General features: G+C 35.9%; 1 protein-coding gene across 4 annotated transcripts; it reads left to right on the forward strand.

The window, feature by feature from the left end:
• Nucleotides 1-34580: 34580 nt before the first annotated feature.
• LOC141431977 (pyrokinin-1 receptor-like) lies at nt 34581-106482 on the forward strand. Of its 4 annotated transcripts, none has more exons than XM_074093308.1 (6): nt 34581-34804; nt 52760-53580; nt 58903-59009; nt 69573-69680; nt 85149-85328; nt 101943-106482. In XM_074093308.1, the coding sequence occupies exons 2-6, from the start codon at nt 52794-52796 to the stop codon at nt 102162-102164; spliced, it is 1404 nt and encodes a 467-aa protein (XP_073949409.1). In that variant the 5' UTR covers nt 34581-34804; nt 52760-52793; the 3' UTR covers nt 102165-106482. The 4 variants fall into 4 exon arrangements, with proteins under 4 accessions (XP_073949409.1, XP_073949408.1, XP_073949412.1 ...); XM_074093307.1 differs by having other exon boundaries at nt 34581-34800; XM_074093311.1 differs by having other exon boundaries at nt 34581-34800; nt 85149-85333; nt 101943-102058.
• Nucleotides 106483-144179: the final 37697 nt, after the last annotated feature.

Consider the following 144179-nt stretch of genomic DNA (forward strand, 5'->3'; position numbering starts at 1 on the left):
CGAAAAACAGTAAAATCACTCAATAAAGTTATTAACAGATCATGAAATTTAAATTACCAATCACTTAATCACTTTTTCTCACATTTTTTAGCAAATTTGAGTTCAAATATTCGAACAATCAGCAGTTTTAATGCGATTTCATTTTTTCAAGCATTATTATATAGGTAGAGTCATTCACGATGACGCGTGCCGTGGTTCGTATTACAGTCAAATGGATGGTGGATGGATTTAGATGAAATTTGGCATGAAGTTAGTTTATAACTTGGATTACATAGACTACTTTTTATCCCGACATTCCCACGGGATAGGGATAAAATTTTGAAATAACAACCACTGGGCTTAGAGTCATGAAATATGGTATGTAGATAGCTGGACATCCGAAATAACACATAAGCTACTTTTTATCCCGATATTCTCACGGGATAGGGATAAAATTTTGAAATAACAACCGCTGGGCTTAGCGTCCTGAAATTTGTTTTGTAGATAGCTGGACCGCCTGGACCTCTGAAATAGCACAGGCTACTTTTTATCCCAATATTCCCGCGGGACAGGGATGCAATTTTGAAATAACAGCCGCTGGGCTTAGAGTCATGAAATTTGGTACGTATATAGCTGGGCATCTGGAATAACACATAGGCTACTTTTTATCCCGATAGGTATTCCCACGGGATAGGGATAAAATCTCAAAATAACAACCGCTGGGTTTAGTCATGAAATTTGGCAAGGTTGTTATACTTAATATAAAGTCAATGAAAACTAATTTTTAATTTTAGGGAATTCCCACGAGAATTTAATAAAATCCCGGAATTTTAATTCAACTGCTATATCTAATGATTTACGCGTGCGAAGCCGCGGGTAAACGCTAGTAAAGTATAAGTATAATTTCCTCAGAATACCGGCATTACCATCAAAACTAATAAAAGAGAAAATTGCTGTAACAGGCATGTAGAGCGAGATAAAGTTAAAATTACGGGACATTACGAATAATGAAGCAGAATATTAACTGCCTGCAACAGATGTGCAAGATGAATTTTACTTCAAAATGATATTAGGAAATGTGCCGTGTTTTACAAATGAACTGACATGAAATACCTACTCCCTCTGTGGGCATTCAAACTTTGAAGGTTCCTTCGCGAACGCCAGTTTCAACGTCCATTGCGTAGAGCAGAATGACTCCTCGATTGTGCTTTGGATTAAACGTGCGTGATGTATTCGTTGATTTTGAAAACATAACCCTCCTTCGAGCAGTCGGGTAAAAACACGTTCAGCTAACTAGCTTTTGAAGTAGGTACTTACTTAGTCCTTGAAAAGGACCCTTAGGGGGAAAACAAAGTTACAATGGGTGGTATAGACTGGTAAGTAGCAGTCGCATGTTGGGAAGTGAAGGGGTCCACACGAATGTTATGGTAAGACCACATTATAGGTATATGCCTCGTTAACGCCATAATATTACGCGTGTTTATGTTTTCTTTCAACTATTTTTGCTTTTTTTATATGATGTGTTGAAAACGAGCAGGCGGGTTATCGGATGGAAAGCATCACCGCCGCTCATGGACACCCATAACATAAGTTGTATTATCCTTTAAGAGAAGAGTAGGCTCGATTTTAGGGCTTCGTAAGGGTAAAAAAACCGGCCAAGAGCGTGTCAGACACGCCCGAAATAGGGTTCCGTAGCCATTACGAAAAAAATAAGTAATATTTTTCTAAGGATTTCGTATTTAAATAATAATAATAATTTTCTTTATTAAGGCATTTTTTTTAAATCCATACAATTTATATTTTTAGGGTTCCGGAGCCAAAATGGCAAAAACGGAACCCTTATATGTCTGTCTGTCTGTCTGTCCGTCCGCGGCTTTGCTCAGGGACTATCAGTGCTAGAAAGCTGTAATTTTGCATGAATATATATGTAAACTATGCTGACAAAATGGTTCAATAAAAAATTCAAAAAACATTTTTTTAGTGTGCCTCCCATAGACGTAAAGTGGGGGTGTTTTTTTTTTGGCTACGGATCCCTAAAAAGAAATGAAACCAATATTTTCATCGATAAGGCGTGCGGTGCGTGCGCGGCGTCGGTGACCCTTAGAAAACATGACCCTTAATAACATGACAAGATGGATCACGAAGGCTTCGAAGGTCTCAAATGTTCGCAGATTACCCCAAAATACTCGTATCTGCGTAGACGAGTTATCCTACTATAATAATAATAATAATCTTACTAATATTATAAATGTGAAAGTTTGTGAGTTTGTGAGTGAGTGAGTGAGTGAGTATGTTTGTGACTTCTTCACGCTGAAACGGCTGGACGGATTTGTATGAAATTTGGCGAAAAGTTAGTTTATAACCTGGATTGGAATATGATACTTTTTATCCAGATATTCCCACGGGATAGGGATAAAATCTCGAAATAACAACCGCTGGGCTTAGAGTCATGAAATTTGGTATGTAGGTATCTGGACGTCTGGAATAACACATAGGCTACTTTTTATCCTGATGTTCCCACGGGATAGGGATAAAATGTTGAACTAATAACCGCGGGGCTTAGAGTCATGAAATTTGGTATGTAGAGACACCTGGAATAACACAAAGGCTACTTTTTATCCCGATATTCCCACGGCATAGGGATAAAATCTCGAAATAACAACCGCTGAGCTTAGAGTCATGATCATGAAATTTGACATGGGTGTTTTAATTTAACGTCAATGAAAACCACGATGTAATTTTAGGCAATTCCCACGAGAATTTAATGAAATCCCGGAATTTCAATTCAACTGCTGTATCTAATGATTTACGCGTGCGAAGCCGCGGGTAAACGCTAGTTGTTAATAATTCTGAGAATGATCGATCGAAATCGGGGGTGTGGGCATCTAATATATACATTTGAGTGGATCATACGTAATCTTTCTTTCTTTCTTCTCGCCGACAGGTCGAGCCCGCTAGTTGTTTAATTTAATTTACGCACGTAGGTATTCATCTAATGGTTGTTCTGTTACTAAATTTAGGTTTGAATTGTGATAAAGATAAAATTGGATGTTTCCTTTATATTATAAATTGTTTACTAAGTAAATCTTTTAGTTTAATTCGCTCTCATCCGACATTCTAGATTATGTAACAGACAGTTAAATAGACTTGTTAGAGATAAAAATAACTTTGTTAAAAAGTAATAGGTGGCATCTGGCGCCAACGCGCGTTAAGCGGACCGAATTATAACAATCACCCTTGGAAAGCTTTCAGGTACCTATTATGTTTCGAAGGAAATTTAATTACTTACCAGAGGGCATCTCTGCCGGGTCGGGTATCAAATCAACTTAGTAAAAATAAGCTTAACACTTTAAAACAGACGAGAGATTCTTTGGAGTATATCTTTTGACACTTAATCGGAAGTTTCTTTGTTGGTTATTATTTTTAAAGCTTTTAGCGGAATTGGTTTTATCTTAAAATTCTGTTGGGCAGGCCCATCGATCTAAAACTAACGGTGCGGTTTTTTCTCATCGACCGTAATAAAAAATAAATTAATTATTTTATCACATTAAAACCGGCCAAGAGCGTTTCGTACACGCCCAATATAGGGTTCCGTAGCCATTAGGAAAAATTAAGTAATATTTTTCTAAGGATTTCGTATTTTATACGGAATCTTCCAAGTTTAGGTACATTTTATACCTTAGGCTGCTATTTAAGAGTTCAACTACTAATAATTCTCAAGCAAACTTAGCCGTTGTAGTTTTCCTTGAAAGTTTGATATACTTACTATAATCCTGAATTTTTTCAAATTTTTCCACCCACCGGCTTAGATTTTAGAGGGGGGGGGACTTTAAAGTTGAAAATTTTGCAAACAAATCATTGAATCGTTTTAGCAACCCCCTAATGGTTTTAAAAGACCTATCCAACGACGATACCCCACACTACAAGGATGGATGAGAAAAAAAATCGCCCCCACTTTACGTCTATGGGAGGTAGGTACTCTAAAAATTTGAATTTTTTATTGTACCATTTTGTCGGCATAGTTCACATATATATTCGTGCAAAATTACAGCTTTCTAGCATTGATAGTCCCTGAGCAAAGCCGCGGACGGACAGACAGACAGACAGACAGACATGGCGAAACTATAAGGGTTCCGTTTTTTCCATTTTGGCTACGGAACCCTAAAAAATGTCAGAGGTGCGACGGAGTCAGTATAGTCCAACATTGGGCCCTTTTTCGGTGTCTCATACTCGTACGTCAAAATTAATGAACATTTATCGTATCCATGCGGAGCGACCCGGTTTTTCGTTCCGGTGAGGCTGGCGAAGATTTCGATTAGCCCAATTGGCGTATACAGAAGATTATTATGGCGCCGCGGGGGATTGAGAAATAGTCCACCAATTGTTCACAAATTGCCTTATCTGGTGACCCTGGATATATTTTAGCCTCTTTACTACGGGTTATTAAGAGTGAAGTATGCCTATATATAATTTTAAGTACGGAACGTTTTGAGACTTGGCAAGATAGTACGCTTTTTAACCGAAAAAGGAGGTTATCAATTCGGTTGTATTTTTTATGTTTGTTACCTCAGAACTCCGTCATTTATGAACCGATTTGAAATATTTTTTTTCGTTCGTCTAGGAATGCTTTCAATTAGGTCCCATAAGCACCAAATCAGGATCTGATGATTGGATCCTAAGGAAATTGAGGAAACTCTTCAAATATTGTAGGAACGCCTATGGTAATTTCGATACATTTAGGAGTAACTCGTGCATTTGCTCTTGAAAATCATCAATTGGTGAAGTGGAACTGATGATGAAGACCAAATTTGACCAATGGAGCGACTACTCAATAACAAGTACTTCACAGGTTGAATTTAAATTACTTTTACGCAGTTGCTAAGCAATTTAAGCTCATAACTGATAAATAAATAAATTAACAGCAAAGGTTCCTTTATCAACTGAAACAGAATTTTCGGTAGGTACATGAAAGTTATTAAGTAAACGAAATTACAAAGAAACTTACAACGATACCTACTAATTTCCTCTACAAAAGACTGCAATCTGCACTGATTGCTCCGAAGCATTCATTAGGCTTTTCCACTTGCAATAACAGCAAAGCCTTTCTCAGTGAGTTCCTGGCACAAAGTACAATAATTTAGAAATAACATAAAACAGGAACTGCGGAACAGAGAGATTCTATAGTATTTTTTGTTTACTCTATGTGGTTTTTTTTAAAACATCATGACATCTGTCATATTATGGTGTACTAGCTGTTGCTTGCGAGTTTGCCTGTGAATAATTCTTTTAACGCTGTCCCGGATAAAAGTAGATATCTTATGTGCAGGTTGTATATCAATATGTGCCACATTCAAATCCGTTGATTCGTTCGAATGCAGGTCATGTGGGGTAAACGTACGCAGTGGGTAAGTCTACGCATTCCCATTCATTTCAGTCCGAAATGTATGTGATTGCGTACACTTACCCACTGCGTACGTTTGCCCCACATGACTCTATTAGTAGGGTATAATATAAATAGGTCTACTAGTCTAGGATTCTTATCCTCTAGCGTAAAAGTAAAGTGCACTGACTAGGGAATAGTGTTTTTTCGGTGTAAAAAACTTAAACATTCATAATTTACTTAATTGCTAAGCAGCCGGGCAAACGCAAGAAACGAACCGATTGAAAGAGACACAAACGGGATCCCTTTGTTTCCCATACATTTTTTGTTCCAAATTTCGATGGTCAGAAATTGATATCCATATAATTTATAAACATGAACATCACTAGTCATAATTTTTGTTCAGTAAAATGCTTATTAGCTCTAATATTAATGGCATATAATATTAAATTCTATAATCACAAAAGTCATACATTTTTAACTATAATGTTCAAAGATCTAACGATAATTATTCAGAAATAGTTTAAGCCATATATTTCACCGTAGGTACTAATGGTTGTTACTCATATCGTTTTAATGCCTAAAGTGTCTAGGTCTAAGAAACCAAATCCATAATATTGATAGGCATATTGATTACTCAGAAACATCTCCAGGCATACATTTGAAAGTGCTAATTCATTTAACTACGACTTTAGATAATATGACTAATAGATATTATGTTGAAAACAATTAGATTTGTGCGAGCGAGCAAGACGATTCGGAGCAGAAGCGACTCGGATAGGTTAGGTTTAGAAGGCTAAGGCGGGAGCGAAGCGGAGCGTAGCTTCCGCCTTAGCCTTCGATGTTAGTTATTTTTTTATATAGCAGCCCGGATAATATTGCTTCACAAATGATTTTGGATCCTCGATGTTCCTATAAAAAAAGTTTAGAACTTTGATTATTATGCATACCTACATCTACAGTTAGGTATACATTCGGTAGTTAAAATATTATGTATTTCATTTTTCTGATAAATAATTGAATTCATTCTTATAATTATTATGAGTGTTTTTATTGAATTTAACATTATGACGTTAAATGTTATGACTAACTTATCAGGTGAAAAAAGACCTTACAACAATTATTATAAACTAGTTTATTGCCTTTAATATTATGGAATGGTATACTATATGGACATCGAATGTTTAAACTAACCAATTTTATGACTTACAATAATTATGACCTGCGAAAATCGGAACTTCACTTTATACTGTTTAATGTTATGACTTAAGATAATAATGACTTCCAAAAATTATGATGAAAAACGTTATGGATTGTTAAAATCGGATTTAAAATTTTATGGGAAACAATAGAGACCCGACACAAACGTTTCTATTCATTAATACTGGATTATATAAGATGGACGTACCTGTTATATTCCACTGGATGATATTAAGCTTCGTATTAATAGTCGGCTCGGTCTCTGCTTCCAGTAAGCATTTAAACGTATACCTTAAGATCTTACAATTATTGTAAGAAAAGTTGCAATTGAGTACATATTTAATGAAATTTATTAAAATTTGAGGACAAATTTATACATAGAAGTAGGTAGTTAGTTACATACCAATATTGGAAGTTAAACATTTATTAAATGACGACCAAGTCATGAACGTTGTAAGTTGCTTATTAATTTACTTATCTTAATTTCCCTAAATTGCTATAATAACCACTGAGGCGTTAATTTAAATTTTCAACTAAGAATCCTTGAACAACCCCATTTTGAAATACTCCGTTCCGTTCAAGTTATGATGATTATCCCGATGAATTGTCTTTATTCTCCGAGCCCGGTCCGATAGAAGGTATCAACGAAGTTATATTCCAACGGCACCATTTTCACTTCGTTATGCGGTTGTATTTTACACGAATGGCATTTCCGAAGCCGTAAAAAAGAAAAATCACGCGCGAACATCCAATAAACAAAGCGAAATACCGGGAATAATAAATCGAAGTGTTTGGTACGTTACTGGGTACAAATATCGAAATATCTCTTGATTGTTTCAACACCCCGTGCCTGCGGAGCAATGGGCGTGAGCAATCGAACGCGATAAAAGCTTTTGAATATTATCAAAGTTGTCATGAATTCATTGAGCTAGATTTTTATAGCGTGTCGTGCTTTTGTGTTTACTGACTCCTCATAACTACTCATAAGGTAATATCTCACCATCTAATATATGTAGATTCATTGACTGTTTTGAAAGGTTGCTAGTGTAGAGTGATCTATCTGAAACTACTATCGACCGGTATTATCTCACCATCTTGATGATTGCTAAATATTATGTAGAAGAGCGCTCCCTTTTTGGTTAGACTGGGTTTGAAAGGGAGGACACTACAGTGTTGCCACTTTTTAATTTCTTCTCTTTTTTGACAGACTATAACTACTTAGCTCATCTACGGTGAGAATTTCAGATTGGCATGTCGGCGAACCGGTACAATTTGGGTATCTTTAATAAATTACCCTTACACAGTTTTGAGAATTTAGCCTGCACCAACAAATTTGTTAGAGCTACTTAGACGATCTCGAACGACTGTTGTTTTTAATGGAGGTTAATAATCGTTATTTTATTATTAAGTGCACGAAATATTACGACAACAGTGGAAAGGTTAAGTGATGTGTGGTATTAATAAATGGTGTACTAGATATGCAAAGATCGATGAGTAAAAGTCGTGTGTCTAAATTCTATGAATTTAGAGTAGGTATCTACTTAGGTATTCGCTGCCATTTCACACGCCTTGACACTGAGATTCATCTTAAGAACGACGATTCCCATTTTACTGAACTATTATGGGTATGGGCTATCCTTTTACTTTAGGGCAAGGAATCAGCCAGATGGATTTCCATTACAGTGGTGGCAGAAATTTTCTTTTTACGTAGGAACTGATTTGGACTTTGCTACGAACACATAGCAGTAAAAGTGCTCAAAAATCGGAATTAATATTAAAAAACCGGGCAAGTGCGAGTCGGACTCGCGCACCGAGGGTTCCGTACACATTTATAGGTATGTAAGTAAACGGGAATCGTGTCTTGAAGATATTTCTCGCTTTATCCGAGTGATTTAATTATCCAGTGTATGCAGAGCCCTACTCTTAAGCAAAATGTACGCAGTGTGGGGTCAGGTTATATCGGTCATTGATATTTACAAACAGACATAAAAATCAATATTTTCAGACTTTTCTAGTTGGTTGTGTTAGCTACCTTCATACCAAATTTCAAGATTCTTAGTTCACGGGAAGAATATACCCTGTAGGTTTTGATTCCCTTGCAAGTTTCGAAAATTTGCGGAAATTTGCAGCATAAACGGCTGCATCTTTTGATTGCGTTGGCTTAGAAGTTTGATTTTTTCACAGCTCCAAGGGACAGTAGACTTCAGTATTTGATATAAATTTCAGCTTGATACTTCCACGCGTTCCCGAGTAGGGTCTTGACAGACAGACAGACAGACAGACGGGCAAAAAGTGATCCTATAAGTGTTCCGTTTTTTCCTTTTGAGGTACGGAACCCTAAAAACTATACCTAGGTACATTAGTTCGTTAAACTATAAAACATAATTATATATTAGTAAGTAAACCAACGTTCAAAACAAAATTAGAACGATACTGCAGTGCCTGCAGTGCGTAAATTTATCTAACCTCTTTCGAATGCTTTTTCTCGCTCTTAGTAACGTTTTCCATTACAGCCAAGAACTTATTTTTTTTTACAGATTAATCAAGTTTATGATATTACATCCCGGTATGAATATATGAAGGGTCCACGGAAAGAACATATCTATTAGTCACCTTCACCTTAACAACTTTTCGAGTTAAATACTTAGCGGTTTGAAAGTTAGTCATCACATCACGATCAATTAAGTATATGATGGTTACCATTTCTTTAAAAGTGAAATAAATATATATTGTTTTCAGATATCCATATTTTATTCAATGGTACTCGTACCTAGTACTTTGCAAGCTCTAAATATATTTCGAGATAATAATCTCAATAAAAAAAGGTGACTAGACATGTTCTTTCAATGGACCCTTTATATCTGGTCTAGGTACTATTATAATGTAATAGTATTTTTTTATCGAGGGACTAAAATAAGCCAATATATATCCGAGGTGGTTAGCCACCCGAGCTGTAGCGAGGGTGTCCATTTATCCGAGGGTTTATATTAACTTTTAGTCTCGAGGTGAAAACCATATCACTTCGATTGCGAGGAAAAAATAGTAATTTCTGTGAAAGAATTAATGCGTATCTTACTTATTCCTCCACTCCATAAAACTTTCATAGGTTTTTAAATAAATCTTTCTAGATTTCGGCGGCAAAAGATTATCAATTATGTATTTTGCTCTTTGCTCAACATCATAATTTTCACTATCACTTGACGACATTGTGATAATATTCAATTTATTTTAATCGTTTATGATTTACGCTCTACAACAATTTCAAAGTTTTCGAGCTAAGTATTTTTTCCAACCAGATACAGATATAACAAAATCGCATCAGCGAAATGGTCTATACACAAACTGGAATAAATAGAATGGCGCCACCTTCTAAGCGGAAAAAGCATAGAAGCTATGACCACGAAGACAAAGAACTGAAATCATGAAAATGGTCCACACACAATCTTATTTATGCCAAGAACTAAGCAAGTACTGGCTGTTTGAGTTTATCTAAGTCACTCGATCTAAATAAAAAAAAATACTTTTACTCCCTAGGGTCTAAAGTACTCACTTTACTCTCGCCTCGTAAGGCTATATTGACCTACTTTTAGGGCATGAGAAGTGAAAAATGGTGTTAATTCCCAAAAATGACTTCTACTAAATCACTTACTCTTCAAAACCAATGGGACAGAGCAAGAGGAGAGATCGCTCTAGCTAGGCGCCCGATGGCAAGGGGCGCCACTTTCAAGTTTCCAGTGCAAAATAAAATGTTGGTGGAGAGTTTTAAGAGGCCTTTTAAAGCGCGGAGGCGGTGTAGATAATCTCGCTCTACCTTAATTAAGGGCTAGAGCCGGCGCTGCCAATGGGCTACTTCCCGATAACTGCTCTGTGCCTGCCTTGTTCTTTAAAAGAGTACAGAGAAATCACAGATGAAGAAAAAAAGTCTTGACAAGGTAGCAGTATTCTTACCCGTTAATTGTACTACAGAATAGATAATTCTATTCTGTGCCGATAATGCCATTGAACTAAAAGAATTTCTTTGCTCGCTATGACAGCTATGTTTATGCAAGATATGCGTGTTCATGCAGTTCCTCCACCTCCACACTTTAAGAACACCCACAAATCACACAAACCCATCTATCACCAGTCACCACCACCACAATACACTGACGCGTTTCGAACTCAACCAGAGCTCAACTTCAGAGCAACACAACCGTACACCATGCTACCAGATGTTAGACTAACAAACCACAACCAACGTTTTAATAATGCCAATGTAAAACGGAAAAGTAAATAAAATACAATACTAAAACGACGCGGCGGCAAATAATAGGTATGATTTTAATTTCTTTACCTTTTTATTGCCTTATTGCTTTTCTTTCTTTCTTTCTGATACTACATATTTTCCCAATTATTGAGTAAACATCAGTAGCAAGTCACTAAAGGGCATAAAAATACAACCAGGGTTACATGTGACTGAGTACCTACCTCCAATTTTTATTTTTATATCTTTTATGGTAGTGGACAGGTAAAGTCCTCAGAGCCCGGTGTGAGGATAAACTTACTTGTTATTCAAAACCTGTTTAAATCCGCAATTGTATTCAGTTGTCCAATAGGGTACAATTAATGGGTTGAACGCAACCCAGTACACTTCCGTTGGAACAAAACTAAACCACCGTAATAGTGGGCACGCCAAGGATCTCACACGAGTGCCGAGGGCGCTATGAAACGCCTGGCCCAATACTACGAAGTGCAAAATTACAACTTCGTATCTTGCCGTCCCGCTGATGCTAATATTATTTAATACGAGAGTGAGAGCGACGGTACGATACGAACTTCGATTTTCAAATTTCGTAGTAGCCCGCCCTGAATTCGAAACAATTAGGGCCCGTCCTCTGTCTGCGGCCTTTCTATTTCTGTCCAGTCATACGAGCTGTGCAAGTAACGACGCCTTGTCCGAATTATTAACATTAGGCGGCAGCCCGCAAGGCTTAATGGCTCAGTAGATGGTGTTGGAAAACAATTACACAACTAAGGCATAGAATTAAAGTTAAATTATTGTCAAATTAATTTCAAGTTTGCAATGTAAACAGCAGCTGGCACCGTTCCCGCCGTGCCTGTGACAGTGATGGTTACGCCCTTGTTTATGAACCGTTTATGAACCTAACTAGTTTAATTGCAGCAATTTTATTGTCGTGCGATTATCACACTTTTAATAGCGATATAAATATATACTTTGGGTCCGTGGAGTTCGGACGCTCACAAACTTTTTGGTCAAATAAAAAAAAAACGAAATTACCAATGATCATAGGGCTGGGCCCTGTACCACGAAAGTTACAAGTGCCTCGACATAATTGTCAAGTTTCTCATAGTCAAATGTTACAATTTTGTCGAATTGTAGCACTTGTAACTTTTGTGGTACCTACAGGGGGCTGGTGCATTTCTCGCCCAACGTATTGGGGTCACAATACAGCGCGGAAATGCAGTCAGCCTTATGGGAACTCTTCCGCAGGGACAAGACTTGGGGGATTGTATAATATAGTTAAGTTTTTTTTAGGATAGTTTAGTATAAGTATTTCAATTGTACCTTTTCAATAATGCGTTTGTTTAAATAAAATATATCTCTTTATAGCGATTAGGATTAATTGTGATTATTCATCAAATTGAATGAAATTTTAATAGTTGATAGTATAAAAAATCGCTCTAAAAATTGAGCTATCACTCGTGGTTTTAGTGACTAGCAAGCTAGTGCCCCTGGAAACCCCGCACTGTCTGTTTTGTTTTTAGTGACTAGCTAGCTATTGCCCCTGGAAACCCCGCACTGTCTGTTTTGTTTTTAGTGACTAAAATACAATACGACAATACAATACAATACAAAAAAAGTACCTCAATATAATCGAAAGAACAATTAATTGAATTTGGGGTTGCTGTAGAGCATCTCTCCGGCAACCCCAAAATTAAATTTAAGAAATTTCACTTGGATACTTAGCTTACTTTTTCAGTAAACAAGAGAATTGTACCGCAGTTATTACTGTTAAATAAGTTGGTTATGGCTAGTTAAATTAGGTACTTAATTATTGCCAGCAACTTCATGCAGCCGACTGCTGGCATGTATAAATTGAAACTACCTAAACGCAAAATTTCAGTTTTATAGGTCTAAAAGTTTGGGCTTGTTGTAGATGAGATCAGTCAGGCAGGCATCGAGGTAGCCTTTTGGCCTATGGCCTCTCAATCAGTGTCGTGGGTTCGAGTCCGAGTTCGCACCTCTGATTTTTTCGGACTTTGTTTGCAAAATTACATTTGATAATTTCGATGAAAGAAAACATCATGAGGACACACCCGCGAAGAAATTTAATGGTGTGTGAAGTTCCCAATCCCCACTTGGCTCGCGTGGTAAATAGTGGCTGTAGTGGGACGTCTATATGCAGGGATGATTTATACAGAACTCTACACTGCGCATGGTCCGACGCGCACTTACCCGGTTTTATTTTTATTTTAGCTAATATGTGGGCTATCACTCAACGATTTGGCCTACCCGTCTTCCTTCCGTGCCGGTCAATCAGACACTAGAATTAACGATAATTTCCTTCCTATCGACTGAGAGGGCTTTTGAAGTGATTACTGAGTGTTATGGATACCTTTTTATTAATACTTGTTATAATACAGGGTGACTACAATAAGTGGTGAACAGAATTTTTTTTTCTTACTCTGTACTTACCTGTAGAATAAACACTTGTACATAAGAATGTGCACAAATCTGTAAATGTTTTTATTCTGATTAATAATAAATTTATTTTAAATTTATTTTATCTACACCTATATAGTAAATACTCCATTATGCGTTCAAAAACCATAGATAATGACCAGCATTACAACATTGGATTCTATTATGAACACGGCTGTATCGTAATGAGATTTCATACATCATTACAGCACCGCGCCGCCGGGGCGCGCCGCGCCGCGCGCACAAGCACAAGCTACGCCTCGTTTCATAAAACCACACTCGTGTTTTAAGAACCCCTATTACAATACAGTTGCATAAATAACTATGATCTCGTGGTTACCCTATTTTTCTCTCACGTTGAATGGTCATAGACACAGGAAGTTTTTAAAAAACCTCCGTATGGAACCTTAAAAAAGAAAACCTACTTACATTGACAATGTCAAATCTGAGTACTTTAATCTACAGAAGAAGACCGCCTTGTCGTGTCGAATAGGGTGACCATACGGTTGCTCATTTTTACTAATAACTAAAATTAATTAAAATAAAGTTTAAACGTTTCCTTTAAGAGCTAATACACTGAATTTGTCTAGAAATGTTGTTTCAGAAACTAGTTTTTGATCACCAATTAGGAGTCATGCTGTTTTTAAAATGCTCTCAAAGTTACAATATAATGACTCTTTATGAATACCTCGGGTGACACTATTTACCGGCACGGACAATACCGACATGGAAATACCGACCCGATGTTTCGTGTACACGCCTATACAAACTGGTGTCAAACTGACAAAAGTTTCTATGGGCGTGTCGCAAAATATCATGTCGGTATTTCCATCTCGGTATTGTACGTCCGGGAAATAGTGCCACCCAATACCACAATAGTAGGTAAGCGATACAAAAAACAGGTTCATAGAGAAAAATTGCAAAGCAAGGAATAGCTCTTAACTACAGAGTAAGTCTAACCATCGAGGGGGTAGGTCCTAAAAAAGAATGATATTCTTAAGAATGCTGTTACTTTGTTACATTACATGCGAAGTTCTAGCACAAATAAAAACAGAACGGACGAGTATACTATTTATATTCGAACCCTTATTTTTATGATTATGTGTTCATTTAGTAAAGGCTGGCGGGAAATTTAATCGCTCTTTAATTTTTAGGGGAGTATTTTTGCAAAAACCCCGTTTTTAGGGTTCCGGAGCCAAAATGGCAAAAACGGAACCCTTATAGTTTCGCCATGTCTGTCTTTCTGTCTGTCTGTCTGTGCGTCCGCGGCTTTGCTCAGAGACTATCAATGCTAGAAAGCTGTAATTTTGCACGGATATATGTGTAAACTATGCCGACAAAATGGTACAATAAAAATCCACAAAAAAAAATTTTTTGGGGTACCTCCCATAGACGTAAAGTGGGGGTGATTTTTTTTACTCATCCAGTCCAACCCTATAGTGTGGGGTATCGTTGGATAGGTCTTTTAAAACCATTAGGGACGATTTTTCGATTCAGTGATTTGTTTGCGAAATATTCAACTTTGAAGAGCAAATTTTCATTAAAATCGAGCGTCCCCCCCTCTAAAATCTAAACCGGTGGGTGGAAAAATTTAAAAGAATTCAGGATGATAGTAAGTATATCAAACTTACAAGGAAAACTATAACGGCTAAGTTTGCTTGAGAATTATTAGTAGTTGAAGAGTAAATAGCAGCTTAAGGTATAAAATATACCTAATATTTCGGAAACAGATCACTAAATCGAAAAATCGTCTTAGAAAACCCCCAATGGTTTTAAAAGACCCCAACTATAGCCCACCACTATAGGATTGGTCGAGAAAAATAAAATCACCCCCACTTTACATCTATGGGAGGTACCCTGGAATTTTTTTATTTTTATTTTTTATTTTACTTCTTTGTCGGCGTGACTGATATGTATATTCATGCCCAATTACAGCTTTCTAGTACTAACGGTCTCTGAGTTTAGCCGCGGTCAGAAAGAGAGACAGACAGACAAACGCCACTGACTGAGACATTGCGAAACTATAAGGGTTCCTAGTTGACTACGGAACCAATTACTTACTATTATTATGGAATTACTAATAAAGACTCCATCGACATTGACTGTTTTATATAAGTATAGTAACAACCTATAAAGTCATCCTTCAGGATTTACTTGACTGGAATGCTCTTAATCTTGAACTTCAGGGAACTTAACATTATTATTAAAAATAAGCTTAATATCTGAACACTAAAAAGAACCTATCAAGCCACTGCATTTGACAACGATTCGCGATTTCAAAATTTGCTTAAATATGCTTCGCATAATAGTACATTACTGCAGAGGCCATGAAGTAAGGGATTGATGGACGAGTTCGGGGTAGACGGCCGAGTCGTAGACGAGGCCGGATAGAACGAGTCCAGCAATCCCTGTTCTGGCCGAGGCTTGTATAGTGCTTTTCTCAAACAATGTGAGGAAATATTTCATCCATCCATCCATCCATCCATCGCATCGCATCGCATCGCTTCGCATCGCATCGCATCGCATCGCTTCGTACGTAGTGGTGGTTGGCTGTTCGTAATTTTTCCTTTGTCAGTTTAATGTTAGTAAGCAAATTTAAAAAGTTAGAGCAGCGGACAATAATGGATTTTCATACATACTTCATGGCCTAGGCCAAGAAGTTATGTAGGGAGGTGGTAGGCAGCCATAAATGAGAAACTTCATGTCTCCATTTCGTAACATTAACGCATACATTTCCGAGCATGTTTGAGAAAATATATTATCATACGTAACGCCTAACTCACCACACAATATAAGATCCTATTTACATTAATAGAATTCTTCTTAAGGTCAATCTGCACATTCCTTGGAAAATTCTTAAGTATCCGGAGGCCTTTAAAGGGCAGGGAAGACGTTAATTGAAATCCCGTCGGAATAAATGCAATTACTGTAGATTGCGGATTTAAATTAGAATGAATTACTTCACTATCAATCTCTAAGTGCTCTAAGCAAATTTTCTTTTATATAAATGAATTTACCTTTAGGCATGTTATTATAGTTATTAATAGTTTTACAATGAGACGGAAAAATAGCTTTTCACTAAGCGAGAATAATATCTTTGGCAGTCGTGTAAAAATGGCACTCATGGTGCATGCCCGTCTAGAATATTAATAACCTGTCAAGAGTTTATTTATGACATAGTCAATACTACTAAATTTTTGCACGCGCTATCCAGCAGTGCACCTTTATTTCTAAACACAGTTACTTTATATATATTTTTTAATGCTGAGCACAGTGCTGAGCCTACTGACTGAATCGCTAATATTTGAACTTCACTTTAACCTGTCACTTTCACTTCAACACGAAAAAAGCGAGAGATAGGATCAAATGTGTTTATTACAATCTTAAATGTAATATTTAATGTGTCTTTAATGTGTATCTGTTTTCTGTATCGCTTACTATGTCTGGTGTAAAATAAAGAGTCTTTGTATTGTATTGTAAATTAAATTTATAGCATCAAAAATATATCGATAATAAAAGTACATGATAACGCAATATTTCTAAAATGACAAAATTTTCCCGCTATTTCAATAAAGCCCGACCTCGTTGCACGAAAGCCGCTGCTTTGTTTTTTTTTTTCTAATTGCCCACCTCTTAAGAGTTACAATAAATATTTGTTAAATTTAATGACTTTGCAACTAATTTATTTATGTTTATATTAGAAATCCCAATTAAATCATATTTAAAAGTTTTGATAACATTTATAATAAATTCCACTTTTAATGACCCAAAGATGAGGCTTTATGCATATTACTATGCATGTTATTAGTATGAGATTTGTATCGTACTACTGGACACTTTTTCGTTCCAAATTCAAAACCTCTCTACTTTTACCGGAGACTTATTATTGTGTGACATTCGTAACTTTCTAGTGATTTTTAAAGATGTACTTAATGGCGACTGTTTGTATCATTTTTGAGTAAAGGTTTTAAATGTGACTATTATATTTGTTTCTTAATAATCGGATTATTTATATATACTATATAGTATATTGTTTATTTGTTGTGTATGTTGTTTTAACATAACCGTCAAATTATGTTCTTGCTGCTGAGGTGAAAAGTTGTATGTGTCACGTCATACGAGACCAAAGTGTTTTTGCATCTAGTGTGTTTGAATCCCTCGCTGCTCTCAGGATTCTAACCTAGAATCAATTATAGAATCCTTCGCTAACTCGGGATTCAAAATCAACTCTCGCAGCAAAAAATAACTTTGCTCTCTTGTTGCACAAATAACTATTATTATCCTACCGCATTGCATGTAAAAGAAGATACACCAATTTATCTATGTGAAGATTTGATTAAACTTTAATTTACTCAGTTCATTTTCAGCGAAATATGGCAAATGACGTGGATTTAAAGCTCAATTTCGGAAATTACCAGCACATTTGACGGCACTCTATTCACACTAGCTTGATGGAAAATTCATGTGGCAATTTCCGACAGTAGACAGTTACTCTGTATTGTACGACGCTAGAGTTTCAGACTGTGGTGTAATGTGCAAGTTAGCGTGTCATGTAACTCGTTAACAAGTGAAATTAGTGACAGAAATAACATTCACTTACTGCAACTTTTTATGTCTCATTGGGCGTTTAATTTTCCGCTGTTCCCAACAAAATCGTATGTGACACAGTAATATCGCGATTTAATGAGAATTGATGGTTGACCCGTGTCCCATCTTAGTACAACAAGCAAAATATAAGAGTCAATCCAATCGAATGAATTGAAGAGCTATCTATTATTTCTATCTGCTTCCAGGAGTCTTATATACGGACGGACGATTAAAGGACGATTGATTACCTCTCCTAATCCAGGATCATGGTAGAGTTATTTTGACCTTGTGATGATCTCTGTGACACTTGCAATGATAGATCTTACAGAGTGCCATCAAAAAGTTGATAATGTTTTTTGACGAAGGTTTACAAAATGTTGCAGGGATCAACGTAAAATTAATACTCTAGTATATAACACTTTTGAAATTTCTGTCGGACCTGTAATTCATGTAAACTGTAGAAACTCATATTTTTTTACTAGAGGGAATTTCACTGTACCCTAATTCCACGGGGTATAATTCTCTGTAAAATCTTACATTTGCCAGGAGATTTTTAGGCGATGAAAATGTGAATAATACATCCAACACCCGCTAAATTCTGACAAAACACGTGGACTGAGTAATGCGAAAAGTGTGTAGTGTCTGTATTGCATGCGAAATGTGAAAACGCTTACAGTAAAACAGAAATAGGTACTTGTAGGTAAGACGCATTCGAAAAAGCTAAGTGCTACGCGCAAGATGACAAATGAGTACTCATATTTTTTATACATTCCCTTAGATACTGCCTTTAAGTACACAACGTAACTTGTCTTTATTATCCCAACAAAGCACAACAGATACCTAAATTGGCGATTTATGTTTATGGGCGTGATTAAGGAACCTTTCGGTACCCACGAACCGATCCGCAGTATATAAGTTATTTGCAGCGACAAAGGCTAAAGGTTGCGCTATCACCGACGATAAGGCTAAGGGCGTTTATCGACTTCCGATCGAATTACGCTACGGCCTTCGCTACACTTCAAAAATCAGTCTTTACGTGGGTCACTATGATGATGTTTTGAATAAGATATTGCAAATGTTACGATTTTTTCGGATGGCAACTCCAGAATTGACTGGATTTCAATTATTCGAGGATTTGGATGGAATCTTCCAGTTAAAAACTGTTGTTTCGTTTACTACAAACGATTATAATTTCAATAGAAGTAGACTAGACTATGTACATTAAATCGATGTAGTCATGCAGATACGCACTGAAAACAACCAGTTTCTTTTCACAAAAAAAATATATAGATGTCTATTTACTAATTAAAAAATTGGGATAGTTTTAGTTTTGTTTTTGTAATAAGTCTTCATTGTTGTACTTTGTGTTGTGGCATTCATTTATCTTTTATCTTTTTTTATATTTTTTACTAGAGGTACTATTAGTAGTACCTATGTTTACTGTGATTCGAAATGAGGAAATGACAGTCACTTCTTTTAACTCAATGTTAATTACTGTAAAGTTAATTTTATGCTATTGTTTAAAAACTCAAAAAGTCATTATAAAAACACAAGAATTGGTGACTGATTTCAATTTAAGCCACGTTAGAAATTTCTAATTCAGCTGTTTAATACATGTTGCATGTCAATTTGAATACCTTATTGTAACATTTGAATATTTTGTATTTAAATAATTTAACTGCAAATTTACGGAGCCTGAAACGGCATTAATATTTATTATTTCAAGCCCTTGAGTGCCAAAATATAGAGTCAGATTAAGGTACAAATTGTGCTCATCGTAAATACTTTAGAGTACGTCTTTTATACTTTTTTTAAAGTGTAAAAAGTTTAATCCAGTAGTAGTTTAGTACGTATGTTGTTCTATCCAGATGGAAATTACGGTTTTGCTGCCTGCTTTTGAAACTTTCTAAACACATTATCATGAACTATTAGTCGTTTCTGTACCAGTTTGTGATTTATTCGGTGACTTATATTTTTGCTCCATACAAATAGGTTAAAATAAATCCATATCAAAACTAAATGAAGTAAAAAGGTTCATTAGCACATAAGTCTTGTCATATGTAACTTCCACTTAACGAACCCCACTAAAAGTTTGCGGTGTCTGTTACCGATCCTCTATTTTTCCAGTGGGTTTGCGAAAAGCGTAGCCCAAAACAACTTTGTGAAATTTGTCACGTATCGCACGGTTCCATATCGATTCAAATAAAGTATTTGGGGAAAACGTTTGCTGTGACCGTGACATTAGAAGCTGTATACGTATGCCGTAGGCTTCCGAAACTTCATTCGCTTTGCCAACTGTCTGCTAGAACGTAGTGATGTTCTTTGGATGGCAATAAATTGTAAGTCGTAGAATTGAATCGAATTCTGATCCATCTAGCAAAGAGCGTATGTATTTGCGAGCGTATCTTTAAAAGGTAAATTATAAAAACGATTATTTTCCTTTAACCATTAATTTTAAGATTTTTTGATTTAATGTTGAAACCGTCATATTTATTAACATTTCACTCCGTATATTTGATCAGGAGTTACGACTACATTTGTCAGCTTACATTTAAGTTTTTTGTTTCATTTTACTAGCAATAACGTGCATTCGATCATTTTGATACTGGTTACTCGCAAGCGATTCTATCTGCATGAAAGTCGCATCATGTTAATGAATCGATTAAAAAAAATCAAAGATCGCTTGGAAAAAGTGCTAAGTGTGTCAGCTCCGACACACAAATGGAGGTTAATCATTCACATATTTGTGTTCATTCATTATTTTATTAGATCGATTTCTTAAGACAGTCTGTTTTCCTGGTACTTTTGCTGCGTGAATCGTTCCAAATCAGTGTTTCTTTTTAAAAGTGTGGGTTCGTTCGGATTTTGAGCTTCACTCTTTCATTAATAGTGTTCTTATAAACCTCAAAAAGCTCGCCTCGAATTGGCTTCCCTAGTGGAACATATTATGACTAATGCTAGTTTGTCATACGGGCGAAGGTGAATGTTTCACATTACACCGAATGGTTGCGTTTCATTAACCATTAATTCGGCCGTAACGTTCTGAATGTTTGAATCGGACTTTGTCCGTAATGTTGAATACGGTTTCGTGATCTAATCATGTTAATGTTGATTGCAATATGCTATTTAGTACACCGAAATCCTAATAACGTTATGAGAATTTAGTAAAATCGCGGAATTTCAACTCAACTGCTAGATTAGCTAGATCTAATGGTTCACGCGATTGAAGCCGCGAGAGGAGGCTTCCTATACATACTGAAGTCCTATGGAATTCCAAAAAATTACAATATGTTCATTATATGTCTGTCTATAGACTTAGCTAATAAGATTCTTGTATTTTACATGCGTAGGTACAGTCACGAGCGTTAATTTGGGACCCATTTCGTCAAAAAATCCTTTGAATTGTCATACAAAATGACAGATACCTATTCGATCTTAAGTGGGTCCCAAATTAACGCTGTACATTCCAATCCCGAGAGAATATCGGAATTAAAAAAAACCTATATGTTATACTTCAGATCTAGTTATGTATAAACTTAAATTTCTTCAAATGCGTCCAGCCGTCTTAGCGTGAAAGAGACACAATCACACATATTTTTTTGCGTTTATTAGTAGTACATTTAGTAAAATTTTAAGTGCAAAACAATAAAGCCACATTACCTACTTGACGTTATCCGGCCATGCCAACCAATACATAATTATAATAAACAATTTGTGACTCCGCTTTTCAAGTAAAATTAATTACTTCTTTAAACGGGTTATTCGTCGAACGCTTTATTCATAAAACAAAGAAGATTTAAATAGATTCACGTTTCAAATAAGAGCTGAAAACTCTTCACACAGAATAAATAAAACTTTTTGAGTAGGAAATCACCTCGCCTTAGTTTTAGCGGATGTTTGATAAGTAGGAATATAGGTAAGTACCTAATTTCACCCATTCCGATACTTTCAATAAGAAAAACATCTTAAGTAGGCAATTTTTTTAAGTAGAAAACTATTCAAAATAATGAACAAACCTCTATATGTAAAATTGGCGTAGACATTTCTGCTCAAAGGTTTTAGAGGGCGTCCTTGAGTGTACTTAAGATGCTGGCTCAGATTTACGCTTGCTCTCAGTAATGGTCGGCGTTCAAACAAAACAAAGCAATTTAATTTTATTAAAATGGACCAGTCGCCTTGGAAGATTAACAATACAATCGCACGACTTAACATCAAGTTAATTACTGGATAAATATTGCTGGGTGTGTATTATTTTTTTGCTCACGATAGGGGTAATAGTGTAGGAAATAAAGGTAGTGGACCGCAATAGTAATTCCTCTGCCAGAAAAAACTTTACAGTGTGATAAAGTATCAATAAATAAAAAGTATTGTATAAATTTCCAAACAATAATAATAATAATAGGATTTAAGTAAATACGGAAAAATGCTCCGTTTTGACTTTCTTCACCGGACATATTCATGTAACGTATTGCAAAAATATATGAAATATCAAAAAAAAATCCCAGCAGAAATACCAATATTAATAAAATATAATTTTTTGGCGTTTCTTGGACCGGAAAATTGCTCAGTCTGATTTTTTCATTGGAATGCCATTTTATTGCCGTTTTATACCTAGAAAATGAAAATCTAAAAAAATTACCATGTAACGATACCATTTTAAGAAATTGCCTTTTTACTCGCTGTGGAAAATTTCTCTATCCATTTTATTTATTGAATTAAGTTCACAGTTTTCTTTCCGTTCAACTATAAAAACATCCTAAAAATAACGAGCGTTTTAAAAACTAAACATATCGGGAGCAGTGTGTAGGGAGTGGGGTGTACAAGCGGGTTTTTTTTGGATATTTTGGATTTATGTGTATACGTGACTACTTAGTCCACATTTAAAAATAAATCAGGCTGTGAAATTTTCCACTCTCAGTTTTTAACACTTCTAAAATACATAAATTTGGGTATGCATTTTTTTTTGGATTTTCTTACCCACTACGACAAATTACATTCTAAGATCATATAAGAAGAAAAAAATGACAGAGCAATTTTCCGATGAAAATGAGCGTCAAAAAAAGGAATTATCATAAAAAAAATATTCTCATGTTTGACAAAAGTTTTAGATTTTTTTCTAGTATAACATACTGATACAAATTATTTATTTGGTAAAATAATTTTGGACAGAGGAATTACTCGGTTCAATATATAAACAGATTTGTATTTTTACGTATAAATACCTAACTTAGGAGTGTTTTTTTTTGGATATTTATATGTTAGTTTCGGCTCATACTATACAATAACGAAGCAAAATTTCATCGACTGAGAAATTAATGCATGGGTCTCCATACAACAACTTGCTTCATTTCCTACACTATAAAAGATTGAGAGATTCGGAAACACATATCGATTTTAGTGTTATTCAACGTAACTAATTTATGCGTAAGTAATTTTCTTCCTAAACAATATTCGGAATTCACAAAATATGCGTAAAGCCCATTCGGTTTACACTGGTTATGCGTAAGAAAATTCTGCGTAAACTGTTATGCGAAAACAGTTTCGGCATAAATATTACTATGCGTAAACAGATTATGCAAAATAGAATTATGACATAAAAATATGCGTAAACCAGGAGAACCGGGTCAAAATTCAAGTAGTTTGTCGGCACGTGACTGGAAACTCATAAATAAGTGACCGATACAACTCTCAGTTTCTGAGTGAGGTTATATTAATTGTCGCAAAGTTTGAAGTGGTTATCATGATGTAAGTTCCTGTTTGGTTGGACAAGTTTGACTACAATCTTGGGCCGAATATTAACTCCATAACTAGCTTCTTGTTTAACCGACATGGCCGGCTTACCATGCAATTTTTGGCACTAGGTAGGTATTGTTATAACAAGGAAATAATTTGCTAGAACACTTGTCTTATGATAATGATAAATGCTAAAACTATCGCGTTTCTAGAATATTTAAAGAGTAGAGATAGAGTTGCGATCGAGAAGGTTTCGCCAACTTGTTTGATATTTTTCAATACTGATATAGTGCCGAAAATTAAGAACGCCGTTAAAAGTAAAATCGCCACAACTTGAATGACGTTGAGATTCCCCATCACAATATTCGTGCCGGGGCACTCCTTCTGACGATTCAGCCTATATAGCCACTCCAGATATCACTCAAAATTAGGTTGGGGAGAAGTAGATCGCAATTACTACGGTCTCCCCCCATTCGGCTGCTACGTAACCCGCTGCCTTCATGTAGTATAGGTAGTGCCATGAAAGTTGAAGTGAATGAACACACAGCTACATGAAGTACTGATTGCATACAAGGAGAACGAATGAAATGAATGAGTGAATGTCGAAATCACGCTGTCATAAAGCCAAGTTTAGACTTGCAAGAAAAATCGTGCACGTTGCGATACATTGCGAGGACGTAAAGCCAACCAGTTTGTAGTGGTCAATCGAGCGCCGCAATGTAATGCAACTTGCACGATTTTTCTTGCAAGTCTAAACTCGGCTTTACATGACATGTTCTTGTGTGCGTGACCTTATCCCTAGTGGCACTACCCCTTGTTCCCCGTACATAACCAAGTTCCATTACCAGCACTGGGAGAGGACAAATAATTCCTACTCCAAAACCGGTTTTGTAAAAGGATTTTTTTTTCTTTGTACAAAACCAACGTCATGGGCCGGTAATGTACGAGGAAAAATAATTCATAGTACAATACCCGGTTTTGGAGTAGAATTCTTTAAAGCCTTGCACAGAACTATGCTTTTTTACTGAAGCTTATTTTCACAATCGCGTTTTATCCCAAGTTTAATCGACACAGAAACATAGGTAGGTTTAGGTTATGTTAAGTTTGCATCGGCCCGAAGGGCCAAAACTACACAAAAGTAGGAGCTCCGCGGCATTGTTTCTGTGTGTGTATTGTGAAAATAAGCTTCAGTACCTAATATGATTTTTTTCTGAAGCTTGTTCTTTATAAGGCAATAAAGAATCCTACTCCAAAACCGGGTATTGTACTAAGTATGAATTATTTTTCCTCGTCCATTACCGGCCATGACGTTGTTTTTTGGTACAAGGAAAAAAAAACCTACTCCAAAACCGGGTTTTGGAGTAGGAATTATTTGTCCTTTCCCGGTGCTAGTAATGGAAGTTGGTTATGTAAGGGGAACAAGGGGGCACTACCTATACCTACAAGCTTTGGCGTTGAATTTAAAAGCTTCAAAATATTAGATACTAGCGACCCGCCCCGGCTTCGCACGGGCAAAGTAAAAAAAAAGGCCAACTGCGAGTCGGACTCTCGTACGAAGGGTTCCGTATTTATACAACATTAGACATTAGCATAAAATGGCAAAAAAAACACGTTAGTTGTATAGGAGCCCACCCTAAATATTTATTTTATTTTAAATTAATTATTTATTTTTAAAGTACATTTATACAAATAAATATTCTGTGAATATTTCAAGCAACTACCTGTTGCCGTTATTAATATCGAACTTAAACATTTATTTTGTTCTGTTTTTAGTATTTGTTGTTATAGTGGCAATAGAAATACATCATCTGTGAAAGTTTCAACTGTCTAGCTACTCGTATCACGATTCATGAGATACTGCCTAGTGACAGACAGACAGACGGACAGTGGAGTCTTAGTAATAGGGTCCCATTTTTATTACCCTTTGAGCACAGAACTCTAAAAAGGTCTCTAATTCAATTCTTCTATTTCAATTTCCCAAAAACTACACCCCGACACGCATGAAGCCGGGGCGCGTCAACGTAGAGTAAATGCATTTTTTGGTTAGATTGATATTTTTAATTTCGTAATATCTTTTGAATAGAATGTACGATTTGAATAATTCAAAAAGTAATCTACAGGTATTGAAACCGTTTTGAATATAAAATTATTTATTTGGATAAGGACTAATACAAAGTTACGGATAACTTGGTCTGATTTTAGTCGTCATTTCTGATCACTTTTAAGATGTAAAAAAATAGTTATAGTGACATAACTACAATAGTTGGACATGGTATCGCGAAGTTTTTTTGTAGATGTTGATGTATTATTTAATATCGTAAAACATTTTTAGTTCTATAATCAATAGTTTCTACAGCGCATGCGATGAAGGATGTTTTATGGCAACTTTTTTTACACTTTGAGTTACATTATTGTTGTTTTAGTACGGAAACCCTATTTTTTTCTGTTAATAAATATAGCCTAAGGTATAAAATATAGCTTTGAAATAATTTAGCATTCTAATAGTGAAAGAATTTTTAAAATCGGTCCAGTAGTTTTTGAGTTAACTCGTAACAAACATCCGAAAATCCAGCTTTCCTCTTTTTAATATTTAGTAGTACTCGTATAGATATAGATTGCTGGCCAAACAAATGCGCACGACTTTTAGGACCCTTAAATTAAAATTCATCCGCAGGAAAACATGCGCGACGAAGGGAGAGACCTAAATAAAATTTTCCTTTTCTATAGTGACTCGACTCAAGGTCAGTTATTTAGCCGAAGCCGAATGGGTCGTCTTCTCTAATCTCCGCAGCTTTGGCTGAAGTCAAAGCTGACTGTGAGTTTACTTTTTTGACGTACATCTTTAAATTATCTTTGATGTATGATGTGTTATTTTTGTCAATTAGCAGGACTGTATCTACAGAGGAATTCTTAAACTTTTGACCAATTTCCTTCCAGCATTATTTTGTGACATTTTTGAAATAATTTATTTCAACCGGAAACACAGAATAAGTAATAGTATTTCCGAATAAGTATTAGTGCCGGCAATTTAGAATTTAAGTAGTTGATCCGTTATTAATTTAAATAGTACATTTCTGATAAAACGTTCTGATAAAAAATCGCTGAATCGCGATTAGTTCAAGGAAAGGCCACAGAAGGTAAGAATGGTATTCATAATAACAGCTCAAGATGTTATAATGCAATGACTTTCAAAACCGCAAGCATTTACCTACCCAACTCAATTAACGGGTGCGTATGAAATAAAAGTTCGTCGGTGCGGCTAGCGAGCAAAACCTTTGGCTGATAGGTATTCGATCAAAGCCGAACCTAAGAGCCGAAGCGTTTGAAGCCGAACCTGCGCCCACCACTAGCTCCCCTTCCATTGTAAAGGGTCCGTTACGACACATTTGACATTCCGGGCACCTAATCATCCTTCGCGGACAAGCTACAGGCGTTCAGACGTGATTTAGAGTGGAAATACAATGTAACACTTGTTTGGGGTAACGAGAATGTGCGATACAGGTCCAAATGCTTCCGTTCTGGTAATGAGCATTGTATTTTTCATATACGGGACGGGGGTAATTTGGTGACCACAGCCATATAATCGTGTGTTGTGGATTGGGCTGATTAAACCTACAAATATGTGTGAAAATCGCTAGGATTTTTGGCTTTTGGTAACATCATTATATCATCATATTAGCTGCGGAAGGTACGGTCAGCATCAAAATTAGCTGGTTACTATTTTACTCTGTCACATTAACACATTTGTCAATCTTGTATGGCGCTAAGTACCTACGTGGCTGTAAAACGACAAAGTACAAAATTATAGGTAGAGTCATTCACGATGACGCGTGCCGTGATTCTTATTACAGTGACATTAATGTCTAATTTTGACAACTTCACGCGTCTTCCGTGGATGGCACTAGGTAGAACCAGCTACTTTTGATGCAGACTGTAGGTACACTACATTTTTCATTTCATTTCATTTCAGTTCAGGACGTACACCGTTGGACAAAGGCCTTCCCTAAGCGACGACGGCGACGTTAACCAGGGTTGCTACTAACAAATTCGAAAATCGAAGTTCGTATCGTACCGTCCCTCTCACTCTCGTATTAAATATTATTAGCGTCAGCGGGACGGCAAGATACGGAAGTTTGAATTTTGCACTTCGTATGTAGTATAGGCACAGAATAAGTAATAGTACAAGTAGTATAGGTTACTTTGGTATAGGACTAGTAGGGCTACTACGAAATTGGAAAATCGAAGTTCGTATCGTACCATCCCGCCGACGCTTATATTATTTAACACGAGTGAGAGGGACGGTAAGATACGAACTTCAATTTTCAAATTTCGTAGTAGCCCTGCTGGTCACCCGTCCATCTCGTTGGTGGACATCCTACGCTGCGCTTGCCGATCCACGGTCTCCATTCGAGAACTTTCTTTTAGGGTTCCGTAGCCAAAATGGCAAAAACAGAACACTTATAGTTTCGCCATGTCTGTCTGTCGGTCTATCCGTCCGCGACTTTGCTCAGGGACAATCAATGCTAGAAAACTGTAATTTTGCACGAATATACATGTATATTATGCCGACAAAATGGTACAATAAAAATTAAAAAAAATATATTTTAGAGTACCTCCCAGAGACGTAAAGTGGGGGTGATTTTTTTTTCTCATCCAATCTTGTAGTGCGGGGTATCGTTAAACAGGTCTTATAAAACCATTAGGGGGTTGTTAAAACGATTTTTCGATTCAGTGATTTGTTTGCAAAATACTTTAAAGTTCAAATTTTCATTAAAATCGAGCGCCCTCTAAAATCTAAGCCGGTGAGTGGAAAAATTTGAAAAAATTCAGGATGGTAGTAAATATATCAAAATTACAAGGAAAACTATAACGGTTAAGTTTTCTTGAGAATTATTAGTAGTTTAAGAGTAAATAGCAACCTAAGGTATAAAATATACCTAAACATGGAATATTTCGTGCAAAATACGAAATCCTTACAAAAATATTACTTACTTAATTTTTTGGTCTACTTAGGCCCTCTGGTGTCCGACACTTGGCCCGGCCCGTTTTTTGTTGTGAGCTTTGGTACCTATTATTTAATGCACTATTGCGGGTTTTTTATCTGGTTAAGAGTAAGTTATAAATTTTAGGTAGGTACTTAGTATTTTTAGTTATATAATATCTCAGTTTCATATTTTGTTTCTTGAAATACATATTTATATTTCGAATTTTTGTTTTATCACATAACAGGAAATTAACAGCTAGACTCGTTATGGAGAATTTGCATAAAGCGGAAAAATGTGAACTGGAATCTTATGCTGTGAAACGAATAATTGACTAAATAGAACTAATAAGAGGAATAGAAGTGACACGTGAGCTAAGTGCAGCGGCACCTATATGGCTAAAAAGCAGAAATATACCGGGGCATTTCTATTTTAAATTCATTTTGTTACGAATTTTTCTTAATATTTTTCGTAACAAAACGGACACATCCATACAATATTTTGGGGTCACATCTGGAGACCCTGTTTTTCTAGCTCGGAATCATGGACTGAGTCTACCTCCCACCTCCCATATTTTGTTAAAATCGGAGAGATAAACTCTGGGTACAACGGTAGATAGAAATGCCCACCGACTAGCATCCCTATAGCAAAATGAACTATTTTATTTAACTTCATTCATTTCATTTCTGTTGGGAAAGCTGATTTTTCAGTTACAATTATAGTCGGCGACTAGTCGGCAAAAGATACTCCGAATGTTCGGCACTTTATGACTTACTAGAAACTATAGGTAGGTAGGTACTAATGAAGAGCACTTACCGACCTAAACCAACTAAAATGACCCCACACTTCATACATTTTGTTAACATGCAGGACTCTGCTAACATCATACTGTATATTTACTACAGATACGGCCGTTTAAATTATAATAAATGTACATATCTACAAATGTGTACAGATTCCGTACTACGGAACCCCAGGCGCGCGAGTAGACTAGCACTTAGCCAATTTTTTTAATCATCTCCCATTAATTTCTCCTATTTATGTTTTTACTGTGTTTTTGTTGTGATGTAGTGTGTTTTTTCTTGTCAATAAATGTTGTTTGAGTAATATTATAAATGCGAAAGTTTGAAAGTTAGTCTGTTTGTTTGTTTGTTAGCTCATCACGTCTAAACCGCTGAACCGATTTAGATGAAATACGGTATGCAGATAGTGTGAGGCCCGGGGATGGACAATAGGGTAGTTTTTATTACGGAAAATTGCATAGTTCCTGCGGGATAGCGAAAAACGAATTTTACGTAGACGGAGTCGCCGGTAACAGGCTAGTCTACAATAAACTAATATTTATAAAAACTAGCCTCGTTATAGACTGAGTTGAGAAAATGAAAATAATTGCCACAGCATTGCCGCCATACGTGCTTCTAGCTCGTGTAACATTTTTATTATTCTTATTAGGTCTGTCGTTTTGTCACTGGTGTCTAGTGCGAGTATAAGTAGAGTAGATAATTGTTTTCAGACCTGTCCGAGACCTCTTGCACGCTAACTATCAATTGTTCTTCGATAATTATTATAATTGTTGTTTTAACTTTACCTCATATATAATTTGTTTGCTTCAAATCTTGCAGGTTAATTTTGGTCCACTTCCAGTGGTCGGATTGACTTGGGTATACAAAGCCAAACGGCTAATTGTACTTTAAAACTTATACATTACACTGCATTACACAACGATTTCAAAAACGAGGTCGTTTTTTTTATAAACAACAAACACCCAAGCAAGAAATCCTGTAAGTTTCGTTTTATCAGAAAGGCTGAAATACAAGGGCTCCATTGTGTTCAGGTGAATTTAAGTCGCTCGGGGGAAACAATATAATGCACGTTCATGACTATACCCAACATACGGTCGGGAAAATAGTTTTACAATTTATATCAAGCAATGCTTGTATACAGTATGTAATCGTTAAGTGTAGCCAAGCGATTATTCTGTAAATATAACAGATATCAGAAAACTTTAAACTGATATCGAAAGTACGTTACCTAATGAGTAAAAGCACATAAAACATTTTTTAAATTATCCTCCGGAGTCCTGACATTTTTTAACAAACTTAGTGCTTAAGACCTAGACGTGGTTGACCAAATTGAAAAATTCAAAATTTAAATGATTTATTCAGTAAATAGCCCGCAATGGGCACTTTTACTCCTCATTTTTTTTAAACTACCAGCGCTTTCGGAAAGACCATCATTGCCAAGAAGAATGCGCCGCAAGAAACTTGGCAGAAAGTCATTTTTTCATCCAGCAGGACTACTACGAAACTCGAAGTTCGTGTCGTGCGGTCCCTCTGACACTTATACTATTTAGTACGAGAGCGAGAGGGACGGTACGATACGAACTTCGTTTTTTGAGTTTCGTAGTAGCCCTACTGCTTTGTTATTTTGGATATTATTTCAAAATTCTTAGAATACTTTATTCAATGAACAATTTGTACTTTATAAAGTACATTATTGATGTGATTTTACTCATTGGGTAACGTAATTTCGATATCAGTTAAACTTTCCTGATGTCTGTTATGTTTACGGAATAATCGTCTGGCTACACTTAACGATTACATAGGTATACGATACGGTAATAAATATATTTATAACGGAAGGAAATCCAAGATTATTGAGAAATGAAAGAGATATTCAGATTGCCGGACGGAATTTGAACCCACACCTCCTAAAGCTTCACACGTCAAAGGCGACATACCAGCTAGACTACCGGGAATCCGACCAACCAGCCGAAAATTGTAATCGATTACACACGCTCGAGCGTAGTAGCGTGTAATACCATCTATCGCAAGTATTAGTGGTCACGACTCCTAAAGTAGTTGGAAAATCACCCCCACTATGGGAGGTACCCTATAACTGATTACCCTAAGACAGACAGACAGACATGGCGAAACTATAAGGGTTCCATTTTTGCCATTTTGTCTATCGAACCCTAAAAACCGGAATGTCGGATCTTAGATTTAGTTGTGAACGCGTATTGCTAATAAAGACAAATAATATTACAATGAAACCCATCATCATCATCATCATCAGCCGGAAGACGTCCACTGCTGGATAAAGGCCTCCCCCTTAGAACGCCACAAAACCGAACAAATCGTTACGTGAATATTCAAATTTCGAAAAACAATAAAATTCATGTTCGACTGTAAGTTCGCGTAATTCTAGCTCGACGAACTTTTTGTTGTGAGTGGTACTTCGGTGAAGCACAAAATCGAACCTGCTCGTCCGTCAATCCGGCCCTTATAATATAAGGCGTAAGTCGAGCGAATCAATAGGGTACTATGATTTAATTTTAAGCACTCTTAGACTAGCTGTTCAAAATGTGAAACATTTTAGATTAATGTCCAAAGCATCAATTAAGTACCTAAGATACTGAGCTTATATTGGATTCTATCAAGGGCAGAACATTGACCTTAAAGTTGTAGTGGAATATTTTGAATCCATATAAAAACTTATTTATTTCGTTGAGTATTAATAATAACGTCTCGTCCGACACTATTGATCGACAACTAATGGTGTTATCTATGTACATGCTTGTAAAAAACGGATGTTTTTAAGAAATAAACAAGTGTAGCCATTATCCTTTGACAGTGATGCCTAATAAAGGCTAGTAACAACTTTGTTGACAGCAACATTCTAGTCTGGGTAATATGGTGATAGCTGAAGCACCTAGACTGTCGAAGATTATAAGAACGGTCTAGGTTTAAAAAAAGTCATTGCTAACCCTGGGTTAGTGGTGACAGTTTTGTACCTACATTTTGGCACTACTTAACCCTAGGGTGTCCTAGGTTAGTATTTAATGTAGAGTTAAGTAGTTAACCCTGGTCCACGCACGCCCGCCTAAGTGAAATATAAATTATAAAAATTACACACGCATATTTTGCATAAGCTTAGCTATCGTAAGGTCGCGGGTGAGCAAGGAAATTATTTTAGTTCATTGATATGGACCTCCGCAAAGTAACGCCTGATTCAATAAATTATATAAAAATTACTCCGAGAGTATTTAGATAAATCTGAATCGTTGAAGATATTGGAGAAATAACAATCGCCGTCATAAACATCAGAGTTGTCTCGGTACTCAAAAACATCTTAACCATATGCTACGTGTCCAGATATTTACGAGCACCTGACAGCTCTGATATTTATAATGGCTAACTGTACATAAACTAGCTTGGAGACTGTAAGTGCTAGAAAGCTATAATTTTGTATACCTAGGTAGCTAAATAAATTATTAATCACGCGGATAAAGTAGTACTTCATTTTAGGTAAAAAGTGGGGATAATATTTTTTTCACCTAAAACCGTAGTGTTACAATGGAATATGAAGAAATTTTGGAGATTTGGTAAGACGATTTTTCGATTTAAGGATCTGTTTTCCAAATATTTTACAATTGACAACATTTCATATTTTTGAGCCCCTAAATTTTATTGTTTCTGTGTATTTTAAAAAGACAAATACGCTGATAGTTTATTTATTTCTCTAGGGTTCGTATTTAATTTGTTATTAATTTTTCAATATTTACTTATTCTAAAAGGGCGTAACTCCGTATATATAATGTAGTTATATATTAGTAGGGAACTCTTTACAGCGCGTGGCCCGATGCATACCTACGTCAGTTTTATTACACTCTTTACCCCGATCGGGTAGCTAAGTGTCGCAATAGACTTTCGCTAGCTGGCGCTGTCTATTTGAGTGTGTGCGTGAGCTCCTAGTGTCCGTATACGGCCGTAATTGACGTTCAAAGTAAAGCACCTCGTTTGCGGCTTTGGTGGAATATTTCATTTCGAGTGTGGGGTCAAAAAATCGGTTACGCTTAGATACTCCAGCCATTAGTTTTTGGTGAAATAATTCTTCATAATTTACGAAAAAAACCTGAAAAAAGGAAATATTGATAACAGCGCCATCTAACGGGACATTGCTCATGAGCTAACCAGGAGCATACCCCTTAAGCAATCACATAAAAGTATATTAAAAATATGATTGATTTCATAAATTGATTTAGGTACCTATAATTTAATAATATCAGTTTCCTTTTATCTGTAGTGAAGTGCAGCCGTTTACTTTGCGACAGGAGAGCGAAGTCAATATTTTTACTAAGAAGGACTCTTACTTTTCAACCAGCGACCTCTTTCTACGCAACGCAACGCCGTCATCGGTAATCGGTAAACCTACTTATCAAAGCAAAATATGAAATGATGCTGGTTAAAAAAAAAAGAGGCGTTTTTGTAAGCTTCCTCTAGAATGTAATTCAAACGAAAGCAAAAAGGTCCTATCGTACTAATATTATAAAAGTGTGTGTGTGTGTGTGTGTGTGTGTGTGTGTGTGTGTGTGTGTGTGTGTGTGTGTGCGTGCGTGTGTGCGTGCGTGCGTGTGTGCGTGTGTGTGCGCGCGCGTGTGTGTGTGTGTGTGTAATCTGGAATAACACATAAGCTACTTTTATCCCGATATTCCCCAAGGGATCGGGATAAAATGTTGAAATATCATCCGCTGGCATATAGTCATGAAATTCGGAAATGCCAAATTAGCACAGTTATCTATTTATAATGCAACATCAATAAAGATCACGGTCACGATTTAATTTTTGGGCGGGAGTTTATTAAAATCCCGGAATTTCAATTTAACTGCGTGCGAAGCGGCGGGCAAACATTAGTACCAAATAAAAGGAGAGTAAACGAAATAAACCAGACAACAAGAATAAGTTCCTAAACCAGTTAATTAACTAAGTACCTATTTATAGGCTATTTGATCCATAATTTCTAAAAGGCATTTATTAAAAAAACCGCGGAAGTTAGCCGGATATGAGCTTGCGTCCACAGATCACTCAGAAATCTACACTGTTTATTTTGCCAACCGCGGTAAGCCGGTTTTTATTTCAGGCTATTTGTTTTGATTGAAGAATATAAAGATTAAAGAGATGATGAGTGTGGTGGCTAATTTATTGGCAGTGACCTTACACTTGCGTGGTAGCGCCGGTGAACGCTCGTAGCGCGCGCCAGTGTACCAGTAGCATCGAGGCGCTTGCTCGTGCCGCTTCCCCCGCAAACATTCAGCGGTACAAGCGACCCTACGCGAACTTTGTACTCATGAATCAAAAGTGTTTTTTCCTGTGTTAAAAAATAGTTTGGGAGTCATAAAGTTATGGTTGGTTGACTGTTGAGAGGAATTCTGCGACGCTGCGAGCTGACTTCTTGATGTACGTAAGTTTTTTTTCAAGTTTTCCGGGATTTATTGAAAGGAAAGGATGGGACGAACTTGTTGGGTAAAATTTGCATGATTTAGTTTCACTATAAAACTTTTACTGTTTGAATTAAAATTATGTTATTGGTACGATTATTTAAAATATAAGTCATTCATACGAGTACCTAATTTAAAATAGAAGTTTGTTTCTTTAATTCTCTTATTGATTGGTTTGATATTTACATGCAAGGAGCGTGTAGTGGGTATACCTTCAAGCGCAAGCTGAAGGATTACTTATTGACGCTCCAAAAATCCTTTCCCTATCCAGCACTTTGACATGCCAACCACATTGATATGCCGGCCTGATGTTTTAAAACAATCAATTTTTCTTCTTTCTTTTAATTATTGTTCGTTGTAATTTATTTATTTCTTGGTTTGTTATAGTTATTATTATTATTTTTTCTCTTAAGTTTATTTGTGTATGTATAGATAAGTGGTTTATTTATTTATTATATTTGTGTATCGTTCCGTGAGTCACAGACGGTTCTGGCAGAAAATAATAATAATAATAATAATAATTACTTTATTTGCTGAATATGGGTTTACAATGGTATGCGTTTGTAACAATATATAGTTAGGATCCTTCATATTCTGCTTTTAAATCACTGCTGCAGGCGTTTAACGCTTCAGCATAATGCTGAGTCAGCGACCGTTTCACTTTCGCGGGGACACACAACATTGTGTATATTGTATTTAATATTTTCATGTGTTTTTCTGTATTTTTTTTTTATTTGTGTTCATTTTGGCTGTATATGTGTGTCTTCTGTGTAAGTGAATAAATGTCTTCTTTCTTTCTTTCTTACATATCATTTTCAGATGACTAAACTGACAGTAATAATATAATTAAACTAAGTAACCATTAAGTGTGACTACGGAAATAAATGGATCGTTATCGTACGCAAACTAGAATTATTTTAATATTTTTATTTTTACGCCTCATAAATAATAAATGTGCCGTAGTTATACATATGTTTACAAATAAATCACTTTGACTTTTGACTTTTACCTACCTACCTAATAGTATCATCTGGGCAGAAGAAATAAAAATATAAAATGTGAGCTCTTACTTGGACTTCCTATCAAAGGTAGGTATTTCCCGCAACTTATCGATTTTTAAAGGACTTTAATTCTGAGTGATTGATCTGTTTGGTTTTCAATATAACGTACTTACTATCGTCGACAAAACAGCCTGTTGTAGCCAAACGAACGATTTCTGTGAATACATTTGGAAAAATCTTATAAGACCATGCACATAACGCTGCTGCAAACGCCCGGTCAATTTGGACCACTTCCGTCAATCTGACTGTCACAAATTTCAAGTCAATCCGATTACTAGTAGTTAGTGAAATTCGACTTCCGAGATTCTACCTCAACAAATAAACATTGCATGTTAAATAAAAGCTTTGCATGCTGTCTTTACTAAGTCATAGACATAAAATCTTTTCGTTAAAAGCATTAAAAAAAATCTTAATAAAAAAAACAAACTACAAATTACATTAAGTATACAGAATGTTTGGTCGTAATATTTCAGTCTTACAGATATATTACAATGCAATACAATACGATGACTCTTTATTGAACACCAAAACATAGTAAACAGTACAGAAATCACAGCTATAAGTATAGAGATTTTCCAAGGTAAGCAATAGGCGACCTTATCGCTTTTGAGCGATCTCTTCCAGGCAACGAGGCGCATGTACTATATCAGATAGCTTACGGTTATTCCACTAAGTTATGTATGTTTCAAAAAACTTATTTTTCTAGATACAAATACAAAAATTCTGGGACAAGATAGCTTTGTCGCCATGTCATGTCACCAATAATAGGTATAACGATTAAATTAAAATCGTTCGAAAGAATGCAAGTATTTTAATTTCAAAACAAGTTGCTAAACTGTCTGCCACTGTTAGCATATTATGCAAAATTTTAAATACTGACATATTAAAGACTTTATTTATAACTAGCTTTTTCCCGCGACTTCGTCCGCGTGGAATAATAACTTTGGGAAGTATTTAATTTATTTAGGATAAATTGAAAATACAAACTGAAATATAGTTCAGTTTCAGTTTGTATTTTCAATTTAGGTTTTACGGGATGACCGTAAAAGTAAAAATTTGGAATTGAAATAAAAAATGCAAAAAGATTCCAAAAAAACAATCTTATTTAGGATACCTATTCTGCCAATAATAGCATATAGAAACTTCCACGGTTTACTGAAAATAACCATATTTTAATACATTGCTATAAATATAAACTAAGTATTTTTTTTGTTTTGCCATCCATCCATCCATCCATTTTCTTTGGTAAAACATAAATATTTTGCGGGTAGCCACATTTTAGCAATACGACGTGTATTCTACCCTGCCAACACAAAAGGACTAATTATTATTCTTCATAGTGAACTCTTGACACCTTACGTCCTTTATTGTAAGTTAGGAGGGTAGGATTATAATTACACATGTATACCTATTTCCGATAAATGTACTTATAGTAAATTTCTTTGGAATTCCTTAAGAACTTTCATCCCCATATTTTCAAGTAAATAGGTCGAAATTTGAAAAGCACCGGAACGAATGTTTTTTGGGTTCCGTAGCTCAAAAAGAAAAAATGGAACCCTTATAGGATCACTTTGCTGTCCGTCAGTCCGTCTGTCTGTCAAGATCCTTTATCTCGTGAACGCGCGGAGTATCGGTATCGAATTGATATTAAAACCCTAAACTCATGTCCCGAAAACTGTGAAAAAATCGAACTTCTAAGTCAAGGCAACCAAAAGCTACAGTCATTCAAAAGGTGTGTCCATACAAATCGCCTTAAAACAAAAAGTTATAGGGAACTTCCGACTGTCCTAGAAACTTGTTTTTTTTTGCATAAAGGTAGCTCTTATATAGCAAAAAAGAAATAAGAAATCATAATTTTTTATATCTGACTGTCTATGTCAATAAGCCATCTATAATGACCCCACATTGCCTACATTTTGCTATGAGTTTAGAGGGCACTGCTAACACTGCATCATCTCCTCTGCTAACATCCCCTCGCCGGTAAAATTTTCAAAAACGCTTCAACAAATATATATTTATTTCTTATAAGTGCCCAAATGCCAAGTTTCACAAAGAACCATCGATTTATCTTCAACAATGACGATCTTCCATATAAAGTTTCATCCCCTATTACACCCCCTCACAGAAAGAATTTTAAAAAACGCGCGAACAAATATCTATTTATCTCTTATCACGCGCCCAAATGCCAAGTTTCGTAAAGAACCATCGATTTATCTTCGACAATGATGATCTTCCGTATAAACTTTCATCCCCTATTTCACCCCCTCACAGGAAGAATTTTAAAAACGTGCGAACAAATATCTATTTATCTCTTATCACGCGCCCAAATGCCAAGCTTCGTAAAGAACCATCGATTAATCTTCGACAGTGACGATCTTCCGTATAAACTTTCATCCCCTATTTCACCCCCTCACAGGAAGAATTTTAAAAACGTGCGAACAAATATCTATTTATCTCTTATCACGCGCCCAAATGCCAAGCTCCGTAAAGAACCATCGATTTATCTTCGACAATGACGATCTTCCATATAAACTTTCATCCCCTATTTCACCCCCTCACAGGAAGAATTTTAAAAACGCGCGAACAAACATCTATTTATCTCTTATCACGTGCCCAAATGTCTAGTTTAATAAAGATTCATAGATTTATCTTGGATAATGACGACCTTCCATATGAACTTTTATCCCCTATTTCATCCCCTCACAGGTCGAATTTTCGAAAAAGCTCAAACAAAAATCGATTTATTTCTTATTAAGTGCCTAAATGCCAAGTTTCATGGTTTTATCTTAGACGGCGACGAACTTCCACCATATTAACTTTCATCCCCTATTTCAACCCCTTAAAGCCTCTTTTTCGCGATAAAAGTTAGCCTATATTCTTTGCCAAGGTCTATTCTATCTCTGCACCGAATTTCATCAAAATCGGTTAAGCGGTTTAGGCGTGAAAGCGTAACAGACAGACAGACAGACAGAGAGTTACTTGCGCATTTATAATATTATAATATATATAATAATATAATAAGTATGGATATGGAAGTATGGATAGTATGGATTATAACAACTATCTTTCTGGGCTACTCAAGATGATGTTGATTGGATGAAAGTTCTACCTCACTGAAGTCAGTCCGACCCAATAAATAAAAGAACCGGCTCAAGCGGGTCTTGGGCTCGCATACGAAGTGTTCCGTACTGTAACTCTAAAAGAGGGATATTATTATTATATTTTGTATGTAAATAGTTCTGTTTCCTGCAGCAACGCAAATTTCTTACTAGGTTAGGACAAAATGAGGTGTTAGATATTGAATCTGTCTTCGCATAGTGAGTGAGATTTTTAAACTTACTGGTCTGTTCCACGGACCAGTACTTAATACAGTATTCGTTCTGTGTAAATTTCAGGTGCCGTTAATGGCCGGTTATTTTTAAATAAGAATGTGCCTACTTCAATAATGTACACCTTGATAACTCATACCCTTCAGAAATTATGCAGAGTGCACAATTATCGGGTTATCCTTGGCTGTCGTATGTATATTCCGAGTCAAAAATTATATACATATGTATTTACCGCACCCAAAATTTAAAGCGTCTACCCAAGATGGACTCACGTATAGACAGACATATAACGAAACCTAAGGGTCTTGTTGGAGCCCTTTCCACACGGAACCCTAAAAAGTGGTACAGTCGTTATTTGATCGGTCTCAATCTCGTTTTCCGTCTCAGGCCGTAATGGGGATATAAATCGTCACTACTTTGAAAAAAGCTCGTATCTCAAAATAGATAATTTTACTGAGTGAACTTTATGAACATCATTTCAAGAGTCAATTTTGTTGACGCATTGAGTGACGAAATACATATATCTAAGTATGTGTTAACATTTAACGTTGAGAAAATTAAAACGCAATTCGAACAATTCATTCTTATACCCTTCCAAAAGGGTATTTTGAGATAACGTCTAAAATGAGTAATGGAAGCCGAAAAGAGTTTAATTATTATTATTTCTTAATTATTTTACGAAATAAGAAATTTCAGACACAAGTTAGTATCTAGCTACTTTTGAATTAGCGGCCGTTGCTGGGGAAAACGGAGTGTTATAGATACACCCTCATAATTTTAGACAAACTTCGATTTTCTGCGAAGAGATAAAACTTGTGTATTTTTCAGCATAATGTTCTATCCGGACTGTATAATGGAATATTACTGTTGAACTTTATTCGATATTTACGATAAGAAATATTTGACTTCTTCTTTCCAGTTTTACTTCCGAGTACACTTATGTTCAAGGGAAAAATTACAATATTTCCTCAAAAAAGATTGTTATAAAGATTTGCAACCCAACTTCAGCTGACGCAACGACCATGTCCACTTTGTCGAGTTTAATGACTTAGAACAGACCTATTTATAACACTGATGCAATTCATTGAAAATCACTAATACAATTTTCAAATCACTTTTTCATTTAGAGATCATAAATTTATATTTTTGTAGTGTCTCTTTATGTATAGAAATTGGGCCAAGGAGCTCAGTCTTCAAGATGATACAATGTGTAATGTTATGCACAGTTCAAAATAAACGTGCAAGATTACGTAAATACAAAACCCATTTGCACGCTCTTCTTACTGCTATTGGTAACTAAACTATCTTATGTTACTCTCCTCACGAGTACCTACTCTACTTACTACGACGTGACGCAGAGCCAATCCATCAGTCATCTCGCCGCTATCCGTTTATTTTCTACTTCCATTGCATTAATCTCAAAGTGCTTGTACTATTATCTATTCTGTGCTCAAAGTTGAAGCCTCTTTTTTAGGGCTCCATAGCCAAAATGCCAAAAACGGAACTCTTAAAGTTTTTATATGCTTTACAAAACCAGGAATTCTTATTTCCCGTGTATTTTTTTGTGACATAGAAAAACAAATACAAAAGTATCCTACTCAACTTTCAACGGAAACCATGTAAATTGAGGAGCTTAAAATTACTTTAACCCAGATAAGATACTATGGAACTTGAAAGGAAAATATTTTCTTTTTGTAAGTGTACAAATTTGAATCAGCGTAAACAGCGTCTCTTGACAGATACAGATAAATGACCGGAGTTCATTGGAGTACCTACAATTCGTTCGCAAAATCAATTTGTTTAGATATTCAGACGGTAAATTCGAGCAAAAGTAATTTAAGTAAGTAATTTTTTGTAGAACTAGTCAATTTCATGCGAGGTTTAACGCTTCGAATAACTACTGGACGAACTGACCGGGATTATTATTTTGGGAACATCTACGAAGAATTTATTTGTAGGGGAACATAATCGGAAATTGCGTCCGAATGTTTTCAGCCGTCCGCTGTCAAGAAAATGAGGTTGTGTCAAAACTACGAACTAGCGAAGGAAACTGAAGCTTTACAACATAAACAATGTCGGACGCGTTCTCGGGCGTATTGATTGCGGTACTCATTTTTTACGGCCGTAAAAACTACTAGGCAAATAAAAACGTGTAAACTGGATAATTAACTACGCATAAACGTGGATAACAGTCATGTTTTGTTACATTACTACCATGATTTATTTTGTTTTTATTATCAAGAACCATGATAGTAGGTATTTGTTCATTTTTTAAAGTGCATTAACGTACGAATCACCCATACCCATCAATTATATACTTACTCTTTGTAGGGTTCCGTACCTAGTCCTTACAGTTTTGTCACGTCCGTTCGTCTGCGGTTTAGCTGCTAATGCTAGAAAGCTGTTATTTTGCATGAGTATAGGTATATGTTAACTATGCCGACAAATGCTGTCTGTCTGTCTGTCTGTCTGTCTGTCTGTCCGTCCGTCCGTCCGTCCGTCCGTCCGTCCAAGTCTAGGTATATTTATACCTAAACTTGGAAGATTCCGTATAAAATACGAAATCCTTAGAAAAATATTACTTAATGTTTTCGTAATGGCTACGGAACCCTATTTTGGGCGTGTTCGACACGCTCTTGGCCGTTTTTTTATAGGTTAACGAATACCTAATAACCGACCAAATCTTAATATTGAATATTTGCCGTAAATCAGTACGGCACCATTACTATGCGTGAGCCGACACAGACTTGGCCGGTTTGCTATAGCAACTGTGGTGATGAAAATTTAATTATCATAATTTTTGAAGCAAGAAATTTGAAGAGTAATTTTTCATCAAGTACTACGTGTGATGTTTGGGTCTATGATAACAGCTAATTAATTAAGGTCTTGCTGACAAATTGGGTACCTCCTTCGTCCCAACACTTTCGCCGTAATTACTTTTCCTGGAGTAGGGCAGATCTGTTGAAATTTCCTTTCGTAGAATAAATTTACAAATTGACAACATACCTGAATCCACGTGTTTTACTCATACATACAGCTCTGAGGGCACACCGAATCTGTTAAAAGAATATACTTACTGGGTAATCATTTATTTACACACAAAATAAGCTTGTGCTTATTTATCCTTAAAATTAACAGTTAATTTGAATACTGTTTGTAACAGATATTAGTTGAACAATACAAAAAAAACAAATTAAGTACAGGCGTCGCATTAAAAATTGACTAAAAATCTTGGCACGATGTTATAAATCTAGGCTTTTATTTAACTGAGTCTAACATGAATCCACAAAGGAATCAACGATTCATTTTCCATAGGTTCGACAAAATCTCGTAATAATGTAACATTCCCGACCCGTGCAATCTTAACAGCGGTAAAGCCGTAAATGTGTCATTCGTTTACAGTTTAATAGCATGCGACGATGTTATAAACACTGAAATATTTTTACACCCTGGTGTATTAATAATATTTGTGTAGGTATGCAACGTAGATATTATCAACGAACTGCGAACAATATTTGAATTGTCAGTGTTTAAATTGTTTAATTTGCTCTAGTAGGTAAAACTGCTTTTTTCGGAGCGAGGTGGATGGTTTTAAACTTTTTTTTCTACTCCTATACTGTAATCTGTGATATAACAGCATACATAACTAGATTCTGGAAAAATCTATATTGTCTATTCCCCATAACAGAAGGGCTACTACGAAACTCGGAACTCGAAGTTCGTGTCGTGCGGTCCCTCTGACACTTATACTATTTAATACGAGAGCGAGAGGGACGGTACGATACGAACTTCGAGTTTCGAGTTTCGTAGTAGCATTGCAGCACTGTATCGTAATGTTGCTAAAATGATACTGCAACCACCTACTTTTCGTACGTTCGGACAGGCTAAGGTGCAGCCAGTTACACATATTATATGGTTTAATACAGAATAAAAACTTACCGAACATAATCCATAGCCTGCCAACATAAGTAACGCATATTTATACATCGTCACAGGCAAGTAGGTACCTAAACGTTAGTAAAAAACAAAATTTAACTTAGACAAATTTTGTAATTTTTATATTTCTCACTTGTTTATTGTTGGTTACCTTCTCTTTGCGTTTGCCATACTTCATGCTACAGTATGAAAACATTAAGTTTACTTTTTCTTTAATTTTCTATTCTAATTAATAAGTAGGTACCCAGTCGAAGAAAAAGTACTGTTTGCAACTACTAAAATACTATTAATAAACGGTAACGAATTTTATTTACACCAATACAACGTGCTATTTTTGATTTCCGTTTAGTTGAAACCGAAACTTGAAAGGGAACATTCAATAGGTCAAATAATAGTAGATTGTTCACAAGGGACTAAAAAGAGTCATTATGGTTATTTAGTCTCGCGTTAAACACTCTACTCTTTATTGTGAATAAGAGGAAAAAAATGTCAATATTACCTACCTTTTAAAAACGTACGCTCGACTAATGGACGGCCATCATCTGTTCAAAATTCAAATAGCAAAAAAAATATTGCGCGGTTTTTCTTTTATTTTATTGTTTACGAGTGACGCTTTAAAAGCTTGGATATTTAGCCAATAGTTTCAAAATTGAAAATTATTTCATAACTAATTGGACTACTTATGCATAATAAAAGGAATGCATCCTTAATATAATTGAATAGATTCATATTCGTAATTATTAATTGTGAATTAAATTAAACCGTGTTTTTTTAATATTTTTGCACAGTTGTCATTTTGCGGTTATTTCCACGCCTAAAAACCCTCCATTCACAAACACCGTGTTGGCTGTTTAGGGGTTTCCAACGTAAATTAAAAAAAAATACTTTACTCCCTAGAGAATAAAAGAGCTTTAGTCCCAATATGCAGACTAAAGTAACATTTTAAGAGCATGAGAAGTGAAAGTTAATTACAAGACATTAGGGGCGTAACTCTTACTATTTAAATCCAAATCATTTATTCATGTCTAGAAAACAAAAAGTACAGATAAAAAAACATTCTTAACTTAAGAATAGAATAGCTATGATACAACAGCAGGGCTACTACGAAACTCGATACTCGAAGTTCGTGTCGTGCGGTCCCTCTGACACTTATACTAAGTATTTAATACGAGAGCGAGAGGGACGGTACGATACGAACTTCGAGTTTCGAGTTTCGTAGTAGCTAGCCAGATACTTATTCTATACAAGCAAATCAAATTTATACATCAATGTTTTAGCGTCATAAAAACAGCATTTTAATTTTAATATTTCATTATTGCTTTTACTGCGGAATGAGTTATGTGAAAAATCCATTTGCTAAATGTTTAATGTTTGATAAGAATACAGTAGACACTTAAATTAAATGTATAAAGATAACGCCAAAAATAAAGGCGAGATACTTAAGTAGGTAACTGAAAGCCATATTTTATTTATTAACATATTAAATACTAACATAGAAAATTAAATTAAAGGTATATTATGTACAATAAAATTAAATAAACTAAAACTGAACTGGTACCTTATTCTATGTATATACAGTTGAATGGTGAATGTTATTGTTTACACTTCTGCATTCACCTTCCGTGTTTAAAAAAATAAATAAATGGATATTAAAACTTGATAATCTCTGTTGACCGAATTGACATGAAACTTGGTGTGTGCGTTGCTCTGGCGAGATCATTTTCGTTAAAAGTAAATGCTCTATTTTTAGGGTTGACAAACAGAGGGAAGGGTGACAAACAGAAGTACAGAACCCTATTACCGCAATATAACAAGTTTTCCCTACAGTAGGCCGACGCCTTTGAAGTTGGGCGACAAGGCAGCCAGTATAGTATAGGTATTTGGGCCAATCAACTATTTTACCGACACTTTGGGCGTCTCCTGCGTTACCAAAATTGTCTCTGGCCTTACCAAAAAATCTTACTTCCAACAAGATATTTCACGGTTTAATAGGTTGAACATACATAGTAAGTAGGTATGACATGTATTCATGTACACTATCAATTAAATTACAGAAAAAACATGTTAACTTACAATTTGCAATTGTTTCAAAAATGTCGCGGACAGATTAGTGTCGGTAAAATAGTTGATTGGCCCATTTACGCAAGTAAGGAAGGGTTGTCACAAATTTAAAATTTGGAAGGTCTTTTACGAATCGGTACATATTGGTATTGCGAAATTATATTAAACAAAATGAATTAGGGGTGGCATACTTACTAGGGGTGAGAAAATTTTTTTTTTCTCCAAAATATACTTTCATATCATAGATTAGTAACCGACAAATACTTTCGGTTTCTAGACTTAACGGACTTAAAGTTAGTAAATAGCAGCCTAAGGTATAAAATATACCAAACCTTGGAAGATTCCGTATAAAATACGAAATAATTAGAAAAATATACCCAATTTTTTTTTCGTAATGGCTACGGAACCCTATTTTGGGCGTGTCCGACACGCTCTTGGCCGGTTTTGTTGCTAAACTACGTCCGATTGTACCAGATCGAATAGTCTAGGTACGCGTGCGAAGCCGCGGGTAAACTATAGTTAAATAATATACTTTTAATGAGTATTTTGCTGTACATACATACTGATAACACCTATAATATGAAATAGCCATGAGGCCGTTAGGGATTTATCACCTTTCGACCTGTGCCTTTATTACCTGTCTCGCAATATTATGGCAACCCTACGATATAGCTGTCTTAATATAAAATACTGATAGCGATAAAATTATTGGATAATAACATGGCACATAAATAACTATTTTTTCTGACTTTATTTCAATTTCTTATCGGTTATTTACCTACATAAAATTAGACATATAAATAATAATTAATAAATAATAAATTCATTTATTTCAGGCAACTAGGCCCATACATTAAATACCTTACAGACTAACATACAATTTATAATGAAAAATATTTAAAACTAATTTGGTGACAAAACGTCGTGACCACGTTGAGTCACCGTCCCCGACGTCGCATTCAACTGCGGCATGGTGCCCCGGAACCGCCGGAACACGACGTCTTTCGGCCAGAAGGCAGCACTCGCGATGTTCCCCATCAGCAGCCGCGGCACGCGCACCACAAACTAGCTGAAGCGAACGTAGTGACGCGACTGCAGCTGGAACACCCTCAGCGTGTATCCGCTCTTCCGACGGACGTATTCCACTATATCACCGAATGCGACGGTGTGATGCAGACGCGACACATACAGTGCCGTATTCGGCGTGGCTGCCCTCAGCCCGGAGCCTGGATTCGGTTCTGCAGAGCCACACTGACTCTTGCAAAGTTTCTTGCGAGCCTTGCTTTTATTCTGCACCAATGTGAACCCTCCTCATCCACTTTAGTGCTCTAGGGCTCGTTCGGCGTCGAAGTAGCCCTCGGTTCAGTAGCCTTAGGTGGCGCAGGGGGCCGGCACCAGCCCCCTACCCACCAGCTACCGAACTACATTAAATATTTTCAGATCATTATCTCCTTTGAAATTACCTAAGTGCTTATTATGGTTATTGATAATAGGCACAAAATTGCAAGTAACGCGTTTAACCTGTCCTCTCTCAGAGGCACAAATTTGTACCCAAATTCCTTTGATCCTGTTATTTTGGGAGATGACAGATTAATAATGATAGAAATAAAGTCATAATTGTAGTTTATGTGTTTAATCGATGTCACCAATGTCTCAACTAAAAAAATAGAACGATGTGAAGAAGAAATACGTAAATCTATATCTGTTTATGGTTCAAATAATATTTAAATCAGTATCTGAGAAGTCGATTTACCTCAATGTTCCTTTAAATAAGCTTAGTAAAGCCAACATGTCAAGAAAGGTCTCCTAATTGTAAAGTATACGTAAGCAGCTTCACCGGATTCTGTTTAGTTACTTAGGTAGCTGAACGAATGTGAGATATTAAATTTACAGGATTCATTATGTGAATCTGATATAATTGAAGAAAGGGTACTTTAAAACTTGAAGCTCAATTAAACAACTTCAATGTCATTCAAAAGTTTAAAGCGTGCTTCGGCAACCCTCACCTCGGCAACCGGCAACGCATTAAAGAAAGTTAGGATAATTTAATAAACGTCCGCTAGTTTATTGTTTAAACTTAAATATTAAATGCCAAGTCACACAAATATCTAATATGGAATTTCGTGCAAGTTGTTTTACATTACGGGGCTAGGAGCAAACGAGTTATAAGTGATTGGTCGAGCGCCGCAAAGTAGGTAATGCAACTTGAACGATTCTCGCGGCATGTGCAAACTAGGTGCAAACCGAAATGAAAACATGTTACATTACTTACTTGTTTTTACTCTAGGATACAAGTCATATGAATTTACGAGTATTGATAATCATGTATTATAATGACCGATGATTTTAACGACCGGATGACCAAGTGGTTAGAAAACCTGACTATGAAGCTTGAGGTTCCGGGTTCGATTCCCGGCCGGGGCAGCTATTTGTATGAATAATACGAATGTTTGTTCTCGGGTCTTGGATGTTTAATATGTATTTAACAATTTGTTTAATATGTATTGTTTAATATGTATTTATCTATATTAGTATGCTTATTCGTTGCCTAGTATCCATAGTACAAGCTTTGCTTAGTTTGGGACTAGGTCAATTGGTGTCAAGTGTCCCATGATATAAGTTTTTTTTTTTATAATTGCAGTGAAACACAGACATAATAAGTATTAAAATACACGGGTCAATTCACCAGAGTTGAGGTCACGCACACAAGAACACGGCATGTAATGACAGCGGGTTTTTGACATTCACTCATTCATTTCATTCATTCTCCTTGTATGCAATCAGTTCTTCATGTATACGTTATGCCAATCCAATTTATGAAAAGTGTGAAATTCTTGTATAAACACCCACTGGATTGCATCAATAACACATTTATCTATAATTCGTGTCTTTTAACTAGACGTCTAATTTCACCAAAATTCACTTGATTTCAATATTTAATTTTCATTTGAAAAATCTTCGTCAAAATCTGACGTTATTTCTTGAATGAAACCTTTGAATTAAACTCGTGTATAATCTGTAGTAGCATAGACTAGCGTAGAGATGGTGGAAAATTTGACATTTTAAAAATCGTTTAATACTCGATTGAATAAGCGATTATTGATTATTTACCTTCCATCCCAGCCTATATCCGTCCCACTGCTGGGCACAGGCCGCCTTTGAGAACAAGAGGGCCATAGTTCCCACGCGGGCCCAGTGCGGATTGGGAACTTCACACGCACCATTGAATTGCTTCGCAGGTTAGTGCAAGTTTCCTCACGATGTTTTCCTTCACCGCAAAGCTCGTGGTAAATTTCAAATGTAATTCCGCACATGAATTAAAAAATAGTTACTGCTTCTATAATTGAATAAACATTCTTTAAAATGAAATCAAGTATTGTAGTTAAATAATAAAATAGACAAAAATACTTTGGTCTATTCAATTAATAAAATTATTTTGCAATAGATAGATTTCACATCATAAAAAATCTGTGGTCGGGTTAATGGTGTCTTTGTTTACCCTTTCTATAAATTGGGTTGACATAAAACATAGCTGAGTGTGTAATAATTCACTTCAACTCTCATGGCACTACCTTACCCAATAGTCGAGGCATGCCCAACATGATGAAACGTACCCATGTATTTTTATTTTACTAATTAAATAAATATTAATATATGTTTTTAAACCCTTTTTTGTACAAAATTTAACAAAGAAACATAATTAACAAATGTTACGTTATCCATTTAAGGGATAAGTGTATGTGGTATGAATTTAAATGAAATGCAAATACGCAACTACAGCTGACACTTCGCATAATATAATATAAAAGGGCTAATGTTCATTACATTCATACAAAGGAGCAGGAGGACATACAAACTTATTTACACAAATTATATTAAACAAAGAGAGTCCCTGATATTCATATCTCATATCAAATATTTACGACACGGTCATATTTTGAAGTATCTATAACTACAAATTCAAATTCCGAATGAAAAACCTAATACATCAAAAGTAACTAGTATAATTTTATTATATGTACTTAACAATAAATAGTTATTTTAATCTACTCTTTGTTATTAGGTAGGTACGTTCTTTATTACTCAGACTGGTGACGCGGTTTTACCGCTAAAATCCTTTAAAGTGGATAAATAACAATAACATTGTACTGATTTGTGGTGTGAACAAGTAAAGTAATGTAATTGAATGGTAAACTAAATCTTGATTTATTTCAATAAATAGGTAATTACTTCGCAATAAACAATTAACATAAGGATGGGATTTGCTATCTACTTCATACTCTGTCAGAGTAGGTACATATATGTTGCTAATAAAATAACATTCTTGAAACTTTTGATTTTCTTTATACATTAGGCATTTTAAGATTTTATCGAAACAAAATAGGTTTACGGATCACTGGACTTGTTTTCAACCCGAATCTCTTGTGGCTTTACGTGCTAGAGATGTTCAAGCAACTGGCTCACACGCCGCTATTATTTGGCGTATGACAATATTAGTATTTTTTTGGCATTCATAAAACTAAAATGTTGACTTTGACTGTCACGTAGGGTTGCCATATTAAAAAATGAAAAATCCTGATAAAAATCCCATCAAAGATCCCATCACCCTAAAAGTCCTGACATTCCATGTAACAGAGATTTGACGGTATGTTGATGGACGTGCCGGCACGGCGCTGCACCACGACATTTCCATTGTGACACGAAAATAATACATACAAATATATGATTAATTTTCGTTTTACAATGGAAAAAGTAGTAGTTAATTAATTCTCAACTACTTGCGTTAAGGTGTGCAACTTGTTGGTCTTCATCCTTTGATTAATAACTGAAACCAAATAACAAAATTAGATTGTAACTAGTTTTAAGCAAATAATGATTGAGATATCTTTGGCTGTAATTTATCCTATGTTAAATTGCTTTGAAATACATATAGGTAGGTACATAAGACATTAAGAACGACTTTTTTATATTGGAAACAAATTATGACCGTGGTTATTCTTTCTGTGAAGCTACAAAACTACAATGTCAATTAAAACATCATATACTCGTACGTATTATTAAATGGCGTAGGCGTATAATTGGTTATACATATATAATTTTTAAAATTAACCCGAAACTGTGGAACGACCGAAGCCACAAATCACCCCCGTAAGCGCCATGTTTTGTTAACAGAACGCAAATGCCGAACTAATACTTAAAGAATAACTCTCGTCCAGGGTGTTGGCCAAAAAACTTTTTCAATCGCGCCTATACCGTGCAGTGAGCAGTGCCAGCATAATTCATTTTCCGGCATTTATTCGAAACAACTCTGTGGACATTTGTGCACTCGTTTTTAGCGATTAAACTGTTAATACAAGCTTCTTGCGGATTGCTTTTTGCCTTTAAACTACATTCGTACCAATTTCAAGTCAATTCGATCACTAAAAGTATGTAAAATACGGCATGCCTGATTTTAATAAAGGTCATTTTAAATAAGTAGGTATATAGCAAGCATAAGAATAAGAACAGAAGAAACAAAAGATGTCATTCCTGTAGACATATAGTTAGTAACATGGAATCATAAAATTTTGAAGTTTTTATGGACTAGAAGTTACCAGGCTCGGTACATGGATATATACAATTTAGAAAATAATATTGACTGTGAAATATTAACTATTTACCTTCGTCATGTTTATTTATTTATTATTTATTTATTTATTTGGTCCTTCAACAATAAGTACACAGTTTCATTATTACTAACATAGCGTAACAACTTATAAGCTATGCGCCTTATTAATTACAGAAGATCACAGCATGCATTAAATAATTATACAGGTTGCACGAAAATAAAGTAAAAAAAAAACTCAACTTAGTTTGCTAACGGTTAAAGTTAATTTGTTGTTGTTTGTTTTTGTTCCCGGAAATAGGAAATTACCCAAGCATATTAAGCGGATATGAATTCAATAAACCTCTTCTTTGTCGTACCTATCTTAAGCGTGCATTCCCAAAAAGATTTTGACACATGAAACAGAAAATTATAGGTACTTAAAATTTTCATAATTCAAAACAAAATAATGATGAAATCTTTTTGAAGATTAGTTTGCTGCCCCCTCAATATAATCAGCAGACGTCATTGGAGGTGGTGTTTTAATACCCCATTATTTACGCCATAGGCATTTATTAGCGAGTACTGCCTTTTCGCAACGTAACGTTGGCAACCTGTTTCATTTCGCAACTTTTCATTTCGCAAACTCTAAAACTGTAAATATTTCAGGATTTATTTCAGGGCCATCGTGTGGAACCCTTTAGGTTAGATTAGGTTTTTTAAAAATTTTGAAATATTTACAGTTTCAGAAATATTAAACAGTTTCGAAAAAAAGTGTAAATATTTATTTATTCGTCGTTATTTATTAGTATTTATTTTATTTATTAGATATAGAAATATTACACAGTTAAATGAAAAAAAAAAACTTAGTATGCCATTTATTAGATATAGCTAAGACATACAAGTAAAAAAAATTGATAGTGGCCCCAAAATAAATAAAAAAAAATCATTCTCTCAGGTAGGTATGTAATTTTAAATTACACAAATTATATTTCTGGTTCCATATGTAAATTATGAGTCGTAAAAATCGAGTTTTTCTGGTTTTGGAGAATACCCCATTCCAATGTAAACGAGGTATTTGAAACGATATTGGAGATGTTTTAATCTGTTATTAAAACGTGAGTCTATACGTACTTCGTAGTTAGTAGTAGACGAATATTTTTTGGTCGTAATTGTATCTGCTATGACTACCTTGTCTACGTGCTTTTCGGTTATTCACAACTTAGCAGCACAACATTACAGCAGTCTTATTTTTTTCCCTTTGCGGACACATTCTTTGTACTTAGCAAATCACAGCGGTAGTAAACCAGTATCTCTTTTACAACCTTGATATATAAAATATTCACCTTACTTTCTCGCAAATACTGTCAAAAACTGTCGGTCCTCACCATAATCATAAATTATATAGGTGATAAAAATATCGTTTCTCGTTTAGGGGGAAAATGGAGGGGCTCCTGTGTGTCCTTCGGAAACTACTCATCATCATCCACTGTTTACTAAAATTGTTTTGCATTTCGTATAAGTAGAAATCACCACATTCGCATGGGTTGCTTTAACTAAACTGTGATTATTTGTTTGTAGGTACCTTATCTAAGAACTATGCTGACCAAATTTTACATAATTATGTAAATGATGGAGTATTTGGCCATGTACATACATGTATAACCGGTTACTACTTATAATGCTGTTCCGGTATAACAGTTATTTATTATAACATTTACAAAATTTAGTTCAAGTTGCGATGACGATTCAATTTATATAAAAACGTGATATAAAATTACGCGTGAATAAAAACAGACGTTTATTTAATTTATTGAATCTGGCGTTACTTTGCGGAGGTCCATATCAATGAACTACAGAAATTTCTTTGTTCACCCAAGGCCCAAGGTCGCGGGTGAACAAAGAAAAATAAATTCTTGTAGTTCATTTAGACGTTTTTTTTTTCAGGTAATGAAGTAATGTCACTCACCAAGCGCTAGTGATGGAGGAATACTTCGAAGAGTTCGTGATAAACGCGACGAACAGCACAGTGCGGCCGCCGGTGTACGCCGAGCCCGACACCCTGGACCTGCTGGTGCCGCTCAGCATCACGTACGCCATCATCTTCGTGGCCGGCATCCTCGGCAACATCAGCACCTGCGTGGTCATAGCGCGAAATCGCTCCATGCACACCGCGACCAACTTCTACCTCTTCAGTCTCGCAATCTCTGATCTCATGCTCCTAGTCTGCGGCCTGCCTTTTGAATTTCATCGGCTCTGGAATCCGAATATGTACCCCCTCGGAGAAGCGCCGTGTATCATCCTTGGTCTCGCGTCTGAAACAGCTGCCAACGCCACAGTGCTAACGATAACGGCGTTCACTGTGGAAAGGTACATCGCCATCTGCCGGCCGTTCATGTCACATACGATGTCTAAACTGTCAAGAGCGGTTCGATTTATCATTGCAATATGGTTTCTAGCACTGTGCACGGCCGTACCGCAGGCGATGCAATTCGGGATCGTTTCATATGTGGACAACGGGCAAAACGTGAGTGTGTGTACAGTGAAAGGCCACGGTGTCCATCAAGTGTTTGTTATATCTAGCTTTGTGTTCTTTGTGGTGCCCATGTCAGTGATAACTGTGCTGTATGCACTTATAAGTGTTAAGTTACGTACCTCACGAATTTTGCATCCGGCAAAGAAGCTGTCGGTGGAGAGCAACGGCCGGCCGGCCGGGCCGGTGAGATACAGGAACAGTGCTTCACAAAGGAGGGTCATTCGAATGTTAGGTAAGTTTGCGTCATCAGTTTATAACAATTACAATTCGAGATAACACTGTGTGATTAAATTATATTTTCCAGTGCGATAAACAATCTATTACTTAAGTAGAAGTTGATATAATAAATTGAACAGATCAATCTCAGTTTGCGTGCAGCGCATCATTTAAATTTTATTGATAAGTGTTATCTGATCTGAAAATAAAATGGTTCTGTAAAAATGCTCTCCAGCCGTGGCAACACGTTTTTCGAATTTAAGGGCACAGTAATGATTAACTTTAAAGGCGGAACAGACACCGGTCCACCTCGAAGTTATAGCCGCGTTTTGTGCGAACGAGCGACCAAGATGGTACTTAGCTATATGTGGATTTCATGGCGTATCTTTCCCGCGAGTCGCGTAACGAACATAAATCTTGCCACAAATCCTCGCAATTGATTCTCTTCAAGGCAATTGAACATCGCGTGGCGCGGTTTTCATGCTGTCGCTCCGTGTATTGTGCGGAAGCCCGGCAATAAATTTAAGCTACTTGTACAAAAGTAGGAATCATCCTCTTGTGGTTTCTCTCGTCTCGTACTCGTCCATTTCTATGTAAATGTTTGACTTGAACGTACTATAATTGTGTTCAACCTGCGATCAATTCTTCTTAATTAGTAATATTATGAAAATGTGTAGGTAGGTAGAGCCGAATTTATTTGTAAGATAGATTGTCTTGATTGTCGAGGTAATAGCTTTTGTTTGCGTAATAGGATCGTATTTTTACTTTTTGTGATACGGGTTCTTTGACAGAAGTCAGAAAAGGAAATGATTCCTGCGAAGGCGGCGCTTCGCGAGTGAGCATTTTCATTTCAATCAATTGGCGTAAACTGCGGCAATATTTCGCTTCCTTTTACAGGTTTAATTCGAAGCGATGTAATAAAAAGTTTTTTCTCAAAAATGTCCGTAAAAGTCTATATTATTCCTTACATTTTTATTTTTTTATTCAACTGGATGGCAAACGAGCAAGTGGGCTATCAGAAGGCTAAGTGCATAGTTTTTGGTCAGCGAGAAATTAAAAAGTTAATAAAAAGATTGCAGGCGCGCTAGCTCGACAATAATTGAATATTGTCGTTATTATTGTCGAGTTTCAAACTTTTTAAAAAGTGAAAACGGCCATGGTAATGTTGGCACAAGTCGTAGGTATACTTACAGCCAACTCAAATGGCTGCTATCAGTTATTTCGTTGGAACTCCAGACTTATTGGATCTGAAACAGCTTGTGGTATTTTTGGTGGAAAAATACACCTGCTGTTTTTTTAATGAAATAAAGGCGGGAAAGCATGAAACATTATTTATTCCCCTTAATGGCGGGCCTTAAGGCCATGAAACATTTTATTGGAATAAAATTAGATGTCATAATATATTTTGTTGAGAAAAGGTTTATTCTAATTTAGTTTTTTCCTTCACCATTTTTGAGAAAAGCTTTATATTAGTCTCGGCTGGAATAGCAATTACTGGCTTCGTTTAATTCTCATACTCAGCCAGCAATTGTCTACTTCCAGGTCACGACAATAATCTACTATTATGTATTTTAAATGGACCTGACCGCGAATATGTTGAGTTAATATTGCATCAATATTTTGTATACATCAGTATCAGTTTCATAGAAACTAGATACTACAATATTTTAATAAATGAAATCCTAATAATAAGCCAGGAAGCGTAACTCAGAACAAATTCCATACAAAAAGTGGCCATACCTAGAACCAAAACGACTTATGATTCAAATATGAATCAATTTCGAGGTTGCAAATAGACGTGCTTGTTGATTGGTTAAGTAAAATTCAGAAAGAATGCAGGGATTGGTTGGCTCGCGTGATGCAATATCAGATGCACAAATTACGATCACTTCTTACATCTAACGTTTCTATGACGTGTCATATATTGATAATGACAGATTGATTTTTTAAACGATAAAGGAAAAGGAGGAGGTTATCAATTCGGTTGTATTTTTTTGGTTGTTACCTCAGAACTCATCATTTATGAAACGATTTGAACAAAAATCGTTTGTATAGGAATACCTCTAATTAGGTCCCATAGGCACGAAATCAGGATCTGATGATTGGATCCTAAGGAAATTGAGGAAACTTTTCAAATATTGTAGGGACACCTATGGCAATTTGGATATATTTAGTAGTAATTCGTGCATTTGCTCTTGAACATCATCATATTTGGTGAAGTGGAACTAATGACATAGACAAGTGAAGACCACAGTTGACCACCGGAGTTAGGTACTACTCAATAATCAGTATTTCATGGGTTTAATTACAATTATTTTAACAAAGTTGCTAAGCAATTTATGCTCCTCGTAATGCATATGGTGAAATGGAACGGATGGTGAAGCACTAGGACGTTTGAATAATGATTGTCTCTGCATCGGAAACAGCAATCTTTCGTAAAAGGTGATGAGCAGTTGACATTAAACTATTTTATCTTATATTATTCACCGAGTACTGCCTTTTCGCAACGTAACGTTTGGCAACCTGTTTCATTTCGCAACTTTTCATTTCACAAACTCTAAAACTAAACATTTCAGGATTTATTTCAGGGCCATCGTGTAGAACCCTTTGGGTTAGGTTAGGTTAGTTTTATAAAAATCCTGAAATATTTACAGTTTCAGAAATAGTTGGGAAACATTTGGGAAATGAAAAGTTGCGAAATGAAACAGGTTGCCAAACGTTATTCGCCGAAACATTAGTAAACCATTATTCACACTATAAATCGTGAAAAAAATATATAACAAAAAACAAAGAAAAACTTTCACTAATGGTGATTTATTTGAGTTTAGCTGTCAGAAAAATGTAAAGACTGTTTGGGCGATACAGGAAAGAAGAAAGTATGAAGAGGGGTGAGGAATCTGTCATTTACATTATGTGAGCCATAGAACACAGACTTGATTTTGCATAAATACTGATCATCTCCAACTGACAATGTATTTGAACATTTTTAAATTTAAATCTATTTTTACGACTACTTATTAGTGGAAAGTGATCCTTGGACATTTTAGTTTGGCATTGTTCCTGCACCACTTCATGACACACGTTGGCTTGATAATTTAGAGCTGTTCACAATCAAAAATGCGAAAATTTGACGTGAGCTCACTAAACTTGCAAAATAAATGTCAGTCAAAATTAAATGACGCGCATACCTTAGCGCAGGACACAGTTAGGACACTGTCTACATGGTTATAACGCAGTTACAATTCCTGACTTATTATTTGTTCGTAGATAAAATCTAAGAAGTGTGAACGACTAGACGACAATTAGGCTTTGCCATTATTAAGCAAAGTACAAAAATTAAGTTGCTAATGAGATCTTTGTTTTCTTAAAAATCTTTTGATGTTTTATTCGCAAACTTATTTTGATTCTTTCACTTATTTCATGCGAAAAGTTCCGCTCCTGTTACGCTCGTCTTCGAGCGTTGCATAATTTCAAGTTTATTTGAAAAGTTCTGGCATATTTGCATGATGTGATTATTCTTTATTAAAAAAGCCATGAGTTACGCGACTTTAAAACAGTTATACGGATGTGGCCTGTAACACGAGCAAATAATTAAAACATAGATCGTACTCGTCCAACTGAACAACATTAGTTCAGTGACTTTTAAAAATAATAAGTTTTTTTTTTATTCCACCTTAAAGTTTATTCGAAGCAGCAATGTAAAGCAAAATTTTCGATGTTTGTAGCATGACAGGCGACGTCAGTTGTGTTCTAGGATGGTGCACATGATTAATTTGTATGAAAAAGGGGAAACCTAGACTTCATTATTTTTCAAAGTCGCTGAACTAATGTTGTTCAGTTTGACGAGTACAATCTATATTTTAATTATTTGCTCATATTACAGGCCACACCCGTTATAACTCTGTTATTATTTCATTTTGGAGATACTTAAGTACAAAATTAATGTGATTAAAAATACACTTCGTAATTTATTTTTAAAGTAAATCTTTTCACTTATTTATCAGAAATACCTAAAACTAGATTTTATATAATTACACCACGGGGAAATAAATACAAAGATTTATAAAGAGTGAGAAATATTACAGACCAAATTTAATCGTTTGTGAGGTTTGATTTATAGCGGTACCTACGTAAAAATACGGTTAAAATGGTCCAAGTTATTTTTAAATTTCCTGTAAGTGGGAGTGACAATGGCGCGCTTAACGCGAATGCAAAACCCATTTTTCAATCCAATTACACCCGTCTCCGTGGTACTCGGGTGGCTAAACAACTTAGCTATGTATGTTAAATGTAATTTGTGAAAAATCAGACTTAAAAAAATCTAGATTACCCCCTGTCGGCATCACATTTATCCGTCAGATAAAATTAATCAATGGGTGGTGAAACAGCCCCTTAATGTCATATTAGCACTGTGGACACAGTTTCGTACGCAGGTAGTGGCGGGCAGTGAGGGTAGGCAGCGCCCGCACGCATCCGCCAGTACCAGAGGGGCTACTACGAAACTCGCAAATCGAAGGTCGTATCGCACTGTCCCATTCACTCGCGTATTAAATGACATAAGCATCAGCGGGACTTTCGTAGTAGCCCCACAGCAACTGTGTAAGGAACCACTAGCGCTGACACACAAGCACAGAATAAGCATAGATGAGAGTGTAATGTTTGGCAACCTGTTTAATTTCGCAACTTTTCATTTCCCAACTGTTTAATATTTCTGTGAGAATAAGTATAACATGCAGTCTATGTGTATAGTCGAGTTCATAAACTTGTGAGCAAAAATTTGATCAAAAATATCTGATCACGCTTCTACGCCGTTAACAACAGAGTCGTGTTCAGATATTTTTTATCAAATTTTTGCTCACAAGTTTATGAAATCGACTGTACGTACAGGTTTACAAACTTAAATAGGTGTCGTTCCAATTTATTATATGTATTGTAGGTAATTCGTTACAAAAAGTGTATGAAAAAACTAGTCCTTTGAACCTATCCTTTATTCGGATTTTCGCTACAATACACATTTTTATAATGATTTCGGAGCTCTTTACGATCTTTATCGATCTAATCACTGGAAGATCAAAATTTATCAAAGATCAAAGATTTGAAATAAACAACTTATTTAGGTATTTTTACTAAATCACATACGAACATTGCAAGTAAATAAAAAGCTTACTGAAAATGGTTGCAGTTAGTTGCAGAAACAGATTTTAACGACAAAATGATGACTATAGATAATGAATTCATTCTATTTATACAATACCATCAGCCAAAATTGATGTGTGTGACGTTTCCCATAAAGACAAATGGCGCCTGGAGGGTTAATTTGAAATATTTTGTTATTCAGTCGCCGTGGCGCTGTCGTTTTTCGTGTGCTGGGCGCCCTTCCACGTGCAGAGGCTTCTGGCGATCTATGGCAAGAGCCTAGAACACCCCACGGATACTTTTTACCTGGTAAAGTTTAACGTTAACCGCACTATATTGTTTTAAACTTTCGTGATTTTCACTCCTAACTATTACTACAACTGGGATCGGATAGTTCGAGATAAGAGTGCCGATACTAGTTTTAATCAAGTGCGGGTTGATCGAAGGATTCGCGCTGCTAAGTGAACATGATACGCTACACTTCAGTCTACTCGTGACGTGACCACGGCCACTGCAGTGAGTAATTACTACTCGTTGTTAGTGTGATAAATCCCGGTTGTGGTAATAGTTAATTACACTGTCATAAAATCAATTAGATAATTTCATTAAATTAAAAAAGTAATTCATTTGCTGAATCTCCAGATTAATTTTAAAACACCTAGTACACTCGCTATAAAAAAAAAAACAAAAGTTTTAAGACCTAGTATAACTGGGTCCATATTGACTCTCATAAAATTCTTCTTCCTATTTTTTTACTACCGATTTGTGTTCATTATTATCCACTCTTCATAACATACAGTGTTCATATTTTTTTTACTCATAATGTCATTAGGTACTAAGAACAATCTCAACTCATACCTAATGTTGTTTTTCATCCTTCATATCATAACAGATAATTATCATAATTTTCATGGGCACACCGAAGTGATCGGGAATACAAATAAACTATAATAAGTAAGGCACACGTAAACTATATTTTATTGTTTTTCGAAATATTCTCCGTTGCATTGAATGTACTTTTGCATTCTTTTGAACCAGTCATTCCAGTCTGAAGTTGTAATGTAGTAAAAATGGCTGCTTCGACTTCGGCTGATTCGCTTTGCACGCAATAAATCTTTAATTCTGGGGAATGTCAAAAAATCGTTTGGGCTCAGGTCAGGGCTGTACGGAGGATGGTCATCAACTCGATGTTTACGTGTTTCAAAAAAGCTTTTGTTCGACGAACGGTATGAGCGCTCGCGTTATCATGATGTAAGTGACGCGACGTGTCGGGTTACCATGACGGAGTTCAGCTATCATTTGTGGCAGACAAACCGAAGTGTACCAAACAGCAGTAACTGTTCTACGTTCCTGTAGTGGAACTGTGGTAACATGTCCGGTTTTTGAAACAAACGAAGCGACCATTTTTTTGGAAACGCTGCGGGAACGCACAACTTTCGTTGGCTTAACTTCGTCTTCAAAGAGCTAAACTGCTGATTGATGTTTTCTTTCTGGCTCATAAGAATAAATCTACGATTCGTCACCTGAGACGATGTTATACACGGCTTTTGACTTCCCTCCGTTGAAGCGTTTCAGAGTAGACCGGCATCAATCAACACGTGCCGCCTTTTGCTCTTCTGACAAATTATGGGGTACCCATCGGGAAACAAGTTTTCTCACACTCAAGTCACAGTGTAAAATGGTTTGGATTGCAGTTATTCCAATGCCTACGATTGCCCGGAACTGCAGGGCTACTACGAAACTCGAAACTCGAAGTTCGTATCGTGCCGTCCCTCTCGCTCTGCTATTAAATAGTATAAGTGTCAGAAGGACCGCACGACACGAACTTCGAGTTTCAAGTTTCGTAGTAGCCCTGGTGTTCGTAGGTTATATGTCGGTCATCGTGTATAATTTTTTGCACAGCGGCGATGTTTTCAGATGTTACCGCTGTTTTTGTTCGACCTGTAGAAGGTACGGTTGTGGTTGTGACAGACACACGACCTCGTCGAAACTCCGAATACCAACAATATATTGTTGTTTGACTAGGTGGTTCAATATTATAAAGAGAAACAAGCTCCCTCAGACATTCATCTTAAGATAACCCTTGGCGAAAATTGTGATAAATAATGAATGACACGGAAATTTTCACGCGTGAGCTCCATTTTGCTTATCGACTTGACAGTTTTAAACTGCATTTAAAAAAAAACCTATTATTTTTATTCTGAAAACCTCATTACGTTTGTAAGTGGACAGTACATGCGCAATTAAAAAGGTTTTATTCTAACTTACTCTAAAGTATCCGATTGGCGATTCCCGATCATTTCGGTGTGCCCTAGTAATGGCATTAATATTATTATATGAAAATATTTAAACTTATAATATTGTTTTCCATAAAGTAACTATATAGGTAATATAAAAAATAAGATTTAATTAATATCGTAAATTATTTATCACCGGGAATGTGCGCGAAACGGAGCGATGTGTGAGGAAAAATATTTTCGCTATTTTCCGTTTTGCTTTCTTGCACTTCTTTGGCGACAGCACATCCTTAAATGCAGCTCATATATTTTCGGAAAAAATATTATGTTGTTCAATCCGCAAATTTAGAATGATGATTGGTTTTTTGGAGTCTTTTTGTATTTTTTATTTCAACTCCAAATTTGTTACTTTTACGGGTAGTGCTGCTGCTTAAGTAGCATAGTAGAAATAAGCAACCTGAGATATGTATGCATAGGAAAAAATCGTGTCTAGATTCCTGTCCAGCAGTGGTGTAGGGGCACGCAGCACGGATTGCTGAGAACCTGGGTTCGATTCCCAGTGCTGGTCTCTTTTTCTGGTTTTTCTGTGCATCCATGTCTCAGTTTGTATTTTCGATTTAATTTAGAACGAATTTTAAGGACCTCCCAGCCCTCGCACTCTTTCCAGCCTGACGCTATGTTCCGGCGCAAAAATATTCAAATTACAATATTCTTATTCGGTATTTTCGAGCATCCCATCGGCTAATATAGTCACTTATTTGTTGTTTTTCCAAGGATATTTTTTATATCGTTAAAAGACCCTACCAATAAACTTCAAGTTTTGGTCATCTTATCTCAAAGTGATTGTTTTATGAGACTAAACTATTATAATATCGACGAACAATTGAAGTACAAAGCACTGTATGTACAGTCGAACAATTGATTCCTGACCCAACGTAGAACGTTCTTATAGTAAGTGATATAATAAATTCAATAAGTGTCATGCAATTCCACAGTGGGTGAAGTGGGTCACGATTAATTTGGTTCGAGTTTACAGTTAGCAGTTTTTTGTTGTTGATTACATTAAGTCTTGTTGGATAGAATAATCCAGCAGGGCTACTACGAAACTCGAAACTCGAAGTTCGTGTCGTGCGTTCCCTCTGACACTTAAACTATTTAGTACGAGAGCGAGAGGGACCGCACGACACGAACTTCGAGTTTCGAGTTTCGTAGTAGCCCTGCAGAAGGGGTGACCTTAGTACTAAATACCCTGTGTACATTTAATACTCCAAGCATGATGTTAGTAGAAGTAAAATTACTACATCGGACAAAAAGGCCCAGAGAGCATATCCTCCGCAATTAAAAACGCCATTAAGATAAATTGTCACTACCGTAAAATGACCAGAGGACAAAACTTCCCTAATGCATTTTTAGAGTTTTTACCCGACTATGTCAGACGGAGGGTTAAAATTAAACTTATTATGTGTGTAACTTTCTTCCTTCTTAGGATATATCTTGAATCAAGTAGAACTCTACATATAGTTTTGGTTTAGTTTTTTCGACACAATCTAAACAAACATCGGATTGTTTATTAAAATGTACGGCAGTCATTTATAAATTTAGGTTTATTTCTCGCATCCTTTGTGCTTCCGGAATGCGATAGATGTTCTCGAATTCATTGAAGCCCACGCCATGAGACTCACCGACTTACGTTAGTCATTGTTTGCCACTTTCCGCGGCTGTATTTACACGCGTCTATATGTTGTAGGTATATTATTACAATGTTGGGCATAAAATCGTAAAATGAAAAGCTGTTAAGTAATGACAGGTGATTGGCGGTGTTAATATATTTTGTCTTGCTGGATTGTTAGGGTTTCGTACCTCATTGAAAAACCCTTAAAGAATCACTCAGGGCTCGTCTGCGTCTCTTCGTGTACTACGCGTGTGTGCGTCAATCAGTTACCATTATTTTTACGGATGAGGTATTATAATGTAACTAATATGAAATACCTCGGGTTATAGTCTTCTGTAACTGAAGAAGAATCAAGTAAGTTCATGTGATCAAAAGATACAACTTCTTACGTGTAAAAAATGGGTACTTCTCGTTGACATAAACTGTTAAGCTTTGAAGAACTAAGACAAAAAAGAACAAGCAACGGAAAAAATATTGGAAAGTCAATGATTCATAAAAAATACTACAAGTAAGTGAGGATGCTTGCTAAGCGTTATATGATTATGACAGCCCCCTCGTATGGCATAATAATATGGTGAGGAAGGCTACTTACTTATAGGTGCCACTAATTGATACTCGTAGTTATAGTTATCTTTTTCTTTACTATCATAATTTTAGGATTGTAAGCATTAAATGTACCTACCCACTAACCAAAGTATACATAGATTAATGTTAAAAAAATTATCCGAAATAAAATGTATTTATTACTTATTATTATTTTACTAGGTTTATTTTTTTCACAGAAAAAGTATGTGATAATAAATATTTCTGTATGCTTTTAAATTTATGAAGAATGAGGGAGGCTTATGACCAACCGTGGAAGTCTTACCGCTGACATAATGATGATGATCGTTGAGATGTCAATTAATGATAACCATTAAAAGATTATAATAGGTATACTCGTAGGTAGTTAACTGTAATCTTCTATTTTTTATTTAATTAATATATAAAAAATGAATCCCTATTTCCCTTGGTCACGGCATCACGCGAGACACGATTTCGCTAATTCTTTTTTTGTTGTGTTTGCTATTGTCAGGAGAAGGTTCTTATAAAATTTTGACGACCGGATGGCTTAGTGGTTAGAGAACCTGACTACGAAGCTTGAGGTCCCGGGTTCGATTCCCGGCCGGGACAGATATTCGTATGAATAATACGAATGTTTGTTCTCGGGTCTTGGATGTTTAATATGTTTTTAAGTATGTATTTATCTATATAAGTATTTTTATCCGTTGCCTAGTATCCATTATTAGCTTTGCTTAGTTTGGGACTAGGTTAATTGGTGTCAAGTGTCCCATGATATTTATATTTATTTATATTATTTATTTAAAAGAAGATTTAGAAAATAATAAAAAAAATACTACACCGGGCGCGGGCACCAGCTAGTGTAAAATAATTGCCGCTGTACTCAAAAAACAATGAAATAACAATATAGGTATACATAGGAACCTAAAAGTCCGATGGGAAAAACGCATGAATATTTTTATTGAGGCACGTTCTGTATGAAATATTATTAAGCTCTTTCAGTGTTAGCTTTTTATTGTTTTCATCACAATAATTGCATATGGCTAGGGGTTTTAGTATATTATGAGGGTGAGGGTCGGTCTGTTTCGGTGTATTTTCATTATTAAATATTCAGTCTTTGTGTGTGAAACGGAAGTAGATGTTTGTGATGATTGCAATTTCGTAGAAAGTAGAAGTTTCAATATGGCCTTAGCGCAGATATGTAACTTTAATATTTTAATATACTCTATCCACTTACTTCTGTCTTACCTTCTCGTAGCGCAAAAAAATATAGAGAAGTCAAAATGGGATTTGTGTGAAACAAATTCTTTTGTTTTGTGATAATATATTATGTATACCGGCTGCCTACAAATGGGCTGTTGTGCCTGAGAAAATACTGAAATACTTAATAAATGAATACGCGTGCATGAAAACATAATAAGTAGGTAATAGATAATTACTCTTCTTACTTCCTCAGCAACATGAGCTCTTTTATATTGCCACGCATTTGGATTGAACACCACGGTTACACATAGTACATTTTCTGGTATTGCAGATTTAAAATATCTGGTTTACATAAGCTGTACTTGAAGCATTAACTATTGGTATTCAAATAGGTTAACTGAGTATAATTATGCTGAAAGTAATTATTAATTGTTGGTGTAACTCTAAGCACAAAATTCATGGAATACAAAACAATAACTAAAGTTATCATGTTTCATTTTATAGTGTCTGGCTGCTTGTTTACCCTGCTATGAACTAATCTTAGACTAATTTGTTAATCAATTAGCTCAAGTTTCGATAGAAAATAAATGCAGGGTTAGGTATAGAATATAATTCATTCACGCATATACTACATACATTTCTATTCAATTTTAGTAACAACAAAAGCTACGGCACAAGTGACATACCAATGCACTTTAACCATTAAACGTGATAACAAATTATGATTTTTTATAATTATTTTTGCAGACATTAACTATGTAACATTTGTGTTTTTGATTATTTAGAAAACGCGAGGTGTGCGTGCATACATGCTTGTTTGATATAAGAAGATATCTCACACCGAAGTTTTATACAATGTTTGTAAGTTAACTGGTTTTTAACGTATTAATTACGCTCACTTAGTTAAGTAGCCCTTAAATTCCAGCTTTCATAAATTAAATTAAACATACGAAGCTATATGCGTCAACTTAGCATGACAGTAGGTAAGGTGGCGCCAAAACTTTATCTTTTTAGGGCGCTGTGGCGTGTAAATTGTTATTTCTCAAATATGACATGAAATATTGACGTTGTGTTGCAAACAAAAGGCCGAGAAGTATCGCGCTGCAGCGCTGCGGCTCGCCTGCCTGCGCGCGATCACTAGCGGCCTGCAAAGAGATTTCATACAACCTTGCAGGCCGCTGGCCGGCAATGCGACCGTCTTTTGTTTCAACGCGCGCTCTGCGACACGGCCTACGCCAGCAGCACCCGCCCAGCAGCCGCCGCGCCAGCAGCCAGCGCGACGCGCGCGCACACAACACGGCGACGAGACTAGCGTCCCACCAGCTTCATATCTCGTGGTTTTCTTTTATTTCATGACATTTTTGAGAAAAGCACTGTACAAGCCTCGGCTGGTACGCGGGGTTGCCGGCCTCGCATCCCTATCTATATCAGCTTGGCCGGCAACCCCCTACTTCCCGGCCTCTACAGTAATGTACTATTACGTCAAAACGCTTGTCCAGAATTATTTGTAATGCATAATGTCCTTTAAAACACCCTTCACTACGACTACTACATCTTCGGTAGTGTTACTTTTTAATATAATCTGAATTGGGTAACGTTAACAAGCCCTACTATTAGCTACTATGTAAAGAAAATTTACCGTTATTAAGTAACGTTAACTGGGTAACGTTACCATAATGTTATTTTATCTAGTAACGATATAATTGTATACCGGTACTTACAAGCTATTTTTACGATTTCACCTTTACGTAACGTTACTTATAATGTGAATTTGTTAATGTTAACAAGCGCTGCTTAATACATAAGTCAGACATGAAATAAACTCTCTTTTTTAACCTCTTAATGCCAAAAATATATGAATCAAAAACTATTTAATAATTAGTTATTTTTTAACACTGTTTAATGGTGTATAATAAATTATTTCTATTTCCTGACAGTAAGAGTTAGGCCACGAGAAGTGACATGTTGAATGTGGCTTTAAAGTTAACGAACATCAAAAATTTAACGCTTCATACAGACATTAGAAATGCAAAAATACCTCGTTAACTTGTTCTGAAATAGGTAGGTACTGTGGGGACTGTAACTTGGTAAGAGCTTACGTAATGGGGATCTACGCGCGTGACTTTAAATTCTTTCAACTCACTTCAAATAAAATGCATATTTCGTCAGTACTCAGATTTATTGTAGGATTTATAATAAGATTACATAGATAGTTCCAGCCGCTCAGGCTGTCGGGAGCAATCTGTGCTCGGTATACCGCTGTCAATCGTCTTTTAAAGTCAAATTCTAGAATCATACAATATAAAAATACTATCATTATACATAATAAAGTCAATCTAGCCTGCGAGGTGGTCAGTTTTACCACCTGCCAGCGGTATACAGCCTAGTCCCTACAGTACATAGTCGTTAAGATACCATAACTTGACCTTTGTTGACTCAATAGGCTAGTTTTAGTAAGGAAAGGGACAACCTTTACTTTAAATTAAAGTCAATTTAGTATCGATAACTTTTTAACTTTACGTCTTGGCAGAAACCTAGAGTTTAGTGAATTGTGTAATTTTTCATATATTGTACTTCTATAAATGTTATATTACATCTAAAAATTGTGTTAATTCTATGCAAACGATTTTTGAAATCACATCACCCGAAGGTAGAAAAATAAAGTGGGGAAAAATTGTGTTGAATTTGAAACGAGTCGAGGAGTAGAAGATTACTAGCGGAAAATGTAATTTGAGCTGTAATTTTGTCACATAGTTTTTTTATCACATTCGTATTATTCGTGTCTTTACAGTCTTGATTTCAAAAATCCATTCCCCGATCGACTACCACGCGAGTCAAATTCAAATTAAAAATAAAATAAGATGATTTAGGCCTCATAAAGTTTTGGAACGCATCAACACAAATATTCTGTTAAAAGGACTGCAATTCACGTGAGCCCGTGAATTTAAATTTAGAAGTAATCCACGCATACGGGGAGCCAATCGCCGAAACAAATACCCAATATGTTCTCGTGATATATCCAATTTTTGTTGACAAAAACGGCGGTCGGCTATTTGGAGGGTTGTTTGCCGCGACCCGTATTATCATAAAAATGCTCTTAGCACGATTTGAGACTAAATCTGTCTCACTAGAGGCCGGGCTCTAGGGCGATGAGGGTACACGTTGAAGTTGGCTTGTAACCTCTTAAAATGCGATTCAGTTTTTATCGAGGAACGCTACGTGCCTGTCACTAGCGATTTTGATTACATTTACGTAGGAGTATTATTTGTAAACTTCTTCATGTTAGTTATAAAATAATTGCAACATGTCCATAGCATATCGTCACTACTTTAAAAAAAACTCCGTAGCTCAAAATAGATAATTTTTCTGAGTGAACTTTATAGTCATTACATCAAGGTTCAATTTTGTAGACATATTGATTTTAGATATGAGATTTTTTCAAAGTAGTGACGATATGGACAAACCACTAACACCCGTAACGTCTACTTTTCGGGAGCGGTGTAAAATAGTTAAGTACATTTTTTTATGAATTGCAGAAAAAAAAAACATAAAAATATTTTTCAATTTTATGCCAAGTAGGTACGTGCCTACAGACTGCTCTAAAATGATGGTGACAAAAAGCATTTTTTTTTCTTCAGTAAATACTGCCTTGATCTATTGTGACCAATCATAATTTTATGAATAATGGTCAGAAATACCTTGATGAATGTTTGGATGCCAATGAATTATGCAGATACAACGCAGTATCATATCATTTTAAGGGCGAGAATGTAGGAAATTCTAACTATAGCCTGACTAGCATATTTTTTAGATCATACTAGACGTACTGCTGCTCCATACGCACTAGGTTTTATAGTGGACATAAAGCGTCCGTCCCTTTCGCACAAGCTTATTTATCAGAAAGGGACCACCGTTTAATGGTGACGATAAAGGCTAGTGTGACAGGGGGGGGACTTTGATTGGAACTAAAAGCGCTTAAGTTTTTCTTGTCATCCCCCGCCGTTAGACTATAATTTATTGTTGTCTCGGTCACAAAAAGGATACGATAAAATTCTTTATGGATTTATTCCGTTGAATTGTGTAGTTCAGGCAGAGCCTGAATAGTGGGTCAAGGCTTATTTATTTCACTAGCTATTTGGAGATGAACATAATTTATTCGCTATTCCATTTAATCAAAAAGTTTTTCAGTAAATACCGAAACAAGCGAAGGTTTAATTGTAACATTAATCAAAAGTGTTTAAACTCCCATATTTATTTCACGCGCATTACACACACTTCAATATAAAATTCCTGCCGCAACAAATTTTACCAGTGCTAAATTATGTTAAAATTTTAAATTAATTGAAATCCAATTAGTCCTCAATGACTTATGTAACTTGGGATTAATATATCCCGCCGTAATATAATTTAGCTGGCGTTCCCGCCGAGGTTTCCCAGGGTGGAACCGGCTGAATTAACTTACCCCTAACCTGTGATTTAATGTCTATCGAAAGTTCTCCACTTCACTTCTAGGAAAATTTTCAGTCTTTTCCAAAATTTATTTCCCTCTATTGGTGTACTAAATAATCTCTGGTAGGTATGTTAGGGAAAGAGTGAGAGGACTAGGTGTGGTTTATAGGATACATACTGATAATAATGTCTATCTGTAACTCAAATGTCCTACTTGTGCCAGAAATAAGAACCATATTTCAGAATTTTTTAGAAAGAAACAAATTCCTTTCTAAAAAAATACTTAAAAAGTAAAAAGAACATAAATACCAGTAAAAATATTTCATCCACATACATGTGCTCTAATCCTTATTTTCATCTTTATTTGTAAAATAATTTGTCAACCATTAAAATAGATATAAATCAATAAAGGCTTACATATTCATACTATATATACTATATAATATTATAAATGCGAAAGTGTGTGTGTTTGTGTGTATGTTTGCCCGTCTTCCACGCCGTAACGGAGCGACGGATCGACGTGATTTTTGGCATAGAGATAGTTTATGGGCCCGAGAGTGACACAGGCTACTTTTTATCCCGGAAAATGCAGAGTTCCTGAGGGAACAGCGCGATAACCGAATACCGCGCGGGCGGAGCCGCGGGCAAATGCTAGTATCCATATAATTTTAATCTTGTTACGCGTATTCTTAGAAAAAGTTTGATCTAATTTTGTTAGGATGCTACTTTAATCCCCTTTTTTTTCCTCAGGTGTACATAGTGCTGACTTTCCTGTCCGGTGTTCTGTATTTTCTGTCGACGGCAATCAACCCGTTTCTCTACAACATAATGTCGAATAAATTTAGAAACGCCTTCAAGGTAAGCGTAATCCGATCATCATATATTGTTAAATCACACATAATCAAATATTCCGCGAGGAAAACGCGTGTTAATTTCAAAGGAGGTATTTATAGTATTTCCTTGATGTTGATTTTATCCACATAGATTTAATAAAAGCAAATTTGTGGCTGAGGCCGACTGAGCTCTTTACAGCGGGGATAATTTTGTTTTCTTTAAAACGCTACTTCGCTATAATTTAAGAATCAAATGTGTGTTATTGAATTAACACCTCGTATCAAAGAGAACAATGTCAGTAATAAAAAAACTTTAGGTTGTTTTTAACCGACTTCAAAAAAGGAGGAGGTTATACGTTCCAATGTTTGTATTTTTTATGTATGTTCACCGATTACTCAGTCAATTGTGAACCGATTTTCAAAATATTTTTTTATTCGAAAAAGTACTCTTCTGAAGTGGTGCCATAGTCACCAAGTCAAGATCTGATGATGGGATCCTAGGGAAACCGAGGGCAAACCTCAAATTTTATAGGCACACCTATGGCGATTTTGGCATTTTTAGCATTAAGATAAGATTCATTGTGTTTCACGAAATTAAATTGTGTTTTTTAATTTTTGTTTTCTCTTTATTATATATTTTTGCACAGTTGTCATTTAGAAGTTATTATCACGCCCTAAAATTGTCACAATCACTGAAAATGGCGATAATCCTCCATTCACAAACACCGTGTTTGGCTGTTTAGGGGTCTCCAAAGTAAATTAAAAAATACTTTAATAGAGATTAATGAGGAGCTTTAGTCCCGATATGCAGACTAAAGTAACATGTGAAAAATATTTAAAAAACAAAAACAATATTTTCTGATCGCCATCATCGTGATTGTAACCTTATGTTAGCTACTAAAAAATGCTCTTACACCGAAATATATAATAAATGTAAAACCAAACCAGTTTCCAGTGAATTACCGCGCAATCTAGAAACAGGTGAACATAAAAAAATATTGCCAAACTGTCCGACTTCATTTGTTAGTTTTTTTAATTGTTGCATTCTAAACACGTTAACTCATATTGTTAGTAAATTTGTGGATTTGCATATAAAACGTGGCCGTCATTATTTATGCAAATGAAGGGTACAGTCACCAGCACCAATATCTGACACAACAAGCGTGCATAAATTTCTGATACGACTCTATTTCTAGGGCCGGAAAGACGTGTCAGATATTTTTGCACGCTCCGCTGTGGCAGATATTAATGCTGATGACTGTACCTATATGTGAACACAGACTCGCTTCGTAGTCCAGCATACTTATTTTTAAACGACTTCAAAAAAGGAGGAGGTTCTCAATTCGACTGTATGTTTTTTTGTATTATTAAATTCTGGGTGACTAAGAATTTGTTTTATCTTATTAATATAAGCTTTAATGTCAGTTGCATTTGTAAAAGTTGGTTGCCTTCCCAGCATGTATTTTTTATACAAAAACAAAAGTAACCAACGTTGGTTTTAGTGCTGTGAAGCGAAATTACAATAATTTTTAAGCTTAGCCATTCACTACTTAACAGTACCCTTAGTGTAAGTTTTCGGTTACCAAATACGTCTCGATCACAATTTGTATGGAAACACGAACAGCGCCTCTAGCGGAACGTTTGCGATGTTCGTGTTTTGATACAAATTGAGATTTTAACGCGAACGCGATCGAGACGTATTTTGTAACCGAAAACTTACACTAAAGGTAATCGTAATAATTACTTAAAAGCAATCGGACAGCAATGTCGTGTTACGTACTATAAGGGGGTATCTATTAATTACGTGAGGTGAATTTGGCCCCCGTATGGTGTCGGGTTAGAATTACACCTCTCCATTTCTTCCGGGGATGTCGTAAGAGGCGACAAAGGATATAGGTTAAGGTATACCGTAGGCGACAAGGCTAGCAACCCGTCACTATTGTACCTTTTTTTTGTCAAACTTTAAACCTAAAATTGCTTAAAGTGGATCCGAAGCTGTAACTTTTCGTGTGCTCTGCCTACCCCATTTGGGAATAAAGGCGTGATGTGTGTGTGTGTGTGTGTGTGTGTGTGTGTGTGTGTGTGTGTGTGTGTGTGTGTGTGTGTGTGTGTGTGTGTGTGTGTGTGTGTGTGTGTGTGCGTGCGTGCGTGCGTGCGTGCGTGCGTGGGGAATCGAATTCGGGACTTCAAGCTTCGTAGTCAGGTTCTCTAACCACTTGGCCATCCGGTCGTCATTTCTTATAACGTAACTTGGAATCACAGTTAATTATACATGACTAGCCGTTACCCGCGACTCCGTCCGTGTACAATTTGGTTATCGCTATCCCGTGGGGACTATGCCATATTCCGGGATAAAAACTATCCTATATCCTTCTCCGGGGCTAAATCTATCTGTGTACCGAATTTCATCTAAATTGGTTTAGCGGCTTAGACGTGATGAAGTAACAAACAAACAAACACACAAACAAACAGACTTACAAACTTTCGCATTTATAATATTAGTGAGATTTAGTCATGGGTGATTTTTGGCTCTGCCCACGAATAAAGAGCCTATTTTAATTCTGTCCATTCATGGGCGGTGGTGTTCTCTTACCATCAGGGTCTCCAAAACTTGCTTGTTTACCATCCAGTCGAATAAAAAAAAATATTGAATGTACTGTAATCTTTACAGTATATTCAATATAGGAATGGACAGAAAGAAAATAGGCTCTTCGTTAATGCACGCTTTAGGAAGTCATTTAATAAATTGCATTTTTTTAGTATACGGCCCAAACTTAATTCTAATTAAAATATCGAAGACGTCAATATTAGTTTCAATTATTCATTAACTAGCTGTTGCCCGCGACTCCGTTCACGTAGAATTCGTTTATTGCTATCCCGCAGGAACTATGCTATTTTCCGGGATAAAAAATATTCTATGTCTTCCCCGGGACTTTACTGTGTATACTAAATTTCACCTAAATCGGTTCAGCGGTTGAGACGTGAAGTGGTAGGTAGCAAACGATGGATGGACGACCGGATGGCCAAGTGGTTAGAGAAACTGACTACGAAGCTTGAGGTCCCGGGTTCGATTCCTGGCCGGGGCAGATATTTATATGAATAATACGAATGTTTGTTCTCGGGTCTTGGATGTTTAATATGTATTTAAGTATGTTAAGTATTATCTATATAAATGTGTTTATTCGTTGCGTTGTATCCATAGTACAAGCTTTGCTTAGTTTGGGACTAGGTCAATTGGTGTCAAGTGTCCCATGGTATTTATTATTTATTTATTTTCTTGATATTGTGTTATTTTTAAGTACATTACATATTAATCTACTTACAAAGTAAACTAAATTGTGACTTTATCTTATTACTTCTTTTATTCATCATCATCATAATTATTACGACTTAAAAAAAATGTTTAGAACCCCTGCTTCTGTGACCTTCTAGAGTCCAATTTTATCCTGAATGGACTATAGATGACCGTGAAAAAAACATTTATGTCCAGTATTTTTATGTACAAAAACAACCTTCGTAAAAAATGCAGTGACTAAACTGGCAATGGACTGTCTCAGTTGACACCTTTAAATAATATCATAAAATGTCGCATTACATGTTACTTACCAAATATCTACTGGATAAACATTTTATATTTAGCTACAAAATATTCTATTTGAAATATAGTCCGGTGCCATCAACCATTGAGCGTATTGTGGCTCGCGCCGGAAAGCATTATCCGGGGGCTTGTGAAAAAAATATTTTTCTTTGACAACATTTCCCCTTTCGGCTTAAATGTCCTTACGGCCGTTAGACACATCCGTCTATAAATTCATCGCTGGGGTTGGTAGTATTAATACGGATAATACGGATCAAGTAACATTTTTAGCTGCAACTAGCGTTGTTATAATGATGGGACTTCTTTCCAAAAGTATGAGATCGGATTTTTTAATCCTGAAGCTTGAACACACACACAGAGCGGTGGCGGGGCGGTGTGGCGCGGCGCGGAGGCGGTACCGGTTGTAATATTCGAGCTAACATGAAAGAGGGCACACAGAATAACGCGCGGGAAATAAGCCACTGCGCCTCCGGCGTCAGTGTGTTTCTAGCTTGAAGGTTGGCCGTCAGCTCCTTGTACTCCTCTCTATTATATTGCTTATTATAGTAGGATCGAAGAAGCACTAAGAGCCTTTACATATCTCGTTTTTTAAACGCGCCGTTGACGAGCGTAGATATCGCGTTTTACTTTCTTTTTGCTTTGGTTTCTTTAAAAAATAACATAATAATTAAAGCATGATCTATGTTATTGTCTGTATAAAGAGTTTAGTTATTTTTATTATGATTAATTCATGGATTTGATTTGTTAAAATTTAATCCTTGTTAAGCTTTTTCTTGTGTAGACGTTAGTGGCATTTTCCATTGCGTTAGTGCTCATTGGTTACCGAAGGTTCTCGCAGCACCTTACTTATACAAACGATCACGCCCCGAGATAAATTCACGATTGAAACCCCATTAATCTGCTAACCACTAACCCAATAGAAACGTCGAAGCGTCGACTATTCTATCGTGATTTTATCGATCACGCGTCGTCGGTGTCATTCACCTAATTGCTTTGTTCACATTGCACTTTGACCCGCCTTCTTTTAACCTTGAAAAGAAGCGGCTATATTCGATGACAACTGAATTTTAACGCTTATTTTATTACCATGTACGGAAACAACGCTGTATTCGAATATGCCGCCGGGTTTTACCGATACGATTATTGAATTTCACCTTTTTTTAGTCGAAAACCAATTTACTTAGATGAAGCCAACATATGCACAAATTTGATAAACAGGTGGAGTTTAAAAGTTGAAGTTGACGCTTGGATGCTTAAAGTAATTAAAGTTGTATGAAAATTGTTCGCTGTGACGCGGAAGTTAAAATCCCATAAAATTGTCATTTTGTACGGATGACTACCTACCATTTCACGTGGCCCAACTTTTGTTCTTTACCCAAACACGTTGCTAACTATACTCGTAATTACTTTATTTCATATCCTGTAACGTATAACTTAGGAAATGTTTGTTTTTGTCTTTTTTTATTAAGTATCTAAAATAAGTATATCCTTTTTGTCAATATTATCTAGGTTCTCAATTATGTTGTGATGCTACTCGTATCCCTCGACTACATAATATGTAAATTTAAGCATACGTACGTTTAAACTTGTACTCTCCGAGCGTTCCTCCCAATTAATCAGCCGAAACTGGAATAAATTTGATGGTTCATAAAACGGCGCGGAAAGACTTTCTTTTATGGCTTTCATTAAAAAATGAAGAAGAGTCAATCGACTCACTGTCTTTCCGATTGGTGTTCTTTCATTGTAATAAAAAAGGCATTTTTTAAATTGGCTTGTCAATTATTTAACGTCTGCGATTCATGAAAAAAAAACCTAATTTCATATAAACACATAACTATGATGCAGTGAGTTTTTTTGTATATGAAAACAGGCAAGCGGGCATAAAGTTCACTAGATTTTTGTCGGATTACTGATGCGTCGTCGGGTTGCAAAAAATGATACACTCTCCTTTTAATGATAGATAAACAGTTAGTCCCACCAGGTGGGATTGACGACATCGTGAGAGTAGCGAGAAACCGGTGGATGCAAGTGGCGAGTTGTCGTTCATTGTGGCGTTCTTAGGGGGAGGCCTTTGTCCAGCAGTGGACGTCTTCCGGCTGATGATGATGATGATGAAACAGTTAGGACCGACTCGATTTTTGTGCGGACCGGCAAGCGTAGCGTAGGACGTCTAGCAACGAGATGGACGGATGACCTGGTTAAGGCCGAAGTTCACGGTAGATGCTGGCCGCTTCCAACCGAAGCAACTGGAGGTCTAAGAGGGAGGCTTATGTCCAACGATGGACATCCTACGGCTGATATCATATTGAGATTTTTAAAGCAATATAGACTGAAAGTAAAAAGTGTTTTATTGTTAAAATATGTGAAGTTACTTGCCTAAATTCAAATGACGCACGTAATACTCATAGTGATTGGGTCTTTATTGATTCCTACTATTCTTTCCTTATTGTCAATGTCAATGTTTATTGTCACGAATTCAACGTAGCTCTTTTCAGTGCATTAACTCAAATACTACCTTATTTATTGTACACTGAAACTAAGTGAGATGTACCCGGATGGTGACCCACATCACATCACTCCTTGAGAGATAAGGGTGCACTCTACAGTATGTCACTTTATCTAGATAGAGGTATGTACCTTCTCAGTTTCACATTGGCATAGATTGCGTATTTTTTTAAGCATCCTGAAAGGTTGTGTAACAATGTAATTTTTTTCTTCTGGACGTCCATCCTATATATATCTATCTATTATATTCTGATGGCTCCAGTAATATGATGATGATGATGGCTTTCCAGCCACAGTGCAAGTTGACTGTACTTAAAATCTATGGATATATTCCATTTGTTATTTTCCTCGTAAAAACATGAAAAGTTTTTGAATCTTTAGTAAGTATGACCGGAACAGTAAGAAGTATTTACATCTTTTGAAATCGAACTTTAGACTTCGGAAGGTTAAGCGTGAAAACCACAAGTAACGCTGAGTCGAGTTTCGTCGAAAGTCTTTCGCAAAGCGATTTGCTCCTTCCATTTTAGGTACTTCCACTTTTACCGAAGTTGCTTTGTTCATACTTGTTGCAAGTCGCTTTACGGAAGTTGCGGTGGATGGATTGAAGCAGACTAATGTCAGCTATAGGGAAATAAATTAAGCCTTGCATTATCTCGCGTGTGAAATGTAATTAAAATAGATGGCACATCCTGCTTTGAGAGTGAGAGGGACGGTATGATACGAACTTCGATTTTCGAATTTTGTAGTATCCCCAGGACGTTCTAATTGCTGCGGGTTGCTATAGTTAGATTCATGGCACAGATTGTTGGCAATATTTTTTCTATGCATCCTTTGGCTGTCAAGAGCGCAGTCAGCGGTATCGGCAATTTTTAAAGAATATTATTTTTTCTTTTACAAATATACAATTTTACTCGCAAATGTGATGAAAAACATTGTATGTCGCACGAGCGGTACTAGAATTACGAACATCGACTCATTAAAGTCCTCAGTCTTCGACTTCGGGTTTTTAATAGACTCGTTCGTAATTCCTTATTTACCGCCCTTAAGACACAATGTACTATTAAGTGGGTATTTATTGAATGTGAATTGAATAATCAGAATTACAAGCGTTTTCAGTTCGCCTACGCCACATGCCAATAAACAGATGCGGTTATCAGCAGCAATTATAAATTCAAATAGGAATAATCACAAACTTCCTGGCACGTGGTTGGAATTCAATAGGCATTCAAGCGATATACCCATTTTTATGTTTTTTTTTCATTTTTACTGGAAAAATAAAAAGGAGTTTGGTTTGGTTTCGAAAAAAAATATTTGCTAAAAATACTTTATTATTGGTTTATCCGATGATGAGTGAAATTTAGCAAGCTTATAAATTATAGACTCGATGTGTACATTCTTGCCAAATTTCAGTTTAATCCCAGTTTAGGTTAAAAAACCTAGTTAGTAGTTACAGGTAAACCTAATTAAAAGAAAAAAAAAAATTGTTACGAACTGTATAAATCTCGTCTCATATGAAATAAATTCCTATATCAGCAAAGGATGATATGATACGATAAATATATGTCGAAAATTAAATTCCTCTCTCTCTGACTCTGCTATCGGGGCAGGCTACGACCAAGGTGTAGGCGAACCAAAGGCAAACGTATCATGTTACATCATCAGGCTGTTTTTTAGGAATGGAAAAAATAATAAAGTGGTTACTTGGGGATTTACAATGACTAATATAAATGTTTGTTTAGGTTCGTTAGTCTAGCTAACGGTTACATATTTGGATATCGAAAGTTAAAATACCTACGGCTAAAATGTCGATGTTCAAAAATATCTAAAATTAAAATATCGATTGTATTACAATATCGAAAGTTGTTATACCTATGGTTAAAATGTCTAAGGTTGAAATGGTGAGTGATTAAAATATAGAATGATTAAAAATGTCGATAACCATTTTCTAAGTTATAAATGTCAACATATTTGAATGTCGAAAATTAAAATATTGTACGTACAAATCAGTTTTATTTATTGCTTCTTTATCTTAATAATATTTATTTTACATAATCTAGTCATTTCTAGCACTCGCCGGCCACTGCCGCGGCACGCTCGCTTCGTTAGCTCGGCTCGTGCGTTGTTGTGGTCACAGTTCTAACCTAATCGAACCAAATATTTTTGGAAATTCATATTTTACTGAAATGTCTATAATGTTCAATAGGTTAGGTTATGTTAGTATTGCGTCAAGGCGCAAAGCGCCTCAGCTAGGCGGAATAGGAGCTCCGCGCAGTCGATCCTGTCACGTGATAATTCACACAGGATATTCGATACTCTGTACTTCGATACTTTGTACTTAAATATTATATCTTTCGATGTCACTTTTGTAGTTTCGATATATTGGATTTAGGTTATCTTACCATTCGACAATAGAAACTTTAGTTATTTTAACTTTCGATATTTCTATACAGTCGAAAATTTAATTTTTATTTTGAACATCGTCATTTTAACCGTAGGTATTTTAATTTTCGATATTAAAATATGTAACCCTAACTAACATGGTAGCATGGTGAACGGTTGTGTTGCTCTGAAGATGAGTGCTGGTTGAGTCCGAAACGTTTCAACCTAGTGTGGTGGGGTGATAGTTGTATTTGTGTGTGTTCTAACAGTGTGGAGGTGAAGGAACGGCATGAACACACATTTCTTTGCATGGACGTAGCTTATGGTGGTCACGGGTGAGCAAAGTAATTATTTTAGTTCGTTGAAAGAAAAAAGCTTTTTAGGTTGGCTGTGTATATGTATTTTCGAATACAGAATCTGAATTTTCGTTTTATGCAACAGGAAATCGCGGTTAATGTGTAGACGTTCGCGTTCGGCTTTAAGCTGAAATTTAAGTAACAATCTGTGCATTATGGTGACGATGTTATCACATGCTGGCCAACATGGATGATGGCGAATTATAGCAATTGAACTTCAACTTTTTCAGAACACGAATATTGCTCAAACATAGAAGACATGTTTTTATTCGAAAAATATTAGGTATACCAGTTTTAGCTCGCACATTGTATGATACGTCCGTGTAGTGCCAACCTAAATGGGATTCTTTCGATTCGACATTCCGAACGGGTTGGAAATACCCGATAAAATGCGCAGAAAAAACCAAACGGCGCACCCTTGTATTCAATACAATTTGTACAGAATTAATGCATTCAGGGTGTCCTGTCGTGCAAAATACATTAGGATTCCGTATTCGGAACCTGTACATGTGAGGACTATCAAAAAATCATAGTATGCATTATAATCATCATACATTAACCAAAACAGTGTTTTCGCGACTATAAATATGGTTTAGCCCCTTTTTTACGACTGTGATGTTATCGTCTCTATTAAAAATACATTATTATGAAATGTTATACAGAATCATTGCTCTTTATTAACTGGAGCAGTTTTTTCGTCGTAAGTAGTTATTGTATTAATTTTTGGAACAAGAGAGTTCTATTCTATGTACCCCTTAAGAACCCCTCTCTGTTTTTTAAAAGATATATTAGCATAAACGTTACGGGAAAGATGCGTCTCTAAAAATGTTCCTCTGTGGTTCCTATAATTCATGGCATTTTTCATAGTAATAAAAATAATAAATCTAGATTAGTCGTTAAACCTGGTTAAAGCTGGACAATATCCAAAGATTTGGCCACTGCTTAATAAAATTGAGCTTAAAACTTATCTGAGTATTTAGTTTTTTCCAGCAAGTCGCCGTTAGTCGTATAGTAACATTATGATGTCATTGGGACTAGTTTTGCCTCATACATCCGCTATATAATGACTTCTGCCTTATGCTCACGTGGGTTAGGGGTCGTCACAAATCTGGAACAATGCTCTATGGTAATGCCACCCAACATTCCTACTGACGTAGTTCCTAAATTATACCTATCCGACACACATTTATGAGCCCTTCACACCGAAATGAAATTGCGAACCTGAGAAAATTCCTTTTCTGTGGATTACGAATCTTTTTTATTTTTTTCTGGAAATGTACTTTATGAAATTTGTTTAGGAAGATTTTAGTTTTAATATTACTACTATATACTACTACTAAAATACTATCTAAAACGAACTTTTCTTTACATCAGTTAATATTTGGATTATTTTCTTAAATGACTATATATTAATTTAAATGAATTATATTTCCATTTATTCTTTCTTTGTTGATTCCGTTTTAGATTTTTAAATAAAGTAATTATCCGCCTCGACCGGAACGGCAATTGCTGGCTTCGCAAGCTAGTCCATATACCAATACGCAGCCTGCAATTGCCTAGTTTTTCCAGATCTAAGCTTTACCTAATGTACCTACTATTTTTTACTGTTTTAAAAGCTTAACTAACAAAATCTACGATTTTATTTGGTTTATTCTCTACTTATTCTTCATCTGCATTAAAATGCAAAGAATTTGGGTTAAGGCAAGCTACTTTATGTAACACAAATAAATATCTTTCGTAGAGCCCAAGTTGTAAAGTCACGTAGAACATAGGCCTATAAATAAAAAAATTATAATAAAAAAACATTTATTGCCACAACATAATTGCCACATAATTACGTACTTAGTTGAGTTGAGTATCAATCAAATTCGGTACAAGATCATAAAATTGGAAATGAACCAGCTACGTTCCGGCATTGGGTACCAATCTCAGCGAATGCTGGACACAAGGCAGCATGCACCCAGCGCTGATTTTCAGACCGGCCCCTTTAGCGGAAGCTAGTTGTAACATTATTATTACAAAAACATTATTTGAACACGTATAGTAAAAACATTAATTAAAATAACAAATAACGAACGAAAGTAATTACAAATAAAAAACAAGCATGGTCTGATTATATGTTGAGTGTGATAAGTGCGTGTGCGTGTCGTGTTTTCGTGTTGTGTGTGTGTGTGAGAATGTGAGTCCTTATGAGTACATTAGTGTGCACTTGTATGGGTTCATGAATGTGTGAGTGACAGTGTCGGGTGACCTAAATTTGCTTCTGTTGTTTTAGATAGTATGATTTTACAGTCTCTTTAAATTTGAGCAAAGGGCTCCCGCATCGGTGGAGGTAAATCATTCCAGATCTTGGATGCTGCAAATTTCAATCCCCCCCTGAACGATACTGACGATACGGTCCTGCAGGGCTAGGTTCTACGAAACTCGAAACTCGAAGTTCGTGTCGTGCGGTCCCTCTGACACTTATACGAGAGCGAGAGGGACCGCATGACACGAACTTCGAGTTTCGAGTTCGTAGTAGCCCTGCTGTGCTCCGGTACAATAAGCTTGGTCGCTCTGTAGCTCCGAATTGGTTTCTTGCGTTGATCTTTCACCCATTTTAATACGTTAAACAAAAATACCGAGGTGTCTCGAATTCGTTTACCTTACGGACGGTGTAAGCCAGGTGAAGGTTTCTTCGGTTCGCCATGTTTAATATACCCCTGTTATTAAGATACGGCGCCGCGTGATGTGAGCTCGTCTAGGAACGCCGTAACAAAATCGTATTTGCAGACGTTGTATCATTTTCTTAGTCTTTTCCAAAAGCATAGGGCCATAAACTATATCTCAGTAATTTAAATGCGAAAGGACGAGGGCCTCTGTAACTGTTTCACGTACTCTAACAGACAGGTATTTCCGCGAGTCTGTAAAACGCGTTTCTTATTTTAATGTTAAGATGCTCTATAAGTATACCTCAATTACCCATCCATGACAAGCCCCAGATCCATAGCCACAATTAGCATTTCGTAATGGGTCTTACTGAGATGAGATTAGATAAAAGAGAAAAGACCTAAAATGTATGAAAAGTATATGCGAAAAGTTTGGTCGTTTTAGGTGATTTAATGACCTGAACCGTGATCTTAAGTACCTACGGTTTACCTCTTAGTATGACTTCGTGAAGGAAAATGACACCAGTAATTATATAACTTTGTTCTCTTTGCTGAGCTTTCGGTCGTTCGGACTGAAACAGTACCGACTGTTATTTTACACTTCCCGGAGCCGTGGTGGCCGAGTGGTTTGACCTATGGCCTCTCAAGCAGAGGATCGTGGGTTCAAACCCCGGCTCGCACCTCTGAGTTTTTCGAAATTCATGTGCGGAATTACATTTGAAATTTACCACGAGCTTTACGGTGAAGGAAAACATCGTGAGGAAACCTGCACAACAATCCTGCGAAGCAATTCAACGGTGTGTGTGAAGTTCCCAATCCGCACTGGGCCCGCGTGGGAACTACTGCCCAAGCCCTCTCATTCGGAGAGGAGGCCTGTGCCCTGCAGTGGGACGTATATAGGCTGGGATGATGATGATGATGGTGATGATGATTTTACACTTATATTAGGGCGAAATCATCTGGCCTCAATTGGCTTCCAAGATTTAATTAAGTTGTTATTTATAAGTACCTAAGTGTAACTATATACGTAATATAAACGTGTTAAAAATAATGTTTGTTTGATATAACTGTTACTATCATTAACTACTCTACATTTATAGGTAGAATGTCGAAAAAGTAGGTACTTTAGGTTAGGTAAAAGTACGAGAGCTCGTCACTGTCCCAATAGTTGGCATCTTCTTGTGTAATAAGCAATAGAGGAATAGAGATGACAGCAGGGCGTCGTCTATTGGGCATAAGCGTGTCGAGTACTCGGACGTTTACCATAGGTACTTTTATTATCAACTAGCTTTTGCCCGCGGCTTCGCCGGCGTGGAATTCGGTTATGGCGCGATGTTCCCTCGGGAACTCTGCACTTTTCTGGGATAAAAAGTAGCCTATGTCACTCTCAGGCTCATAAACTATTTCTATGCCAAAAATCACGTCGATCCGTCGCTCCGTTTCAACGTGAAAAACGGACAAACACACAAACAATACTTTCGCATTTATAATATTAGTATGGATATTTATACCCAATATAATAATTAACTAAGAGTTCTACTTAGATGGCACCGTAACGTGTGTGTGACATGTCCGTATATTCGAAGCCAAAATTAAACATTAGCCACATATGACATTAGTCAGTAAAGCTTCGCTATTAAGACGTAGAAGCAGACGTCGCAGTAGAATACGAGTATTATGGTCAATACTTAGATGTTAATCGTCGTCTTCATCTTCAACCTTATTGAAAACAATTATCCGAATAAAATTATAAAAGTATCTGCCTGCATTACTGGCTTTTACTTTTTATTCTGATTTAGTTATAACCTAACCAACAAAAAGTTGGAAAACCTCGACATTGTCACTTCAAACTTCTATATCTCAAAAACGGTTAAACCGATTTGATAACACATGTCTAAGAACCATCGCTAAAAACCCTGCTTTAAGTAGCGTACGGTAGGTATATTGCACTAATTGCGCTTAAGATATATAATTATTTTTCACGTACAAATGATATTTTGGTCTTTTTCCTAATGTGATTGTAGGTAAGATATATATAAGCAGTTTGAGTGGTTAATATTTACAATTTATAAAAGTTGAATGATACCATGGTAAAAATTGCCTTTTCATCTCTCCTGTTCAGAAAGTTTAATTTGCATGGGTTCATAGCCGGGTGGAAAATTGCGTTTTCATCTCTCAGTTGGAAAGTATTTTTTTTTAATTTTTCGATTAGCCACGGAGTCGAAGATAATTGAGTTACGTCAATGACACTTTTTTTACGTTTCGGCATGGCCATCTAGATGCACGTCGTGACCAAGGAGCTTATATTACAACACTGAAAGTTGAAAGCCGAACATCCGTTTGAAACAAGAAATTTTATCTTTATTACGTCATGATAATATTCCATCTCTTTCTTTAGTTAGGTTAAGAAAGAGAAGGAAGTCATTCGTGAAATTTGAAAGAAAGAGATGGAATATATAAATAAGTAATAATGGTCAAACTTCTTCGTTCAGCGTTCAACCTCCAGTTTTGTATATAAGCTCCTTGGTCGTGACCAACTCGATTTTTTTTATAGTCGGCCGTGGCAAGTGGCCAGTCGAAAAGGAGGTTGGATTATAAGTAAATTAAATTTATTATTATTCTAATTTTTTTTTGTAGTATTTTACTTTCCTCACAGTCGAAATGAAAAGTAGTGTCTATCTCGGGTGAAATTACCCATTTCCCCTCGAAATAAGTGCTCTCACTTCGTTCGAGCGCCAGAAACATGTCGGGTGAAATGGGTCACTTTCCACCCTTGGTTATCAATCTACTATTGTTTATCAGCGGAGGCTTTCTATTAGTACAAGAATTTTAAAATTAGTTTAGTATTTCCAGAAATTACCCCCTGCGTACAAAAAATTAACAATCTTACAAAGTTCTTATCTTTATTATACTTATAATATAATGCGCAAAGGCTAGGCTAAGTGAAGTTTTTTTTTAAATATATTGCTCTACTCCAGCAGCTAATGGTTTCTGAAAAATCTGAAAATAATAAACGGAAATAACGAGGTTGATGCTCGGATTACACAAAAATACTCATAGCGTCGAGAGAAGTGATGTTGACGCAGTTGTTTCGCTTCATTTTAAACTTTAAACGGAAACAAAATAAAGGTCATACTAAAAAAAAATCAACTACGATTTTACTAGCGTCAAGACTTTGGTGCACTAAAGTTATACAAGTGAATAAAAGGCTACACAAATTATCTATGACTTTGTTGACAGAATGATGGATGGAAGATAATATTTTATGAACATTCTGAAACTTGAAGATGTTTACAACTTTCAAACTATTCACGTTCAAATGGGGCGTCAAATGGCACGTCTATCTAAATATAGCTTAATTTAGTGTGAGGGAGGTTGCCATCAACACTGTACTCGCGCTAAGTTCAAAGAAAGGTGAATGGAATCATTATTATACTTATAGGTATTTTTAGTTGAACGTAGGCCACACTCGAGGCGAGTTTTTTATGTACCTAATACCAACTTAAGTCTAACGAATTTAATACTATGCAAACTTATTTTAATACTTAGCATTGGATTTTGTGGTGATGGTGGTAGGAGGTTTTACATACCATAGGTGTAAACATATCCTACATAGTATAGCATAGATTTTCAACAGAATTCATAGTCAGTTCAATATTTTATCGTCATTCAATGTCACTATGCAATATTTCCAAAGAGTTTATGGCAAACAAAGATTGGTATCTTGAAATATTTTATTTAAGAAATTAATTGTGAGTATACGTGTAAATTGTAGGCAGGTATTGCCACCATGTTAAGGGCCGTGTATATAGGTCATCGACATTTATGTATAGACTGCATGTTTTTTACATCAAAACGGCGCACATTTGTTCACAGCGCGGATTTGTGAACCTTTCACTATACTAGTAATAACTCTTATTGCATAAAAATTAAATACACAGATTACAAATTAGAAATTAGTTGCATTTTATGTTTCTACAAATGGTTAAAAACTTATTCTTTCTCAGGTGACTCTATCGTCGTGGTGTGGCAGGAAGAGCGCGCCTCGACTCGGGCGCACATACAGCGCGTTGCTCGCGTCGCAGCGGCAACGCGCCTGCGGCGAGGAGCGCGTGCGCAGCGGCCGCCGCTTGCGCCGCCTCTCGACCGCTACCACGCAACTGTACGACGCGCCGCCGCGAGCGCAGGTGAGGTTAGCCATTGCAATGCATCACGTTGAACCGTCTTATCCTACTTTAATGGTGCTAGCACGCTAAGTATGGTCCTGGACACAACATTGTTTTATACCTTTTTAGGGTTCCGGAGCCAAAATGGCAAAAACCCTTATAGTTTTGCCATGTCTGCCTGTCTGTCTGTCTGTCTTTCCGTCCGTCCGCGGCTTTGCTCAGGGACTATCAATGCTAGAAAGCTGTAATTTTGCACGGATATATAATGTAAACTATGCCGACCAAAATGGTACAATACAAAAATCTAAAATATTTTTTTTAGAGTTACCTCCCATAGATAGTGGGGTGTGATTTTTTTTTCTCATCCAATCTTAGAGTGTGGGGTATCGTTGGATAGATCTTTTAAAACTATTAGGGAGTTGCTAAAACAATTTTACGATTCAGTAATTTGTTTGCGAAATATTCAACTTTACAAGTGCAAATTTTCATTAAAATCGAGCGTCCCCCCCTCTAAAATCTAAACCAGTGGGTGGAAAAAGTTGAAAATATTCTTGATGGTAGTAAGTATGTCAAACTTTCAAGGAAAACTATAACGGCTAAGTTTGCTTGAGAATTATTAGTAGTTTAAGAGTAAATAGCAGCCTAACGTATAAAATATACCTAAACTTAGAAGATTCCGTATAAAATACGAAATCCTTAGAATTTTTTTTTTCGTAATGGCTACGGAACTCTATTTCGGGCGTGTTCGACACGCTCTTAGCCGGTTTTTCAAAATGTCTATTTGTTTTCCACTGCTTGAAAGCATTCGTCCCCTTGACTTCCTCAATTTGAGCCACGTTTGGCTAATCTTAAAGCTCTGCATCTAGGTAATCTTGAGATTTTTGGATACTGACTGAAGCTAAAATGGGGTTGGTGGTTGTAAGAATGGTTTACTTATGCTACAAGTACTATCGTACTAAGGCTTCTGGTATTCGGTATATATACGATTAACACTAACAAGACAATACACTCGCATGCTGCTGCTGTATCTTCTGTACCTTCAACAAAGAGTGTTTAGCGGAATCTGAACTACACACTTGCACATCCAACAACGCGGCACTTACAAGCTAAGTTTAATCCTCCAAGAAGAATCGTGCAAGTTGTTTTACATTGCGAGGTCGTCAAGCGAACGAGTTTAAACTGGTAAATCGAGTGCCGCAATGCAACTTGCATCGTTTTTCTTGTAGGTATATGTTGGGCTATCTATAGTCGCTAAGCACATTAAACACTAGAAAAGAACGAGAACCTTTATTAGTGGATACAAGTTTGTTGTGAAAGAATAATAAATCGGCTACATGAAGTGCTACAAAAGAATCTTGACTCAGTGATTTATTAGACAAAAATAGATTAATTAGGTAAACAGATCCGTTAACTGTTGTCATGATTATTATAATTCACCATTGATCGGTGTATCCGGTCGTCTAGTAATAAATCAATTATTTATTTGCTAAGAAGCGGCTGGCAAGAAAAAGATTCGCAAATTAGTAAATATGGTAGCGGTGCGCTAGCGTGATTTATAGTTCTAATAATAGATATACTAAGGTGCTAACGTGCTAGCAAATTTAAGTACCAATATTTTAAGAGATGTTAAATAAGACCAAAACAATAAACGTTATTACTCTTTTTGTCAAGTGAACCTTTCGTTTGTCATGAACGTCAATGATTGGCGGGAAAACTACGTGTGAATCTGACATTTATTTTTCTAAGTGAAGTGGCCAGTTACTCGTAACAGTCAAGACTTTCAAAGAAGTTTTAATCACTGTTCATCAAAGTTAATTCTCTAATTATCTCCAAAAAGTTACATAAACTTTTAAATATTTTATACTTAAGTGTACTCCTAGAGACGTGTACTATCTGCTGTAAAAATATTGGTGCCTAATTTGTTAGTACCTATATTGTAGGCAAAAAATAATTTGGACCCTTTGCGTAATAAGCACGGAATAGTACGGATAGGACAAATAAAAGTTATAACCTGAGAAACGATTGCTAATTTGGTACAAACTTAGCGTCTACAGCTGATAGGGCTGCTGGATAATTACTCGTACCTGTCAAAATAACTAATTTTAGGTTCTGTAAAAATGTCTTAGTGTTTATGATAATTTCATAAAAAAAGTAATTTTCCTCTCTCAGCTTAGTTTTTTAATGTAACATGACTAATTCTATTGTTTTCCTAGATAATTGATGAGTTGATATGTAATTAAGTAATGCAAAACAAAAGCATGGACTCATTTTGTTTGGCAATGGAACGTACACAATATATTTCCAAGCTATGGAACGATTTAACTGATGAGAATAATTATCCTACAGCAGAATGAATGGTATTAATGTAAAAGCGAATTACGCATTTATTCACTTTTCGTATTAATTTCGTACGTTATGCAATTGCCAGAAACAAATATCGCTAGACACTTGTTTAAATGCAATAGGACTCGATTCGGCATTATATCAAAACTTGAAAAAGCATTTGAATTTTCAGACGCTTTTGATCCCTTAATATTATAACGTAGAGTGATAGATGAGTATTACTTAATACGTACCTTCTTATACCTATTAAAAATTCATATTTATATTATTTATGAGAAGCAAAAAAAAGAAAAAAGTATCGCTACAACTTGGGTTTTAATGCAGAGTTTGTGTTTTTGAAATGTAATTTTGGACGGGTAACTACGTAATGTACATCTTTCGTTCTTACTTTCAGTTTGCATATAAGCACAATTCTACTCAAGTATTCCCTTCGTTATTTATTCAAACTCTGTCTGTCTCTGACATAGAGTAGATACCTACACGCGTTTCTACTTTAAATTGTTGCCAGGCACAAGCCACGCCTTTTTTAATAAAGTTACAAGTGCAAGTGTACAATTATACATAACTAGTGTTCACCCCCGGCTTCGCACACGTAAATCATTAGATCCAGCAGCTGAATTGAAATTTCGGGATTTTAAAAAATTCCCGTGGGGGTTCCCGAAAATTAAATCGTGGTTTTCATTGACTTTACATTAAAAACAAACATGTCAAATTTCATGACTCTAAGCCCAGCGGTTGTTATTTCGAGATTTTATCTCGTAAGAATATCGGAATAAAAGTAGCCTATGTTTTAATTCAGATGTCAAGCTATCAACATACCAAATTTCATCCAAATCCGACCAGCCGTTTCAGCGTGAAGGAGTAACAAACATACTCACACACTCACTCATATTCACATTTATAATATTAGTAGGATTGTTAAGTTTCTCATACAAAAAACTGTCAATTATGGCACTTGTTTAGGAGAGAGAGTGGAGCAAAAGGAGGGAGGGGAGTGGACTTGGGGAGCAAAGTGGTGTCGCAGACGCTGTTCATCGAATAGCTACCCTGAAGTGGCAATGGGCGGGCCACGTCGCTCGAAAGCACGACTCGTGATGCAGGAAAACCTTGGAATGGAGACCCTGGGGCGCGACCCGCCCGAGAGGACGTCCGCAGATGAGATGGAAGGATGACATCAAGAGAATAGCCGGGTCAAACTGGATGCAGGTAGCACAGAACAGAGAAAAGCGGAGAAAGCTGAAGGAGGCCTACACCAAAAAGGCAGAAAATGGCTAAGAAGTGAAGAGAGAGAGAGTAGCACTTGTAACTTTTATTAAATAGGGTCCTGGTCACCAATTTCTAACGGTACAGAATAAGCTAGGCTTTAAGTAATTTTTTTAGTTGTTTTAAGTATTTGATCTAAAATATGACAGTACTAGCAGTTCGTTCATCAAAGGTACTAGCTATTGCCTGCAACTTCATCTGCTTATAAAAATATCCTATAACTATTATATTAATCCGGGCTATAAACTATCTGCGCGTTAAACTGCATCCAAATCCGTTCAGGCGTTTGTAGCGTTAAATAACAAAAAAAACCGTATATCCTCACAAACATTCGCATTTATTGCATTAGTAAGAAACATACGAGTAGTTCAGTAGTTACCCAATGTAAAATAACTTAAACCATTAATTCATACAGTAAAATATTCTTCATAGAATAGCACAAATCAGGACAATAAGATTACACAAAATGCCGGGGCAAAATTGTACTTATTATGCAAATTTGCAGGCGCACAACGTGCTACAATTTTCCAAACAATGACGTATACATACCAAGAGTCTGTTAAAATCCTCTCACTTCTACAAAGAACTCGAACAAAACGTCAGTCGCAATAGCATTTAATTTGTTGGTGTTTCACCGGTATTGGCAAAAAATCCAACTTTTTTTTACTAATTTCTAAAAATAAAATATTTTTGGATCCCGGTTGTGGAATAAATTTGCCTTAAATAATTTAGAGCTATTAACAAACATATTTCCTTTATGTCAACATTAAGATGTGTTTATTATTACTATTATTAGCTTGTGGCCAGGTTTTATTCGTAGACACCTAAGTGGTTAGTGAAGTATGGGACTTCTAAAATTAGATACCAATAACTTGAAGTGTAGACAAGACCCTTCTTCGCAGAAAACCGTGCGATAGTCGGGTGCGACAGGGTCGTAGGGTCTCACTAAACCAACATGATTTACAGGACATTAAAACGACATGAGAATAGCGTTAGGAATAGACGCATATAAATATCTTGACGTGGTTATTTATGAACGATTTATTTCCATTTCGTGCGTATTCGCGTCATTTAATAAAACTTGGTAAATGCTTGCCATTATTACTTTGTCATATTTTTTTATGTCGTGCCACTGTCGTCATCGTTATAGTAATAATTCTGAATAAATAAATGCCTTAAATATATTTCCTCATTGAGCTATTGTAACAAACATATGAAATTCCTTTATGTCAACATTAAGATGTGTTTATTATTAATATTCTTAGCTTGTGGCCAGGTATTATTCGTAGACACCTAAGTGGTTAGTGAAGTATGGGACTTCTAAAATTAGATACCAATAACTTGAAGTGTAGACAAGACGCAGAAAACCGTGCGAATAGTCGGGTGCGACAGGGTCGTAGGGTCTCACTAAACCAACATGATTTACAGGACATTAAAACGACATGAGAATATCCCGTTAGGAATAGACGCATATAAATATCTTGACGTTGTTATTTCAAGATTTTATTTCCGTTATCGGGTTCGTATTCGACGTCATTTAATATTCTAATAAATAAAAATAAAAATATCTTGCCATTATTACTTTTTTCGTGCCAAGCTGTCGTCATCATTTACATATATAATAATTCTCGGGCCCTGTGTGGATTATCACAATTGAAGGAAAAATTTAATACGACGCTCACTTTTAATGCATTCAACTATAAAATAGTATGCTTCGTAGGTACAAAGATTCATTAAATCCTAAGCTTACTTGTTACCTTGCCTAGCGGTGAAAAAATATAGCCTAGTCCTCATTAAATGTCTTCTGTAGACATGGTAATAATTTAGCTACCAACCACGTCCGTTACAATGAGTAATATAAAAATGTTCTTCTAAAACAAGCACCTAGCCTAGCTATAAGTATATAAATATAAACGTCTTGTTGCAGTCTGATTCAAGACGCTATTTGCTGCATATCTCAGTAATGAATTTAGATGATCATTGAATTAGTATCATAAATAATGTATTGAATATCACAGTACAAGATGTATACTTACGGAGGTAAAATGTTTCTTTCTTATTTTATTATCAGTAGTCATTACTTCAGCCCGACAGGACAAACTGATAAAATATGCGGGTTGTAAAAAAATGTTTTTTCAATTTTCTTAATAATAAATTTGTATAAGTCTCGCTGGTTACCTTCGTTTGCTCTAAAGTTCATCATAGGATCGAGAGCTCTCAGGTTCCAGTCCTTCTTTAGGAATAAATTGCTAACTGTTTTAACACACTTGAACGAACGAGCGAAAGGAGAACGGGTAGCTTCTGCAAAATAAAATACTGAAATTATCATCTTAGTTTAGGTATTACCTAGCATAACAAACAAGTTCTTTGAAAAGTAGCCGCGCTTTATTTTGTTTGAAGAAAGCATAAAACAATACTAGGAAATCTAGAGTAAAAGAGAATTCTGCAGCTTTTAAGGCAACGTTGGACCCAGCAGACTCGCTGTCAGATTTCTCATACCCGTCGGGGCTTAGGGACCGTTAAAGTACCCTTTCTGAATTGTATAACTAAACATTATTTTGACACGAAGACTTGCGTCTTATTTAAGTTGTATCAACCGTGTTATAAGTTAACTCATAACATTTCAGTAGGTTATAATGACTGCACACACCTGAAAAACAAAATGAATTTTTGATTAAAATTACAGTCACTGCACTTTGAACATCGACCGAAACTCCCAAAAACATTTACTAGGGTGTTCAGACAAACTTTTTTTTACAAATTATTTACTAAATAAGCGGCTAGGGGTGAGATTATAGAGCAAACAACCCGGAGCAAAACGAACACCTATTTTTAAAGCAGCGAATAAAGGAAGGGCCAGTACGAGAAGCGTGAGTTAGGTATGAAATTATACAACTTATTCAAATTAAATGGATTTATTTATAAATAATTAGCCGTTACCTTTATCGCTATCCCGTGGGAACTATGCAATTTTCTGGGATAAAAACTATTCTATGTCCTTCTCCGGGACTCAAACTATCTGTATACCGAATTTCATCTTAATTGGTTGAATGGTTTAGACGTGATGAAGTAACAAACAAACATACTTACAAGCTTTCGCATTTATAATATACTAGCCTGTTACCCGCGACTCCGTCCGCGTAGAATTCTTTTATCGCTATCCTGCGGGAACTATGCAATTTCACGGGATAAAAACTATCCTATGTCCTTCCCGGGACTCAAGCTATCTGTATACGGAATTTCATCTAAATCAGTTCAGCGGTTTAGGTGTGATGCAGTAACAAACAAACAGACTTACAAACTTTCGCATTTATAATATTAGTAGAAATTAGGAAATTAGTAGGATGTGGGACGTAAATAGCTCGGTCGCCCAGGTACTCAGCTTTAAATGTACCTACATGTGCAACATTTTCATATTTCTGTGTAACTTATTCCGAAATATAGAGGAGCAATAAGAAGAAATGAAAGAAGCCTTCATTGAAGCCTCCATTCAAGAAGCATTGAAGGAAATCTAGAGTAAAAGAGAAGCCGTGGTGGCCGAGTGGTTTGACCTATGGCCTCTCAAGCAGAGGATCGTGGGTTCAAACCCCGGCTGGCACCTCTGAGTTTTTCGAAATTCATGTGCGAAATTACATTTGAAATTTACCACGAGCTTTACGGTGAAGGAAAACATCGTGAGGAAACCTGCGCAAGCCTGCGAAGCAATTCTATGGTGTGTGTGTGTAGTTACCAATCTGCACTGGGCCCGCGTAAGTTTAATTTAGTATGAGCCACACACTACAAAGTGCTGTTAAGAGTCCTAATGGCTGATGTTATCGGCGCTATGAAGCCGCGTATGAAGTAAATAGCCGGCGAGGATTACAAGGGTCGGCGTAGCGGAAGCTTATAAATACCTAGGAGCCGTTTGAATGGATAAAAGTATTAAACTGTTCCAATGTAGCTAAAATATACAAATACATAACGTCGTGTGACCGACACCGCTCGGAATTTTAATAATGTAACAAACACGTCATGTCTGCTGCGCTAGGTAATCTTTTATTTGAAAATTACTAAAATTATTGTGACTCAACAACCTTACAGTTTTTTATTTAGTGTTCATTTCTATTGTCTATCCTGCATTTTGTCTATGCTAATTAACTTAAATATTGTATGAACTGATTTGCGGTGCTCAACAAAGAATAATAATTTGTATTATATGTATTCTTTGTGACCACGATAACGCCCAAACCAGGGTCGGCCATTGTGACCGTATTGTCTAACGCGCCGGGTGCTTGCAATCGCAATCGTTATCCCTATCTACCTTCATCATCATCATCATCCTATATACGTCCACTGCTGTCCTCTCAGAACAAGAGGGCTTGCGGATTGTGAATTGCTTCGCAGATGTGCAGGTTCACGATGTTTTCCTTCACCATGCTACGAGTATACTGTGTGACAGAAAGAAGTGGTGTAACAGATTATGATTCCGAGCGCGTAAGACATATTTAGACAATAAGGCCACTGATCCTCTTGCTAGAAATTGTGACCATATTAGGGTAGGTAGGTACTCGATGTCTAGAATAAGTAAAATTTTAGGTCTGGGCTGGCAACACTCGGAGATTTTATTTAATGTTTAGTCATTTATTGGCAATGATTTTCCATATTAAAAATCGAAAATTGATTGAGAGCAGTCCAAGGATTGGTAATGTATCCTTTCACCAAACGGAGAAATCTGAGGGACATATATAAATAAATAATGGCATAAATGATGCCAGGATGAGAGGATACTCGTAAAATCCGAAATCACATTATCCGACAAAGAACGAAAGTCACCGACGTTGCTCAGAGAACTAGTTCGTTGAAGTGGCGTTGGGCGGCCACGTCTGTCGCAGGACCGATGAACGGTGGAGCAGACGAGTCCTCGAATGGAGACCACGGACGGGAAAACGTAGTGTAGGGCGTCCTGAGGCACGGTGGACGGATGACCTTAAGAGTGATGTGGCGCGCCATGAAAGAGGCTATGTCAGCAGTGGACTGCTGTAGGCCTATGTCCATGCAGTGATGCTGTAGGCCAGATAGGTAGCAAATCATTTTTATTTGTGCTATTTAGCCGTAAAATCTACCTGAGGTCAAATTTACAAATAACAACATAAAATTCAAAATCGGTTACATAACTGAATCAACTAGTCGCCTAAGTTATATTTATATGTATATACAGTCATAAATAGATATTAGAGCGTTCATAAGTACTAGACAGATTTCCGATTTAAATTTTAATTGGAAAAATATGAAGACGATTTGCTAAGCTCCATCAGAAACTCGTTGGACGGGTTTAGTCCAATGTCAGACCGATATATAAAAAAAATATAAATAACATGCTAATTTGTGTGGTGTAGCAAAAAATCATAAACACGCGCAGCCATCTTTTATTATTATGACAACGATGTCTACGTGTTGCCAATGTTTTCTCAAGTTTTAGAATAAAACTGTCTGTTGCAGCCATCCAAGGGCGATTAAGCACAGCCCTCGTCCCCTCGTCTAATAGTTAGCAGTCGCTGTAGCCGAACCGGTTGGGAAGCTATACAAATATAATTGAGAACGCAAGTTTTCATGTATTTCCATTATTTTATATGCAAATAATTTGTTTAGTCAACTATATAATCGTACCCAGGTTCTAAAACTATTTCTTTTCCGAATTATATCTAAATCCGTCTAGCGATTTTAGCGTGAACGAGTAAGAAACACACGCAACCATGCACTCACAAACTTTCACATTTTAATATTAGTAGCTGCAAATTAATACCTAAGACTAAGTAGCTCGTAACATATGCTCAAATCAGTTTTATTTGCAGAATTTGTCTCCTTTCACAGAGGAGCTTTTAAATTTTTATGAGTCCTAATCCCATATGTATAAAGGATACGGTGGAGATAAAGATGAGGCATCAAGTCTAATGACTGCTCTTCTGCGCCGCAGATGTGCCTGGCCCTATACTACGAAGTGAAAAATTCGAACTTCGTATCTTGCCATCCCGCTGACGCTTATAGTACGAGAGTGAGAGCGCCGGTACGATATGAACTTCGATTTTCAAATTTCGTAGTAGCCCCCCTGGGGGACTACCACGAAATTCGAAGTTCGTAATTATTTTATGATTGAGGTCCACACAGTGGGTCCACAGGATGAAATTTTGGACGCAATACAAGTGTTTCAAGCTCAGTTGGTGGACTACATAATGACCTAACACATCTTTTGAATTGAGTCTGATAAAATTTGCGTCTTCCATACATTTTTGAAATTAAATCAGGGACTTTGTTATGGAAACTGCAATTATTATCTGACTAATATCAATGAGTTAAGGCATTACATAGTCCAACGTAAATTGTGCTTGAAACACTAACTTTTTATCATGTGCAGAATTTCAACTAAAGTAAATGTTTAATCCTATCAGAACAAGAGGGCTTGGGCCATAGTTCCCACGCGGGCCCAGTGCGGATTGGGAACTTCACACACACCATTGAATTGCTTCGCAGGTTTGTGCAGGTTTCCTCACGATGTTTTCCTTCACCGCAAAGCTCGTGGTAAATTTCAAATGTAATTCCGCCCATGAATTTCGAAAAACTCAGAGGTGCGAGCCGGGGTTTGAACCCACGACCCTCTGCTTGAGAGGCGATAGGTCAAACCACTAGGCCACCACAGCTCCTCTCTTGTTCTGAGAGGAGGCCTGTGCCCAGCAGTGGGACGTATATAGGCTGGGATGATGATGATGAAATGTTTAATTTCATCATAGTGAATAAAATGCATTCGTTTATTATGAAAAAAATATAAAATAAATGATGGATAACCATAATAGTAACAACAAAAGCCCTTTGTTCCATGTAAGGCTTACAGGGAAAACAAATACGAAATATTTAAATATTGGTTAGTGTGGTATCAATGATTATGTTCTTGAATTGGATGGCACATAACATTCCTCTATGTTTCGTTAAACGGTGTTTTTTAGGGTTCCGTACTCGAAGTGTGACAAACAAAATCCTATTAATGCGCTACACTGTCCGTTTGTCCGTCCGCCTAGATAATTAGCTGAAATTTATACATATACTGTTTTATTAATAATCAATATTTATAGCAATACAAGAGAAACTATGCATGCTATTTCTGGTCCAGTCATAATCATTTTTAAAACCAACCATCCTCTATATCTACTGCGCGATAAAGCTTCGACTAACATCGAATCCTTACTTTAGGCGTCATTATTTGCGCGTAAAAATAGCATAAGACGTTAGGTATAATAGCGTAGCTACTTTTAAAAAGAAAAAGTTTCAAACAAACAGAACTCTACTATTACAGTGTTACGAGTTGTTTGTTAACCTAGTCACTAATGCTTCAGCTTTATTTAAGTTTTGTTTATTTGTGTGTTTTGACGTAGCTCTGAATTTTTAATTTTCATTGTAAAGTTTTCTATAAAAGAGTTTGGATATAATGACTTTGCTCCGTTTTTTGTAACATGTCGGAAATTATGACCTAATTTTAAGACATTACATCGAATTATAGTTACCAACATGATTTCTTACACCTTCTTCAAGCACTCTTTAAAATGGAAAATCAAACTCATCTGAATTTGGTTTGCTAGGTCACAATAACAACAGGATTAAGGAATCGTTTAGTTCAAATGTTTTGAAACTGAAGAAATTTTCATAATCACGCCAGAAAATTGTTGACCAAGCGATAATTCAATAGATAACATATTAAGCCCATTAAATGAAAAGTCTAGCAAAATTAGAAAGATATTCTTATTTTCTAAGATTGTGCTTTGTGTGACATCCGTTTATTGTGACGTACCTATTTGTCTCCTCCCTTCAATGTCATTATAAGCGGATTCTAATGCATTTTTTTCGTTCCCACAACGCTTTGTTGTGGGTAATTTGTATCTTTGATAAAATTCTTCAAATGCTATTTGAAGATAACTGATACTGCTGTTATGTAGGTATTTGCTCGTAAATAGTTATTATTTGAAATTATTTGTCGGTAGATAATACAACTTTTACACGCGCCACTGCTGGCCTCCAGGCTGCATACAAGCTATTGATTGCTTCGCATTTGTGTGCATATTAATGTTTCCTTCATTGTCAACCTCACAAAGAATTTCAAATTTAAATTGATTATAAAAAAAACGATAAAGTTATTACATTTTGTTTGTTCGTTCAGAATTCAGATCCAATTTTTACAATCTAATTTTTTCCACTTCTCTTTAGTGTTCCGATTGAGTTAAAATTTGGTAATCTATATGTAGATATGATGACGATAATACTAATACGTATATAATAATATCTATTCTAAAAAACTTATAGATTCGAACATCAGCTCGATAAGTCAAGACGCATGACTACCATGTTTTTTTACACTTGGGCACGTCTATTCATAGACCGGCTGTTAAAGCTTTATTGATTTGGGTTACTTACATTCAACTCCGAAGAGAAACCACGTGCTCCGATTACTAAGGGTAGTACAATAACTTTCGAGAACAATTGAAACAATTTAATCAAACTCGCTTTTATATCATGGCTCCAATTTTTTGGAGTACCTACTTTTGGGTCTGGTAAATTTTAGGTGAACGAACTAAAAAAGAGCATAGTAATAAAATACCTCCTGGTAACGAAAGATGGTTTGCAAATTTGCAGGAGGTACAGGCAACAACAAAGATATGAATATCTTAATGTAAAGTTAGGTACATAAAAGGTTTTAATGTAGGTACCTGCCTAATAGAAAATCTTAATGAACTATTTATGTACCATGTCAAAAAAAACAGAAAATATTAACTATGTATGTATGTGTATTGTATTTTGAGAATAATGGTTTTATTACCGTTAACGGACATAATAATTAAATAATACCTAACATTCACGGTTGACTTAAGATTAAGTGAAAATGAATCTACTACTTTATCCTCAAACAAAAGCAAGTAACTATTAGTGGTCAAGTTAAAATTATATAATACTCGTAACAATATCATAAAAAACACAACGGTTGGCGCATACAATACTTACCACTTTTGCATTGACTCAACTGTTTAGTCGATGCAAAAGTTGTACCTATATAATGCGCTAGCCCTAAGGTAAATAATTAATTAATATTAAGTAACTATTACTAATAATGCTTAATAATGTGTACTACTCGTAGTATTAATAATGTTTTCACTTTTAATGCTCTTAAAATGTTACTTTAGTCTCTTCATATCGGGACCAAAGCTTCTTATTAATCTCTAAGGATTAAAGTATTTTTTAAAATTTACTCTGGAAACCCCTATACCTACTATACAGCCAACCACGGTGTTTGTGAATGGAGGAATATCGCCATTTTCATTGAATGTGTATAGACAATTTTTATGGCGTGGAAATAGCCTCTAAATGACAACTGTGAAAAAAAAAACGATTTAATATCGTGCATCACGATAAAAATGATTACGAATATTTAATTATATTAAGTATGAATTAATTTTATGATGCAATAGTCCAATATTAGTTTTAAAATAAAAAAAATGAAAAACCGTGGAACAAACTTTTTTTTGCTATTTGAATTTTGAACAGATGTCCATTGAGATGTGTATTGAGCGTGCGTTATAAAAAAAAGTAATGGTGTAATTTTGTATAGAGAGTCGTTTTTTTCCTATCGCATTCAAAGTGAAAAGTAGTGTTGAAAGAGAGACTAAACAACTATAATGCTACTTGAACTATAGCCACCCTCGCTCTGCTCGGGTGGCTAAACATCTCGTTTCATTATGGCTTATTTTAGTCCCTTGTTGAATAATCTACTATTTAATTGTTTAACAATCATTAATTCATAAATACCTTCAAATCTTTACGGAACCCTCGGTGAGCGATTCCGACGCGCACTTGGCCGTTTTTTTATTAATGATGAAAATGATCAAAATTGAGTCAATCTCATCGAATATCTAAGGGCGATGTACAAACGTAGCAGTATCTCAAGAAGAGCTCAAAATCTACTCGTGACCGTGGCCCTTTAATGTGGTCGAAACGTCGAGATAATTATTACTCGTGGTACTTGTGGCAGCAGTTATGAGCTCAAAATGATGAATATACGTGTACAATAGTCTACGATAAAGAGAACAGAAGCTGTACATATAAATTCTTGAGCTTTACGGCTGTTCAACTATTGGTTCCGTTGACTGTACTAAACATGGATCGAAAAAGACCGCAATCGCATCTACCAGCCCGTACGGATAGAAATATAGCACAACCCGAATCCTTCATGTAATATTTTACGTCAAAACCTCGGATTCTGAATATTTTCGCCCATTATGTAAGACTATTAGGCTGTTCGGATTGGAGTAAGGATTTATTGCGCTACCACAGCACAGCTATTTAAGGGCCTATGGAACCGTATTCTTAGACCAGATTTATGATCGGCTTTACTTAGTGCGTCAGCATTTTTATATTATGGAAGAAAAAATGGACTTGAGAAATAACCAGACTATAATCTATTTATTCTCCTAACACCCAGTGTCCTTTGAGCGTTTGAGTCAAAAATTTGACTTGGTCGTCAGGAGGTTATAGTTCGGTGCCTATACAAGGGGCCTCTGATCATGGGGCTTTAAACGGAAGGTTTAATTTTAGGTACTTGCATAACTGAGCTACTTTTGTTTTGCAAACATTAAAAAAATAGTGTTCATTTTCAAGGTAAGTATAAATAAATGTTTATCTTAAAGAGATTTCAAATTATTTAAAGGCCTCCGTGCCGAGGAAATATTGCCCTTGTACTATGAGACAGCGATAACATCGCCATCCATCCAATACACTGATTTAACGATAAAACTTTGAAAATCAATAAATGATCTAAATTCAAGTTATTTGAAAATGTTATAAATAAAACGAAAGTAGCTCATGCGAGTAAAATCGAACAATGATTTAAAGCTCCAGAAACAGAGGCATCCTGTATATAATATGTAAGAGATTTATACGAAACGTCGACACTCGTCCAGATGTAGGTACAAAAATAAGCACCTATTCTGTACAATATTTATTTCATCAGTATGAGTAATTTACTGCTTTCTATACCAAAGTGTTTTCCTGCCTCATAAATTCTATCCAAACAAAAAAAAACTTAGCAACCTCTCAGAGAAAAACTTATTTAAATAGCAGTAGCTAAGCTATCGATCAGTCAAGTAGATTTGCTAGCTTCGAATAGTTATTTGTCACACGACCTAATCCGACTTCAAAATGATGTGTTTATTTATGTAACCTTTTTGTTTTTCCTTTTTGTACAATAAAGAGTATAAACAAACAAACAAACAAAAAACAAACAAAAGTCGGAAATCCCACGGAATCCTAGCTAAAGCTGTGTCGAACACCTGGTGGTAGATATTTAAAGCTTCGGATTGATGTTAAAAGTTTAGCTATTATTTTGTCACGGTGCTTTAAATTGCTAAAGATTTAAGACTTAATCGTTTTACTTATCTTCAGACAGGAGTCGACATTAATGGTAAGGGCTTATTTATGAAAAATACCTACTAAGAAAGGGTTCGTCGTGGGAGAAAGTTCTCGAGTTACGATCGTTAGTTGGAAGTTTTATCTTTTTGTTTCCCATAATTTCATTTGTAAACATGGTAAGCCAATAAAAACATAACTTGTAAAAAACCGGCCAAGAGCATGTCGGACACGCCCGAAAAGGTTTCCATAGCCATTACGAAAAAAATAAGTAATATTTTTCTAAGGATTTCGTATTTTGTACGGAATATTCCAAGTTTAGGTATATTTTATACCTTAGGCTGCTATTTACTCTTAAATTACTAATAATTCTCAAGAAAACTTAACCGTTATAGTTTTCCTTGTAAGTTTGATATATTTATTACCATCCTGAATTTTTTCAAATTTTTCCACCCACCGGTTTAGATTTTAGAGGGGGAGGGGCGCTCGATTTTAATGAAAATTTGCACTTAGTTGAATAAATTGCAAGCAAATCACTAAATCGAAAAATCTTTTTAGCAACCCTATAATGGTTTTAAAAGACACAAGATTTAAGAGACAACGATACCCCACACAATAACAAATAAAAAAACACCCCCACTTTACGTCTCGTCGTCTTTACTCTAAAAAAAATATTTTTGAATTTTTTATTGTACCATTTTTTCGGCATAGTTTACATATATATTCGTGCAAAATTACAGCTTTCTAGCATTGATAGTCCCTGAGCAAAGCCGCGGACGGACAGACAGAAAGAGAGACATGGCGAAACTATAAGGGTTCCGTTTTTGCCATTTTGGCTACGGAACCCTAAAAACCAAGTCTCGCAACTCAGTTCTCCTACCGTAAAAAGTTGTGAGAACCATGTAATGACAAGTCGGTTAATTTTTTAAGTCTGTTCTGAGGGGTCCTTCGGTCTTAAGTTATTTATTACGTAATTAGCTAGCCTAACAACATCTTATAGTGACCATATCAATATAAAAATCTTTTCTGTTTTAAATGAATAGATTGACTTGGCCATCGCATGAAAACACAATGTCTCTCACAAGTACTATACATATTAAATCAAATTGTTTAGTGCGATTGCCAAGTCAATCTATTTATTAAAAACATAAAAGATTTTTTCAAAACGCAGTAGGTTAGGTTAGTTTATTAACAATTATGTAAAATAATTATTATTTCACAGATAAATCACTATGGCAAATATTGCATAATAAAAATCGTGTAAAGGGGCGGAAGACAAAGTGGCCCGATAATTTACTCAATAAGGCTGATGTAATTTTGGTGAATAAACCTAAATTACTACTAAATACCTAAAACCATTTTTTGTTGTAACGTTTTTTAATACATATGCTTTAACCGATAATGGTTTTTAAACTAAGGCACAATTCTGGTACGATTTTACGTTACGACGCTTGGGTGGGCCGGTTAACAAAACTTGCATAAGTAATTAAGAACAACTCGTTGAAAATGCCAAAGTGTTTCCGAAAGCGTTGGCTGTTGGAAACCCTTGCGGCGTACTTATAGAATAAGAGTTTTGATTTTAAGAATTCATGTATAATATTTCCGTTGCAGTGTCTCAACGGAAGGGACCTCTCAGTCGTAAACGAGGTGCCGAGCGGCAATGGGCACTGGAGGCGGCCGTGGCGGGTTCGGCAGACGGAGCCCTCAGACTCCATCGGCTCCCCTCGCAGCATCTCCAACTCCAGCCTCCGGGAAGTCGACGAGGAACTCACCGGCGAAGAATTAGCCACCTACATGTACCAAGTCAACTGTAACATAGGAGGCCTCACCTGAGAAACGCCCCTCTAAAGCTCTGGACATCAGCTTTAGGGGAAAGACGAGTCAGTATTAACTTCGAAAGGCAACGGTGACAAGCCTTCTTAGACAAAAAAAAAATATATTTATTTGTTGTTGTAATGTTCCATATAAGGCCTGTAGTTGCACGCAGGCAGTCCGGTGTAGTATTATTTTAGACAATAAAGATAAGTATTTACTTAATTCGGAAAAGACCGATGTACAATGTTCGACTTTAGCGATTTGTTAGCGTGGCTAGGTTCGTCTCTAAAGCAAAATTATTTGAAATGTTTGAAAGATTAATAATGGAAGTTTCCTAGAATGTCCAGTAATCTCGACATAATATATTGCCTAACTACAGCTACAAAATAGTGCGAAATATTTTACAGAAAATGTTATTTGGCGTCAATTATTGTGTATAAATTGGTTTTTTATTGCAATTGTTATGTCTGCAAATTTTATGTAACACTTATTAAATTAAAATACTTATATTGGGATATTAAAACTACCCCACTGTTGTATATCTGGTTGTAAATTTGTTGCAATGTTATTGTAAATACAAAATTAAGTAGGTACTTAAGTAGTTTATTTTATAATAAAATTTTGCATTAATGTGAATGATTGAGGAAAAATCTTATTCGTATTTGAGTATAATATGTGTTTACGTACCCATAAAGTGTGAAAGCCTACCTACTACCTATGTCTGGTTAGAAGATATCGATTGCTCTTGGAAATGATAAAACGCGTTATTTAAAAAAATATTTTTGTAAGGCTTATTCTTTAGGTATTCATTGTGAAATTTCAAATTTTGGAATACTTATATGTATATTAGTGTACTTATGTAGGTACTAAACGAATTGTGGTACAAAAGATAAAGATGGTTTTAATGTATGTCACGTATGAATGAAATAAATATCTCGCCCGTCTTATTCACATCTCCCTGAGGACGAGGTCCTCAATCACGTCTTCCTCTGACATGTTTCCAATGGCTCTTAGCAGTTTTTGTAAACTTTCTTAGAGATTCGTTCCATTTTGTCACAATCATTAATGCCCCCTTTTAACAAATAATACCTTATTAATAGCGGTTCTAGTCAGTTGAGTTTTAGGTTTCGTGATTCCGTACCTAAATAATTCATTTAGTTCTACATACTCGTAACTAATAATAGGGTACATCTGAATTATTATTGGTCTATATTCTTTAATCTTTTCGTGACCCGCAGGATATTAATGTAATTGTATGTAGTACGTACAGTACAATATTAACTCAAGAGTCATGTACATCGAAGTACTTTAATCATGTGCTATAATACTGGATTCCTCACGTGGATACCCCACGAAACAATACGATTATCTCGAAATACCTTTTAACTGAGCAATGTAACACAATGCATCGATATAAAAAAAACATTAACATTATTGTAAATTACTTCCTTCTAAGTCAGACAACTACAATGTACTCGTATGTATAAATCGAAGGGTGACACTCATGTGACACTCGTTACCCCATTCGATACTTACGAGCGCTCCTAGCGACACTTTCGCGTGAGCCTTGGCGAGCGGAAGCTGAAAGGGTTGGTCCCGGTGCACACTTTCATTTTACTCAGTCGTCCCTTGCCCTGTCCACTCGCCTCGCGCCTCGCGACGAGGGTGACTCGACTCTGGTTAAATCACTGAACAGCAGGGCTACTACGAAACTCGAAACTCGAAGTTCGTCGTGCGGTCCCTCTGACACTTTATACTATTTATTACGAGAGCGAGAGGGTACGATACGAACTTCGAGTTTCGTAGTAGCCCTGCTGAGCGAGCGTGAGGTGAGGCAAGCACACTCTTGCGCTCGTGTCGCCTCGTTTTGCATCCTAGAGAATATGGCGCTGTTTAAAATTAACACACGGTATTTACATGTTTTTACGGCGTGACAATTATACAAGGTATTGATTAAATAACTGAAAACCAGAAAGTACTTTGCTCAGAATAGAGAGTAGAATCAATTATGCTATGTTTTAAATCGGGTTATGTTTTTTTGTTTAAATGTGTTTTTTATTGTGCCCAGTTTAAAAGTTACGAATACAAAATTTAATGCCGTTTTGCTGTCAAATTTTTGATTTTCTTCTAAAAACGTTGAAGCATAACTGCCAAATGCAAATTATAAGTGTAGAGTTAGAAATCAAGTAGAATTGACTTAGCAAAATGCACAAATAATTTTTGAAATAATGAAACTAAGTATTCGAAAATAAATAGTACAAACTTTTAACTTTTTTTTTGTAGCCCGTTGTCCTAATGCTGGGCAAAGGCCTCGTTGGTCGTCCCGCCATCTCCTCTTGGGTCTGCCTCTGCTCCCGCGGCCATCCCTCGGATACCGGAACTTTTAACTTAAAATGACAAAATATTTTTTGGGGGTTTCCAGTTACTATTTAATTAACACCTTGTATACAGTATTATCCATCGTTTAAGATAAACAGCGTCTGGGCTTTGCCTACGCTTAAGCTGCTAGCGTACCTAACCTACACAAACAAACCCTCTTATTCCAAATCGCTTATGAAATTTGAATGAGATTCATGTGTTACGGACGACTTAGTCCAGAGAGTAGAGGTAACCCAAGCTGGTCGGAATCTGGAGCGATTTCCTGAATGTTGCTAATTACTGTAAAAGGCACGTGTTATTCGAAGCACGCAGCGTGTCTAATAAAATATACGTGTAGGTATACGAGGGATGAAAGGTTAACCGTCTAATTAAATGTGCGTAGGTATTATGTATTCATAAATATACGCCAAGACACCAATAAACGTGTTTTCGTTTCCTCTGCATTCTTATGGTAAGTACATATCTGTCCTGTATTTTTCATTAATAAATTATAAAAAGTTTTTAATATTGTTGATCAATTTACGAAAAAACACACGCTTTTTATCCCCCGAATTGTATTAGGTATTACTATTGCCATTGGATCTAAGTATATCTGATGAATTCCAGGTAAATTTGACTAAGATGAGGTAGGTAAGAGGTATTGACTTCCAGATTTCGTTAAATACATTGTTGTTGGTTATTGCAAGTGAGTGAGTATCTTAATGATATACCACCAAGGATGTTAAAAGGCATGTGAAGTCCCAACATATTATTATATTTTTCTTATGTTTCACATAATGTATGTATGTTGATTAACTTCCCTCTTTATTGTACAAAATTAGTAAACAAACACAAATGACAAACATATAGAGATATACGTACAAAGGCGAACTTATCCCTTTACGGGATCATAATATCGTACGCAACTGTCATTTATATGAATGTGCCTCAGATGTATTAAATTTTATCCATATGTTATATTTTGGAAGAATATTAATTAAGATGAACTTGTTTTGCCATATATTTCTTGTAATATTTAAATTCATAATGGCTTTAATTGGATCCATTAAGGAAAACCACAATTCGTTTTTACGTGTGAAAATTTGGTTTGGTTTGGCATTCAAAACAAGTAAACACCACGAATAAAAAGAAAAAAAGAAGTTTTATTATTAGCTCACACTCAAGATCGTGTTATTGTCTAGTCTCTGGTCTAACAAACTAAATTAATGTGTAAAGTACCTACATGGAATGTGAATGTGGCTTCATCAAATTAACATTAATTGCCCAATTAAACGGTGTACTGCCGTTTCGGCAAAATATTTTTCGCCAAATTTAATTTCCTAAAAAAACTTATCGCAGTAGTTTCATTTTCAAAACGAATCTTTTGCATATTAAAATTTCGCATTTTATTTATTTGGTCAAATTACCATTTGGCATAATTTTACATTGTCAAGTTTTATTATGACAAACGTTTATTAAGCAAACGTTTTCTTTTGGCTAATATTAATATTCCAAAAAATGTTTGTTCAAAATGACACTTCGCACACGAACCAACCACAGAAACCAACTGCTACCAGAAAAATAGGTTAGGTTAGATTAGAACTGCGTCCCCCACAGAACCGAACTCCTATCAGAAAAGTAGGTTAGGTTAGAACTGCGTCCCCCACAGAAACGAACTGCTACCAGAAAAGTAGGTTATTATGCCATGCAATATTTTGGGAAGAATGCTTAATGCCAAACGATACTTTGACTAAATAATTCTTGGTAATAGGAAACATGACTAAGTAATTATTTTTGAAACAATAATTTGCCAAAAAAAAATACTGACTGTAAAATTGCGATAACTTGTTTTAGCAAATGATTTTTTGCCAAATGATAGGGATAGTTTTTTGCCCATACATTAGTAATCCCAATTAAACTAAAAGCATCGTGTTCATTTCAAAACTGCGACAAGTGAATTAAATTATGGAACAAAAGACAGCTGACTTTTATTTCATCTTAGGTCGTCTTGGCTCAATAGTAGGTATTTTTTTTTCAACTCGCTAGCTCGAAAAGGGTTCCTTTTTCCTTCGAGATTTGCGTGGAAAGTGCTTTTTCTACGCTATAGCCCCATTCAACTCTAGGAGGTCACAGAAGAAGGGGTTCTAAACATTTTTTGTGAAGTCTTAATAATGATCTACTCTCTCTCTCTCTCTCCTTCAGCCCATAGCCACCCAATGCTGAGTGTAGGCATCCTGCATTGCTCGCCACTCATCTCGGTCCAGCGCTCTCCTCATCCAGCACCTTCCCGCCACTTTGACCAGGTCGTCGGTCCACCTCATCTCCTGTCCTGTGAATAATGATGATGCTATCAAATGCCTTAGTGTAGTCGATAAAGGCCACATACAAAGGTTTGTTGTACTCATTGTATTTTTCTAATATTTGTTTTACTGTGTGTATGTGATCAATAGTAGAAAAATGCCTTCTAAAGCCAGTCTGCTCTCTTGGTTGATTTTCATCCAGTTTGTTAGTTACTCGATCCAGTATAACCTTAGAAAACACTTTATAGATATTTGACATCAGGCTTATTGGTCTATAGTTTTCAATATCATCTTTTGGGTCTTTTTTATGAATAAGAGTTATATGTGAAGTTTGCCATTGCTCTGGAATTATGCCTGTTGTCAACACATCATTAATTTTTTTTGTCAAAATGGGGACTAGTTCTTCCAAGGTACCCTTCAGTGTCTCGTTGGTGATTTTGTCTGGACCCGGGGCTTTCTCCGACTTTACGCTCAGGATTCTACTTAGATGAAAATAATTTTGCTCCCGAGTGGCTCATACAACTTTTCACACAGAGCATTAAGAAACTTGAAAAAATAAATTCTAAATATTATTAAAGAACTACCAGCATAGAAAATGGTGTGGCTTTACAATTATCAACTTCAAAAAATTACATTTGCAATAAAACACTTAGAAAAGCCTTAAACAGAAAAGTTGCACTTTGCTTCCTCTCGTCAGGGAGGAAAAGTTACTTTTCTGAAGGAGACGTGTAAAAAATATTTATCACAAAACAAACAATAACATTAACAATCCAATACTGCGTTGCTCCTGCCGTGTGAAATCACCGGCCCGGATAATACCGACCCTATATCGGTACTCGCAATAGAAAGTCATGCTGCGTTTACACAAATAATGGGTCGGATTACTGGGACGGTAAAAAGTTCATTTAGACCGATTTTAGTTTTCTTTTATGAATAATATTTTTTTTAACCGAATCCGTCGGTGCCTCAGTAGCAACCAAGTATTTAAAAAATATGGCCGTAGAGCGTGACGGACACGCCCTGCTGTAGGGTTCTGTAGCCATTACTGAAAAAATTAAGTGCATACATGGTTCAAAATTTAGTGTTTTATACGGTCAACCTTCCAAGTTATAGGTATTTTATACCTTAGGTGCTATTTAAGAATAAAATGTACCAAGTAATTCTCAAGCAAACTTAGCCGTTATAGTTTTCCTTGAAAGTTCAATATGTTTACTACCATCCTGAAGTAAAAGAAATTTTTGCACCAACGGTTTAAATTTTAGAGGGGGGGGGGACGCTCGATACAATTGACTCTTTACTTGAAAGTTGAATATTTCGCAAAAAATCAATGAATCGAAAAATCAAGGTAAGCAAAGGGTAATCATATTTTTGGAGGACCTATGCAACTCGATGATCTCAGCAGAGTTTACCGAGTTGGCCTGAGAATGAACATGACAAGACGAAAGTCAAGATTTCATACTTTTCTAGTTGGTTGCTTATAATAGCTACCTTTATACCTTTCAAACATTCTGAGTTCACGGGAGTACCCTGTAGGTTTTGATTCCCTTGCGAGTTTCGAAAATTTGCAGCATAAACGGCTGCATCTTTTGATTGCGTTGGCTTAGAAGTTTGATTTTTCACAGCTCCAAGTACAGCATACCTAAGTATTTGATATAAATTTCGCTTGATACCTCATGCGTTTCCGAGAAAAAGGGCTTGGACAGACTAGAGAGACAGACAGCAGACAGACGGACAAAAAGTGATCCTATAAGGTTCCGACATACCCGATTAATTCAAAATATTAAGCGACGGCAGGGTTAGGATACCTGTTTCCTTAAAAAAAATAGATCTTTAAGTAGTCGAAGTAGTAAACTATTATAATATTAGAAAATAGTTTCCTTCAACAGGATGGATACGATTTAAGCCGTGGGGCCTAGTGGATTGACCCACGACCTCTCAAGGAGAGCCTTGTGGGAGGCCTATGCCCAGCAGTCGCACCTCATGATGATGATGAATGATTCATGATGAGATACATTTGAAATTTTTTACAAAATTTTCGGTGACCGGTAAATCATCTTGTGGATCTCGAGAAACATGAGATATGCAACAATAGTACATGTTAAGGTTTGAAAGTAAGCAATAGATGAACGAGTTAGTTTGAAGGCCGACCCAAGGGGGGCCTTCGATAATGAGTTCATCCCATTGCACTTTTGGGACGAGATAGGCTGCTGATGACGATCACTTGAGGAAATAATAGTTATTTGTGGCTGAAGAGCAAAATTGTATTTAGGGCCGTACATGAATCCAGAATGTAAGTATAAAACAAAAAAAATCTTTATTTAGCGAGGATTTCCAGCTAGAAGTTCTGATTAATTTGGGAAAAAAGTTTTAATAAAGATGAGCGTAATTTTGCTAACGAAGATTCAAAAAACTTTCACACGAGCATTCGAATCAAATTGAAAACTTTATATTATTAAAGAACTACCAGCATAGAAAATGGTGTGGCTTTACAATTATCAACTTCAAAAAATTACATTTGCAATAAAACACTTAGAAAAGCCTTAAACAGAAAAGTTGCACTTTGCTTCCTCTCGTCAGGGAGGAAAAGTTACTTTTCTGAAGGAGACGTGTAAAAAATATTTATCACAAAACAAACAATAACATTAACAATCCAATGACTGCGTTGCTCCTGCCGTGTGACAATCTTTACCGGCCCGGATAATACCGACCCGATTTTTCTTGTACACGCCCATAGAAAGTCATGTCTGCGTTTACACAAATAATCGGGTCGGTATTATCTGGGCCGGTAAATAGTGTCATCCCTCCCACCGATTTTAGTTTTTCTTTTATGACATAATATTTTTTTTAACCGAATCCGTTCATAGTGGCCAGTACGCAACCACATATTTAAAAAATCCGGCCAAGAGCGTGACGGACACGCCCAAAATAGGGTTCTGTAGCCATTACGAAAAAATTAAGTAATACATTTCTAAGGATTTCGTGTTTTATACGGAACCTTCCAAGTTTAGGTATATTTTATACCTTAGGCTGCTATTTAAGAGTAAAACTACTAATAATTCTCAAGCAAACTTAGCCGTTATAGTTTTCCTTGAAAGTTCGATATACTTACTACCATCCTGAATTTTTTCAAATTTTTCCACCAACCGGTTTAGATTTTAGAGGGGGGGGGGGACGCTCGATTTTATTGAAAATTTGCACTTGAAAGTTGAATATTTCGCAAAAAAATCAATGAATCGAAAAATCGTCTTAGCAAACCCCTAATGGTTTTAAAAGACCTATCCAACGATACCCCACACAGATTATATTGGTCATTTATATTTACAGACAGACATAAAAATCAAGATTTTCAGACTTTTCTAGTTGGTTGTGTTATAATAGCTACCTTTATACCTTTCAAGATTCTGAGTTCACGGGAAGTACCCTGTAGGTTTTGATTCCCTTGCGAGTTTCGAAAATTTGCAGCATAAACGGCTGCATCTTTTGATTGCGTTGGCTTAGAAGTTTGATTTTTCACAGCTCCAAGGGACAGCATACCTCAGTATTTGATATAAATTTCAGCTTGATACCTCCACGCGTTTCCGAGAAAAAGGGTCTTGACACAGACAGAGAGACAGACAGACAGACAGACGGACAAAAAGTGATCCTATAAGGGTTCCGACTACTTTGATTATTTCAAAATATTAAGCGACGGCAGGGTTAGGATACCTGTTTCCTTAAAAAAAAGATCTTTAAGTAGTAAGTAAGTAGTAAACTATTATAATATTAGAAAATAGTTTCTTTCTTATATAATATGTATTTAAGCCGTGGTGGCCTAGTGGTTTGACCCATCGCCTCTCAAGCAGAGGGTCGTGGGTTCAAACCCCAGCTCGCACCTCTGAGTTTTTCGAAATTCATGTGCGGAGTTACATTTGAAATTTACCACGAGCTTTGCGGTGAAGGAAAACATCGTGAGGAAACCTGCACAAACCTGCGAAGCAATTCGATGGTGTGTGTGAAGTTCCCAATCCGCACTGGGCCCGCGTGGGAACTACGGCCCAAGCCCTCTCATTCTGAGGGGAGGCCTGTGCTCTGCAATGGGACGTATATAGGCTGGGATGATGAATATGTATTTGAAAAAATAAACTTTCATTGAGTTGGCTGAAGAGCAAAATTTATTGCCGTATGAATTTACGAATGCAAGTATAAAAGCAAAAAAAACGTCTTTAATTTGTCAAAAATTTCCACCGCTAAAGTTCAAACTTACTTTGTTTAAAAAAAAAAGAATTTTCATAAAGTGAGCGTAGACTATGCTACAAAGATTTAAAAAACTGTCATTTTTTTTTCGAATCAAATTCAAAAACTTTATTTATTAGCTATCTACTCCATTCATTTTATTGGTCTATCATTAAAGGATCATATCAAGAATTTCAATCAAAATGTATTGGGTCGACAATATTCTTACTCATTTTATGTATTTACTAATAAAACTGCAGGGGAGGGTTGAACATAGCAAACGTGAAATGAACAGGCTTTTCAACGTATCACGTAATTCAGTTTGTCTGTGTGCAATACGCCTTTTCCCATTTATTATTGAAAGAGCGTTTTCACACTATCCGATCCGATATCGGTATCGGACGACGATACGATATCGGGGCAAGTAAAATGTATGAAATATGTACCTGTCTTTCACATTGTCCGGCCCGATATTGGATATCGGAGCCGCCACAGATATGTTCACGGCACCATCAGACGCCCGTGGGCTGTCGCACGATAATGTTTGTATGTGTACTATGCGTGTAGGTATCTAAATTGTCTCTGTGTGCGCAGAGCCCGACGCGTGGCGGCCATTTTGAGCCAGCCGTATCGGAACGATTTTGTCTGAAATATGTGAAAGCAGCACATAGTGTCGGCTATCCGATGCCGTCTATCGGCGTCCGATACCGATATCGGATCGGATAATTTGAAAACGCTCAGAGTCTTGTAGCTACAAGTAGTTAGCTTCCCATAAGCCTGACGAATTCTATAAGAGCGTTTTCAGATTATCGTATATCGGGGCAAGTAAAATGTTTGAAATTATGATACGATATCGCATCGGATAATCTGAAAGACTGGTACAAAGGTATGTCATAAGTTACATTTTACTTGCCCCAGGATCGCCTAGTCTGAAAAAGCTCTAAAGAGAAAAAAATGTACCTTATAAAAGTAGGTTTACGAAGCCGAATGAATATTTATAACTAAAACAAAACACGCAGGATTTTTCAAATCTCGTAATATAACAACATTTATATTCATGTTTCCGCAGTGATATCTCCTTTTCCTTGCCACTGAATATTGCGTTTCCCGAATACAAATACCCGATATCGTGCTGTCAAAATTATATCCTGAAACTATGTTTAAGAAACCAAGAAGTTTTACAAGTAGTTTGGTTGCGAGACCGAAGCGGTTTACGATAGTATTTTATTGGATAGCCGGAAGTTTCAAGCCGGAACTTTGATAAAAGTTGTGCGAGTTGAAGATTCACGTAATAGGAGCTGTTGAACTGAATTGTTACTTTTCATAAATAATTGACCGCTGTCTTATATACGTGTATTTCTCGTTTGTTGCGAATATAAAATATAAATAGCAAGAAATTTAGATGATTACATTTTATTACCTACCTCCATACCTATTATAAACATTAGTTCTAGATTGCGTTTATGAATTTTCAATAGAACTTATAGTCTGTTCAATATAGGAATGGACAGAAGGAAAAAAGGCTCTTTATAGTGCACGCTTTAGGAAGTCATTTATTGATAAATTTCATAGCAGGAACTACGAGTAGGTAGAATATTTTTAAACAGGGAATGAGAGTGGATGCGTCCACGAAACACAGTTATCAAAATTGTACTATACACATAAATTGAATTAATATTGTGTAGCAAATTAAGTAGGTATTCATATTGTGTTATTTTGTAAGTACATTACTTATTAATTTACTTACAAATTTACAAAAATTATGACTTCATCTTATTAACTTACTTCTTTTATTCATATCATCATCATCATCACCATTATTACGACTTTACAAAAAATGTTTAGAACCACTTCTTCTGTGACCTTCTAGATTCCAAAGTTATCCTGAATGGAGTATACAATAGTTGAAAATTATACATAGGTACATACTTATCAAGATGATGGTTAGAATTTTTTTAGATAAATTTATTACAAAAAATAATATCAACTGCAGTAATTTATTAGACCATTTTTGCAATAATTAGGTGTATAGTTAGGTTAGGTTAGTTAGGTACGTATAAGTTCCCGCAAACTTAATAAAGGCAAATAGTATAACTATATATTATAGTATAACATAATAATGTCGTCAAGAATGTATCGCGTTAACTGCGAAGGAAAAGCCTCATGGGAAATTTCTAGGGTCCAAACATAATATTACTTATAGCTTTTTATATTTATTCAAGCAGAAAAATCTTATTTTCATACTCGTATTATACGCGGAATTCGTCAACAGGAAAACCAGTAACATTGTAAACAAGTAACGTATAGGTTATGTCAATCCAATTTATGGAAAGTGTAATCAAACCGATTTCATCAAAATTCTTGTATAAACACCCACTGGATCGAATCAATGACACAATTATCTATAATTCGTATCTTTTAAATAGACGTCTAATCCCTTTTTTCACCAAAAATCACTTGATTTCAATATTTAATTTTTATTTGAAAAATCTTCGTCAAAATCTGACGTTATTTCTTGAATGAAACTCGTGTATAATCTGTAGTAGCATAGACTAGCGTAAACATGGCGGAAAAATTGTCATTTTAAAAGTCGTTTAATACTCGATTGATTAAGCGATTATTATTTATTTACCTTAAAATAAAAAAAAACAGTTAGGTACTGATTTTATAATTGTATAAACAGTCTTTGAAATTAAATCAAGTATTGTATATGTATACAATAAAATAGACAAAAATACTTTGATCTATTCAATCAATAAATTAATCGATTTACTGAACAGATTAATTATTTTGCAATAGGTTCTAGATTTTCACGTCATTAAATGTCTGTGGTCGGGTTAATGGCGTCTTTGTTTACCCTTTCTATAAATTGTATTGAAATAACGTATAGCTATTTATGCCTTTTTCGGGATAAAAACTATCCTATGTTCTTCTACGGGACGCAAACTATCTGTACACCGAATTTAGTCTAAATCGGGTTAGAGGTTTAGACGTGATGAAGTAACAAACAAACAAACAGACTTACAAACTTTCGTATTTATTATATTAGTATTACTCAGATCCGCTACCACTTGGAGCAGTGTAATAATCTTGTCAACGCAATCAAATGATACGAGTACCTACAGTCATTTGGAAATTGTTTCTTCTATACAAATTGCGGCGCGAGAATCAAAACCCATAGGGTATACCATAAGTATACTTCCAGTTGTTCGAGAAACTTGAAATTCAATATGAAGGTGTCTCTTATTTGCACAATCAATAGGAAAAGTTTGAAAACCTTAATTTTTTGGCAGTCTATCTACTTATATCAGCAATCATCATAATTGTGGGCCCACACCGCGTATATTTTACTTAGGCTCTGCTTACATTGGATATTATAGATAACTAGAAATTTATACGGAACCCTCGGTGTGAGTCTGACTCGCACTTGTCCGGCTTTTTTATTGTTTACCCTAACGCGCTTTGCTTCTAATTTCTTAGTTTTTTTAACAAACTTGTGTCTGATCTAGATTCCGTACTGGAAGAGGTCTCTGAATGGGGTTAACTCAACCAGTGGCGTGCCTAGGGTATCAGACTATGGCAAGCCGAGACATATGTTTTAGTATTTTTTATAATTTAATGTACCTACATCCATCTTCAGCTCAGCTGATTAGAAGTCATATGTCTAAAATGGACATTTTTCTGACAAATATCTATAATTGTTCATAATAGGTGTTAAAATATAAAAATATATTGAAACTGGAGGTTTATGTGAAATAAATCTACTGGTTCTAACGAAATACGAGTAACACCCTACTTGGTACGTAACAAAATCGCACGTACGTACGTTCGTATTGTTCGGTACGTTGGTACGTAATCACAAAATGGAATATTATAAATATCAAAGTTTTCTTTCGTCAAAATATTGTAATTTCCATGAATATGCTGTTAAAAATGTTATTTAAGCTGCTTAATAATAAATGAACTTGGAGTGCGTTACTTACCTTTTCCTGCCATTTTATTGTAACTTGAAAATTTTAAAAATTACTCTGATGTAGCAAATATGAGCATGTACTTCGTGTTTAAAACTATATTATTTTTTAATAAATTCGAATAATTGTTAAGTCTTAGTAAAAGTTTTGTTTGTTCTTTAATTTTCTGAAATTCTTTATCAAACTTGTACCTAATCAATATAACCTAATAGTCACTTGTCAAACCTGTCAATCAATAAGACATCAAAGATTTTGGCAGCACGGCGTCCAGTTTCAAAGGAGAAAATTCGGAGCGACCTAGTTTATCATAAAGAAAACAATTATTTCCATAGATAAAGTCACTTTATTGCAGTCATTAAAGGGTTTGGGGTTTCATAATCTATGTACAAAGATACATTTTCAAGTACAGTCAAGGGCAAAGATATCGACATGGCCAAAGTTGCAAAAATATGTATACACGGCCTTAATGTTAAGTGCATAAAGTCGTGTATACATATTTTTGCAACTTTGGCCGTGTCGATATCTTTGCCCTTGACTGTACCCTTTTTAGGGTTTCGAAATTTGGTATGTAAGGGTTTTCAGGGATGAAAAATCGATCTAACTTGGTCTTATCTCTGGGAAAACGATTGTCACCGAGTTTTAGCCCGAGTAAAGGTCGGTCGCCCAGGGACTTGTTATGAAAGTCGGGAATTGTAATAGATTTTTTTTATAACGTTTTAAACTAACTTTCGTGGTTTTCACTCATAGTCAAAATACCACAAACAGGACTTATCATTCTTAAACACACGAGTAATATTTACCTCGACTTTTCGACCACATTACAGTGCCCGTGGTCAAAAGTAGACAGGTAGATTTATTTTATTTGCATGTAAATTATGTTGTTTTAGTGTAGTTACTTAGATGTAGCGAGTAGTTAAAACGAAGAGAAGTATCCATTGTTTAGCAGGAATAAGAATACGAAGGCAATGTCGTTGTCGTAACATAAATTCTCATTAGGTACTTGTACCAAAGAATATAGGTACGCTTTTAAACGAAGGAATTGATTATATATTTACTCTGATATTGATGTTGTCACCCGAGACTTATGTATTACGCGAAATAGAATCTAGACTACACTGTTTAGCAATATTTACAAAACGTATCTCTCCCGATTTAGAGCAAGATAATTCGACAAAGAATGGTTTTACCTTAGACTATTTCAACAATATGTAAAAGTTAAGTATGAACTTTTCCTATCAAAATGTAGTCGGTTGTTAATAATAAATACAGTCCGAATGAAAGGTCTTGAATAAGAGACCGGTGGCTTATTGAATATTGAATAAAATTGACAATTGACGGCTGTGACTGGACAACCCAACTCAATGGGCTAACAACTTTTCTTGTGACGTGTCAATCTTGATACGTATTGAACGGTCATTCTGTATTCAATATCCTACTACAAAGTAGCTGATAGACTTTCTCAGAAGCACTTAACAAACATTTAAATTTCCCGATGCAATCTATCTATTAGAGGCCAGTTCACTAGCAAATAAAAGTTCGGATTGGGATAAAAATCGAGTGCTCTAAATTGCCAATTGATCCCCTCTCACACTCTTTCGGAGCGCTTTTACAAAATATACTGCTGGGTACACTACTAGAAGTAGGTATATCCTCCTTATTTATTTCTTACATTGGTGATTAAAATACAGATAGATAAAGATAGTCATTTTATTTTATTATCTTTATTGAAACGAAAAAAAATACTAACATTACAAAAAAAAGTAGTTGGTATCCCCCTCCCCTTTAGGCCGGCAACGCACCCGCAGTCCTAATAATGCTGTAGGTGTCCATGGGTGGCGGTGATCGCTTACCATCAGGTGACCCGCATGCTCGTTTGCCAGCTATTTGATAAAAAAAGGTAGTAACAAGGAAACTCCGAAATTGCGGAATTTTTCATATATAGAAGAATTTCGGAAACTTCTCACAATTTTGTATGGAGATTGAAACTTCCGTTTCTTATATTTAAATTTCTTATATTTCTTGTGAAAATTTCCAGAAAATTCTGAGAACTTCCCGACTTTTTGGAAGCTTTCTGTAGCTTGCACATCTGTAAAGTTCATTAGTCCTGAATCTAATAAGAATAATTAAAACCCAATAAGATTTAATCTGCATCCCACTAATATAATAAATGCGAAAGTGTATGTTTGTTTGTTTGTTACTTTATTACCCCTAAACCACTAAAAACTGATTAAGATGAAATTCGGTATACTGATAGTTTGATACCAGGAGAAGGACATAGGATAGTTTGTATCCCGGAAAATTGCATAGTTCTCGCGGGATAGCGATAAACGAATTCTGCGTGGACGGAGTCGCGGGTAACGGCTGGTTATTAATTATTATTATTATTACTATAAATGAGAGTTTGTAAGCCTGTTATTTTTTTGTGTGTTTGTTTGTTACTCCATCACGTCAAAATCGCTGAACCGCTTTAGATGAAATTCGGTGCACAGATATTATGAGTCCCGGGGAAGGACATAGTATAGTTTTTATCCCGGGTAAATTGCATTAGTTCCCGCGAGATAGCAATAAACGTCATAGCGAGTCGCGGGTAACAGGCTTACAGGTTAGTCTTCATATGAGTCCTAAAAGGTTTCTATTAATTAGAATCATTTCCATTATGATGAGATGCCGCCAATGAGCCGCTTAGAAATAGGTGTTTGTATAATATACTGGTGTCGCCTCCCTAAATCCTTCCAGAAAGAGCGTGAAAGGGACATCGTTTCGTAATTACCTATATATTCTTCCAAAATTAAACCAATACAAAAACTTCTTTCAAATATACGATAAAACGGGTTTTGGCTATGCCCTTATGTTTTTCATTCAACTTTTAATTTGCGTTAAACTTATTTACGTGACGTTTGATTATTGGTACATTCGTAAAATAATTAAATAATGACAAAAGAAAAAAATAGGAACATGGCAGGTGTGCAGAGAAAATGGGATAATTAGTGTGTTTAGTAACGCCCCCCGTATTTCCCCTTAAACTAGTTTGGTGCCAGGTATTGTTTCACCTCTACGCTGTACGATAAATTACACGTGCCGTCTATTTCTAAAGCAGATGAAACATTTTACTGCTTCGCCGACACATCGAAACACCGCAAAAGCTTTAGTTTTATTACGACTGGAAATGTTTCAGGTGTGTAGTAACTCCACTCCAAACAGAGTTCTCACTTTTTAAATAGTTTTGTAGAGCTGTAAAAGTTGAACAATGTGGACGATATAATTTATTTCATATGAGGCATATCCATTACAAGGTATTGATGTTTGGATAAAATTACGCATAAAAGTTACAAATTGTTTTCACCGAATGCAAAAAGAAGGGTTATTGTATTGTAATCTAAATAAGTGAATGCAACTGATTGCTCTTTAATTTTAATAGGCGTTGTTAGTTGGCCAAGTTCGAATGAGTCGTGTGACAGTAAAAAGTACAGTCGGGTTGACTTATAATATAATTACCATTATCAGATACGTATTACATATAAAGCGTTCAAAACTATGAAGTTAGTTGTATAAATATCTGAGCGGTCAATTGTAGGTAGGTACCTAAGATTTTAGATGTTTTTTTATGAAAATGTTTCGATATTACACTATGTATACACTTTTAAATTAACTCAAAGTCACTCAAAGGGCCATGGAGAGGGCTATGCTCGGGGTTTCTCTGTGCGATAGAATCAGAAATGATGATATCCGCAGTAGAACTAAGGTTACCGACATAGCCCGAAGAATTGCGAAACTGAAGTGGCAGTGGGCGGGGCACATTGCTCGCAGGACTGATGACCGATGGGGTCAAAAGGTTCTCGAATGGCGCCCGCGGAACGGGAGACGAGCTGTCGGTAGGCCTCCAACAAGATGGAGCGACGACCTGGTTACGATCGCGGGATCGCGGTGGATGCGAAAAGCATAAGACCGGTCTGAGTGGAGAGCCTTGGGGGAGGCCTATGTCCAGCAGTGGACGTCTTTCGGCTGGCATGATGATGATGATGACATTTAACTTTACTCCGTTCAATTTTCGGCAATACAAAACAAAGGTAAGATTTTAGCATCCACTATAGCTGTCTTTAGCTGGGCACTCTTAATACGAATAACATTGAATACTCCTTGATCTCACTTGATACCAAATGACGGATAAGAGTCATCCCAAGATGTCCACGTGTGTCTCGGGTACATTGATATTGATGAGGTGTCCAATCAAGTGAACAAACAGCCATTACTATCTATTGTTCAGCCATCGCTCTCCGTATATCTCCTAGTGTCCGAACTTCGAACGGAGACGAACGGCCAGCCATTGAGTCTAATGTTAAGGTACATCGCTTTTATCGCATAGAGATATTGCTAGTAGAATAGATTACTTATTTTCGAAGAACAAATACAACATTGCGTAAATTTACATTAAACTATGGTCAAATATAAAACAATACGTTGTCTGTGACGTTGTTAAGGTACTCAAACGTGCCCAAAGTCTAAACATACATACAGTGTAGATGCTTTAAGTTATAATTTATTGAATTAAGCCTTACTTTGCGGAAGTCTTGGTCAATGAATCATAAACAATTGCTTTGCTTACTCGCAACCTTAAGGATCATAAGGACCTTAAGGTCGTGGGTGAGCGAAGTAAGATGCAGAAGGAAGGAGGAGGATGAGGAAGAGGAGGAAGAAGTCTTTAGTTCACAGAATAGTAAAAGTGAATCATTATTCATAGATATTAAAAAAAAATGTAGAGTAAAAATTTCGTTGGTACTCGTAATTTGATTCTGAAAATTACTTATTTACAAGGTTTCTCTTTGTTTGAATTCTTACGGAGTTTCAAGATTCCCGGAATGTCTGAATGACAACAATAACTTGACGGAGAGCAAATTGGAAGGACGACCCTAAAGTATGTTAATCAAATCCAGAAATAATCCTGAGCTTGCCTTCGGAATCCAAAAGCTTAATGGTTACTAGTTGGGTCTACTCACTGAATTTCAAATATTTTAACTTCACTTTGATCTGTCACTTTCACACATGGTTACTTGACCTGAAATGTATATTTCACAATTTTTTTTGTTTTAATTTATGATGGTGGAAGCATATGTTTAGTTTTGTAACTAAGGGACCCTATACATCCCTGTATTATTATTGTTCTTTTCATGTAGGTAATTTTTTATTTAATTTTATACTGTAGCTTGTAAGTATTTTATTTGCAATAAAATTAATTTATCAGTTACAGACACAGCCGCGGAGCAAACAACTTTAAGGTACTTACATAAAGTTAAGTTTTTAATATTGTTAACCTTCTTAGGTAATTAACGTAAGTTGTAAAAGTTTCAATATTCGCTCGATCATGTGAGTAGATAACGAAACATAAACTTGACTGATATAACAAGGTAAACAAGGCTATTACTTCACAAGACTAACATTGTTTGAAAGTAGGATCTACAAGGGTGGTTTAAGGCTTTTAAGTGGATTAAGAGAAGGTTAGGAGGATTATCATACTGCATAACTACGGTAGAGTCATTTTACGATACTCCCCGTGACACTTGTTTTGATAGCTATAGTACGTACTTAGAGTGGTGGTAGAAAGTTGGTTTTTATTGACGATCGTTTACATACTGCCCTAGAGCCCTTTGGGGGGGCAATGGATGCAATCCTCTCCTCAGATTTACGACCAATTTTAAGACTTATGACATACTGAAATTCATATATATTTTTCGATAGAGAGATAGATTAACCTGTCCTCTCCCAGAGGCACAAATTTGTGCCCAAATTCCTTTGATCCTGTTATCCTGGGAGATGACAGATTAAGCTGTTGAAAGGAGCTAGGATGACCAAAACCAAATTCCAAATCCACGCCTAATATTGTCACAGATCACCGTGAACGTGAAATAACTCTACCATAAGCAACTAAAAGGAGGTTTTAAAATGTTTTTACTTTTCAACTTGTAAGATGAGAACTGTATTAACTGTCCCACCGGTGTGTGACCAACGCCACTTTTATGTATCAAAGCTCGTGGACAGGAGAAAATGAGACAAAGTAATCGTAGCTTGCTGGAGTACCAGTCACATTTCATATCAACATATGTTCAGAAAATGTGTATAATCAAAGTTTCTACATTAAAACGTCTAGTTGGCGAATTTATGAGGTACCTACAGAAACTTGCTGAAATTAAAACAAATTTAATTACTTCTAGATACATTCCTTATAACTATTTACGAGAGAACTTACAAGTGACTATATATTACGTATATACAATGAAATATTCTATAGCAATTTCTTAGTGAGGCTTCATGGCGTTTTAAGTATTTGCGCAACTGACAAACACGCGACCTTACTTTAAGTAGAACTAAAATGCATTAAGGTCTATTTGCAGAGAATTTTATCTTCCAGCAAATAGTTGTTGTTGCAGGGCTTAGCAGTTGCAAGTGATATTGTGCAACGGAAGGTAGGGGGCAGAAACATTCTTGGCATGAACAGAGACATGTAAGCACTATTTACGGCTGCTTTAGTTACGAGGATAGCTGCAAGGTTTGCGTTTGTATATTCTATTAATGAAGCTATTTTATATAATTATATTGTAATACCTATTGCATTAGTGGCCTTATTATTTTCTAAACAGTTTCTTTATAAATCAGAAAAAATAATAACGCTGATTGTCCACATTGACTTGTAACTGATAATAATTCTTTTATTGTTTTGCCGTATGTACATGTAGTAAAATTGTATTCAAACGAATTCTACTATCCAGCAAAGCGGATTTTTTTTAATTTTTTTTTGAGTGAAACTTCTGCTAAGTTTGAGGGGAGCTTATCCATTTATAACAATGTTATGAAATTTTAACTTTTGCACGCACTTCTTTGAGGAGAATCCTTTGAACTCCTTCAGGAAAAGTCTTAAAATTTTATCTTTGCAGATTCAAACCCTTCCGAGACAATAAAAGGTATTTGCAGCCAGTAGTGCAAAACGAAATGCCACATTCCCCTACTTAGGAAAATAATCAAGCTGAAATAGCAATTGGCTGACTGGGGCGGCTGTTGATGGCTTACCCAGATACGCGGTTACGCCGGCAATGCGGGGTATTTTTGGATTCGAGATAGAGGTATTCTTAAGTACCTAAATACTTTCTTTTGAGTATAGACCGAACAAAAAGTCTAAAAAACGGACAAAACAGGAGCAAATATTTGCAGTAAAAATATTGCTATTTTCTCACTAGTTTCAAACAAATTTTCACTCTCAATTAATTTCTTTCCTTTTTAACCGACTTCAAAAAAGGAGGAGGTTCTATGTTCCAATGTTTGTATTTTTTTATGTATGTTCACCGATTACTCATTTTTTAATGAAAGTGGACTGATTTTCAAAATTCACCAAGCATCACCAAGGATTAAGTTTTAGTCCGAGACTAAGCCTGGATTAGCTTACTCTTTCCTTACTTCTTGTTTATTAATACTGACTTTTACTAATCTCAAGTTCAACCTCGAATTAAAGTTAAACCTACTCTACTCCACGTTTATTTATAAGGCTGTTAGTGAATTAAACGTAGTATTCAAATCACTTTTGTTAATATCACAAAGGTGTTTTGTAAGTGTACATTTGAATAGTCAATTGTTTAGTATTTATTGTTAAATAATATATAAATAAACTTCCTTTTGATTAGGTCTTAAATCGGTTGTTTGTTTACTTTAGCAAGGAAAGGAAATTAATTTTATTAAAGTCTAAATTTCATCAGCCTTATTAATAAAAAAACATCTAATTCGAATTTAATCCGAACTTACACTTGGACTAGTTACTCGTTGACTAAATATGTATTAAGTCAGTTTTAAAATTTGTATTAATAAACATGGACTAGCGAGGTATTAGTTAAACATTTCTTAATCCTAGACTATGACGTAAACAATGGCAACCCAGCGTGAGAAGAAAATAAAAGAATGAGTCATTGAATGAACGAGGAATGAACCATAGAAAAAAAAACAAGAAATGTCTTTAATCTGTGGTATGAACCCACATCCGAAGGAGAAAGTAACCATATAACATGCGGCCGAGCATGGCGCTGTTTTGTAGTGTATCTCGCTCACTCTTGTTATTGTCACAATAGTGTAAGTGTAGTGGTAACTAGTTCTGACGCTGGCCACCAGAACATATATATTTGCATTGTCAGCCTTTTGAAAATGGTCACTTCAACATCATTGTTTGTTATTACGGGAATAATGCTGAAACTGAAACTGTTGAATAAAGATCTCATGTTAAGTAAATACACGTTAAAAATAATTTAGTAAAAACGAAGATATCACGTGATAGTAAAGTCATTTTAACTTACTTCTCCACGGCCCCAGATTCTTATGGCATTTTTCACCATATCAACTATGAAATTGGCAGTATCACGACTAAATCGGAATTTAGTTTTAAATTCGTGTTCTGAAAGCTCGAAAGGATTTTTGCGAACTTTGTATAATTTTAAATGCCTGACCACCTCCTGTTGTAATTCCTCAAGTTCTTCAAGCTCTTGCACGACAAGCAAATTTTCGGCATAATAATCCATGCTATACTATGCTATATGCATGCAAAAATAGTAGTTAGGTACTTAAATAAATTTACTACAACGAATTTCAAATAAATCCACAGGCAAACCACAACCAACAATCGTCAAACACAAAAGTTAGGTTACTCCAATATTACTCCATCATTACCAAGGATCACCAAGGATTCAGTTTTAGTCCGAGACTAAGCCTGGATTAGCTTACTCTTTCCTTACTTCTTGTTGATTAATACTGACTTTTACCAATAAGGCTGCGTGTTTAAAAGTTTTCCTGTTATATGATTGTTTTTTTATGCCGAAGGCAAATATTGTTATCAGGAAAGCCAATACTACGTAGCGGATGATTGGGCTGTTGTGCGTAAATATTTATTTCCTCTCCTAGATTATCTTTTATTTTTGTTACCATCTGAAAGAAAATACCGGAAAAACAATTCATATAACAATTTGGCATACTGCTAATCTATCTATCTATCTAATACCTTTAAACAAGCAATTTTGGTATATATATTAGCTTGGTCTGGGAAAACGCCTGTTATCGAGTTATAGCCCGAGCGAAGCTCGGTCGCCTAGGTACTAACTATTGATAACCAGATAAAACTTAAACAAACAGGGTCAAATAACGCAACTAAGCTGTGTAATTTCAAATTTTCGCCATTATGTAGTGTGTGCCACCTGCAAAACTGTTCAGGGGACCTGCTTACACACTCGTATAATACAACAGATACTAAAACTTTTGAATTTTCTCGTCTTGAGCATTAATTGCTGTGAACCATACTCATTTTCAACATCCTGAGCGATCAATTTTTCAGTGGTAGGTACAGGTAAATTCTAATGAATGAACGCGTCAACGAAAGCTGGATTCCGCGAAAAGACATAGATTTAACGAAGCAAAGTATTTTTGAATTCTGCTTGACAAGCAAATAATTGTATATAAATGTGTAAAATAAAAAACAAACAATTTAAACAATTATTCTGGAAATAGTCGGTCAGTTCAATTTTTATTTGTACTGTAAATCGGTTTAGCCGTTTCTAATTTGAGTATGATTTTTCTACTTTTTAACCGACGAAAAAAACGGAGGAGGTTCTCAAGTCGACGCGTATAATTTTTTGTTTTATGTTTGACCACGCATAACTTTTTACAGAGTAGTCCGATTTTGGTAATTCTTTTTTTTTATTCGAAAGGGTACACCTCGACAGTGGTCCCTTATAAATTTGGAAAACAAAATCTAACCCTAAGGGTAGGAAAATAGATGATTGATTGTTCGCTCTTTTTTTTTTTTTTTTTTTTTTTTTTGAGAAACAAACAGTCATATACAAACATGAAATTGTAGACAAAGAAATACAAACAGACCTATAGTTTCCTTAATGATTCATATTATAATTGTAATGTATGACCACGCATAACTTTTTACAGAGTAGTCCGATTTTGATTGAGTTGGTCCCAAATTAATTTGGAAAAAAGTCCTACCCTAAGGGTCTGTAATATTATAAAATAAAAACTTTTTAACAAAAAATTAAACCGCCGAAAAAACTAAAAAGCAAAAATAATAAACCATTTTTATTTAACCTTAATCTAGGTACCACTTCGAAGTCGGTGCCTCAGCACTACTAGCCAGCAGAAGTAGACCTATTAGTTGTCTACCTGATTGGCTTCTGTCACTCCTCCTGGCTCGTGCTGAGGCACCGAATTCAAACTGGTACCTAGATTAACTTTAAATCAAAATGGTTTATTATTTTTTACTTTTTAGTTTTTCTGCGGTTTATTTTTTTGTTAAAAAGTTTTCTAAGTATGTAGTGATTAAATTGTTTAAAATTATAATTCAAATGAAAAGACGCCAGAAATATTAACATAATCACCGATTTTTAATTTCTAGAAATATTATTTATAATATAATATAATTAATAATATGTAACAAACTGTAATTTTCAGTACAATTTAAATAATTAAAAACTAATGAGGGTTCTTTAAGAAAAATATCGCTAGATGGCGTTGTATCGAAAGGTCCATTTGACGTTACAGTCTTGCTTGCGTTGCGATTGGCCCATTTAGTAATTTATTCAATAACTAGCTTTTACCCGCGGCTTCGCACGCGTAAACTATTCGGTGTGGTAGCTACAATTGAAATTTTCGGGATTTTACAAAATTCCCCTGGAAATTTCCAATATTTATATCGTGGTCTTCATTGAGGTTGTGTTGTGAATAACTGTACAAAATTCAAGACTCCAATTCCAGTGCTGAAGTTTCAAAATTTTTCCCTATCCAAATTCAAATGCAAAATTCAAATTCAAATCATTTATTCAGTAAATAGGCCGCAATGGGCACTTTTACACGTCATTTTTTATACTACCAGCGCTTTCGGAAAGACCATCATTGCCAAGAAGAATGCGCCGCAAGAAACTTGGCAGAAAGTCATTTTTCAAAATCAAATAATTACAAATAAAATACTTAAAAAGTACAGTATACCATTAAAGAAAAAAATACGAAATAATAATACAGGGATGTATGGGGTTCCTTAGTTACAAAACTATACCGTGGGAATATCGGGATAAAAAGTAGCGTACTTATGTGTTATTCCAGACATACGGCTACATACCTACATCCAAATTTCATGCCTCTAAGCATAGCGGTTGTTATTTTGACATTTTATTCCTAGGTATCCCGTGGTAATATCGGGTCAAAAAGTCGTCTATGTGTTTTTCTAGACATCCAGCTTCCTACATACCAAATTTCATGACTCTAAGCTCAGCGGTTAATATTTCAAGATTTTATCCCTATCCCGTAGGAATATCGGGATAAAAAATAGATTATGTGTTATTCCAGAGGTCCAGCTACCTACATACCAAATTTCATGGCTCTAAGCCCAGTGGTTGTTATTTCGAGATTTTATCCCTAGGTATCCCGTGGTAATATCGGGTCAAAAAGTCCCTTACGTGTTATTCCAGACGTCCAGTTACCTACATACCAAATTTCATGACTCTAAGCCCAGCGGTTATTATTTCAAGATTTTATCCCTATCCCGGGGGAATATCGGAATAAAAAGTAGCCTATGTGTTATTCCAGAGGTCCAGCTACCTACATACTAAATTTCATGGCTCTAAGCCCTGCGGTTGTTATTTCAAGATTTTATCCCTAGGTATCCCGTGGGAATATCGGGTCAAAAAGTCACCTATCTGTTATTTCCAAACGTCCAACTACCTACATACCAAATTTCATGACTCTAAGCCCAGAGGTTGTTATTTCAAGATTTTATCCCTATCCCGTGGGAATACCGGATAAAAAGTATCCTATGTTTTAATCCAGGTTATAAACTAACTTTTCGCCAAATTCCATCCAAATCCGTCCAGCCGTTTCAGCGTGAAAAAGTAACAAACATACTCACTCACTCACTCACATACTCACTCACTCACTCTCACAAACTTTCACATTTATAATACTAGCTTTTAGTAGCGGCTTCGCACGCGTAACTTTCGTCTGGTAGTTGCAATGAAATTTTCGGGATTTTACAAAATTCCCCCTGGAAATTTCCAAATTTATATCGTGGTCTTCATTGAGGTTGTGTTGTGAATAACTGTACAAAATTCAAGACTCTAAACCCAGTGCTAAAATTTCAAAATTTTTCCCTATCCTAATTCAATTCATATCATTTATTCAGTAAATAGCCGCAATGGGCACTTTTACACGTCATTTTTTAAATACACAGCACTTTCGGAAGACCATCATTGCCAAGAAGAATGCGCCGCAAGAAGCTTGGCAGAAAGTCATTTTCAAAAATAAAATACGTACAAATAAAATACTTAAAAACTACAGTAAGTATACAATTAAGAAAAAATTACAAAATAATAAAACAATAATACACGGATGTATGGGGTTCCTTAGTTACAAAACTATCCGTGGAAATATCGGAATAAAAAGAAGCGTATGTGTTATTCCAGACGTTCGGCTTCCTACATACAAATTGCATGACTCTAAGCTCAGCGTTTAATATTCAAGATTTTATCCCTATCCGTGGGAATATCGGAATAAAAAGTAGCCTATGTGTTATTCCAGAGGTCCAGCTACCTACATACCAAATTTCATGGCTAAAGCCCAGTGGTTGTTATTTCGAGATTTTATCTAGTTATCCCGTGGGAATATCGGGTCAAAGTCACTTAAGTGTTATTCCAGATGTCCAGTTACCTACATACCAATTTCATGACTCTAAGCCGAGCGGTTATTATTTCGAGATTTTATCCCTATCCCGTGGGAATATCGGAATAAATAGTAGCCTATGTGTTATTTCAGAGGTTCAGCTACCTACACACTAAATTTTATGGCTCTAAGCCCAGCGGTTGTTATTTCAAGATTTTATCCCTAGGTATCCCGTGGGAATATCGGGTCAAAAAGTCACCTATGTTTTATTTCAGACGTCCAACTACCTACATACCAAATTTCATGACTCTAAGCCTAGCGGTTGTTATTTCGAGATTTTATCCCTATCCCGTGGGAATATCGGGATAAAAAGTATCCTATGTTTTAATCCAGGTTATAAACTAACTTTCCGCCAAATTCATCAAAATCCGTCAGCCGTTCGCGGAAAAGTAACAAAATATACTCACTCACCCTCCTCACTCATCACCACTCACTCACTTACAAACTTTCAAATTTAAATATTAGTAGGATTAGTAGGATATTGTAGGATTAGTAGGACAAACGTAGTACAAGATTCAAATTGTTAAACAGACCTCGATACCTAGCCCAAATAGTCTGTTATAGAAACCCTCAATCCAGTAAACATATTTCCTACGGGATGTAGATGAGGTTAACCCCCTTAAATAAGCTTTAAGCCAGATGGAAGTTAAATAGTCATTCTAGCTATAAATTAATAATTTCTCTCTTCAGAAATATAGTAACTTTAATTTATTACATGTTGTATTTGACTTTGTTTATTGAAGTGACATACGTACATCAGATAGAATACAATGTATAGTAAAGAATAAGAAATTTAAACATTTTGATTAGCCAGTTATACAACATACTCCCCCGTAATCAAAACAAGATTATAAACATAAACCTATTCCTTTTATACAATTCTGATGCTTGATACGAGCCAATGGCTTAGTTAGTACATCAGCCCACATCTCCAAAGTATTGATATATACGACATTAACAATATTGTTCGATAATAAATCTCGTATATAATGAAATCTTGTGTCTATATGCTTGGTTCTGTTGTGGTGAACCGGATTCAATGCCAACTTCTGGGCAGACTGTGAATCATTATAAATAGTAATAACAGTTGACATACCAGTAAGTTCACACATCAATCGCCTCAGAAATTCAGCCTCTCTACCCGCACTGGACAAACTCATATATTCCGCTTCGCTGGACGACAGGGCAATGGTGGTTTGCTTCTTACTTTCCCATGAAATGGCTCCCCCGGCCATAGAAAAATAGAATCCGGTGTATGAACGACGATCCATAGGACAATTGGCCCAATCTGCATCCGCGTAGCCAATTAAACATCCACCGTCTTTCCTGTAAGTAATGCCCAAATCCATAGTGCCTTTCAAATATTGTAATACACGTTTTGCCGCCTTCCAATGACTTTTATCATATTTAGTATTGAATTGACTCAAATATGATGTAGCAAAAGCAATGTCTGGACGAGTATTAACGGCCAGAAAATTGAGTGAGCCTATCAATTGCTGATACGGATAGGATAATGAAGATTCACTTACATTCTTCTCACTCGGCAGAAACTTTTTAGTTTCCAACGGCGTAGGAACGCTCTTACAGTCCATCATGTGAAACTTTTGTAGCAAATCACGAATGTAACTTTCTTGAGATATTTTAATCTCATTAGGTTTGTAATGTATATTTAAACCTAAGTAATAACTAAGTTTGCCAATCACTTTCAGACTAAAATGATTCCGCAAGTCAGATATGACAGTATTTAGCGTTTTATTTTCTTTGTACAAAATGACAATGTCATCGACATGGAAAGCGAGTATTATTAACTCGTTACCAAACTTTTTGGTATAAATACATGCTTCCGAAGGAGTTTGGTTAAAACCTATGCATTGTAAAATTTCGGTCAACTTTTTATACCATGCTCGTGAAGCCTGTTTGAGGCCATAAAGCGATCGTTTCAGTAAACATACTTTATCTTCTTGACCAGGTTTTATAAATCCTTCCGGCTGACTCATATATACTTCTTCCTCCAAAATCCGTTTAAAAATGCCGTATCAACGTCTAAATGGTGCATTTTCATTCCCTCTTCCGCAGCCAATGCGAACAACATGCGTAAAGAAGAGTTTCGAACGACTGGAGAGAAAGTTTCCAAGTAGTCAATACCATAAACTTGATTAAATCCTTTCGCGACAAGTCTGGCTTTATATTTAATTACGTCACCATGCGCATTTTTCTTCAGCTTGTAGATCCATTTGCAAGGTATGACTTTCTTATCTGGTCTATCAACGAGAACCCAAGTTTGTTTCTCAAGCAGTGACTGATATTCATCTTGCATAGCTTGATACCATTTATCACTATCTTCTGCGTTCACAGCCTGTGTATAAGTTGTAGGTTCATCCATCAGCTGAGGGGATGAAGTTTGCATGCATACACAATTGGCAGCAGAATTAGGTTTTCTGGGTCTCAAATTGTACCTTGGTTCTACAGAATCAGTATCAGATTCAGTTTCTTCTGATGAAGATGCAATAACAGGTTGAACTGACACATTTGGAGTAACAGCGTTATGCCACTGTTCCACGACATTAATATCAGACTGAACATCTTCTGATATAATATCTACAATATCAGGTTGAATCTGTTCATTTTCGATGACAGCGCTTGTGACAGGTGTTCGACTATCTGAACTATTTGACGAGTTTACTTGCGAACTAAGCAATAGAGGTACAACTGCTGATTCAGTTAAATCATTATCAGACTTACAAGTTGTCTTTACTTTCAAATCTTGAAAATCACATTCAAAGAAAGTAACATCTCTGCTTTTCACAAGTCTTCTGGGATATCTAATATCTCTGAAATAATAACTTCTTGGATCTTCTGAATATCCAACGAAAATATGCTCGGATGCTTTCATGTCCAATTTCTTCCGATTACATTCAGGGACATGGATGAATGCTCTGCATCCAAAAACACGCAGATGAGAAAGATTTGGTATTTTAGCATACCATTTCTCGTACGCCGTCTTCCCATTGAGAGCACGGTGAGGAGACCTATTTTTAAGATATACAGCCATCTCTGCAGCATCTTGCCAATAAGCCGGAGAAAGGGAACTATCAGAAAGCATTGATCTTACTTTCTCCAAAATTGAGCGATTTGTTCTTTCTGCAATAGAATTTTGCTGAGGACTGTAGGGAACTGTTGTTTGGTGTTGAATTCCTTCATTTTGTAAATATCTCGAAAATTCAGCATTAACATATTCTTTTCCATTATCGCTCTTCAATATCTTAATCTTTGCTCCTGTTTCCCGCTCTACTGTGGACTGGAAAATACGAAACTTGTTCTTTACTTCCGCTTTTGAAGGAATAAAGAATACAAAAGTCATACGAGAAAAATCATCTATAAAAAATAAAATATACTTATTGCCTTGAAATGAAGTTTCAGGCAATGGTCCACAAATATCTGAATGAATAAGTTCCAGAACAGAAGTTGATCTTTTATGTGAAACTTTCTTAAAGGGTTTCCTATTCTGCTTACCTTCAATGCAGGGGATACATGGTTCCTTATCGACTTCTGAGTAGTCCACGCCCACTGCGTGTCCCTTCCTCAGTTGATCCATTCCGATGCGACATAAATGACCTAGTCGTCTATGCCAGAGCTTGAAGCTAGAAACATCAGAGTGGGTCTCAAAAGCAGATAATTGAGTCGTTGGGTTGACCGTACAGTCTAAAGAATACAGTCCACCACATATAGAACCATGTAAAATTACATCACCTGTACAAGAAAAAGCATCAGAATCATAAAAATTACAACCTGTTCTATCAAAAACTACGTTAAAACCTTTATCTACTGCCTTCTTCACTGAAATAAGATTAGAATTCAAGTTCGGTACATGAACTACATCAGTAATCTTCTTTATATTAGTATTCTGACCGCAAGTGGTGATAGAAATATCTCCAATGCCTTTACTGGGCAGTACATCTCCATTTGCAATGGTTACAGTCCCAATAGACGAACTTCTCACATTATTCATCCAATCCGCTCGTGACGTCATGTGTGCTGAAGCTCCAGAATCAATAAACCATTTATCACGCTCTAATCCGTCATTGACATTCAGTGCACATAGAGAATTTTTGTGATTTACGGGTCTCTTCTTCTTGTCCTTTTTATGGGGACAATCTGGACGCTTATGTCCTGGCTCCATGCAGTCGTAACACACAATAGGTTTCTTCGGTTTGGATGTAGAAGGTTTGTTCTGGTTCATTCGTGTACGAAGAGCAGTATCTGGGTTATCTATAGCTGGTTTATTCAATTCATTCAATAATTTGGTCTTAATTAAATCCACTGTAATGTCTATGTTGGAATTTTCCAAAGCCATTACTAAAGGTGCATATTGAGGACTTAAACCTCCAAGAAGAATCGCAGCTATTGAAGCATCTTCCATAATTTTGCCAATGTCGGCTAAATCTTGCACAGTTGACATGACAGCATTTATGTACGTCTCTATATTGGAATCAAAATCATCAAGACAGTACCTGTACAGTTTCCGTTCGAGGCTTATACGTCGCCCTAAACCTTTGTCCTCGTAAGCGGACGAAAGAGCATCCCAAGCTTCCTTGGCTGTTTTGCATGACCTTACATGAGTTATTGCCATACCATCTAAAGTGAGACATATTTTCGATAACGCCTTCTGATCGTTACGTGATTTTACCTCAGTAGGAATTTTACTATTATCAGAATATCCGATGATCGTCTCCCATAACTCTTCATGCATAAGGTACATACGCATTTTGAATTTCCATACGGAATAACCGTCTCTGTTAATGAGTGGTTTTATGCCAGAAATCGAATTATTTGCCATATTTATACGCACAGCTGTTTGATGTCACAACAAAAATAGTATGAAAATATCTTCGTGAACTATTGAAAATTTTCACAGATTTTCATAATTTATAAACGCACATACTGGAAAAACTAGTAGATTCACTTTTTATAAAGAATATATAGTTTTTATAAGTAATACTCAGTTAAATATAGAGTTTCGTGCTGATAACGAATGTTGTATTTGACTTTGTTTATTGAAGTGACATACGTACATCAGATAGAATACAATGTATAGTAAAGAATAAGAAATTTAAACATTTTGATTAGCCAGTTATACAACAACAACTAATCAATGTTGAATAATATCTATAACTGTGTTACCCAGCCAAATTCAAAAACGAGAGGGGGTCATGTCATTCAGGGGGTCAAGTCTCAAAGAAAATTTGTCTAACTACGTATTCAAATGTCATGGCTCTCGAATATATGGTTACGAGGTATATACCGAAAAACTTAAAAGGCCCATCTCCCCTACCCCCCTATTACTCCTTTCCCCCTTCCCCCTCCTCTATCCCCTCCCTTTAGGTCGGCAACGCACCCGCAGTCCTAATAATTCTGTAGGTGTCCATGGGTGGCGGTGATCGCTTACCATCAGGTGACCCGCATGCTCGTTTGCCAGCTATTTGAAAACAAAATATTTGTAAGGAAATTTAAGCTAGTGTAAGCTCTTTGAAGTGTTATCAAATTAAGGAATTAAGCTATTACTTAATGCTGAGAAGGAAGCTCTGCCGCTATGTGGATCTCGTTTATGCAATTCACGAGACTTGGCATTAGGCCACATATCGATGGTAATGACTGTACTAGACAATGGCAGTGAAACACTGGCTACTCTCTAATTAACAACAAAATACGATAAATAGCGTTCTGTAACAAAAACTGGCCAAATGCGCGTCGGACTTCGCAAATTTGGGATTCTATGTCAAATGTAGAATATAAGCCATTCGAATAGCAGTTCTGTGCTACGCATTTAACCGAAAAGTTAAGTTAAGTAATAACTATTTATCATTATATGTATTTGTTAGAAAAATATACGTAAAAAAATACACTTTCACAAACTCAAGATCAATTATTATGTGAAAAGTAAAAAAAATCTTCGCCACAATATTTTGTAATAAAAAAATATAATTATAAAAATCAAAAAACCCGCCTGCAAAATGAACTGAAAAGATTGAAACAAGATAAAAAAATTAGAACAGTAAAAAGCTAACTGAATTCAATGAAAGAAATCGATTCCAGACCGAACACAAACGGTAAACTTAAAGCATGTCGATGGCAGTCCTTCGAAATTTAATGAATTGTGATAAAATGCAGTCGGAGGCATGCATTTCTTACCTATCATTCAATCTCATGCCTCCAACTGCATTTCATTAAATCCGGTGTCATAATATGGTATCGATTAACAAAAATAGTAGATTGTACAACAAGAGCATAAAACGAGCCATTTTACCCAAGACGTTCATAGAGCCACCCGAGCCGGCACGGCGAGGGTGGATAGATACGTTGAGGGGAAAATGGGTTTAATGCTCGAGTTTTACACTCTGCTATTCACTTAGATTGCGCGAGGAAATGAAATAGCAACAGTGGAAACAATTGTCCAGTTTTTAAGTGCCTTTTAATTTTAATGCATTTTTATTTAATTATATTATTTTAGTTTTATTGATTTATTTTTATTGATTTGATTGATTTTTAGTTTTAAATGAATTAAAAATGACAAAAAAATATGTAGAAACTTTTTTGTTTGTGGCTGTTGACACCTGATTATCTTGGTCTTAGACTAAGATTTTACTTTATGCACTAGAGCATAAAGAGTCATTTTATGTCGCCTATAGATCATAAACACGACCTTTACGAGCATGACAAGTAAAAAACCTTCTTAACAAAGACTGATAGCCAAAGAGTTAATGATTTTATTTACACATTCCTACCAAGTAATTGCAAGGTATATTTTTTACATTGTAAATGGTACGGAACCTATTTATCACAGCAAAGTATCTTGGTCGCGTTCCGTAAACAATGTTTTCAGCAGCGATAAATTCCGGCCACTGTTGCGTGGGCAAGCGTTACAGGGCCCAAATGCCAGTTAATTAGTTAATCTCGGACATATTATGCTACGGTAACTAAGGTAATAAAAAACCGGCCAAGAGCGTGTCGGATACGCCCGAAATAGGGTTCCGTAGCCATTACGAAAAAGTTAAGTAATATTTTTCTAAGGATTTCATATTTTATACGGAATCTTCCATGTTTAGGTATATTTTATACCTTAAGCTGCTATTTACTCTTAAACTACTAATAATTCTCAAGCAAACTTAGTCGCTATAGTTTTCCTTAAAAGTTTGATATACTTACTACCATCCTGATTTTTTCAGATTTTTCCACCCACCGGATTAGATTTTAGAGGGGGGGGGACGCTCGATTTTAATGAAAATTTATAGTTTAAAGTTGAATATGGAAAACAAATCAGTGAATCGAAAAATCGTCTTAGCAAACCCCTAATGGTTTTAAAAGACCTATCCAACGATACTTCACACTTATAGGGTTGGATGAGAAAAAAGTTTTTTTAGTTTTTTATTGTCCCATTTTGTCGGCATAGTTTACATATATATCCGTGCAAAATTACAGCTTTCTAGCATTGATAGTCCCTGAGAAAAGCCGCAGAAGGAAGAACAGACAGACAGACAGACATGGCGAAACTATAAGGGTTCCGATTTTGCCAGTTTAGCTCCAGAACCCTAAAAAGTGGGCAAGCGAAAGTCGAACTCTTATTCCAAGCGAGTTAATGTAAATATAGTACAAATTTGATTTTGCCGCGGTATTTTATTTTAGTCTGATCTGTACAAGATACAGCTCTGTGACAGGCGGACGTAGAGGCAGTGAAGCTTTAATTAATAGGGTCCCGTTGGCACCTTTGGGTACGGATCCCTAAAAATAAAATCCCTGCCGGTAGGTACGCTAGGCGCTATAATAGCGTGTCGAAGTTACCACCTGAGTATTGCGATATCATTTACGACGGCTGGCTGGAAGTTGTTGGTAAGCTAGAGGTAACGTAACTTACGTTAGTGACAGATGTAGTTAACAGTCTGTGTGTCTGTTTAATGAAGTTATTTTATATCCATCAATAATTATGTCAATTATGATGGTGTTTTTTCATCTCAGCAGCTCAAACAGGCAGGTTTTGCTATGAATAATCAGTGAGTAAAATCGCATTTTGCTCACTTCGTGAGACAAAGTAGCTTTTTTTTTTACACACATATAACCGCAAAATTACAAAACGTCTGTTATATTAAGTATATAGTGCATTATTAGAGTGATTTAGTATACCACATATTGTTCGAAGCTGGTACGGTGTTTTTCTCAAATGTAAACTAAAAAACTACAAAGATTAATTAGCAAACAAAACGAGCATAAACGAACGAATATCCCGCTCAATTTTACTTTTTTCCAAGTTTTTTTTTTTACTTTTTAATTAAGCAAGGAGCATTATACCAACCTAATACAAAAATACTGTGTTGACCTTAAACATTTAAAATATGTCAATAATTAATTAATTATAATAAGGACAAATTGAAAAACAAAAACACGAGGTGAAATTTTAAAAAACATAGTGCACTATATGACAGCGAAATATTTCCGAAATGTTTCAATTTTCCCACTCTTTTAATAAAGTATGCAACCTCGTTGCACGAAATCCGCTGCTCTTGTTTTTTTTTAACTGAAATCGTTCCGTATACTGCCTATCTCTTAAAATTGGATCAAATATTTGTCAAATTGAAGGAATGAGGGCTATCGTTTTATGTCTCACTAGATGGCGCACTGTTGCGTAAGGTTTTTAAGTATGGCTTTCAAAGTCTGTTATTACGGGCGTGAAAACAAAGTTTAGATTAAAATCATATTTAATAAACCTTAAAACCGTACCATAAAAATTTCGAGCATGTCACAGTGTTGCATAGTCCCCGTTTTGTTCGGAAAAAAGGGAGGACAAAGGTTTCCGAAAGACAAAACTGTCTTAAAACACAGACATTCATTGCCCCGGAACGCATATTTGCCATAATTAATTTCAGATATTGCAAAATAGTCACAAAATTATTCTAATTATAAATAAACCCGCGTAGCTCATCCAAAAACTACGAGATTTGACATTTCGGAGACCTCACGCTACACTAGCGCCCCTAGTGGCGAATTCATTCGCGATAGCCCTCATTGGCAAGTAATCTATTTATATTCATGTTTCAAACAATAGAAATCCTAATAAAATCATATTTAAAGGTTTATTTTTATACTGGATACTTTTTCGTTCCATATTCAAAACCTGTCTACTTACCGGAGATTTTTGATCGTTGTCTGGCATTCTTAAGTGACTTTTTAAAGATGTAATGGCGACTGTGTGAATTATTTTCGAAAAAAGGTTTTAAATATGATTAAGTAAGTATTATGTTTATTTTTTAACAATCGGATTATACTTTAAAGCTTTTGATAGTTTTTGTCTTCTTAATATAGGTATGTGGTTTTATTTTAACCTTTAATTTAAATTAAATGATCTCGCTGCTCAGGTGAAAAGTTGTATGTGTCACACGAGAACAAAGTTTTTTTTGCAGCTCGTGTGTTTGAATCCCTCGCTGATCTCAGGATTCTAACCTAGAATCATTCGCTATCGCTCGTGATTCAATTATAGAATTCTTCGCTTACTCGGGATTCAAAATCAACACTCGCACCAAAGCACGACTTTGCTCTCTTGTTGCACAAATAACTATTATCACACCCATATACTAAATCCTCCATTATGCGTTCAAAAACCATAGATGATGACCAGCATTACGACATTGGATTCTATTATGAACACGGCTGTATCGAAAAGGTCATTGCGATACAGAAATCTGTATCGAGATTTCAGACATCATTACAGCACCGGGGCGCGCGCGCAGCGGGCGCAGCTCGTGGGGTAGGTAGATATACCTAGTTCTCGTTAATGCTGGTCATTCTCAATGGTTCTTGAACACATGATAGATACATTCACCCTGTGGTGGGTAAATACCTCTTCATTTCCACGTTACTTTGCCAGTCTTGTGCTGGTCTCATTCATAGCTTTTCAAGTGACTACCTTCTCTCTACTTTTGTTTCGTACCGCTGAAGAAAAAATCGGTAAACACAGTAACTTGAATAATATATAATTTATTGTCTATTGTCTATTCCAAGATTACAGTCCTTTTATGCGTACCGGGAAAACGTATCACTTTTATGAATAGATTGGGAGAAAACGGAAAAAAACTATTAGATAATAGGATATAATAGTTATTGCTCTTGGAAATATCGTACTAAATGCGCTTACTACACAGGAATGTGATACGTATGTATAACGTTATTCGCGGCTCAGACTTTATTAAAAGTAATGATGGTGGGTAGCAACTTGAGATGTGTCTGAATTGGATATTTTTAATGGCTCACGAAAGTCTCTGAGGCGACAACACATTAATAAATACTAACTATCGTGAGGAGACGGTGAATGAGATTGGCGGCAGTCTGCCTTCATGACGAGGGTGCTTTTAGTAGTCGTTTAAAGATTCAAGGATCATTAAAATGGCTGCTAAAATGATAATATGATACTGTCTATGCACGCATGGTGGCTTTACGCACTATATGAAAACGAATAGGTATGATTCATTGGTGCCGATAAAAGATAACAGCCGTTCAATAGTGTGTTAATTTGTCTCTACAAAAAATCAGAGCAACTTGCTAACCAGTTAATAAAATATATAACATAACCTATATAATCTTTACATATAGTATAGTTACAATAAATCTTTAGAGTCGTTGTCTTGTACATTGGAAATATTTGAGAAAACTGTTACCTACTAGGGGCCTATATTAGCGCAATAGAACTCGACCCAATGATTTTTAGAATTATTGTCTGTTTTTCTGTTTATCTGTTTGTCTGTTTGCCTGTGCGTTTGCACACGCTAATCTCAAAAACCACTCAACGTAAAAGGATACAGTTTTCACTGATGTGTTGTCCTTGCCTTGGTCACCCTTGGTTTAACATTTTAGTGCTTATTTCTTTCGAATCGGTTCACAAACAAAAACCGCCAACAGCGTGTCAGACACGCCCGAAATAGGGTTCCGTAGACATTACGAAAAATGAAATTTTAATGAAAATATGCACTTTAAATTTGAATATTACGCAAAAAAAAACAATGAATCGAAAAATCGTCTTTGCAAACCCCTAATGGTTTTAAAAGACCTATCCAACGATATCCCATACAATAGGGTAGGATGAGAAAAAAACACCCCCACTTTACGTCTATGGGAGGTACCAAAAAAAATTTTTTTTTTAATTTTTCATTGTACCATTTTGTCGGCATAGTTTACATATATATCCGTGCAAAAATACAGCTTTCTAGCATTGATAGTCCCTGAGCAAAGCCGCGGGTGGACGGACAGACAGACAGACATGGCGAAACTATAAGGGTTCCGTTTTTGCCATTTTGGCTCCGGAACCCTAAAAAGGTTACCGAGTCAGATATTGTTACGAAATGGTCCCAACTCAGCATGTTTTCAACCTTGCACCCAACGCTGATCTTCTGTTGGAACCAACTAGATAAACTAATCGGGATAAGTCCACAATCACAGGTAATTTATTCGGTAGGTAACTATGAAGAAGTGAACATTTTGATGGCAGGTATCTTTTGTAAGCTGCTAGGCAGTCAAAACAATAACTGACTGAGATAAATCTAAGTCCAGGCGGACGAAGTCGCGGTCACAGCTAGTCATTATTAAACTTCAAAATTATTCTAATATAAAATCAACATTGAAATTAAGTGAACTAGGTGTTATTTAGATATTTTTGATGACCGAAAGCCACTTGATATAATGAATATTGGATAAGTATCACCAATATTATTTCTGTTTTAACGTTTAAGTAAAGCGATTTAATTGAGTACAATAATCTTTTGTGAGTGAGCGATCAATTTGCTTCTAATGTTGTTAACTTAATTTCAGCAGTGAGAACTGACGCGTAAAACTCCGTAAATGAAGGGAACTCCAAATATAATTTCTCTCCAGACGAGAATAAAAAGTTATATTTTTATTAGCTCCTCAAATGAGTAGATGGGACGACGAAGTAATATGATTACAAGATATAGGGCGGACAACGAAGGGAAATTATCGTCTGTGTTACTTGAAGACGTAATTGCCTAAAGTTGCTACGATTCCAGGATGTTATCGCGCTTTCGTCTAACAATAACATATCGCTGTCCGGTCCACTCCTTTGTCTTTCCAATCTCGCAGCCCCATACACGGAAGATTGGATTCACGCTACCTGTGATATATTTGCCATCGATACTGTTTTATTTTTATTACGGGACTAACGTAATAGGAACTTCGTTCCTTCGTATTTAAATGATCAGGGACGGAATAAAAGTACTTAATAAACGTATTGTATTTTTTCATGATATTACAATTACATGTTCTAATTTTGTGTACAATGTTATTAAATTGTTCGGAATGTTACATACAGAGTTTTATGTGCGAGACGTACATGACGATTAGAGCTGCACGAATGAATTAAATGAGTGAATGGACGTATCTGTGTGTTATTCTTGTGTTATTTGAATAAACCTGACACAAATGTGAAAATGTCATTCATCTGTCATTTTCCAACAAAAATATCTGTGACATTATTTTCATTCAATCCATTCGTGCCAGCTCTTGTGAATCGACCTGTGCCTATTGTTGGCTGCTCCTAGCAAGCCGGGCGTAAGGACGCCGGAAAAATGAAATCTTTACAAGAGTTTCCTTTTCGTTGCAAAACTTGGCATAGTAAAATAAATGGAATCAACTTCTTTTAAATGCTTAGCAACAGTTACGTCTCGTTTGTGGGTGATTGCTGAGAAATCAGAATACTTCACAATGTAAGTGAGTATGTTCAATTTTATATCAATGATACATATAAAGGCTTATGTGCATACGCCTTCGTATTAAAAGAACTAGCCTCGCTGTTGCATGGCTTTTGTAAAAATTTCATGAATGTAGGTAATCATGTTATGGGACACGCGTGACGTCCTTGCTCCTGTTTGCGTGGATACAGATGAGATTGGATTGGACTGATATTGCAAAATCGCTTTTAGAGCTTTACGTACTTACTGCTCGGGTCTCGTGCTGCCCTAGTACCTCGATTTAGTTTCATTTCAGTCACGTGCTGCTGACGTTTTACTTACATGCCTTTGGTTCACAAAGGTATGGGTATGGCACCAAAATGTTCACGTTTCTTAGGCTCTGTTATTGAAATGGTTTCAAGGGAGCTACAAAACAAGGTTTTAAAAGTAGGCCGTTATATTTCAGGAAAAGTTTGGGCAAGATTGATTCAACACTCACGTTTTTATTGAAATTTTGGATCATTGATCAATGTCAGGAAACATTTTTGTCGCCATCAATTCAAATTTGCTTAAAAAAATTGTTGTTCTAACATCCGCCCAAATATTCTGGACTCGTTTTGAGACACAGTTCATAATGTAGATACCTGCTTGTACATGTATAGGCTAACAATAATTTACTCAACATAATCTTAATCTGTCTTAAAATTGACTTTGGACAAAACTGCGCCTTAATCGGCAAAGCTAGTTATGCGACAATATTATACGCTAAGTTAAAAACATGAACACCTACTTACACAAGGCACGCGCGACTGCAAGCATTAGCTCCCAGTCAGCGTGGGAGAATACTCTAAATCACTCCGCATACGAACTGTGGCGCACACAGCCGCAATGTTATTCCATCTATTGTTATATTACAAGTATATTATTATACGACAAAAAAGTTTGTGAAAAGAATAAATGAATATTTTTGTAGCGAATTCGCGCATTAAAGTGTGAATATATCGCCAAGTCGAGGAAAATCGCCTGACTGTTATTCCTGTGACCTCATAAAGTTCTGACAATGACTGCTGACATTATCATTATCGTGTCAGAATCTCTTTCGTTTGTGATTTCATCCGAACGTTCAATTTTATGGATTTAGGCTGTCTGTTCTACATAGGTACTTTAAAATTAATATAATCAGACAAAAAATTGTACTGTTTTATAGGCAGACTTTCATTTCAGCAGTTTGTTTATTTACGATAACTTTATGTACGATGTTGTATGTGAAAGATGAAATAAATATTTAATGTACTCCCTTTTTTATAAACAGTAGTTGAGCTTTTGTTCATATTCGTTTCGGTATAGTTTGTCACTTTCACATTTTCTATCGTCAAACAAAGAAAGCATAATTTTTCCTATAAGATTAATAAGGTTTATTATAAGAATATTCCTGCTCTGGAGTTAGCCTGAACGTAGCTCGCTCTTAAGGTTTGATTGTAAAAAATACTTAAGCACGTAATATACGTCCGTTCTAGTACACGACGATGCAAAACCACTATGGTTTCCCTGTCATAAAAGAATAAGTAATCTAGATCTTTGTAGTTCGATCACGCCTATATAAAGGGTTCTTGTGGAAAGTAGCAATTGTTGTGTTATAAATCTCGTACAGTTGCTGTTTTATTGTGTAGAAGGTGAGTAATTTTGCAGATGAATTATATTATCTTCATAGATTCTTACTAATCATCATGATTCACATGACCAATATTATTATGACTTTCCTTAATTACAATGGCTTTCAGAGTTCGTTACAATAAGCAATGAACGTTAATTCACCTTCAGTAAAGTTTTTTCTTAACAATATTACCCACTCAACGTATGCCCTGACTTGTGTTGCCCTGACATGATCGATGTCTCGTTCTTGGGCGACTTTCGTGCAGGATTTATTTATAGATTACGATCCTGACCCCTCCGGGCCAGCGATTTATTTCATCAAATAAAGCTAGGTATGAAACTCGTTTGTTGAATGATACAGTCTTTTTACGGACTTCTTCCAAGTACGCGATAAACTTTATGACTTACATGAGTAGATATGCTCGTCATAAGATTTTAAATCAAATTTAGATATTTTTACTTTGAATTTGTAATTTTTCTGTATCTGGCTTCTAAAATGCTGTTTGCGGCGCACGACCAAGTTTGATGATAATGTTTCGTTCGGTATCTACATAAGTTGATACGAGTAGATATACATACCTAAGTTAACAGGATTTTCATAAGGCGCTCCTGAAAGTTGCGACGCAAACAGTCACTTATTTTAAACAGTGCTAAAAAATCTATTGCGATAGGTATGTCTTTTGCAAGCTCTTTGAATCATCTTCCAAAATTCCAACGTGACTGTAACTTTCTCATTGTCATTAGAAAAACTTTCCTTAACAAAAACTTGTAGGTCACGGAGAAAAGTCTAATAAATTCCACTTGTAAAAGAGCCCTTTGTTCACAATGGTAGCTTTTTGCATTATTCCTTTAAGGATTTAGGTACTCAACGAATTTATCATCATGGACAGGTCTTTGGTTAAACGATGAAAACTGGAAACCCGCTAAACGATTTATCACACTTATCTAATAGTCTTAATTGGTTTTAACAGTAACGAGCGTTATATTTCCTCTCAAATTTAAACTTTAAGTCTTATTTTCATTTTTCTTTGTTGTGAAAACAATGCTAAAATGCGCAATTCAATTACTTAAATTACGAGTAGGTACTAAATTGAATGAATGTATAAAAAATCAAACATGTGTTAATCTAACTCGGGCTCTGAGGGTTCCGTACAATTTTAAAGGAAACAAAGAAAAATCGAGTTTCTAGTATTTCGTATTTCTATAGTGTGCCAAAGTTTGCATAATTTTCGCCAGTCATAATGTAATGTAATTTTACTAACATTTTTAAAAGGTCCCTACAGAAAACTCTAAGTTAGTTTACGTTTGTTTTATAACAATTCTGAACAATTATTAGGTTCAGACTAAAAGAGTTATTACAAACAATACATACTGACAAACATCACATTCTGACTTTCAACTATTATGCGCGCCGATATATGACCCCCCACCCCATCCCACGCATTCCCATTCCTATGAGAAACGTTTTTTTTTGTGAATTACTTAGTGAATTTTCCGTTGTTTGTCGTGTGTCATTGTCACTACAAATATCAACATCATCATTATCATCCCAACAGGTGACACAGCCGATGTCAGAACAAGGCTGCCCTCGAACTCCAAAGCGCAGAGCAAACGAGGAGCCTGCGACCGCCGAACCTGAGGTTCCTGCCGCGGCTGAGCCAACGCATCCAGACTTTTTATTTTATTTGACTGGATGGCAAACGAGCAAGTGGGTCTCCTGATGGTAAGAGATCACCACCGCCACCAACACCAGGGGTATTGCAGATGCGTTGCCAACCTAGAGGCCTATGATGGGATACCTCAAGTGCGAGTAATTTCACGGGCTATCTTACTCTCCACGCCGAAACACAACAGTGCAAGCACTGCTGCTTCACGGCAGGATTAGCGAGCAAGATGGTGGTAGCAATCCGGGCGGACCTTGCACAAGGTCCTACCACCTGCGAAGTCTGTCCGTAGATCCAGAAGGATGCACTCTACTTCGAAGTACCTATTGGACTACCTGTGGGGTGATAAATTTGTTGAAATGTCTTTGTCTTTCATTCCAAGGTCTTAAGATAAATATCCCAATGTTTAACATAGTAA

Source organism: Choristoneura fumiferana, chromosome 10, assembly GCF_025370935.1.
Source record: "Choristoneura fumiferana chromosome 10, NRCan_CFum_1, whole genome shotgun sequence".
Classification (NCBI taxonomy): Eukaryota; Metazoa; Arthropoda; class Insecta; order Lepidoptera; family Tortricidae; genus Choristoneura; species Choristoneura fumiferana.

What these genes read in the sequence shown, in the direction of transcription:
- LOC141431977 (XM_074093308.1), top strand. Translation starts at nt 52,794, where the DNA reads ATGGAGGAATACTTCGAAGAGTTCGTGATAAACGCGACGAACAGCACA. An exon ending in CCACGGATACTTTTTACCTG is followed by an intron (nt 59,010 to 69,572) that starts GTAAAGTTTAAC and finishes TTTTTTCCTCAG; the next exon opens with GTGTACATAGTGCTGACTTT. An exon ending in ACGCGCCGCCGCGAGCGCAG is followed by an intron (nt 85,329 to 101,942) that starts GTGAGGTTAGCC and finishes TTTCCGTTGCAG; the next exon opens with TGTCTCAACGGAAGGGACCT.